Here is a 144,179-nt window from a genome sequence, read left to right as displayed (position 1 = left end):
ATGAAGTGTACTCACCTCGAAGGATAATATTTGTCAAGTGTGTGACAGCAACTCCCAGGAGGCACTATTTCTCTGTCTCCAAACACCAGACCAGTGTTCTCTTGTCTAAAGACCCTTGTTTGGCAACTTTCAATTGAAGTGTACTCACCTGGGAGGATGCAATTTCCTACGTGTTGGGAAGTAGAGGGAGTGACATGACTGCAAAGCCTAAAAGGCCATGTAACTCTAAGTCCAAACACCAGCACAGTGGCTGCTTCTCAAAGTACCCTTGTTTGTCAACTGAAGTATACTCATCTGGCACTGAGTGCACACAGAGTATTTGTGACTCTGGAGGATCCACAGCCTTGGATTTTGCAGAATTCTTGTAGAATCCAAAGAACAATGTTGCAATGGGAACCTCCCCACAAAAAGCAGACTGTTTTCAGGTCCAAAGCAGACCAGCAGCAGGTCCAAAAGCCACGAGCAGATGATTTCTTGCAGAGAGATCTTTGTAGAGTCTTGCTCGACGAATCTGAGGATCCACCCTCGGGGGAGCCCTTAAGTAACTCTAAAAGGGGTTGGTCGCTCCCTAAGGTGACCCACCTATCAGAGGAGGGTCAGGGACGTCATATACCTGGCCTACCCAGTTAGATACTATCAGGGGCCTCTGCACATCTTATTTTCAAAAAATGGTAGAATTAAGTGACCACATGTCAGAGCTCTGTGCACCTCCCTAAGGGAGGAGCTGGACAGGGGGGTGGTCACTCCCCTTTCCTTTGTGCAGTTTCATGCCAGAGCGGGAACCGGGGGTTACTGAACTGGTGAAAACCAGATTATGCAAGGAGGGCACCAAAAGTGTCCTGCAAAGCAGACTGGTGGCACTCAGAGGCCACCCCACCCTGGCCCTTAGACACTTAATAAATAGGGTGAGGTGGTCACACCTCTCTCTTGCAGGAAATCTTTTGTTCTGCCTTCTCTTGTTGAGCCAGATTCACCTGCAGGAGGGCAGAACAGTGTCTGGGGTCGGCAGCAGAGTGGACTGGCAGCCAGACCACGTAAGGCTGCCAAGGCAGAGCTGGGGGATCCTCTAAGGAACCCCCAGACTACAGGGGATCATGCAACTAGCACTGGAATCAGTGTAGTTGCAACAACATGCCTAGGTTCGGAGAAAACATTATATAGGTGGACCACTTGTGATGGCGAGTGTCCACTACATACAATAAAATGGCTTCCCTGCACTTACAAAGCCCAGGGAATGCAGTCTGGGGTAGGTAGAGGTGCCCTGCTCATGCAAGGGTACCTATCTTCACACTTAGGGTTAGGGACATGCACCCTGTCCTTGGGCTCAGGGGCCTACCAGATGGGTGACTTATATTACCTAAGTGCAGTGACCAGGATACAAGGTAAGCCTTGTATCAGTGGTGAAAGGGTGCATGCATCATTTCACGCAGGCTGCAATGGCAGGCCTGCAGACACTGTTTGCATGGGTTCACATGGGTGGCACAATACATGCTGCAGCCCAAGGGGGACCCCTGGTGTACCAAGGCCATGGGTACCTAAGTACCATATACTAGGGACTTATATGGGTGCACCAGCATGCCAATTGTGAGGTGTAAAGATCACCATCAACTAAATTGAGAGGAGAGAGCAGAGGCGCTGGGGTCCTGGTCAGAAGGATCCCAGTGCACTACAGTCTAAACACACTTACATCAGTCAAAAGTGGGGGTAACTATGCTAGAAAGATGATACTTACCGACACTTAACACATACCACATACCACACAAAAGTAATCCAACATGACATAATCCAATATACAGACAGATGGCAGTACAACAGTTCCTGATCACAGGCCCATCATACTCCAATTGTCATTCATCTGGTGGTATGACTCAAACATATGTCAGAGTTGTGGCACAGGCAGTGTGGCCTGCAATGATGAAACACATCTACAACTCTAGACAGGTCATACAAAAAGAGTGTTTAGCCAATGTGAAAAGAAAATGACTTGGTCAAAAGCTAGGGCTACATATTTTTAGAACACATGATGACATAAGTGATGCATCAGGCCCATCACAAGAAACAAACCAAGTGCAATGTACACTTCTGTATCATAACCCAGACACTGTGCCAACTGTTTTGATACTGGTCTCGTACATTCAAACTCTGCGACCTACGTTACATGGAACAGTCCATGCCCACTTTATATGTCAGGACAGCATCAGATACCTGCTACTGTCACAACTCTGAAATGCCCACATGAATATGCCATGGTGAACGTGCCTGGACAAACAACAAAACAAGGAGTATAGGCTTGAAACCATATGTACGACACAAGTCACATCGCAAGCAGATGGCAAATAATGTACATAGCAAAGAAACTGACACAAACAAAGCAACATCATCAAGGTGGGGATGTGTCAAAAGCACTCTTATCAAGCAGACTTTGGCTGAATATTGCAGAGTATCAGCTCCCTAGATGTTTACAAAACACTCAACTCCATACATTCGCACAACTATAGTTCTGTGTATAGTCACAGTCATGACATCACCTGACATAATTACAATTCATAAAAAGTAGCTGTTGATGAGATCTTCCCGCAAGTTAGCTACTTCCTCTTCACCACTGTCATCATCACTTGGCATTTCAGGAGTCTCACTCGGTGGCACTGCAGTCTTCCCCTCCTCTGGGATGTACAGGATATTCCTCCACAAGGTGATGTTGTGGAGCATGCACTATGCCACAGTGATCTGACAAACTTTCCCGTAAGAGTAGAGGAGGGCTCCACCAGTCCGGTCGAGACAATGGAATCTGACCTGCAGGATCCCACATTCCCACTCCAATGGCTGCTGTGTTCTTCCATGGGCCTCACTGAAGCGGGCTTCCCTGGTGTAGTTGAATTCCTCAGTGGCATCAACAACCAAGGACGGTTTGGATATGCTGAGTCTCCTGCCAAGGAATGGGACATAAGTGCAATAATGAGCCCCTCAACTTCATGACTGTAGCTCCTGACATTGCACACACACAATCAGGACAGGTGTGAGTTTCCCACCAGCCAGGCCCTCTCTGGGTGCAGTTGTGACATCAGCTGTGGTATGGTGCTGTTCTGCATTATGAAGGAATAATGGGCTGAACCCGGATAATGGGCACAGACATGTGAGATGTCGAGATCTGCCAAAAGCACAACTTGCACGTTGACGGAATAGAAGTTCTTTTTGCTGCGATAGACTTGTTCAGTGGCCTGCGGTGGCACCAAGCCACCACACTTGGGAGATGACCAAAACTATAAAAGTCAGCCTTCACATTGGCTAAATCCTTATGTCGGGGGAACCTGATATAGCTGTCAATGTGTTTCACCATTGCTGAGAGGAAGTCCGTCAACACCAGACTGAACAAAGGTTGGGATATGCCAACAGACAGGGCCACTGTATGTTGGAAGGACCTTGTAGCTAGGAAGTGTAATGACTTGTACAATGGGTGGTACACTGATTGGATAACTAATATCTGGCATCAGATCTGGCTCCAATTGACGGCATAAGTCATTTTTGTTACCCTATTCAGACAGTAGAGCAGGATGATGTGGTGTTTTTCCATGGTCTGAAGGTCTAGCAGTGGACGGTAGACAGGAAGTTGTTACAGCGTTCTCTCGCAGAGCACCTATGTGTGACAAGACATGATTTGTAACATTACTCAGTGTGTCCCCAGCAACAGAAGCAACATACATGATGCATGCCAACAATATAATGTGACAAAGCATTTCTGACTGGATAGACATGACACCCAGGACAATCAATCAATCAATATTTGTACAGGCGCTGGGGGCGGGGAGGGGCCTCATCCAAAGAGCCACGTCTTGAGGTTCTTCCTGAAGATGGTGAGCGACGGGCATTGTCTGAGGTGCAGGAGGAGGTTGTTCCAGCTCTTTGTTGCAGTGTAGGTGAAAGATCCTCCTACGGTGGTGGTTTTGCGGATGCGAGGGACGGTGGCCAGGGCCATCTGGGCGGTGCGGAGGGATCTGGCGGTGGTGTGGAAGGAAATGCAGTGGTTCAGGTAGGCTGGTCCTGCATTGTGTATGGCCTTGTACGTGTGGGTGAGAAGCTTGAAGGTGATTTGCTTTGCGACTGGTAGCCAGTGGAGGGTCCTCAGGTGTTGGGATATGTGTTCTTGGTGAGGGAGGTCCAGAATGAGTCAGGTGGCAGCGTTCTGGATGAGTTGAAGTTTTCTGATGTTTCTAGCTGAGGTGCCGGCGTAGCGGGCATTGCCTTAGTTGAGCTTACTCGTGACTAAGGCTTGGGTGACTGTCCTGCGACAGTCTGCTGGGATCCATCTGAAGATCTTCCGAAGTTTGCAGAGTGTGTGCCAGCAGGAGGAGGTGACAGTTCACCTGGCGGGTCATGGATAGGGAGGAGTCGAGAAGGATTCCTAGGTTGCGGGCGTGCTCAGTTGGTGCAGGGGGTCACTGAAGGATGTGGGCCACCAGGAGTCGTCCCAAGTTGAGGTTGCGTTTCCGAAGATGATGAGCTCCGTCATGTCGGAGTTGAGCTTGAGGCAGTTTTCTCCCATCCAGATGGCGACGGCTTGCATTCCTGCGTGAAAGTTCCTTTTGGGCGTGTCCGGGTCTTCGGTGAGGGAAATGAGTTGTGTGTCATCGGCATATGACACAATGTTCATACCGTGGCTTCTGACGATGGCAGCAAGAGGGGCCATCTATACGTTGAACAGTGTGGGACTCAGTGAGGATCCATGGTGGAATCCGCAGTTGACTCCTGAGGGTCTGGAAGTGTAGGGTGGAAGTCTGACTCTCTGCGTCCTCCCGGAGAGGAAGGAATGGATCCATTCCAGGGCTCTTCCGCAGATTCCTAAGTCATGGAGTCTGTTGCGAAGAGTGCTGTGGGAGACCATGTGGAAAGCTGCTGAGAGGTCGAGGAGTATGAGTGCTGCGGTGTGGCTGTGGTCTAAAAGTAATCAGATGTTGTCGGTGGCTGCCAGGTGAGCTGTCTCCGTGCTGTGATTGCTGCGGAAGCCAGACTGGGAGCTGTCCAGGGAGTTGTTGACCTCGATAAAATTCTGTAGTTGTGCGTTGATTGCTTTCTCTAGTACTTTGGCGGGGTAGGGTAGCAGCGAGATGGGCTGGAAATTCTGTAGTTCTGATGGGTCGGCCGAAGGTTTCCCCAGGAGAGGGCGTATTTCCGCCTGTTTCCAGTCCTCAGGGAAGGTGCCCATGCAGATGGAGAAGTTCATTGTGTTACGAAGCTCGGGGCGATGGATGCGCTGGCTCTGATGTATATGTGGTGCGGACACATCACAGCTGGTAACTACACAAGGTTCACATGTGAACTACATGGTTTTCAAGACATGTGTCCCCAACATGGATTTTGTTTGAACTCAAAGATGTGCTACACCATTGCCCATCAAAAGGTGACTATATATTCCGACCACCAAAAAGACTGTCAGTGGTGGTGGCCTGTGCACTGCTGTTAAATGTCATATGTGCCCTGCAACAGACTACGATGCTGGTTGAGTAGAAGGTCCTACATGACAAGGCAGAATAAGGATATTTGTAATGCTAAAAAAATATATAATTTAGGTGTGACGCAGTTTATTAAGCCAAATACAGCATTTCAGGCCACCAAAATGGCGGATGCCTGACCTACTCCACTGGACATTAGGAACCGCCCACGATTGCTGGCAGTAGTTGTCAGGATGATAGGCAGTTGTAACAACAGCGGACACAGCCATAGGCTAACGTTACTGCCTGTGCCAGTTGTGGCACAATGGTTGTGTCTGCTGGTGGTGACGTCTGCATAAGTGGAGGACGTGACTGCCATGTTGTGCAGATTCACTCACTTGACTCCTGACACTGCTGTCAGCAACACCTCCATAACATGAGCTACTGTGTGCCGCCTCTAGGAACAATCATGCCATGTACAGCAGGTAATAGGACCCCTGCCTTCTCTCCAGAGGAGCTGGAGAGGCTTGTAGATGAGGTTCTACCCCGTGTCAACAGCTCTATGGCTCACAAGAGGAGCTGGTAAGTACCTAATGTGCACAATTTTCTCTGTACTCCTCCTTTCTTTTTTGCTCACAGGCTATATTGTGGCCACGTGTGCCAGTTAGACTTCTTGTGTGTCTAATGTTGCAGTGACATCAATAGGATGTAGAATGTGCAAGAATTGGTGGCCAGTACCATATTTTAAGTTCAGTCACATTGCGTTGTGTGAGGTTTTTGGGGTCTTGGATCATCCTTGTGTTCGATGCACATTACTAGGTAAGGAGACATTACTGCCATCTCTTTTCTGATGACTGTTGTAAATGTCAGTCAACACGTATGTGCATGTTGTATGAGTCATTTGTGGATCTTGTAAGCAATGTGTTTAGTACCATAGATCTTTCACCCAACATCTGGCCTTGCCAAACTGTAGTCTGGAACGCATATCCTGAATCACTCTGCCCTTCCCGTTGCCACACTCACCACATGCCAAATTGCTGATGACCCCATGGTGTACTGTCATGCATGAAGTTGATGGAAATGGAGTGCCTTGTAGGTTCTGTATGCTCAGGCTGCAGAGACCAGGGCCTGTCAAATGTAGCTCCCAGTACAGGACATAGTCCAGGTTTAAGTACAGTTACTGTGGCTATGCACCTGTGGCACTGTGCTCACTCCCTGTACAAAAGCAGGCCCTGTTGTCGTGCAAACATGAGGCTCTAGTTTCAAAACTTGCTCTGAATACCTCAGTACATTGATTAGATTAATGGATACTGAGGTTAATCCCTTGACCAGCACATGTGTGCATTTAGCATCATTGTCAATGTGTGCCTTTGACTCATGACAGGTCCCTTACTCCCACAGCTCTGTTGTCACCTTCACATAAGTCATATTTATCCTGTACAGGCTAATTGCACTGATGACAGTCCCACAGTGCAGACAGTGTGTTGATTCCTGGGAGGCCATGACATGTGACTCAGTAGCTTGGTCACATGTCTGAAATTGTACAATGCATAACCTTGTATGTTGGATGCCATTTCTGTATGACAGACACATATGTCCAAAGGAGTGTTCTGTGGTACAGGTACGTACCACAGGACCCACTCCCTGAAGTGGCATGATTCTGTATTTGGTAGGCCACACGTCCACAAATGCAAAAGGAATAAATTTTTTGTACCCACCATTCATTGTCACTCAAGTGTAATGGTGAAGTCTGTACTATGGCAGTTAACTGTAGCGACTGTATGCAGTGAGTCAATCAGGCGGAGTGTGAATGTTTTGGTCCAGTCAGGCTTCAGGAGTTTATCCTTCAGAAGCCACATATGTGTGTAGTGTTTCATTGTGGCTCACATCACAGTACAGGTTACTGAAGCATGGGCTACCTGATGTAAGTAGGCTTGCTTAGTCATTGTATGCCATGAGCCGGGTAGCTGCAGATTGATACAAACGTGTGTAGTCATGTCCCTGTGCTTATTGGCTTGTGTTGTTTACACCTGTGGTGTGTTAACAAATTGAACATTTCTAGCTTGGTTTTTCTGACATGTGTGTGACTCAACCATTTGTGTATAAACTTGTAATTGTAATCTCTTGATTTGTCTTTTGCAACCATGCAGGTCAACACCGATCAGAAGAAGAAGATATGCAGAGCCATCGCCCAGAAGGTGTGAACCCGAGGGGTCCACATCTGGTGGCGTGCCCACTGTTGCAAGAGGTGGAAGGACCTGAGACTCTGGGCCCAGAAGATTGCAGAAGTCCAGCTGAGGCTGTCCTCCCTATGTAGGCAGGGTGTACTTCGGACCATGACTCCCCTAATGTCACGCATCCTGGTGGGCGTTTGAGGGGAGCACAGCAGCCACAGGGGGGTGAGTACTGGGCATATTCCTGCCTGTCACATTGCCATGTTAATGTTTTAGGTTCTGACATCTCCCCCTGATGATTAGGGATGTGCCATGTGTGACACAGTAGATGAGTGAGTGCTTGTGTAGTTATGTAATGTGTTGTATGCTGATGTGCCGTGCCTATTGACCTGGGGACCAAGGACACAACTCGGTATAATCCACAAACAATTTCCTCTCCAGGGACAACATATGGCTGTGTACATTGATCTATCAAGTACTGTTTGTTGTTTTAATAGTTGTAAATTATATGCAACAGACCACTACTTCTCAGTGTTACAGGCCAAAGTAAAAGAAGTGATGGATCACTGTTCTCAACCACGTGTCTGGTTAAATGAGTATATTGGCATCTGTCACCCAGAGGCTACTTGTCTTCAGCGTATGGCAGGTGCTGGCTCTTCATCCATGTGACAGAGCATACATTTATCTTTGGGTGCAGCTACAGATCAATACCTTCCCTTGGTAAGTGGGGACAGTTCATGAACATAATTTGTGTGCCATCACTGTTGCCAACATTCCTTGTGCCTGCATGTTATCATGTGTCCCTTTCTCTTTTGACAAAGTGTGTACACTGTTGCTTCATGCGTGGTCTACCTGTGCTTATGGGGTGGTTCTTGCATAGCTTCACATATATGTGCATGCCAACCTGTGTTTGGAATAGGACATTTGCAACGGGAGTACATTTCATGTAGTGCCACAGACAGAAGTGTGTCATCATTGATTGTTGGCTGACACACACCCTCAACCATAATTGCATGTAATTTGGCATGTACAACTGCAGTAGCAATGAGGGCCAAGAAGTGTATGACTAGATTTTTTAGCCACAATGTGCATTTCCAGGCCATTGTTGTGGCATCATGTAGCAAAGTGTACTGCATATGTGTAATGTGTTGGGTTTTTACGTGACTGTTAGCATGCTCATGGAATATCTTGCAGTCATGTTGAAATCATGGGTGCTTGGGTACAACCATTCATCCTTAGACATCTGGGATGGCAGGACTAAAATAGAGATAGTGATGCAGCTTCCCATTGGGCAATCAAAGTATGTAATTGTAAGGGGTGCTAGACATTAGTGGTGCTTTCCCTGAGGCTTGCTGATTCATTGTGTTGTGTGTTTTCCGGACATTTCTCCCTGTCAATTTGCACATGATGTCTAGAGTTTACATTTCCATGCCAAATGTGTGGCCTATCACAGCAACATTGCTACTACCTCCATGACTCCACTGGGACAAATTTCACTTGGGGAAGTGTGCACTTCTCTCTCTGTTTCCAGTGTGACATGAGTATTTCCATGTCACCTTGTTCAGGCTATTTTACAGTTGTCAGCAACATGGCATGTTCTGGGAGCATCATTTCTTATTGTTGAGTTATTGTACATGTGACAAATGCATGTCTGCATTACCTTGTGTGGGATCTGTGAACGTGCAGTTGGCATTGGCCTATTATTGTATGACAACAGGTGTCAACTGTTGACAGTTCAGAAGGCATACATGCATACGGTATAGAACTTGTGGGAGCCACGTAGGTGGAGTTTCTTACTGCGGCCTACTTGACTTCATGGTAATGTTTGCTAACCACAGCTATTGTTCAAGTGTGATCCTGGACATGTGATCTCTTTGTATTTGCAGCATCTGCCCAGGCAAGTGAAGGACACAGGGCACAGCCGAGTGGGGAAGCATCTGGCAACAGGACCTCAGATCAAGACACCACGAACACAGAAGGACCCAGTGGCCCAAGGGTGAGGGGAGTGAACTGAGGAGACCGGATCTACATCATCATCACTGGATTCTCCTTCCAGTGGCCACTCCTTAGTGGTGGTGGACCCATCTGGACATACTCAAGTACCATCCTTCGCCGCCACGCTCCCTGTTGCTCCCCACCTAGTTGGCCGTGCAATGCTCACCCAAGAAGGTGGGCGTCTTCTTTGATGCAGGCACCACCGCCCCAGCCCCTGTTACCCCTGCTGCCCTGAGTGAGGAGACAATTGACATACTGAGGAGTATCTTCATGGTTCAGACTGCCATTGTGAATGCCATCCAGGGGTTGGCCTTCTAAGTTCAGCAGACCAATGTTTTCCTGGAAGGCATTCATAGTACCCTGACTGGCCTACAGAGATCTTTTCAGGCTCTGGCCTCCTCACTGACGGCAGCCAGTCACCCCCAACCTTCCGTCCCCCTCCAACTCCCTCTTTCCTGTCCAAATCCACCATTCCCCTACCCACCCCAAGCACACAGACAGATCTGCACACACCCACCTCAACACACAAAAGCACCCCCACATAAACACAAACAGCACAAAACACACGAGCATCCAAGCACTCAACATACACCCACACACACATCAGCCACCACTTCCCCAGACACCCCCACCGGCCCATACAACACATCCAGCATACCCACAGGCACCACGAAAACAGCCAGTGACACACCGACCATACCCGCAGACACCACCCCCAACAGACACACAGACATCCACCACTTCCACCATTCCTGCAGGCACCACCCCAACAAACACATACATCCACCACTACACGCATACCTGCAGACACCATCCGCACCAACACAGCAAACAACTACTCCCTCAACCTCCAAATCCCCACCCCCTTCCTGATGACCATCCCTGTGTTCCCAAGGAAAGTTTTTTGTTTGAACTTGCTCTTTCCCCTGTTCCCTTCACCCCTGTCCCAAACCCAAGAGGCACCAACCCAAATCCCAACCCATCCCTTCCACCACCAAGTCCTCCCCATCACACCTGCCCCCCGCAAGCACCCATACCTCTCCCCAAGAAGCTCACCCCTCCAAAGAAACAGTCCACCCCTTCTAAACCGACCCATCCCAAATCTGACTCCTTCCACCCCCCTCTCCCCCGAAGAACCCAGAGGTGGCTGCCTGCCCACTTGATGCCACTTCCTGTAGAGGGTCCCTGGCAGTAATAGGGAATCAAGTGTTGGGCACAGTACTGTGCACTGAAAGACTGATGGACTGGCCAATGTCATTGAACATTTCACATTTCCTTTCAAATAAACCTAAACAGTTTTTTTGGGGGTATACATTTGCCCTGCAATTCCTCTTCTACCTTTATGTTGTTCCTGAGAAACCTGTGTTTTCTTCCTACAGTTGTGTATGTTTCAGCCTACTTACTGATCCATTTGCTGTTGTTTGCATTATTTGACTTTGTGGGCAGTGCTGGTGTCCCCCAAGACAAAGGTAGATGTTGACTGTATGGATATGTGTTTGTCAATGCAATTGTGGTGTCATTGCATTGTGTTCTGTTTGGTATGGTAAGTATTTCATCTTGTGTGGTCCAATGTCAGCATGTATGGTGTTAGACTTGTCCCCCTGGTATGTCCCACTGATATTCATCTCATGTGAGACAGCTTGGGTTTTGTTTGTGCAGACATGGAGGGTGTTCAATTGTACTATCTTTATTTGTATTTGGCTGCGCATGTATCCATTTAGCTGTGTGTACCTTGCAGCTACTTCATCTAGATGTATGGCCCATGCAGTTGCAGCTGTATTTACATTCTTGACTTGCACTTCTACATTATGCAGATAGGCTTGCCCCTTGGCTCTAGTATTGTTTGTCCCCAAGACACAGATAGGGCCAGTTCCTATGCAAATGTTGTCTTGGGCACATGCAAAGTGTGACGTGTCCCAGTGCAGCATCCTTTCCTGGGTGTTCCTGAAGCCCTCACCCCTATTGTACAGATATTGTATGCATGGTGAGCTTTGTATATTTGTCTCTCTGTCTATTGTGTATCTCATTGTCCTTCCATTGTTGCAGTGTGGGTGATGTGTGGGTTCACTGCAGGGCTGGTTAATGGGAGATGTTTTTGTGCTCCATGATACATCCATACATATTTGTGTTGTAGCTGATGACAGTCCATGACATGTATGCAATGTGAGGTTGTCAGTTGTATTGGTAGATGTGATGTTGCTGTGTTGGTGTTGTGTGACACAATGTTGTGTACACTTCACTGTCCCTAAAATGTGCATACATTTGTTTTTGTGCAGTGTTGCGTTTCAGTGTGAGTGACCTGCAAAAATGGGCCATTTTGTGGCTGTGAATGTGTCCTTCTTTGTGAATGACTCCAACTGTGTACACAGTGACAAGTGTACCTGGCCCACATAGCGTGACCCCCATATCATGTGGATGACGGCGCAGCAATCTGTTGTTGAGGTAAATGAGGTGTGTGTACTTATGGTCAGTTACGTCCACAGTGGCATGGATTTTGGGCTTCATCAATAAGCAACAATAGTGGCAGGACGCGTGTGATGGGTTCCATGGTGGCACAGGACATTTAACGCTGCCTGCAGGTGAGTTTCTCCCTTTATACTCTACGTTTCTGCCTATGAAGATGTGGTGGTTGGACCGCCACCGTGATAATGTGCCTGGCGGCAACACATGCTCTGCCAGACTGTTTGTGGTGCCTTGTGACTGATGCGGTCTGCGCTGCCTGGTGGTGGTGCTGGAACCGCAGCGGTCTTTGCTCCATAAGCCCGCATGACTAGTAGTGCAGTGGTCCGACCGCCAAGCCGATGTTGGACGGACCGCCACTGCGCCATGGTGGTGCACAGACAGCCAAACTCATAATGCGGCCCATAGACTGGAGTGGGAATAGTTAAACATACTTTTCCAAAGTCCAGGGCTCCCCCTACTGTTGTTTAGATTGAAGTGGGAATAGTACATTTGATCCCTCTGACGTCCAGCGTTTTCTCTACTGTTGTTTAGACTGGAGTGGGAACGCTAAATCTAACCCTCCATTTTACTTACATCATTATTTTTGAAAATCTGTAAAACTATTAAGCCATTGTTGATATATATGTCACATGAATTGTTTTTGTTTCTGAATGTAGTTTACAGTATAAATAAATACATTTTATCTCAATATTTTTATTTTTTCTATTTTATTAAAGGTAAATGATTTGTTTTTATTTCTTTGTATTCATTTTTACCAAGATCCAGCAAAATGATAAAAAGCATTTCAATTACATACTTTATCTTAAACATCCTTTCCAATAATTTCCAATATGATATCACCAGATGAATACAATGAGGCTAGATCACCACCCAGATATATTTTATTATTCAACCTGAATATAATTACGCATGGTTGTCTTGAAAGAATTTGCCCCATTTCTGAAAGAACTTTCTACCACCACCCACTCTCCTAGCATACCTCATTTCCTGATTTCTGACCTGTACCATTTTATTCAGCCATTCTCGAGAGGAGGGAGTTTGATTGGAGCGCCAGTTTCTTAAAAAGAGGGATCTAACAATCAGAGTGGCAATAAAAACTAGTTTTTCCCTCCTGGGTGGAAGCCTTGCCCCAGGGTCATAGCCCAAGCCCAGCAGCCAAATACTGGGAGTTATAGGGATTCAAACAATAGTTGTTAATACCTTAAATACCCCATCCCAGTATTCCTGGATAAGTCGGCATGTGCCAATCACGTATGTCCAACTAGCCACACCTGCTGCCTTACAACGAAAACAGAGATCGGGGCAACTGGGCACCATCCGGTATAAGGCTTGCGGGGTGCGATATAATAACCATTTAATAAAAAATATCTTGCAATGCCAATTCGCACCTCTAAGTACTGTGAAATTTAAATGATTGATCTTCTCCCAGCACTACCTTGACAGAACGAGGCGTCTTGATGATCCCATTTTCTTGCCGCCTTTACCCAGAGATCAGTCTTTATCTGCTCTAGAATAACATTCTCCATGCACCAGCTCGCCTTACCCGAAGAGGATTTGCCAGTTCGGCAACTAATGTCTGTGCAGTAAAGATTAGGAGTCAGTCTCAGGTGGACAGGCCGTGTAGGAGCTCCCGTCATGCTCCGTGGCTAGCCACTGATGCAGACGGAAGGACACCTGCTGGAGCTCAGACACGCTATGCTTGCGCTGCGGCATTCTCAGATTGCTGAAATATCACCGGGCTGCCAAAGTCGCTAAGGAGGGGTTTCCTGCTCCCTCCTGCTTTCCGCAAGGCGCGTTTGACGTCGGAAAGGATCTGAGAGCTGCCTACTCGCACATGGAATATGCTCCGTATACCAATGTACTCTAAAGTTACTTGCTAAAGGTGACTAACCCTGGCTACACAGTGCACACTGCCTCTGGTGCAATCTTCAGTCAGAGCCAGAGTCACCTGCACAGGGGGAGAAAAAAAAATAGGCTTTTGGAGTCTCATGTCAGGACAAGGACAGAGAGAAACATTTGCAATGCGTCGATCTCCACATCAATTTCAGGGCAAAGGATGCCCTGCTTCGAGGGCTGCCAAGATAGCATGAAGTGCTAAAGCAAAGCACCCTACTCCCTCCGATAACCATATAAACTTGGAATCACCCCCAAACACTGCCCCCCCTGCTAACCCCTGACTCATCTCTCAGCATTACCCTGCCTCACAACTCACCACATTCAATCATCCACATGGCAGATCTGCATCTTGGCCCAGATTCCTTGCTCAAGGTGGCCAGAGAGCGGGACCCAGACCCCGACTCGAATCCGGAGTCAGTCAATTACGTTTGTTCACTTCTGAATCGAACAACGCTCAGCTCAAACTGTGAGACTAATTGCAGTAAAACCCAGGACATGGGCTCTGCATCCAAGCTGCTATATCCCCTGTTCAGTGGTGGGGTGGGGAGGGTCCCAAAAGATATAATTCCTGCGCTAATCAACGACTCCATTTCTGCCCCCTAGGTAGATAGTTCCTCCTCTGATACACTTTGCGATTCAGTCCATATCTCCGGGATTAATACTGCAATGGGGCCACCTGTGAATTCCATTGTAAATGGACACCCCCCACCGGCTCAAGATCAGCTGAACTCACAAGCTAGGCATTCATCTCAGGAACATAGAGACAAGGCAAGCACTGGCACCCCCTTAGAAAATTTGCTCCTTCAGATTCTAACTGAACTAAGAACCTTGAAAATCTAGCAAGAAGAAGCAAACCAGGACCGGAATCGCAATTAAATTTCATCTCAGGCAATATACAGCAACTTAACTCACGTATCAAAGAGGAAGAGCAGCGAGTATCCGATCTAGAAGATTCACGCTCTATTTTGGACCCGTCAGTGGCAAAATGTCAAGCAGATCTTGTAGACCTACAATTTCAGCTAGATGATGCTGAGAACTGCTCATGCAGATCTAACCTGAGATTTACAGGGGTCCCTGATGGACGCGGAAATGGGCAGACTGTTACAGACTTAATCACCAATCTTATCTTACATCAAGTTCTTTCAGAACCAATGGATAAACATTTAGATCTCACTATCATGTGGGCCCACAGGATCCCTGCAGTACATCCACCCAATGCAAAATACCCTCAAACTGTTCTTGTAAACTTTGGCGACTTTCGCGTCAAGGAACGCATTCTACAGCAAGCAATCAAGAGTAAAATACACCAGATTCCCGGCGATTATGCCTTTAAAATTTTCTCAGATATGTCGGTGGCTGCTGCGCATCGGAGGAGAGAATTGAAGGGGATGATCCCCGCATTTAAAAAAGCCGAGACCCCGGCAGGACTCGTGCAACAATCTAAACTAAAAGTTTTTTTCATGGTCATTCAAATTTAGTCCACACTGTGGATGCTGCTAAGACCCTTTTGCACTTGAATCAAAACTCTGATCAATCAGGGCAAAGGCGGGGGAGAGGAGGAAAAAGCTTAAAAAAGAGAATGGAAGGAGGGGAGCACACTATGCAGTAAGAGGGTTGAAATCCTTTGGGAAATGTTGATTCCGCAGAGTGTAAATATAACACATCACTTTGGCACTTACATTCCAGTCCCTTTGCAGTCTATGGCAACCAGGGGGCCATGTCAAGACACCTGATTAGGGAAGAAAGGGCTCAGGGGTTGTGGGGTGGCTCCGGATTGCCCAGACGGGAGGGCCCCAGGTGTTGGCCACCTAAGGGGTGGGGTGAGGGCTTAGGGGGATGGGTGACGGAGGCAGCAATGGGTACAAGATCCTTTTTTACCATACTAAAATGCAGTTATGTGCAATGCAGAATAGCTAAGACCATAATGCAGATGACACCATCTGATGCAGGCCAAGGTCAAAGCCTTCTGGCGGCTTTAGATCACTTAATATGTAGGCAATTCATTACAAGAATCCAATGGCAAGGTTGAACCCCTCATTAAAAATAGTCTTGTGGAATGTCAATGGGCTAAATAATCGGAGGAAAAGGAGTGCAATTGAAGAAAGGATAAATGTTTTAAACCCCTCTGTTATTCTATTACAAGACACTTATATACCGGTTAAGAAAATTGTGGGCTTTAACATGTTCAAAATATCCGTTGATTTTAAGGTGATTGCCGCAGCCCCAGCTGCTCACAGAGGTGCAACGGTCTTTTTGGTTAGGGATCTTGGGGCTCGGGCACTCGATTTTCTTACTGACCCTGAAGGGTGGTGGTGCAGGGTGCACTGCCTATTCATTAAAGAAAGATTTACTTTTGTCAGCTTTTATGCGCCTTTGATAGAGGATCCGGCCCCTTATGTGGATCTGTTTTAATACCTTTTGCAATTTCCAGGCAAAATCATTATTGGTGGGGACTTCAATTTTCTTCAGGATCCATTCATGGATACTACTGTCAAGGGTGAAAACAACATAAACCTAGAGTTGCTAAAATCTTTAAAGATTACGTTAAAGTGTTGATGCTTTGTGACCCTTGGGGAATAAACGCCCGTAATGAGAGAGAATATACTTGCATTTCAAGCCGGTTTAAAAGTGCCTCCCGAATCGATTTTTTTCTGATATCTAAAACAATGCGTTTCAAGAGCCAGTCTGTGAGGCATTCTGATCTATCCGATCATGCCACCCTGGTGCTGGAAGTGTTCTTTTTTCCAGAACACTATGTCCCAACCTAGAAGGTGGGTGTTCAACCAGCAACTCCCCCAAGAGGAGGGATGGGTACAGGCCTTGAGTCGAAATAAATGATTTTTTCAAATGTAATCAGGGATCTGCAACTCCATCTATGGTTTGGGATGCATTTCAGGCCTTTTTTCAAGGGATTGGTAATCGCAAAGGGGGCGGCAGATAAATCTTATCAAAGGCAACAAGCTAGGGTATTAGAATAAGCAGTTCAGGGGAGTTTAGCTATCTATCTCCGTGCCCCTACAGAAATCAATAGAAAATCTTTCAAAGTAGCTAAAAGGGCACTGTCCAACGATCTTCTTAAGAGGGTTGACACAGGATATCAGACTCACAGACAGAAGGTTTATGAAGAGAGTAACTTTACAGGAAAACTCCTGGCCTGGCAAGTTTGAGACCAAATAGCTAGCAAAATGATACATGCACTGAGGTGCCCTGTCTCCAGGGAAAGACACACTGACCCCAGAGAAGTGGTTAAAATCATGCTTGAACACTATAGACGAATTTATCTTAAGACCATTAGGGGATTCTTGGGGAAATTAGATATTCCTATTCTTACGGAAGAACACAGGGACACTCTTTTGCAGCCATTTACGAAGTCAGAACTTCTTGAGGTTGTCAGAAACTTCCCCATGGGGACGGCCTGCGGACCTTATGGCTTCCCGGCTGAATTTTATAAAACTTTCATCAATGTATTTATAGACGATTTTCTGTCTGTAATCAATGGCTTGCTCAAGGGCGGGCGGATCCCCAATTCTTGGTATTGGAATGTGGTTAGTTTTCCACACAAAAATAAGGACAGGGAAGACCCTAATGCATACAGCCCAATTTCTCTCCTAAATACGGACTATAAAATTATCACAAAACATTTGGCCAATAGGCTTAACAGGGTTGTCATTAAACTGGTGCACCACGACCAGAATGGGTTTATTGCCGGACGACAACTTGCACCTAATACGTACTATTTAGCTGAGGCTTTTGATTATTTTGCTTCTAATAAAATTTCTGCCATCATCCTTTTATTAGACGTAGAAAAAGCTTTTGATCTAATTGTATGGGATACACTGTTTGAAATATTGTCTAGATACAGAGTGCCACCCCCAGGTTTCCACATTAATTCAAAGGTTGTATCAAAACTCTGAAGCCAACATCATAATCAACTCTGCTTGTATTGGTCAGCTCCAAGTTCGACGTGGGACCCGTCAAGGGTGCCCTCTATCCCCCATTCTCTTTGCTCTTTTCATTGAACCCTCAGCTATTAAAATCAGACAGAATAATTAGATTCATCCTCCCACTGAAGTTAATGGGGAAGATTAATCTCTACGCTGATGATATTATTATGTTTTTAGATGAAGAGCGGTCCTCCCAGGAGGAGGTCTTTAAGGTGTTTTCCGAATTTGAGCAAATTGGTGGCTACAAGATTAACATGAGTAAGACCGATATTATTCTCTGTGGTACTTCTTCTATTAGACTGCTCCCCGAATTAATGCAGTGTGTGAATACTAGGCCAAAGAGATAACTTGGGATTAATTTTTCATCCGATACAGGAGATCTGTATGATCTCAACTATGCTCCTTTGCTCTTGAAAACCCAGACCCTGCTTGCACGCAGGGGTCTTTCCCTCTCTCTATACTTGGCCGAATTGCATTGATTAAAATATCTATACTACCATTATTTAACATTCTGTTCTTGGCCATCCCCTGAGTATTAACGTCTCTATTTTTCAAGAAATTAGATTCTATGTTTGGCCCATTTATTTGGCAAAATCAGAAGGGGTGCGCTGCGTTAAATACACCATATGCTGATAGAGAAAGGGGGGGATTAGCATTACCAAACTTCAAAGATTATTATTTCGCTTTTTTTACACATTACTTGACCAATTTCAAACCCAACCAACCTACAGGCTGCCTATTTACTCAGGATGTTCGCGAATTAATCTGCAGGGAGCATGATATTGGGGATCCTGCACTGGGGGTGAAATCTTCAAGAAAAGCTCGATACAAGATTCTTAAATGGCTTTTTAGAAGAAAATGTGATTTTTTTAAAGAAGATTTTCAATCCCATATTTGCACTTTCTCACTCCTCTCACACAGTTTACGTTGCGCTCTGGCTCCCGGCTCAATATAGAGATAGTGAGGATATGGGATAATGCAGGATTTAGGAAAATAGCGGACTTTCGCATCAATGACAATTGGGAAATACTCTCAAATATTTAGACGGTAGTCCAAAACGATTTCTTCTTGGTGGGATCCTACAGTATTATGCTCCATAGTTTGAGGGACCTTGATATAAAGGTAAATAAATGTTTTTGTTGGTAGTATACATGTTTATTAAGTTTTAATTGATTTTATTATTAATATTTCAAATTAAAAGATTTTAAAAACTGTTTATTGTTGACATTTTTAAAAATATAAACTATATCTATGTATTAAATACACCTGAGCAAACATATGTACATATAATTTCAAAAACATACTTAAAATTATGAAATAAATATTATATTTAAAGAATAAACTGTTTCAAATTCACTAGTTTGAAGTCAAGATTTATTTATTTTAAAGCCTGATATTTGTACCTGTTTTGGTCGATATCCTCATAAACAACATTTTTGACAGAATATTTTTGTAATTTACATTATTAGTGTAGGAGGGTAATACTTTTGCTAACAAGATTTCTGACACAATATTTTTGGTTCTGACAGTGGGTCAGTGATCCATCACAACTAATACTCTAATACAATGGTTTTTAACCTTTTGATTTCTATGGACCTCCACTTATTAACAGTGGAATTCGGGGACCTCCACGGAATCACTGTTGGAATCTGCGCACCTCTGTCACATTACTACTGGAAGCCAGGAGCCCAGGCTTAAGCAATTTTGATATGTACCTCAAAATAAAACACAAAATACAGAAACAAGCATTTATCAAACAAAAACAGAAGTCATGAAATAATGGGTATTTTCTAAATTCAACTGAGGCCACCGATCTTCCACACTATATTATGTTTGATACATTTGCACTGCTTCCACAAATGAATCTGTGGACACCCACTTAATGTTTAGCCTCTAATTTCAAATTCTTCACATTTGCACAAGGGTTTATATTTGTCAATTTTACATTTTGCTTCTTTATCTAGATACGCTTCATTAATCTGTGAATGTTATTTAATTTTCTAAGCACTCACGATCTCCTGACTAGGCGTCGTGGGCGTGCAGAGATCCTCGGACCATAGGTTAAGAAACTCTGATCTAATAAAAAAAAATAAAAAAAATCAGACCCAGTTTTTTAAAAATGATTACAGTATTTTTTGTATTATAGGAAGCTCTGGGTGTCTAATACCTGTCAGGTAATTGGCAACACAAAAATAGAGGCTTGCATAATTTATATGTCTGTCACCTGGCATCATTATATAAACACTATGTGACACTGCGACTAGGCAGAATTTGGCACAAAGACAGGCATTCCTTGTGTGGCATCCGACACTATGGAGTACTTTACATGGTAGTATGGCACGCGTTGTATGACACACTTGGACAGAAGGTTCCCAACCTGTGGTCCGCTGACCCCCAGGGGTCCGTGACACCTTCCCAGGGGGTCCACAGGCCTGGGCGGCAGGATGGTACTTCTCCTGCTGGGGACCTCTGACAAACACGTGCGTGTGTGTTTTATATTTATAACTTCCTTTGTTGGCAGTTTTAAAAGCACTGCAACATTCCTTGTACATCCAGCAGCTTTACAACAAAAATAAAAGCGTGAAGATAACTTAGTGATTAATGTACCTGCTGGAGAGAGATGGGAGTTTTGTGCCCTGGCAGTTTTGACTCAAAGGTAGCACAGATGGTTAAAATGCCTGCTGCAAAGAATGTGTATTATGCATAGAACAGCATTTTATATGCATAGCACAGTGGGTTTTTGTTTTTGTCACAGATTCTTTTGTTACAGTGCAATGCATAAGTTACAATTGTAATCTAGCACAGTGAGCTATGAACTGCCATTAAAAAGCTCCAGGCAAACTGCATGGCACAAATTAGAAAGTTGTTTTTTTCTCAGTCTTTCATTTTCTTTATGCTACTAAAAAAGGTTTCCTTGCATAGAAATACTTTCTTATTATTAAAGTCAATGCTAACCACTGCGTTGTGTTATGATTCCTGAGTTTGTGCTTCTCCAGACCAAGCACTCTTAGAAAACGCCTACCAGTGTGGATGACATGTGAATCCTACACCTTGTAGTACCCTGTAAAGTGCTCAGACACCCTACACTGGTATGACAGGTGCTATAAAACAAATGAATTATATGTGACAGAGAGGCTAGGGAGAGATGAGAGGCCCTCATGGTTTTACTTCCTTTCCCCACCACATATTTATGTCAAAAAGCTTTCTCAGATCTTACGTACCTAAAAAAATAAAACCAGAAATTGCTTTGAAAATATAGAATCTGACCTGAGGATTCAACTTTCTTAAATAAAACCGAACATTGAAAAGTTAGTCGGCGAGATGCAGTGCCAACCTTCCCATTAAAATTTAAAATAAATTGCATATGTTTTCAATATATAAAGATTATGGCTCTCATTATGAACACAGCGGGGGCTGGCGGTCGAAACACTGAATGCCGTAAATCGGGTAGTGAAATGCACGAAGGGGCTGTGCACGGGGGCCCCTGCACTGCCCATGCCAAGTGCATGGGCAGTGCAGGGGCCCTCAGGGGGGCCCGAGGCACCCTTCCGCCAGCCTTTCCCTGGCGGGGTAAACCGCCAGGGAAAGGCTGGTGGAAGTTGCCTCATTATCCGGCGGCCAGTGCTGCCCTGTCGGATATGTAACTCCACCATCGCCAGGCAGCCTGGCGGTGGAAGCCTGGCAGTGGTGGAGTTACGCCAGTGGCGGTTTTGCCACGAATATTATATGGCGGTCCAGACCACCATGTTCATAATGACCGCGTATATCTTTACTAATTGGAGTATTTGTTTAGTGTGTACTTGTTTGTGTATTTTTTGTGAATTACTGTTTTAATGTTTGAAATTCAAATTGTACAAATTGCTTGGGGGTCCCCAGCTTCCAATAATGATTCAGTGGGGGTCCTCAGGAGTCAAAAGGTTGGGAACCACTGGTCTAGACAACACCAGGCAGGCTTGGGCTGGACTCTCTAATCAGGACTGACTTTTGGCATGGGCGAGCTGGGTGCAGCAATCCCGCAATCCCTTAATCCCGCAAGGGACAGTTGGAATCCTGAGCAACTGTGGAGACTGGCCTGGGTCTCGCTCTGACTTGTCAGGAGCATGACAAACTAATAAAGTGGTAAAAACCACGATAAAGGAACGAGCTGTAAGATGCTAAACATGTTGGTGCAGAGAACACCAGACGTAACAGCTCTAGCTTTCTCAGGATGGGTGTCGGCCAATATTAATAAACTCATCTCCGACACCGGGATCGCCCGTAAGCTAACCCTACCTGTGAAACCAATAAATTGCGACATATTATACCCACAAACTTTGTCCTGGCATTATTACGTGCATGCATGGTATTGTGATAAACACTAATGGTACTTACCTGAAAGAGCTAGGGGTAGCAGCGCTATGACTCCTCCGGTTCTCGTTAAAGTGCTGAGAATAAGGGAGGGATCAGGAGGGATTATGGTCCAGTGTATATCCTCCTTAAGTGAACATTGAAAATCAGCGATACACTGTTCCAATCATATAAAACAGAAAATAAATAGTGACCGGGGTCCTAAATTCTAGGAGCAAGGGGCCTCACACACCCATAGGGTGTCATGCTTCATCATAGGCGCTGCTCCTCGTCAGACTGGCGCTGCAATGTCTGACGGGCACCACCCCTGACGGGGGGCTCTTTGCCGGAGATCTTAATATGTGGTGGTGCCGTGACCCCAAAGGTGACTAAAGAATCAACGGAGATCAAAAGCAGGTAAGTAGTTAAAATTGACTCTCAAAACTGCCACTGGGACTGTGGATTTTATTGGACCCAATGAACGGTCAGGGCCAAGGTTAAAAATTAGAATCAAAAGAGTGAATAAAGAAGTTAAGATCAATCACTCTTGTAATGTAGAACATATCAGTGAGAGGAGTCTGGCAATTCTCCAAAGACTACCACCTCATGGGTCAACATGTTTCGCATCCTGGTGGTCCAAACGGATCCAGTGATGCTTCATCAGGACCTTATGTGACTATATGTATCTCCTGAATAATAAGGGCCACATATATTTATCAAAAAGTTAATACAAGTGTATCTCAACCAGCAATTAGTAGGGAGGTGTAATAATCACTTACATAAATATGGAATAAATAATTCTAACTCGAGCCCTGCAAAAGAGAAGTACACAGGTTATACCACAGTAGGGGCGAGTCATAGCCTTACACATATCATAGGAAAGAAAGGGCGACCGTGATGTGCAGTGCAAGTGTTACTTCGTGAACAACATGCATGCAAGTGCTTGTGAATACAAGCTTACCGTCCTAAAATTGAAGGCGGGCATCCTAGGATTACACGGACCAATAGTCCAGCGCTAAACAACGTCTAAACAAGGGGGAATACGAAACAACAGAATCAAATTTCCAATCAAGTAACTCATATGTGTGTTGTCATAGGGGTCTCAAATATAGTAATCATAGATTCATAATTAGTATCGTCACAGGAAGTATGGTAAACCAAACGAGATGAATGCGGCAATGAATATCTGTACAGTAGCTGTGGGACAGAGTGGTCCATAGAAATCAGTGAAGATAGCAGACTATGTTGCGTTACTAGACATAGATCCTGTCTAGAAGAGAAGGCTGGGCAATGCATAAAGTCTTGGGTATCAATGACTGTCTCAATATGAATTTAAATGTGGAGTCCATCCTCACGGAGACCGAGATCAAGGGAGAAGTCAAAATAGAGGAGTCACCGAGGTCTCCTCGATAAATATACTGTATTTACAGCAATGCGATCCCAGGTCGCAGGTATAGCAGCGTACGGTGCCGGTGGATCAAGACTACATGTTGTATGTCAAATGGCAGAACAACATAGAAAACGGAGTCTGCAGAAAAGCAGGTCCCGATATGAAAGGAACGGGGCTAGTATACTCTAAAAACGAACGAAACGGGGGGCACTTACTTGTTGGAGCAATGCTGGCCAGGCGGAGACCTACCCCGGTCCGTGGTTCCCGAAGAATGGTGGAACCAGGGCCGATACGCTAAATGTACGTAGCGTCCCGGAAATCGAAGATTTAGAATTTCCGGTCAGGCAGTCAGGCAACGCAGAACACGTTGATCTAGAGATTCCTAGAAAGTGAAAAAAGACTCAGAGGGAGTCCCGGAGTCAACACAGGAGAGTATATAAATCGAGATCAGCAATGTGCGTTTTTCTGACAGTATCAGATGCTCAAAATAGGACTCTGAAAAAGATGAAAAATAGGGAGAGAAAGGTAACCGTCTGCATATGGCCTCTAGGTAAAAAAAGGGATTTCTGAAGAGATAATGGATGCCACAAAATCAAAATTATTGATTATTAAATCTAAATCACCTACTCATGCTAGGTGAATAATCATTGAAAAAAACTGCAAAGAATAATAAAGGGAAGAGAAAAATTGCAAAATAAACCAACTCAAAGGGAATTATCAGTAAAACCTGTAAAAATCTAAAGGTACAGTGGAGAATCATTTAGAAAGAAAATTCCAAGGGATCTCATCATTCAAGCCATTCACATGGGTGCGTAATTTAAACACCCATCGTTGTTCTAACTCAAAAAGAGAGTTAGGTGTGTTGCGTGAGTCAATTTGTAGTACGACCCACCACATGTCGTTAGGGCTATGTCTTTTGTCAAGGAAGTGTAAAGCCAGTTTAGTCGTGGCACGGCCACATCTGATGTTGCTGCGATGTTCGTTAATTCTAAGTTTCACTGCTCGTGTGGTCATACCTATATATTGTAAATTGCAGGGACAAGTAATCATGTAAACACAATTTTTTGTGTTGCAATTCGTGTGTCTGAGTAAATGCCACGGGCCTATGGAGTCAAATTCGATAGTTTTTAATCGTTTAGTAAGGGTGCATGTATTGCACGTACCGCAAGGAAAATGCCCAGCCACTGGTGGTATACCCCATAGTGTTTGTGAATAGGGGGGGGATAAAGTAGGGCGGGTCTAGTATGGACGACTAAGTCCTTTACATTAGTGGTGCGTTTAAAGGCAAATAGAGGTTTTTGAATCTGAGCCCCACCACTGCAGAGAATAGACCATCTCTTATTCACAATTTTTTTGATAGTGTTGGAAAGAGGAGTAAAGGTCGACACACACGTGAGTTTAGGGTCTGGGTCCTTCGAATTAGTAGATAGTAAATTGTCTCTGTTACAGGACTTGGCCCGTTTGTAGGCTGTCCTGACCACCTTCTCTGGATAGTGGCGATTACCCAATCTAGTGGTCAAATCATCAGCTTGGGAGGAGAACATACGGGTGGTACTACAGTTCCGTCGGAGTCGGAGAAACTGACCATACGGAAGGTTATCTCTTAGTGCCTTAGGATGGTGACTCTCATACATAAGGAGACTATTACGGTCTGTGGTTTTATGGTAAGTATGAGTGTGTAATTTGCCATGTTCAATGCAAATCATGAGATCCAGGAAGGGTATCTCTGTATCCGAGACAGAAGATGTAAATTTCAAAAAAGGGTTCAATGTATTAACCCAGGTAGTAAAAGCTTGTACTCCAGAGAGGGCACCTTGCCACACGATCAAAATGTCATCGATATATCTACGCCAAAGTTTAATGTTGGTAAGAAAGGGGTTGGTGTCAGGGAGTATAAACTTTGATTCAAAGTCAGACATGTATAGACAAGCAAGGCTAGGTGCGAAGGTGCTACCCATCGATGTGCCACGAGTCTGAAGAAAGAGAAGATCCTCGAACTGGAAGAAATTTTCTTTCAGGGCTAGAGATGCACAGTGCATGATGAAATGTACAGGGGAAGTGAGTGTCTGGCTGACTGAGTGAAGAGCAGTTTCAACAACTTCCAAAGTGGCCTCTTGTGGAATGTTTGTATACAAGGCTTCAACATCAAGAGTGATGAGAGCATGAACTTCAGTAGTTGAGTTGATAGCTGAAATCAAGTTGAGGACATCTTTGGTGTCCTTCAAATAGGTGGTGGATGTCTGGACAATCGGTTGTAAAAATTTGTCACAAAAAGTGGAGAGGGGTTCAAGTATGGACCCTATCCCCGAGACAATTGGACGTCCCGGGGGAGGTATTTTGCCCTTGTGTATTTTGGGGAGGCAGTAGAAGTAGGGGATACGCGGGCTTGTAGTGTCCAGAAAAATGGCCTCATTGCGTGAGATCCAAGTGTTCGTTAAGGCTTCCTCAATCATACCTCGTATTTCGGTTTGTAACCTCTTCGTTGGATCTATGTTGGTCTGTGTGTAGTAGGTCGAATCCCCCAATAGACGTAAGCATTCTTGTCTGTAATCAGATGAATTCATTATCACCGTGGCTCCCCCTTTATCCGCAGGTTTGATGACAACATTCATGTCTGTAGATAGAGTTTTTAAGGCATCTCTCTCAGCATTGGAGATGTTGGAAAAACTCAGTTTGGGTTGTAAGGCAGATAAATCATTTAGTACTGCTTTTTCAAATGCTAGCACTTCGTGGGGCATAGAGGAGGTAGGGGGCATGAAAGTGGATGATTTTCGAAGGCCTGTGTCAGTGGGTTGGTCAATATGGGGGCGGTCCTCAAAGAAGAATTGCAGTCTAATCTTCCTAAAGAGATGAGACATTTCACAGTGGAGGCGGAACGGGTCTTCTCTGGGAGTAGGGACAAAGCCCAGTCCTTTATTCAAGACTTGTAGTTCAATGGGGGAAAGTGATCGTGATGATAAATTGATCACTAGATCCGATTTGGTGGGTTCTTCCCTTGACTGCGTGTCACCATTTGTGGTTCGTCCTGTGCCCAGTGTACCCTTCTGCCTCTTCCTCTCCTTCTGCCTCTTCCCCTGCCCCGGCCGCGGCCTAAAAAAGGCATATATGGGAGCATGGGGCGTGGTTGATAGAAGGGAAATGGTTGTTGCCATGCTAAGGGTTGTCCAGGGGGATAGTGGGAGTGTCCGGGGGGATATTGGGGGTAGTGATAAAATTGATGGGTCCCATCATCATCAGTATTCCACCCGTCGGATGAGGAACTATTGCTATATTTCCGTGGTTGTTTTCTTGATGTAGAGGATTCATCAGAAGAGGAGGAAAGTGTCTCAGTAGTGAAGTCATCAGTGATGTAGGGGTAGACTTTTTCACGGTTAAATCTCGTGATGTCTTTTTGTAGTTTCGTGATTTTCTGTTGTGTTAAGAACTCCCTATTATCATTAAGTTCAGAGTTGATTTCTGCTAATCGGTTCTTGAAAGCAGCCAATGAAACTGTGGTTTTAAGAGCACCTTCCATGAGTGTAATCTGAACCGTGATGGAATCAGCCAAACGTTTGGAAGTGTTGATAATGAGAACCAACCAGTCTCTGGTGCATTTCCATGCTACTTGGGCCCAGTCTTTTCTGAAGGCTAAATCTTGCAGAAAAATCCTGGGCATATTTGAGACGAGTAGACCATTAGGGGCTATATTTGCCCTCAGGTATTCGGTCATAATGGTGCCGTGTAAGACGGTTTTAATCAAGTCTCTTTTGAGTGCAGACAACTTGTCCCACTCTTCTTTAGATGGACCCGAGGGTCCAGCGCCATCATTTCCCAAAATAGAAGGAGTCTGTAAAATAGTAGATACTATATCGTCATCAAAACTCAACCCTTGAAAATTATCCATATTGGGGGTGTTTTGAGAGGTAATGTTAATCCCACAGCTAAGCTGCTGTACTAATATACTGAGAATAAGGGAGGGATCAGGAGGGATTATGGTCCAGTGTATATCCTCCTTAAGTGAACATTGAAAATCAGCGATACACTGTTCCAATCATATAAAACAGAAAATAAATAGTGACCGGGGTCCTAAATTCTAGGAGCAAGGGGCCTCACACACCCATAGGGTGTCATGCTTCATCATAGGCGCTGCTCCTCGTCAGACTGGCGCTGCAATGTCTGACGGGCACCACCCCTGACGGGGGGGCTCTTTGCCGGAGATCTTAATATGTGGTGGTGCCGTGACCCCAAAGGTGACTAAAGAATCAACGGAGATCAAAAGCAGGTAAGTAGTTAAAATTGACTCTCAAAACTGCCACTGGGACTGTGGATTTTATTGGACCCAATGAACGGTCAGGGCCAAGGTTAAAAATTAGAATCAAAAGAGTGAATAAAGAAGTTAAGATCAATCACTCTTGTAATGTAGAACATATCAGTGAGAGGAGTCTGGCAATTCTCCAAAGACTACCACCTCATGGGTCAACATGTTTCGCATCCTGGTGGTCCAAACGGATCCAGTGATGCTTCATCAGGACCTTATGTGACTATATGTATCTCCTGAATAATAAGGGCCACATATATTTATCAAAAAGTTAATACAAGTGTATCTCAACCAGCAATTAGTAGGGAGGTGTAATAATCACTTACATAAATATGGAATAAATAATTCTAACTCGAGCCCTGCAAAAGAGAAGTACACAGGTTATACCACAGTAGGGGCGAGTCATAGCCTTACACATATCATAGGAAAGAAAGGGCGACCGTGATGTGCAGTGCAAGTGTTACTTCGTGAACAACATGCATGCAAGTGCTTGTGAATACAAGCTTACCGTCCTAAAATTGAAGGCGGGCATCCTAGGATTACACGGACCAATAGTCCAGCGCTAAACAACGTCTAAACAAGGGGGAATACGAAACAACAGAATCAAATTTCCAATCAAGTAACTCATATGTGTGTTGTCATAGGGGTCTCAAATATAGTAATCATAGATTCATAATTAGTATCGTCACAGGAAGTATGGTAAACCAAACGAGATGAATGCGGCAATGAATATCTGTACAGTAGCTGTGGGACAGAGTGGTCCATAGAAATCAGTGAAGATAGCAGACTATGTTGCGTTACTAGACATAGATCCTGTCTAGAAGAGAAGGCTGGGCAATGCATAAAGTCTTGGGTATCAATGACTGTCTCAATATGAATTTAAATGTGGAGTCCATCCTCACGGAGACCGAGATCAAGGGAGAAGTCAAAATAGAGGAGTCACCGAGGTCTCCTCGATAAATATACTGTATTTACAGCAATGCGATCCCAGGTCGCAGGTATAGCAGCGTACGGTGCCGGTGGATCAAGACTACATGTTGTATGTCAAATGGCAGAACAACATAGAAAACGGAGTCTGCAGAAAAGCAGGTCCCGATATGAAAGGAACGGGGCTAGTATACTCTAAAAACGAACGAAACGGGGGGCACTTACTTGTTGGAGCAATGCTGGCCAGGCGGAGACCTACCCCGGTCCGTGGTTCCCGAAGAATGGTGGAACCAGGGCCGATACGCTAAATGTACGTAGCGTCCCGGAAATCGAAGATTTAGAATTTCCGGTCAGGCAGTCAGGCAACGCAGAACACGTTGATCTAGAGATTCCTAGAAAGTGAAAAAAGACTCAGAGGGAGTCCCGGAGTCAACACAGGAGAGTATATAAATCGAGATCAGCAATGTGCGTTTTTCTGACAGTATCAGATGCTCAAAATAGGACTCTGAAAAAGATGAAAAATAGGGAGAGAAAGGTAACCGTCTGCATATGGCCTCTAGGTAAAAAAAGGGATTTCTGAAGAGATAATGGATGCCTCAAAATCAAAATTATTGATTATTAAATCTAAATCACCTACTCATGCTAGGTGAATAATCATTGAAAAAAACTGCAAAGAATAATAAAGGGAAGAGAAAAATTGCAAAATAAACCAACTCAAAGGGAATTATCAGTAAAACCTGTAAAAATCTAAAGGTACAGTGGAGAATCATTTAGAAAGAAAATTCCAAGGGATCTCATCATTCAAGCCATTCACATGGGTGCGTAATTTAAACACCCATCGTTGTTCTAACTCAAAAAGAGAGTTAGGTGTGTTGCGTGAGTCAATTTGTAGTACGACCCACCACATGTCGTTAGGGCTATGTCTTTTGTCAAGGAAGTGTAAAGCCAGTTTAGTCGTGGCACGGCCACATCTGATGTTGCTGCGATGTTCGTTAATTCTAAGTTTCTCTGCTCGTGTGGTCATACCTATATATTGTAAATTGCAGGGACAAGTAATCATGTAAACACAATTTTTTGTGTTGCAATTCGTGTGTCTGAGTAAATGCCACGGGCCTATGGAGTCAAATTCGATAGTTTTTAATCGTTTAGTAAGGGTGCATGTATTGCACGTACCGCAAGGAAAATGCCCAGCCACTGGTGGTATACCCCATAGTGTTTGTGAATAGGGGGGGGATAAAGTAGGGCGGGGTCTAGTATGGACGACTAAGTCCTTTACATTAGTGGTGCGTTTAAAGGCAAATAGAGGTTTTTGAATCTGAGCCCCACCACTGCAGAGAATAGACCATCTCTTATTCACAATTTTTTTGATAGTGTTGGAAAGAGGAGTAAAGGTCGACACACACGTGAGTTTAGGGTCTGGGTCCTTCGAATTAGTAGATAGTAAATTGTCTCTGTTACAGGACTTGGCCCGTTTGTAGGCTGTCCTGACCACCTTCTCTGGATAGTGGCGATTACCCAATCTAGTGGTCAAATCATCAGCTTGGGAGGAGAACATACGGGTGGTACTACAGTTCCGTCGGAGTCGGAGAAACTGACCATACGGAAGGTTATCTCTTAGTGCCTTAGGATGGTGACTCTCATACATAAGGAGACTATTACGGTCTGTGGTTTTATGGTAAGTATGAGTGTGTAATTTGCCATGTTCAATGCAAATCATGAGATCCAGGAAGGGTATCTCTGTATCCGAGACAGAAGATGTAAATTTCAAAAAAGGGTTCAATGTATTAATCGTTAAAGTGCTCCTAATCATCTTTAATGTGCGGTAACCGCTGTTCTTAACACCCCATTCGTTGCCCTCTCGTGTGCCTCTTATCCCCTGCCTCCACACACTACCACCCCAACAAACATGTTGGCACCAGCCTATCTGAACCGAGTGTCGGGTGAGCTGGGGAGGTGCGGAGTTGTTTGTGTTGAAAGGCAAGTTGCTGCCTTGATGTAGCCTCATTTTACTACCAGCAGCTGTGAGGGCGGCAAATGTATTTCGACCCAGGGAGCTATTGGTGCAAAGGCCGGATCTGTCTCCAGTTATGAACTTTTCCCTTTTGTCCGTCTTTAAGGCAAATGGTATCACAAAAGGGGAAACGTAAATACTGCCTTTCGGCTTTGATGTGCTTCTAGTATTCACAGGAAATGCAATTACTAAGCAGGTGGGTCGTTGTCTGGGGAGACCTGGCAGAGCCTTCCTTCGAGTCTATAGAAAGCCAGCACTGCCTCTTCTTTCATGAAGTGTGAAAGTTCACATTTCCGCTCCAAGTCCGCCAGAGTGTCTACAAAAACCCTTTGATGTGCGGAACACATCGATCGGTAGCAGACGGACACAAATCACAGATCACATCACCTCACCCCTAAAACCCTCGCCCTCCCCGAACCCCCCCAGTACTCGTGGTGTTGGTTAAAATGATTCGGTTGGTACAAATTATTCGGTGTATCCAGTGGCCTACGAGAGTGACGCAGCAGACGTCAACACGGCCCGTGGAACTGAAATCACGAGCAGCCCTGTTTTGTGTTAAATACTGAGGTGATAGACTGAATGGTCAAACCGTGGCTGAAGTGTGAAAAAATCAAATCGAATGTGCTTGCACAGCACACAGCTACCCGACCGGGCCTCCCGGCGCTAATCCAGAACGATCCCAAATACTTACGGGTAATGAGAAAAGGAGCAGAGGGAATCTCACTTATGTTTATGTTTTTAAAAAGATGTGTTCAATTTTCCCGCCACAATTTCCAGCTATGCCGACATTTTCAGCATCGCAGCCGTTTACAGAAGACATTTTTTAAATACTGACCAAGAAATGGGCACACAGGAAAATATATCTATTTATTAAGAGAAGAAAGCAGTGGAGAGAGTGCGAGGCAGGCACCCTCCGATCTTTCGCTTTCAGTAACAGGAGTAACTCAGTTTAGAGGCTGCTACGGGAGACGAGCCAGTCCACCTGACTCCAGTGTCTCACCTCCTTCGATAAGTGGACTCGAACAGCAGTTTCCAACTACCGTACAACTGTAGTAAACAGAGCCATAATCTGCAAGGCTCTGTCCTCCTTGGAAGAGGAGGCGGTGCTTTCTACAAGTAAAAGATGGAGTGACTGCCTCAAACTGTCGCTCAGTCTCCACTAGTGCACTGGCGCCAGGGCCGGCACAAGTTCAGGGCTGTCCTAGAGGCAACATATTGATTGTAAAACTGTGCATTGGCCTCGTTTGTGTCTGGCACAACTGTATAAGAGTATGCTGTGGTGCATAAAGACCATTACGAAATATAGGCCCAGGTGAGCATTAATTGAGGGACATCAGCTTAAAGTGAATTAAGGCACACCAGCTGAGCACGAATTGAAGAACACCAGCTGATGATTAATTAAGCCGCACCAATCGAACATTTAATGAGCCTCACCAATCGAACATTAACTGAGCCTCCCTGATGCAGCATTATTTCAGCCTTACCATTTGAGCCATAAATGAATGTCTCACCTGCTGTATCTAGTTAATGTGATGTTAAACAGTTTTATAACACCCCACTTGACTCACTAGCGGTTACTGGTGTTCAGTGTCAGTTTGAAGTTATGTGGTTTCTTCTGTGGTGGTGTTGATGGATCACCTTAAAAACCATTGGTAGGTGAATTCGAATGCAAGGTAATTTAGCCATCTTAGACCTAAAACAGTACGGGCAGACCTATACCAGAAAGCCAAAATGTACACCTGACTGCATTATGTGTGGTACAGACAAGTGACTGAACGCTTATGTATATGTGTGCGAAATGTTTACAAGGTATGAATAGAGTAGGCACACTTAAACTGAAACTTGGAAAGATGGGATTACCTACCAGAGAATCAGAGGAGTATCCAAATGTCCAGTGCCCATGTGGTTTCCACTCACTATGCAGTAAATATTTTAGCACTCATAAATATCTAATGATGCTTTTCCTACGTTTATAAAAGCAGCTAATTTACACTTAAATGTCTCCATTGTACATGGATACTACAAATGTTATCATCCAAAATATAAGCAAATATATGTTTTGTGACTCATACTCGTAATATCAAGTCAAATTAAACTCACCAAATAATAAGCTTTTATTACTATACACTAATGCATTATGTTAAGCAATAATATTTCCACCTGGATCAAATATAACGAACTGCCAATTGAAATTTAGGTGTACAGCTAAACATATATTCAATTGTGGCAAAGTGCTTCAAATGCTTAGTTGAGTATTTAAAGATGTACACTAAGAAGGTGAAACCTCCTCCAACTGGCTCAGTGGCTACCCTTGGGTGAGTTTCTTAAGAGCATAGAAGTTCTCTAAGCATCATTGTTAGTGTTTTAAATCTTTAAAAAAAAATGCAATGAAAGTGGCTGATCTGTGAACGTTTTTACCCAGTCAGCAGTTGCGCGGGTCAGGAAAAACTAGCAAATTTTACACATGTTAAAATGCATAAATAGGTACTTTTAGCATTTTATGTTCACTAATTAACCATTCCATTGCTATAATATTTTTTTGCATGCCAAGTGTATATAAATATGCATTTCCTCCAAATTAAACATCCACAATGCACTTTCACCTCCCTCTTGCTTAATCAGTTTTTGCCAACTATGTGCTTTATATTAGATAAACAAAACCATGTGTGTTGGATGCCATAGTCACAATGACCACCCATGGCTTACATTGGTGCAGGGTTGTTGTTGGAGCCCCCTCACACCCGAAGAGGCGCAGACAAGAGACAGAGTCCCCTTTTGGTCATGCTGGGCCTATCTGCATCGTTTGATATAATGAACCATCGGACCCCGCTTCAGGAAATTAAAGAGGTGGCCCATACGAGCTCTGTGACCAATAGATGGTTAAGTTCCTTTATTAGTCCAAGGTCTCTAAGAGGTCTACTGGGCCCTTTGTCATTTTCTCTAGTTACTCCATGCTCCATCCCTTAGGGCTCCCCATTGTATCTTGACTTGTTTAATACCTATATAGCCCCTTTGTTTTACCTCTTTATGAACTCTGAAGTTAAGGTACAAACTTACATGAACAAAACTCAAGTGTACATTAGGCTATTCAATGATCTTAGGACACTTTATATTCGTCAAGAACGTGCAATTAAAAACTAATTGGATGCATCAGAGCCAACTTTAGTTAAACAGCTCTAAAATTAGTGTTACTGAAAATATAGAAAAAGAAGAAGGCCCATTTTTGCTAATGCAGGAATTGGGAGGAAGATGTGCAGAGTCGTACATGATGAGAGAAGAATACAGGCCCAGAATGCTCATGGCATCCAAATAGAGAGCTCAGGGCAGGAAACATGGAAGCAAGACAAGTACAAGCAGAAACATTTATTCATAATGCAGCTGCAAGTAGAAGGCCATACAAAGCTTGAGTTATAACTTGATAACATACACACGGGAAGGGCGCACATTCCAACCCACATTCACAAGGGAGGGATACACCACAGGAGTTTGAGGAAGGAAACACAATAAGCTTTGATGCTTGAAGGCCAGTAGCTATGCGAGGGAGGCCAGACAGACATGGTTCCAAGTCTGGAGTTAGACAAAGGAGAAGTACAGACATCCTTCAGAACGTGAGATAAAAGACATTGCTGTTTATTAACAAATGTGCCCATGACAGATGTGTAACCTTCGCTTTCCTGTAAATGCGTAATTAGATGCTTTCTCACGAGAAATGTGGCTATATGCTGACGTAGGTAGAGATACAAAGTACCAAGCGGGCGCTTAAATCAAAATGCATGACAAGTGATAAGACGCATTCAAGGTGCCGAAAATGTATAAAAGGGGCTGTTTGAACTGATAAAGTCGAGTGCGGTTTCAGTCACGGAGCTGTGCTGCCCTCCCGGCCGTTATTCATAAATGCTCATATTAATTGCCAAACTGAGTCTTGTCTTTCTTTTATTCCTGACCCTACAACATGAGTTTATCGTTTTTTGAAGGAATTCTCTAGGAAAATTGAGGTCCCTGCATTTGCCACCTCCGTTGGAACAAATACCAACACTGACAGCTACAGTAAAGAACCTATGGGTTATCTTTGGGGAGGGTTATTGGTAACTGCTTCTTACAACTTTCAATAATGAAGCTTAGTTCTCCCCTCATACACTCAACATAAATCACTTATGGCTGGTCCAATGATCAACCCTAGATGAGAATAGTGCAACGTCCCTATCAAGGGCTATCAATAAATAATATATTGTAGTCAAATTTTAATTTGCTAAAATAATAATGTTTAACCTAGAGGTGCTTTAATTAGCATAACTAGGCCACACCTGGCCTAGTTGACAATCATTCGTAAAATGCTGTTGAAAAGTGCATGTTTATTTTAGGTCTAAAATTGTTTCACATGCATGAGTCTTTCTCTATTTCAGAAAATCAACTAAAATACAGCTTAAGCCATGGTCTGTCTTAATGCAATTTGTTGGCCTCACCAGACAGAAGGATTTTGTTTCAGTTGCAGTTTTCAAGGTTGCTTAGCTGAGCTCCATTGTAGTTGAACAAGATATTGTATTCCCATGCTTCATAATATATGATTTCATCCCCTCAAATATGTAAAGCTTTAACCAAGAGGATGCCTTAGCAAGTAGAAGTTTCTAAGGGTGTTGTACCAACTAACGTATTGATTGGTTGTCATTAATGAAAAATTTTGAGTCCATGTAACATCATACTATGAAATATGTGTGTTGTCTGTCCCTAAAACATTATAAAAGACATGATTATTTTGGATGAAAGCCACATCTTTGGTGTTTTTTTTTTTAGAGATGGACTCTGTTTGCAAATTTATTTGGATACATATAATTATGCTAATTCTTTAGATTAACTAGTTTTTGCTTTCTGTAATGACAACATTTTTTAATAAACCCACATGGTTAGAATTTTGTTGTGTGCAGGTTTTATTTGCAACATTGGACAAAGTCTGCGAGACTCAAATAGTTCCGTTACCACCCAACGTCCTTCTTAAATTCTTGGCTTCTCAAACCTACAAAGAGTACAAAAATGCAGCTATCAGAGCCATAGTTATTTCTGGTAGGAAATACCACCTCCCTCTGGCTAGAAAAGCTCTGCACTGGCCTCTTGTCAAGGACCTGATCTGGAATAGGATGGGTTGCTGGATGTTCTTGTGTTTTCCTCAGTTAGGTCCTCTCTTGCTTAATTAGCTAGTGCTATACTACATACTGGAATACGATCTTAGAAACCAGAGCCAAGCATTGAAATCTCTATCTAGGAATAGGCTTAAACCTAGGATTGAAATAGGTTTTTCTGTAATAGGTCCTATAGTCCAGAAATCATTACCACTGCAGCTCAGGCTTTCTCCCCATGTTTCTAACTTTAAGTCAGCTTTAAAAACGTACCTGTTTTAGACATACAGATTACTGGTGTCAGTTTGCCTCACTGAGGTAGTGCATATCTTCCAAAGGTCTTCATTTATTCATTCATCAGGAAGCCCCAATACTATAAAAACCTGGTTCACTGCAAATAATGCACAGTAAAGCAGTGGGCACATACAGGCTGTTGCAAAATGTATTGGCGTGGAGCTTTGAAACTAGCATGGGCTTTAACAGGCTTAGCCTTCCACCAGCTCCCATTCCTGTATTGACAGAGGCCGCCCCAAAGGGGGGCTCTGAGGCCAGCACCACAACAGCCGCCAGGGACGTGTAAATACCAGTTTAAGTCGCCATAGTGGCAAGCCATAAGGTGGAAGGCGTCCAGCTCCCCCTCAGGGGAAGAAAAAGCACTCCAAGTTGCCATGAAAATGCCAGGCCGATGGAGCCCAGGCAATGTTTTAAACCCCCCTTTGAGGGGAACACCATTGCACCTCATCTGGGCACAGGGAGGGCTATAAGATTGGCACTGCCCCTGCAGAAGGTACATTCGTGGAACAGGCACAGTGCACAGAAAATTTGAGAGGACCATCATTGCAGCACAATTGGTGAGACTGGTGCAAAACTACACGACTCACCGTTTTTTTAACGTGGCTTCTTTTTTTTACTCTCGGGATCACCTCCACGTGCCTGTGACCACCAGTGGACCGCTGCAGTCGGCGATGACATGACTGTGCTGTGCCGGATCACACCGTCCCCACCCCTGCTTTTTGCCAGGACCGTCAATCACCGTCGCAGCCCAGGAAAATGCTCAGGCAGAGGACCACTGTTTGCAACAGAGACATAACTCTTCTCCACACAGGAGGAAGCCAGCATGACAGGGAGCTGCACGCGGTTGCTCACTGCCTGCCCTGCATCATCACTGCAGTCAAAGGAGCGTGGACTAGAAGGTCACTGCATTCTCAGCAGCGACACAACTACCTAGAAACATGGAATTGAAAGCTCGGCACTGTCCACAAGAGCTATGGGAGTCAGAGAAAGTGACGCAGCAAGCTTGTTGCTGTGCGGCTGCCCAAACTAAAGAGCACAATAGAACAAGTGCATGCATGGCGGCCCCAGTTGGAAAACAGTAGTGGCAAGCCCACCCCCTTTTTCTTCATGAGACAATTTACTTAGCAATATTACTTTGGCTATGGTGGCCCTGGGGAAATAAGGGCAAAGAAGCATTTTTTAGGGTCCCACTGGCTGTGTGGCCAGCATATTTACCTACGGGGGAGGGGGCACTACTGTGTCGGTACAGGGGCTAACCATATATTATGTTCAAGCCGACCCTGTAATGGTGCCACACTTTCGTAAGGGGACATGTCCCGAGGCAGCATAAGGGTTTGAAGTTCGGAAACCCGAGGGTCCGAGATCCGTAATCAGTCTTTGTTAGAATGTTGGTAGCCCACCAAGTTTCCTCGAATTAGTAGGAAACGTATTTTGCATTTCAGAAGGCTGCAGTTAATTCACAGCTTCAGTGCACTATATCACATGATACTTCAGCACAAAGCTACGGCTAGCACGAGAATGCACTGTTCATGATGCTACTCTTTACAGAGCCTTTTTTTTTTAAACACTCAAGTCGGGTATTCAGTTACAATATCCGGGTACAATAGTGATGTCTTAAGATCCTAATAGCAGGTTCAATTGAGTACTTAGAATGCAGGGTGCCATTATTGAGCACGTTGCAGCTATGTGAATAGGGTTCTGGACACCCATATACTGTGTTGTAGTCTTAGGTCTGTTGTGGTTCATAGGGACAAACCCACAGGGTTTGGTTGGTCACGGTCTTTAGTTGCCATCAGCCCCCCATGTGGGCTCTGCCCAACGTTTGGCACTTTAAATAATATTATAATGAAATTCAGATTTATGATTCTTCAATGGTGGTAAGCAAGTTACTCTGTGTGGCTTAGTTAAGGCATTACGGTTCAGCCCAGTGGCTGATAACACCAGGTTTGGGGCAAGCAACAAACATTGACTTTAGTTACTGTGCCATGCTGACTTACCATTACAGTCCAAGGGCCCAGAATACAGTTCGGGCTGCCAATTCCAAGAGGGCACTCCTGATGAAACATGGTGCCATGCGTATTGGGTTAGTAATTTTACTTATATAGCATTTACTACCCACAAAGGGGGATGAAGACGCCTTTTGGCGAGTAGCACGCCAATCCACAACCCAGAGGGATTGGTAAGGAGACTGAAGCTGCAGGAATACGTTTTGTCGAAGGTTTGGGTTGTCGCACAGGATGGGCTGGTACATCCGACCTCCAGCTCTTGCTAGTGCAATTAGCTGTGACCTTAGGTTTAGGAGTACACACTATTCTTCTTTCATTGCACAACAGTAAGAGGCACTTCGGCTAGCTGAGGCAGGGTGAACTGTGATTTTTATCGGGAATATATATATATATATATATATATTATCCGGACTTGTGGTACCAATTTATCAATTTAGGAGGATGTCTGCTAATGCAATTTTGTGATAGTTCTACGCTTTCTATCCGCTAATGCCAGCCAGTAGGAACAGGAAGTTCCTGCCAACACTGGAGGGAAATTATGCCCTTGTAGTACATCGGATGGGATGTGTTTTCCCTTGGGAAAAAGGTGGCTTATAGTACCACATCCTCGTATGTATGATGAGTAAGATTGTACAGTTGCCTTAAAATCTTGAGTCAGAAAAATGCCCCCAGCTCTTGCCGAGCTAGCAAATATACTGAAAGTGGGGCATTTATTGCAAGGAAAGGTTCACAAGCGAAGTTGTTGGGTACAATCATACACTTGCCTCATAAGTGTTGGAATTTGACAGTATTACATGACAATATGATGGCTCAAACTACATACATCAGTCTATCACCTCAGCCTACCACTAATTAAAAGTTTCTGTGTGCAAACCTAAAACTAATCTTGAGCTCTGAGGATACCGACTATTATGTGAAACTACTCTGAGGGGAGTATTATATATAAAAACAAAAATGATACAGTTGAGCATAATAGGAAGAAAGATGCATACATCCAAGCAAAGGAAAGCCCAATAAAGTAGTACATCAGTGATCCAGAGGCTATAACAGACGGCACCCCCAGCCCGAGGATCTCCTTCATTTAACAACAATAACATACTATCCTGTGGCAGGGGTATCTTCGGGTAGTGGGATTCAGAATAAGCTCACCATCTCTGGTGGGAAAAGAACATCTTTGAGATCACCAAAGTCAGTGACCTCCCTGTGGAGTTTCCTGAGGGCTTCACACAAAGGCTGGATAGAAGGGTAGAAGGGACAGCCTGGCTGTACTCAGGAGGCACAAAGGTATGAAAATCGACATCCCCCTCTGGGGGAGATCTCTGAACCAGTTACCTCAGGGCATCATTCAGTTAAACTGAGCATGGCCTGGCAGCAGAGAGAAAACTTACATAATGGGCAACCCACAGGCAGAGAGGCATGGGTTGGTGGTGGAACAATGCATGCTGGGGACCAGGACAGAGGAAGGTCAAAGATGTGGGTGAAACCACGAGTCACAACTGCACTCCAATAAACCAGCCCAGGCAAGAGTAGTTAGCACACCTCGAGTGTGGTAGATAACCAACCTTGCAGGTGGGCTGCAGAGGGCTTACTTCAACAGCTTGCCTCCAGGCACTGATCCCACGGATGTCCTTTACCTAGCCTTTACCTAGGCCCAATAGAATTATGTGTTTATGCAGCCTTTATTGAAGATTTGCTGCATCTGCCACATAATCTACAATCTGCATAACCTGCAGATTTAAATTTAAAAGTTTGCTAGCTCTAACGGTTCAAAGTTATTAAGTGCACCAACACCTGTTGATGATCAGTAGAAAGTCGTTCTCAAGGTTGACCAGCCACCTTTTTGTCGCTTATCGTTATATTTGAGTGTTAAACTGGTACTAAAGAGGTACAGCTAAGGCCCAGACATCGTGGCAAATAACTAAATAATAAAGTATTATTGTGAGAAAATGTGCTGCATAATGCTGCACAGATTTCTTGCTGCACAAGTTACCTAAACCTGCTGCATAATTCCAGTAGCCCCGCCTCTACCTAAGGAAATACCAGTACAAGGCAAAGCGGTGCTGGCAGCTAGCTAGGTCTGGGCCTTGGTTGTGGGTTTTTTCCAATTCCCAAAAATCGTTTGAGTTTTTTTTGGGCCTAGGTATAAAGAGCAGCAAGTGCAATGTATCAAACAGAGGTTAGGTAGGTTATGAATTAATATTCCTAGACTCCTCCAAGTGGCACCCTATTGTACGATGTTACAATCATGCCGAGTAGCATACTGCTTGAGTAGCGCATTAGCCTGCTGTCTGACCCCCTAAACACTTCCGGATGGCCTGAGAGCGAGTCCTTACATTCAGGTCCCAGAACTTGAAGCCTAATCCCATGTGACAGACCTTGTTTTTACACATGGTAATCTCATGGATAATGTGGAGCCCGAACCAAGTTCAAGGGTGGTAGTCCCCTGGCACCTCCTTTCGGACTAAGGGCCTGATTTAGAGTTTGGTGGAGAGGTTACTCAATCACAAACATGACGGATATCCCGTCCACCGTATTACATGATCCAGAGGGCATAATGGAATTAAAATACTCTAAATCAGGCCATAACAGGTCCCCCCCCCCCCCCCGAAACACAAATAAGGCTAGTTCTGGGAAATCATCTGCTTAGATGGCCCACTTTCCTGAGTCAAGGTCCCTGATTAACACTCTAAGCAAGCTGAAGCTTAAAGTACTCTTCAAATGTGTCTCTGTGTAGAGCAGAAGACGACTGAGATGTCAAGCCATGGGTGGCAAGGGGAGAGCTGCTGCCCAGAAGATCTGAAGCAGACTAGCTAGGCAAGGGCCTGGCTACAGCTGCGCTGCATGGTAATTCCCACATGGTGCCCAGTTTGCTGCTTGTGTGCAGAGAGGGCAGTGAAACCTGCAGGGGGGGGCCCACTGAGGACAACATTTGATATAGCTAAAAATGTATCCTTCTACTGAAAAGGGTGCTTGTATTGCATCTTTTTCCGTTGTGGCAAAGTTTTACAGACAGTACAGCAGGGTTGGGCTGGATATGGTGGCAAGCCAATGATTATTGTTAAGGGTCTAATTTGTTCATTATGAAATGTTATAATAAAGGCAGCAAGCCTGGCATATTTATTGTGAACAGATTATTATCATCAACCCTCTTGAGGATGGTTGTTATTAGTTTGAATGAAAGCCTGCAGAGAAGGATTTTGATACAGGGAATCCCAAAAATTAGTATAGTAAGCAAGAGTTTTAGTGTTGGTTACCCCTGTGACAACACCTGGATTTAGAAGACTTCTGTGAGAATCCTTGTTAGGCCCTGTTAAGAGAGAAAAAAATTTGCTTGACCAACTGTAATTTTGTATACTTGTGCAATTTTATGACTGTATGTCTATACTATGCTTAAAACAGTAGGCCTGATTTGGTTACAGTGACAAGCTAGGAGCCTGATTATTGCACTGGGAACCATTATGTCCAATGTAATAGGTTTGGTATGACTTTTAAGGAAAATTATTGCAAAGGCACTACACAGAGTTTAGTTATCCTAAAAATTATTTGTTAAAGCCAGTAGACTTTTAACAGTGGGTTGGCTCCGTTTTATACAATATTAACTCATCACATTCACTCCCTAGTTTTTAGTAACAAAGAGGGGTGGGGTCGAGGTCTGAATTAGTGTAAATGTTAGAAGCAATGGTGACTGCCAATAATAGTGAGATAGCTTGGAGAATTTCGGTTAAAGACATAGACATAATGAAGAGTTTGGTTTCTCGTCTTGTGATTCGTATGTTGTCTTCAAATCCCAATTCCAGCCAGGACGATTTTGGTCGAATTGCGGTATTTGTTTTCTTCCAGAAGAACGTTTTGCTTTATCTCGGTACTCAGCAAAGGAGCTGTTCAGTGTTCTGCTATAAAAACAGTTTTCAAGAAACACTCTTATTTCTGCAATGTGGTTTCAGTGTATACACTGTGTGCATCACTGCATATTCAAGACTCTTTTGCAGCTGTAACATGCTCAGTGTAATGCAAACTGCTGCTCCCTGGAATGGTGTTCACCATATATTAACTACTGATGTAGCAGAAATGTTAGTACTGTCCCTCATGTCACAGTGATCATTATTATGTGTGTGAAGAAGGTACACAGCTCTCAAAATACTGACAAGGTGAAATTAATAGAAAATACAGAGTTTACACGTGAGTGGGTGCGCTGTGTTTGGAGGGTGGTGAAGAGAAGGAGATGCAAGGAAGTGCATTCAGGAAAAACTGAAATGAGTGTGCTAAAGAGGAATGAGGCAAGGGAAGTGAGGAGGTGTAAAACATGCAGATGGACGAGATGTGGAGAGTAAAGGAGCATGCGTGTCTAACACAGAGTGAACATAACATGAGTGTTTGAGGCCCTCTGAAGACCACTCCCCCCTTCCACAGTCCTCAGTAATGTTTATTTCATAGTCTAGGAATTAAAACATTTTCAATGTTTAATATTTATCTCCGTTTATCTACAACAACCAACAACTACTGACAAAGCCAATTGTCTTACCTAGTCTTAAGTGCATGTCCATTGTGTTATATATCTAGATGCAATTACAGAAATCGCAGATAAAAACTAAAATACTGGTCGGGAAATTACAGAGGTTTAGTTTACATGTTTAAACCACACCCCGATTTACATAGGCCACACCCCTCCCATCTTTTTCATCTCACTTTAAGACCTGGCATGCAGCGGGACTCTCTCCTGGCTTGTGCAGGGACACTGCACTGAATGAGGAATGCACTGTGTGCTGTAGGGGACAACCTTCTCTCCGTTTTAAAATATGTGCTGCACCTCTCGTTATGTTTGGTTATTTTTTTGTTGCATTCCTCTCTCTACCCGTCCTCCAGTGCATCCACTAACGTGATTTTTGCTATCTTCTACTGTTTAGGACAATTTCTGCCCCCATACTTTCACAATGGCTGTGTGCATGCTCTAAACATGGCTCCGATAACATCTACTGGAGGCTTCTTCTTGTCTATTGACAATACTCCAAAGACAGGATGTTCTAGAAACCAGGAATGTTCTATCATATTTCAGAGGCATGAAGGGAAATGCCATTGTAGAACAGAGTGTAGTTTAAATACCTGTGGAGGAGTCATCTAGAGCAGTGAAAAGTCAGAGATATATCAACACTGGCATCTTAATGATTTTGATGGCCACAGGCAAGAAATACTTTGGGGCTCCTGTTCAGAACAACGTTGAGTGTTATTATTCATTTCCACTTATTCAAACCCTATGATGCCAAACAGACTGTATTCTATGCAAAGGTGTAATGGATAAATGAACAGACTCTAGAAAGAGAAAAAAAATCAATTTCAACTGGCACATTGGAACGTGGAGGCCCTAGGCAATTGCACACTTTTCCCATGCCTTAAAGTTTATCTGTCTATCTAATCTTTATGTAGATGTGCATTCCAACCTGATCCATCCATACAGAAAATGTGCAACAAATACTGTACCACACATTAGGAGGGAACTGCCAAAGAGCTGTCCTTCCCATATCTGGCTGCCTGGATTTGGAAGTTGAGTATGCTTGGAAATGTTAGCCTCCTGTTAGGCTCTTTAAAAACATTTGGCTCCTGTTAGGGATCTATTTTCTTACATGTGGCCCGTGTCCGAACTGTCTTGTCTGTGCAATATGTCTCAACGCCATGAAGCCTTTTAGGCAACTGTGGAGTTTTCAAATAAAATAGCAGCGGTGTCCCTCTGTCCTCAGAGGCACATGCCTATACCTGAGTGAGGGATACATAAAGACTTCCTCTACCTGGGGTCTCTGAACACCATCATGTGCCTCGTATAGCTTTATATATAAATACTGACGGAGACATCACTAATGGCGGAAGGTGGGTTGCAGTTGGTAATGGACTGCAGTTGGGATTTACATTCTGATTTTGGCAATGGTGCGCATGTTGGAGTGGGGGGGCATGCAAAATGGGTGCACCTGTGCGGGGCTCCTGGGGTAAGGTGATAACTGAACCACTAACTGCATAACAAATTAATTTTCCGGTAGCACTACCCACCCCCTGCTATTATTTGGGCTTAAACCACATAGCAGATGCCTGGCCAAGGAGGAAACATGTTGCACCCTAAGAAAGTGCAACAGTTCGAAGATGGCGGCAGAGCTGGCGACACCACTGCAGAGGGCCTGAGCACAGTGGCAGAGCAGGCAGACACCATGAACAGAGGTGCAGTGGGGGCTGGATGACTTCCTTGGGCTGGTGCCAAGTCTTGAGGTAAAACTGAGCACCTGTGTGTGCCTGTCAAGAGATCTGCCTAGGTTCAGTGGAGAACCTTGGGGTGTGCAGGGTGCCAATGCTAGCTAGGTGAGCTGAGGATAACGGGACAGTGGTGTCACGTCCAGCTTTATGTGCTGGAACTTGGGTCTGCTCTTGCCTCCCCCAGAGGTTCGTTTGGTTGGGATGAAGGCGAAACCTGATCGGGGCTTCCATTAGAGTATCGGGTTGGAGCAGGGGCCCAGCATACACCACAGGGGCCCTTGAAGACGGATCTTCTGTAGCGTATGTAGACGGCAGCTAGTGAGCTAGATCTTCGGGGTGAACTGCCCGCCTACTCAGTGGATGCAGGACAGCAGTCCCCATGATATAAATGTAAATGCACAGACAGACACCCATATGATCTCAAAAATTTGGCTACACCTCATGCGCCTTGCTGTTACTGGGTACAACAACCTCTTGAAATACCGGCCAGGACGTAGAAGGAAGGACGTCCATTGGGGCGGCCTGGGCAGCAGGTGCAGTCAGCATAGACCCTCCTGACTGCACATTTTCAGCTGACTGGGTGAACACTGTGAGGCGCAATGGGAAAGATGGTCATTCTCCAACCCAAAATACAATTTGAACCTGGATGCTGAACCAAAGGGGCATCACAGGACAGCACCATTACTGGAATACATGAAGTTGCATCGGATCTAGGTGATCAACAGAGGGCTGAGTGCGATGTAGGAGAGTTTTATGTCCATTGATAATAACTGGACTTCACCGGTTTCTTGCTTCCTGGTTGCAGGAGATTGATACCTGCACTCTGAGGAAGGGTCATGGCAATTTGCATAAGGGTGGCAGTGATTTGTTGTTTTTAATTTTTTAAGAGTCCTTCAGGTTTCCAGGCGATACCTCAGGGCGGTTGTCGAGTCGTTGGAGCAGCAGACAGGGTTTGGTGCCTTTTTCTTCTTGCAGCAGGACTTCTGTTCTTGTGAGTCGGGTCTTTGTTCCTGGTCTTCTTGTGTCTATCGAATCTGATCTGCAAGTCTAGGGATGCCCACTAAATAAGGCATTTAGTGGGGGTTAGTGGGAGGACCTGGTAGTGGCCAATGGGCCACCTACCTGAGGGTGGCTACACCCACTATGTGACCACTTCCTGTGGCAAGGGGGTCACATCCCTAACCCTGATTAGCTTTTTTTCCCACCATCCAAGATGGAGGAAAATTAAATGGAGTGGTCATATCGCCTGCCACACCGGAGGGTGGTGCATGCTGAGGAGGGCCACTATTCCTACTCTAGGTTTTCCTGATGGTTTTCCCACTCGAAGTGGGGGGGGGCGACATTTGGCAACAATATGCTGCTAGCAGCAGAGGCATGGGTCAGATTTCAAATGCAGCAAGGCCTTTGAAGCTGACCACTGGTGCAGGATGCCTGCCTGGGAGAGGAAGTGTAATACGTCCACCCAGGAAAGGCTTTGTGTTCTGGCTCCTGAAAGCAAAGGCTCTCATCCCAGGAGTCCAGACTTGTGTCTGGTGGTGGCAGGCTGGCTAAGACCAGTCAGCAACCATGCCAGGACTGGTAGGCTTTGCAGGGGGAACCACTAAGGTACCCTCTGGGTACATGTTATAATAAATCCAACACTGCAATCAGTGTGCGTTTAATATTCTGAGGTGTTTGGTACCAAACAAATCAGTATTCAGAGAGGCCATCATGTAGCTGGGGAACTTGGAATGACCAGCGTCCAGCACATGCACACTTACTATGACTTAAAGTTTGGCAAAGGCACAGTAGAGTCATATTTGCTCATGCACACATACGCCCTCACATGTGTTATAGTGCACTCTGCCTTGGGGCTGTAAGCTATGCCAGAGGGGTGACTTACCTTTAGTACATCCAGTGTAAGTGTACACATAACTCTTGGGAAGTGCCATGTCGAGTCTGCAAATTTTAGATGCACCTTATCATGCACTTGCATTGGCAGTCTGTATGAGGCTGGTGTGGGGCCCCTCAGAGTGGCACAATTGATCCTGTAGCTCTGAGGGGGCCCTCTTCAATACAAATGCCCTAGGTACCAGGGATGCCATTTACTAGGGACTTACAATGCCAATACATAGTACAGTTATAGGGAAGGGATCAGGCCCTGGGAACCTACTTATCAGGGGCCCAGGGCAGTTACGGTTTGAAACCACATAATTTTCTAGGCAAAAAGCGGGGGGCTACCATGTTAAAATAGACCCTTTCTCACAAAACCTAATCCAAAATATAGTTTCACAAGTATTTGGGCAGGATTGTGTTTCTTCTGCCTACTCTTCTAGTGGAGACAATCCTACTGTTGTCTGTACATCCATCTGGCATGACATTGGTGGACTCTATATAAGTCGTAACCATGCCTACCCATCACTTCCAGCAGCCTGCAATATAGGATTGTCATTCTGCATCATATTTGAATTTTGCATTTCAAGCCACCAATCTTCCACCACATCTGTATTCTCAGTGGCAACTCCACTAGCAGAATTGGTCCTATTTTTGTTACTAAAGCAGCACACCTCTTGCTCCTTCACTTCCAGTTTTCCACCAGTATAGAATGCACTACACGGTAGCTGAGAAAAACCTTGACCTGTTCTTTTTCCTACCAGGAGGTCTTTCAATTTTCACCAGGTCCCCCACCATGAGCTGTTACTCCTTCACTCTATTCATTTCATCATATTTCTCCTTACTTCTGCAATCAATGTCCTCTACCAAATCCAGCAATCTTTTCTCAGCATCAGTTTTGTCCAACACTCATCTAGGCAATAGCTCACAAGAAGGGTGTCTGCCCCTCAACAACACAAACTGGGAGACCTCATAGATGAGTGAGGGTATTAAGATAACTCCATAACCTTTCTTGGACACTCTTCTTCACATCTCTACCAGGCGACAAGGCAATCTGAAAGCACTCCTTGAGCATCCTATTAACCTTTTCCACCATTCCGTTGCTTTGTGGACTATACAAAGCCACAGAAAAGGTTTGGATGCCAAATGACTCCAGGAACACCTGCATGTTACTGGACTTAAACTGCACCCCATTGTTGGTCACCAATGCTAGGGGAACGTCCTCTCTCCTGAACAAATTAGAAAGATATTCAATGACAAAATTCATGTTTAGATCTCTCAAAAATTCACACTCCACCCTCTTAGACAAACAATCAACAATCACAAAACCATACCTCATGATGGCAGGGAGGTCATACATTAGACCCACAAAATCCATGCCTAATTTTTCCCAGGGTCTCCTAGGAAGTTCAACTGGAAATAACAGGGTTTTGCTCACCCGCAAGGACTTGTCAGCTTGCTTACCACACACTACAGCTACCCACAATCACCTCAATTTTGTTATCCATTCCGGGCCACAAATAGTACCTGCAAACTTGTTTCTTTGAGGCAGTCATGCCCATATGACCTTGATGTGCCCATTTTACGAACGGGGTTCTGAGTTCTGAAGGAGGTATCAACAAATTTCCACATAACACCAACCCACCATCCACTGACAATTCGTCCCTGATCTGAAAATATGGTTTGAACTCATCAACCAAATTCCTTTCATTGGACCAGTTTGCTGTGATGAACTTCCTTTATCCAATTTGACACACATCATCTTTTGACTTCCCCTCACACTCCGCATATGATACAATATCTACAGCAATCACCATTCCATCCACTTTCCCAATGACACACTCAACCTCCTCTTCTTTTGTTGCACTCTCAATGACCTTAGCCGGACACCTGGATAGGAAGTCTGCTCTGAAGTGTTTCACCAGTAATATGGTTAACATTGAAGCGAAACCCGTACATTTTTGCTAAAAGCCTCACCAACTTGGGACTAGCTTGATTCAAGTTCATTTCAGCTAACACATCTACTAATAGCTTATTGTAAATGGCTTATGGTCAGTGAGAAGTGACAATTTCCTTCCCAATAGGTAGGTCGCAAACTGTGAAGTGGCCCACACAAACCAATGCTGCTATAGTTGCCTTCAGCAGCTGACAAACATCTTGAAGTGAATGTTATAGTATTCTGCATGCCTTTCACAATTTGCAAGAGAACCGCACCCAATCCCACACCACTGGCATCCACCTTTACAATAGACATTGCATCATCTCTAAATATGCCAAGTGCTGGGGCCTCCATAATCAGTTTTTTCAATCTTTGGGGCCTCCATAATCAGTTTTTTCAATCTTGAATCTGGAGTTGTATTGGCACAACCAGAGGAATGATCTTAGCGGATCCTTGTCCACTGATTGTGGACCCATACTAATAGCACTCAGAAAGTCTGTTTTGGGCTTGACACCCGCTCCTGAAATCACATGCCCTAAATATTCCACTTCCGGAACCATGAAGCTACATTTCATCCTCTTAACTGTAAATCCATGGTCCCTCTATGTGCACAACACATTGTTTAAGCCTATACGTGATTTTCTTTATTTTTGGTGAACACTAAAATGTTGTCTTGATACACTATCATCTGCTTGTTCCCCCCAAAAAGCTTAATCATCAGCCTTTGAAAAAAACTGATGCTGCTGAGGCTAGGCCAAACAGTAGCTGCAAAAATCTATAAGTGGCAAAAGGCGTATTGAACGCAGTGAGGGACCTGGATCCTCCCATACTTCCACCTAGTGATAGGCAGCCCTGAGATCTATTCTGAAAAATACCCTCACACCTCCCAATTTGGCCAGCATTTCTTGAATTTTGTGGACGGGAACACAGGCCACTAGAATACTCTTATTCAAAGACCTGAGGTCAATGCACAGCCTCATCTCTCCATTTTTTTATTAGCCACCACAATAAGTGAAATCCATTAGGAGGAGTCTATTGATTTTATGACACCCTCTAAGCGTAAGTTGTCCAAATGTCTTTTCAATTGATTCCTGGGACTTCATGGAACATTCCTAACTTTGCCACTATTGGTATGGCATTTTACTTCAAAGTAGGTTTATGTTCATAGCCCTTGACCAATCCTAAATGGTCAACAAATAAGAACTATGGAGGCTCAATATGTCACTAACAGACTGAGGGGGAGATTTAGTAGAATAAATCACAACTAAATAAATGGGACACTCTGTGCCTGGTCTCAAAACCATACCAAAAGCGCCCTCACACTCCAACCCAAAATATTGCAACCCTTCTTGGCCACATACACTTTAGTTGAAATCTACCAGATTTGGAAGGTGACTGTTTCTGGGAAGTATCCCATCAAGTACATTTTGTGTCCTTCATATGCCACTGGGCATCTATCCTGAGGATGTAGACTAACTCCCCCCCAATTTTTCTAAAACAATTGGTCCATTACGATGGCAATCGAAAAACCAGAATCCACAGTAGCTGTTAACTTAACATTTCCTATGCTAATGTCACATACAGGATCACCATCTTTGGTGTCACTCTGTTCAGACTTCACCATTGTGATGGATAGTACCACTCTGCTGTCTAAAGTTTGTGCCTCTGAATCATGTACTACGTAAACTTCTCCTTCATCGGCGAAACCCACCTCTTAAACATTCCTGCAGACTCTTGCAAAATGACCCACCTTTTAACACTTTACGCACGATCTATTGGTCACGGGGGCAGCCTTTGGGACTCACCAAATGTGAGGTGGACCCACATTTAAAACATAAGGAACTGTTGTTTGAAGCAGAGTTAATGCATGAAGATAAAAGCAAAGGTTTACCCACCCATTTTTTTTTTTTTTCTTCAATTAAATTTATTTTGATTTTTGTGAGAACACATTTACTTGTTCCACGTTAACATAGTCTTTGCTCATATTTAATTATTTTGATGTCATTGCTGATCTTTCTATACCTCTTGCAATCTCCAAAGTTTCTTGAAGATTGGGATTGCGACAATACAGCAATTTGTCATGGATGCGACTGTTGCAGCAGTTGACTACAATCTGGCCTCTGTAGTAATTATCCAAACTGTCATCGAATTCACATGTGTCAGAAAGTAGTCTCAGTTCTGCTACAAAATTGTCAATCGATTTGTTGCATCTGTTTGCACGTGAAGAACTTATGGTGCTCCACAATTATGCTCGTGTCATCTTTAAAGTGGTTTTGTAGCCTGTGTATAGTTTCTGTATATTCATTCCACCTCAAATAGTCGTACAACGACCAGTAAATGATAAAACATTCTTTGGCCCTCAGCATCTAGGTAATTGTAAAGTAAAGCTGTCCTCCTGGCTGGGCTGAACATTTCTCCATCAAGTGCAATTATGTAGCTATCAAACCTCTTCAACCACTGTGTACACTTAAATTTAAAAATACCAGGTTCTGTAAGAAAAGGTGTGGGTATAGTTGCACTATGTAAGGTGTCTTTATTAGGTCTTAAAATATGGTTGAATAGAAAACAATGTATTACTGTTGAGCAACCTCTGACTGGTTAAGTAGAGTCAGTAAAAATTACCAGCTTATCAGCACTGCTGAAGAAAAGAACAAACGAGAGCACAGGGACATCGGCCAATAGAAAAGCAGGAAAGTGTTTTCTCTGCTGAAGCTCAATACAGTTGAGGAAATGCACTCGGCACTGCAGCAAAACGAACCAACAAGAGCACTGGAATATCCATCTATAGAAAAGCAGGAAGCTGTCTTCCCTGTCTGAAGCTCAATACAGTTCAGGAAACACACTTGGCACCTTCGCGTTTCAGTGTCTGTGGTCCAACTCGCATACAGGCAGCAGAAGAAACTCACCTCCTTGACTTGTGCTTTAATTTGTTTCCAGGTAACAAAGCGCACCAAGGGTCAGCTAACTTGCGTTTGAGAGTGTCTTCCCTGACTGAAGCTCAATACAGTTGAGGAAACACACTTGGCACCTTTGCGTTTCAGTGTCTGTGGTCCAACTCGCATACAGGCAGCAGAAGAAACTCACCTCCTTGACTTGTGCTTTAATTTGTTTCCAGGTAACAAAGCGCACCAAGGGTCAGCTATCTCGCGCTTGAGAGTGTGTGCTGACTTGCCCTGGCTGGAGAACGGTCATGTGCTGCATGTGTGTATGCTGACTCGTGTGGGCTAGAGAACGGTCTTATGCTGAGCGGAAGCACGTGTATAACTGAAGGCACGTGTGGCAGCTTGAGTCAAGCATACTGCGGCGAAGAACAGTTAATAAAATCAAAACTTTGCGGTCGCCATTAATTTAATTGGTTAATTCGACAAGCATTAGTTGGTTCCTCTTTCCAAATGCTTTCAGATGATTTCAAATATCTGGTTTCTGGTCACTGCACTACTGTCCGTGGAGTGGGACCATTTCTCCCTTGTCGCCAAAACATGTTATGTCAAATAACACAATGTCACAAGCCGGATGGTTGAAATACAGTTCCTTTAATGAAGCAGTTACATGGTGCAACTGAAACTGATCGGCTCTCGAGCGGTATGCCTAGAGCACCAGTGCCATTCTGAAATGGAACACGCCCATGTGTTCACAAGTAAATAGAACATTACATCATGTTCAGATACTCATGGCCACTATGTAATACCCCTGGGTGCTCTACAGCCCATAATTCATTCACACTATTTGCCCTGATAAAAGGCCTGAATCATGAATTAGATGCAGCAGCAGTGTTCCTGGATGCCTCTTGGTAATCTGACTTCCTCAAGTGGAAATAACTGTTCTCTATACTATTAATTTGTATCGATAGGCTTTTAATTGTCTTGAAACGACCAAGGTGTCTGAACAAGGACAGACTGAAAGGGAGGTGACAGACTTGTAAAGGAGTGGTGAGGGAGGAAGGGATGGGGCACAAGCACCCTGGGCTCCACTTAGCCCTCAGCTAGGTCCAAGGGTGTGTATGGTTCAATGTTGCATCAGCCTATAAGGCAGCACTCAGCAGTAGGTAAAGGCCTGGGAGCGGGACTCCTGGTGGTTCCAGGGTGTCGGGAGGGTACAGGAGGTGAATGAGCCTGTTCACCAGATGTTGGGTGCTGACCAGATCAGCACTGAGGACAGGAGGTGCTTGCCCAGGAATGGGTCACTGATTGCCTCGGCAGGGCGCCATCAGTCCAGGAGCAAGTCCAAGGAGCATCCCAACCTGCAGCAAAGCTGTGAGCACAATGCAGTACCTGGGGATGGAATGCGCACCATAGCAGATTCTAAAACATGTCAAAGCAAGAGCAACCCAGCAGACAGTGGGTGCTAGGTGCTCCTCTGCCAACTGCAGATCGAGGTAATCTGGAGAGGGCTGTGTCACTGATGCCTTGTCACTTTGTTCGGAGGTTCACTGTCACAGGAGAGAGAAGGCAAGTGAACAAAGTAATTCTGATGCTAGGAAGCTGAAGTCTATAGGTTAGGGGGTGGATCACAGTAGCAATATACAAAGCCCAACCTGGCATCTCAATTAACATCAAAGCAATACAGGGGGAGGATTGGTAGGGTAATGGCAAATCACAAGGGGCCAGCTAGGAGCGAAAGCAACACAGGCAAACGCAAGAGGAAGGGGTTTGAGAAAAACAGTTGTGCGTCCGAGCAACACGGAGTGCAAGGGGCGATAAGTACACAAAGCAAATAGATCAAAAAGGCACACACTCTCATGGAGTGTTTCACACAAGAAAAAAGTAGTGCTTTGAAACACAAGCAATGGAAGTAGAGATGCCAGTCATTAAAAGCGAGCTAAAGATTGAAGGCTCCATAAGAAGTACAAATACAAGATTAAGAAGCTGCGGAACAAATAAGCAGGTGAAGGAGAGTGACAAGGAAAGCCAACTAATGGTAAGCAATGGGTGTTTTTCAATCCTCCGTATGTTCATGGTTAGCTACAATATGTCTTGCAAAAGACAGTGCATGTGCTGACTAGTAGGCTCTACCTAAATAATGAAGTGCCATGTTTTTCACTATTCATGAACAATATTATCATCATTGAAAATACCAGTGGAAAAACCTCCATAATTAGTACTTTTAAACCATGCTAAAATAAATTTTAACCCCTTCGCTGCCAGGCCTTTTCCCCCTCCTGTGCCAGGCCTTTTTTTGCCTATTTGGGGCACTTCGCGCTTAGGCCCTCATAACGTTTTGTCCACATAAGCTAACCAAGCCAAATTTGCGTCCTTTTTTTCCAACATCCTAGGGATTCTAGAGGTACCCAGACTTTGTGGGTTCCCCTGTAGGAGGCCAAGAAATTGGCCAAAATACAGGGAAAATTTTGTTTTTTTTTCAAAAAAATTGGAAAAAGTGGCTGCAGAAGAAGGCTTGTGGTTTTTCCCCTGAAAATGGCATCAACAAGGGGTTTGCGGTGCTAAACTCAGCAGCTTCCCAGCTTTCAGGAACAGGCAGACTTGAATCAGAAAACTCAATTTTTCAACACAATTTTGGCATTTTACTGGGACATACCACATTTTTGCAATTTTTTGTGCTTTTAGCCTCCTTCCAGTCAGTGACAGAAATGGGCAAGAAACCAATGCTGGATCCTAGAAGCCTAAACATTTCTAAAAAGTAGACAAAATTTTGAATCCAGCAAGGGGTCATTTGTGTAGCTCCTACAAGGGTTTCCTACAGAAAATAACAACTGAAAAAGAAAAATATTGAAATTGAGGTGAAAAAAACATCAATTTTTCTCTACGTTTTACTCTGTAACTTTTCCCTGCAATGTCAGATTATCGAAAGCAATATACCGTTACGTCTGCTGGACTCCTCTGGTTGCGGGGATATATAGGGCTTGTAGGTTCATCAAGAACCCGAGGAACCCAGAGCCAATAAATGAGCTGCACCCTGCAGTGCGTTTTCATTCTATACCGGGTATACAGCAATTCATTTGCTGAAATATAAAGAGTAAAAAATTGCTATCAAGAAAACCTTTGTATTTCCAAAAAGGGCACAAGATAAGGTGTTGAGGAGCAGTGGTTATTTGCACATCTCTGAATTCCGGGGTGACCATACTAGCATGTGAATTACAGGGCATTTCTCAAATAGATGTCTTTTTTACACACTCTCCTATATTTGGAAGGAAAAAATGTGGAGAAAGACAAGGGGCAATAACACTTGTTTTGCTAATCTATGTTCCCCCAAGTCTCCCGATAAAAATGATACCTCACTTGTGTGGGTAGGCCTAGCGCCCGCGACAGGAAACGCCCCAAAGCGCAACGTGGACACATCCAAATTTTTGAAAGAAAACAGAGGTGTTTTTTGCGAAGTGCCTACCTGTAGATTTTGGCCTCTAGCTCAGCCGGCACCTAGGGAAACCTACCAAACCTGTGCATTTCTGAAAACTAGAGACCTAGGGGAATCCAAGATGGGGTGACTTGCGGGGCTCAGACCAGGTTCTGTTACCCAGAATCCTTTGCAAACCTCAAAATGTGGCTAAAAAACCACATGTTCCTCACATTTCTGTGGCAGAAAGTTCTGGAATCTGAGAGGAGCCACAAATTTCCTTCCACGCAGCGTTCCCCCAAGTCTCCTGATAAAAATGATACCTCACTTGTGTGGGTAGGCCTAGCGCCCGCAACAGGAAACGCCCCAAAGCGCAACGTGGACACATCCAAATCTTTGAAAGAAAACAAGAGGGTTTTTTTGCGAAGTGCCTACCTGTAGATTTTGGCCTCTAGCTCAGCCGGCACCTAGGGAAACCTACCAAACCTGTGCATTTCTGAAAACTAGAGACCTAGGGGAATCCAAGGAGGGGTGACTTGCGGAGCTCGGACCAGGTTCTGTTACCCAGAATCCTTTGCAAACCTCAAAATGTGGCTAAAAAAACACATGTTCCTCACATTTCTGTAGCAGAAAGTTCTGGAATCTGAGAGGAGCCACAAATTTCCTTCCACCCAGCGTTCCCCTAAGTCTCTCGATAAAAATGGTACCTCACTTCTGTGGGTAGGCCTAGCGCCCACGAAAGGAAATGGCCCAAAACACAACGTGGACACAACATATTTTTTCACAGAAAACAGAGGTGTTTTTTACAAAGTGCCTACCTGTGGAGTTTGGCCTCTAGCTCAGCCGGCCCCGGGAGGGGGGGGGCAGAAATGGCCTAAAATAAATTCCCCCCCTACCCCCCCAAGACCCCCCCCCCGGAGCGACCCCTGCCTATGGGGTCGCTCCCCCTGCGTGACATTGGCGCCAAAAAACGAATCCCAGGTGCCTAGTGGTTTCTGCCACCCTGGGGGCAGATTGACCTACAATAGGCCAATCTGCCCCCAAGGGGGGCAGAAATGGCCTAAATACAATTTGCCCCCCAGGGCAGCGACCCTTGCCTGATGGGTCGCTACCCATCTCTAAAAAAATAAATAAAAAAAAACACAAAAAAAAATTTGCCCTGGCGCCTAGAGGTTTCTGCCCCCCCCCGGGGCAGATCGGCCTAATAATAGGCCGATCTGCCCCCAGGGGGGGGGGCAGAAATGGCCTAAAAAAAATTTGCCCCCCCAAACCCCCCCCCCCGGGAGCGACCCTTGCCTACGGGGTCGCTCCCCCTGCGTGACATTGGCGCCAAAAAACAAATCCCAGGCGCCTAGAGGTTTCTGCCCCCCCAGGGAGTGACCCTTGCCTAAGGGGTCGCGCCCCACCTAAAAAAAAAAAAAAATTATCCATGGGGGCAGAAAAGGCTTTCCCGAAAACATGCCCCCCCTGGGAGCGACCTTTGCCCAAGGCGTCGTTCCCGTATCACAATATCAAAAAAAAAAAAAAAATCTCTGGTGTCTAGTGGGGTTTCAAAAGCCGGATTGCAAGCAATCCCGCTTTTGAAACCCTCGGAGAGACTTCAAAGGGAAGGAAATACATTTCCTTCCCTTTGAAGCCCCTCCGGGCCTCCCCCACGTGATTGAAAGAGAAATGCTTAGCATTTCTCTTTCAATCGCGCTGGAAGCTCTGCTTCCAGCGCGATGGGGGAGGACCCTGTGACTAATCAGTGAGCGCTCGCGCGCTGATGTCACAGGGGGGTTGGGGGGGGTCGGGGGTGGAAGGGGAAGGTCTTCCCCTTCCATCCCCGCCTTGGGGGGGAGGGGGGTTCACGGGAGGCGCGCTAGCGCTCCCCCAAGTTCACCTGTGCCTTGGACGAGATGATCTCGTCCAAGGCACAGGGGAACTGTAGCCTTGGACGAGATCATCTCGTCCAAGGCACAGAACAGGTTAATAGAAATGTTGCTAATTTTGTAGGAGGTCAGAAGAATAAGCTGGTATCCAGATACTTGCCACTAATCTGGCATTTACAGTGTACACAATGAGTTATCCTAGGATAATTACTTTGGTTTTAAGCACTGCGTTTCCTCACAGGCTAAAATTAGGAGTTGATAGAATCCATCGATTTAAAAGTAAAATAAAAACCCTGTGACAAACACAGTCCTGCCACTCTGAGGAGCTCTGCACAGCACCTGGTGTTGGTGGAAGGGAAACAAGACGTACAGTGAATAAATTGACTTTACAAACGACCCTGGGTATGGAGACAAAGTCACAGCTGAGTAAATAACTCTATTGACTACTGGATCTGGACAAGGTGGAGAGGACTGTGTACAAGAAGGGGAGGATTGTGTATGTGACAAGAATATGTTGACATGTTCTTTAACCTCTAACTAAAGTAACATATGATCAGAGCAGGTGATTGTGTATGAAAGAAACTATGGAACTATCAAAGACAAGTTGTTTACACTCTAAGTAAAATATTAGCAGAGCAGGTTATTTTGTTAGAAGGTGACTGTGGATGTGACATTGAAATGTTATTATACATTAACCAAGAAGACAGAAAGATGGCTCTGTGATAAAGTGGTTGTTACAATATAAAAGACAGTTGTTGGAGCAAGTGGAAAGAGCTTGTCAGTTGACCTAAGGAATTGTCCTGGGTGGAGTCATAGCAAGGAAAATCTCTCCTGCCAGATAAGGTATGATGATCTTATATATATATATATATGTATATATATATATATATATATATATAGAGAGAGAGAGAGTCAGATCTTCTCGTGGTCTAATGGCAGGGATAACAGCAGTCAAGATGGGAACAGAGAACATTCCTTTGAGACAGAGCAGGGCATGACTGAAAACAGCTTTCTGAAGCATTACACTGCTGAAACATTTATGAACAAAGACAGCATTAACTGAAGTTTTGTGGAATGTTATGGTGTAGGACATTTATGTGCACACTAGGCCATGGCCAAATTTTAATTACACTGGAGTAATCAGAGCAATTTTGCTAATTGTTTTAATGCAAAATTACCAAAAATTGAGAGATTACTCATGTTTTCGTAATTATGAGTAATTTGGAACAACATGTATACTGCAGGAGCACAGGAACAACCAACTTAGTCAGTGGCTGCTGCAGTTCATGTTCTCTTGCATTAAACACTTTCTTAGCACAAAATGCATTCTGTGCTCCATTTTGTACACAGGTGTTCAATTTTCACTAAGAAAATAGCAGTAAATGCTGCGTTATGCTCCTTGCATAATTCTACTTGCTGTAATTTTGTGTAATTATGCTCCTGCATATTCTGCAAGCTACACCCACCCCTAGTGCACACAAGGGCCCAGGTGCTTGTCAAAAGTACCTAATGAATAAGTTACATATCTTTGGTGATGCCTTATCTGGTAGAGAATCTATCTAGCTGCAGAATCCTTACCTAAGAATATTCCCCAGGTGTTAGAATCAAGATTTTCAAGCAGTACCCCTGTGCTTCAGTAGGTGGTGTTGCTCGGCTCTGTGTCTCTTGCGCCGGAAGTGACATGTGCAATACCTATACAGATGCCACCCTAGGCCCCTGACGTCAGTTACTTTCGCGACTGTTCACACCAGAGCGCAGAGCCAGGATTCAAACTCACCACTGGTGTGACAAACTAAGGCCCTGATAAGGGTGTCCGATACACCATATTCACTTCGCAGAGCAGGAAGTATCAGAGGGCTCATCAGGAATCTGTGGCTAGATAGAGTCTCTACCAGATAAAGCATTACCAAAGGACAGGGACTCTGCGTGCTAATGCTGTGGTCACCATTCTGGCTATGATGGAGTGACCCCGGAAGCCCTCAGGGGGTTGCTTCTGTGCCAATGCGTAGCAGAATTTAATGGACAGAACGATCCATCCCAAGATTGCCCATTTCTGCACAGCCAACCCTTTTTTTGCTCTCCTACAAGCTTCTTCAAGTTAGGACAACAGCACTCTTTTTGGTTCTGTATGGTGGAGTCACTCCTCCGTTAGTGGAGGGATGAAGCGCGCAAAGAAGGATTGTAGGGTGCTGCTCTGGCCTACATTGAAGGGAGTCACAACCTTTGTAAGGAAGGAGGCACGTCTCTGGGGAACTAGTTTGTCTGGGTAGAAGGTGGTATATGGAGGGTGTGCTAAGAGTGTCTGCAATTTGGTGACCCTCCTGGCCAATCTTATGACCACTAAAAAGGCAGTTTTGATGTTCAATAGCTTACAAGAGTAATTGCGCAGTAGCTCAAATGGCACATACATCCGAAAGGTGAGGACAAGGTTGAGGTCCCACTGAGGCATGATGAATGGCATAGGGAGAAACATATGCTGCATGCCTTTGAGGAACCTAGCCACAACAGGTTACTAAAAGAGAGAAGTTTGCTTCGGCTCCACCGGAATGCTGAAATGGCAGAGAGATAAACTTTATCTGTACCGATAGAGTCCTGCTGGGCCAAAGACAAGGCAAACAAAAGACCCTTGGATAAGGTTGCAGAAAACAGGTCAACATTGTGAAAAGCAAACCATGATATAAACGTATCCCAACAGCGGGCTGTAACCGGACGTCTCCCGACGCCGGTTTGCATGAAAGCGAGGAAACTGACGAGGGATCCCCCGGGGGCACCCGAGGAGCTCGGGACTTCATGACGTCAAACGTCATGTACGTCGGAGGGAAATTTAAATGGACGGACGCCACCATAACGAAAACAAGGAGAGACGCGGAGGATCGGGACGCCGCCGCAGCAAGGAGAGACGCAGAGGATCGGGACGCCGCCGCAGCAAGGAGAGACGCGGAGGATCGGGACGCCGCCGCAGCAAAGAGAGACACGAAGGATTGGGACACGCTGAGAACAGGGGGAGAGCAAGACGAACGGCAAAACGCACACCACAACGGAGCGAGTCCCCGTGAAGCAGACGAGCACCATGAAGGAAGAGCGATACGCAGGGAGCCTCCCGCCCCTGGGTCAGTGAAGTCGGGAGACCGTCAGGCAGCCGGCCGCGTCCCTGGAGGGGCGTGGCCTACAGAGGTACGGTCGTACCCCAAGTGGGACTGGGGCTTCGGGTGGTTACTGGGACTACGGAGGGCCAAGGGGAGGGGGCTGACGTCCTATCAGGGGGGTGAGACAGTGTAAAAAGGGGAAACCAGTGTACCTTCTAACCGCACGAAACCCAATCCTAAATAATTACCACCACAAGAAGGGGAGCTCCACGAAGGCACTTGGGCAAGGAGGAGGACGTGATAAAAAGTATCCCTCACCTACCTGCACTCCTACCTATTCCCCCACCCCCCTACTAAACCCAAATAATCCTACCTACTTCTTAAAACCCCACTTACCTGTTTTTCTTTTCTTTTCTTCCTTATTTTTGGATACCTGGGCCGCTGTCACACGGGAGGAGCAGAACCCTCTTAAAGCCGGACCAGACCCCACCAGGACCCTTGTCCGAACCCTGGAAGAGAAAATAAATAAACAAGGGATTTATTATTTGCATTTAGAGACTATACCAAGTCTGGTATTCTGAGAAGAAGATAAGTTTACCTTATAAACGTAACAGAAATAAATTAGTTAACCCCTTGAAAATGCGTCAGTCGTCTTAATCCAATATCCCTTCCACTCGGGATAAAGAACCCGTTACAGTGGTGTCAGAAGTGGGATATTGGACCGGGCGACAGACAGTCTAGGACCATGGAGGATAAACCCACAATATCAGATATGATGCAGCAGTTAGCCGAGGGACAGAGGCATCTGCAAATAGTCTGGGAAGAACAACAGAAGGAGGCTAAAGTGGAAAGGGAAGCCCTGCAAAACGCGCTCAAAAGCCAGGCCACTATCATGGCCAACAATCAATTGGTTCATGAAACTGCCATTAAAAATCTCACGGATACCATTGCTGCCACCCGGGTGCACCCGAATGTACCCAGTTCGGTCCTACAGCGGTACCAGGAAGGCGAAGACCCAGATGCTTTCTTTACCAATTTTGAGCGAGTTGCCACTTCCGCTACCTGGCCCCAGGAGCGATGGGGCCAATATATAGCCCCGCTATTGACAGGAACCCTCCAAGCAGCTTATAAAGCGGTGAACCCAGGTGGAATAACTCCCTATCAGGACATTAAAAAGAGCATCCTGGAAAGGGTGGGTTTCGATTCAGAACACTACCGAGTCCGGTTTAGAAAAGCCAAGTGGGGACCCTCTGAAAATCCCCGAGCCCTATATTTCCGGATCAAGGATTTGGGTCTCAAGTGGTTAGGCCCCATCGGGGCTAATAGGGAAGACATTATCGAGATCGTCCTCTTGGAACAGTATCTAGATGCCCTACCCCCCAACACACGTCACTGGCTCAAACAACACCCAAACCCAGACACTAACACCACCATCGAGTTAGCATGTGCCTTTCACCGCTCCCTCGAATTTAAGGTCCCCCCCCTTCGGCCAACACCTAGCCCGATTCGACAGAATCCCAGTTCATCCTCCTCGGCAGGACGGAGAACCAACGAGGAAAGTGGGAAAACGCGAGGGTTTGAAAAGCCGTATGTTCAACAACCACAGTGTTTTAGTTGTGGTGAATGGGGTCATATAGCCCGGGTTTGCCCCCTAAAAACTGAAAAACCAGAACCAATGGAAATTGGAATTACCAGGGGACGAGTCTTTTATACCGGGGGAAAAGAAACCCCATATAAGAAGAGATTGGTTATCAATGGAAGACCCACGCTGGCCCTTGTTGATTCAGGGTGCAGTCAGTCCGTAATCCGAGCTGATCTACTTGTTAACCCTACCTTTACTGCCGGGCTTACTGTGTCCATCTGTTGTATTCATGGGGAAACTAAAGAATATCCTCTAACTTGGACCACCCTGTCATGGGGAGGAAAAGAAAATCCCATAAGGATTGGGGTAGTGGAACGACTAGTCGAAGAAGCTATTATAGGAACGGATTTTACACATTTTTCGGAGCTTCTAGATAGTACAAGACATTCTGAAGAAATGGATACCTGGTGGAAAAATGCTCCCTTCTCTAGCATACATATACCGTCCCCGATAGATCGATATAAACCCTCCCGAGGTGAAAAAAGAGCAACCAGGAAATCCTACGCAAAAGAAAATACAAGCCCAGAGAGGGTAATTACACCGGTTCTTACCCTTACTAACCTTCCCCCCTTTCGGAGCTGCCAAAGAGAGGATCCAAGTTTAGTTCATGCCTGGAGAAGCGCACGGCCCCGGACCCTCCAAGATTAAGGTCCCTCGTTCACCATAGAAAAAAATCTATTATATCGAGTTACCAGCAATGACCGAGCAGAAAAGAAGCAATTAATAGTCCCTGAACCCTACAGACAACAAGTTCTCCACCTAGCCCACAGTCAGCCAGGGGGTGGGCACTATGGGAGGGAAAAAACGGAGGAGTATCTGTTGAGGAGGTTCTATTGGCCGGGTGTCTTTTCTCAGATTAGGAAGTTCTGTCAGCAGTGCCCTAAATGCCAAATGATTGATCCTGGGACGAGGAGAAGAGCCCCTTTACAACCCCTCCCCATCATAGATATACCCTTCTCACGAATAGGAATGGACATAGTTGGTCCTCTCCTACCCTCTTCTCGAGGATACCGTTACATATTAGTGTTGGTAGACTACGCCACAAGGTACCCCAAGGCCATCCCTCTTAGTAGCATCAACACCAAGAGCGTTGCCCACGCCATGATAGGATTCTTCTCCCGCGTCGGTTTTCCCCGAGAGGTCTTAACCGACCAAGGCACCCAGTTCATGTCCTCCCTAATGTCCCAAATATGTCAACTCTTGGGGATTAAACAATTGCGGACGTCGGTTTATCATCCACAGACCGATGGTCTAGTGGAACGGTACAACCAAACGCTGAAAAACCTTTTAAAGAAATCTATCTCTGAGTCAGGTAAAGACTGGGATAGGAAACTCCCCTTAGTATTATACGCTGTCAGAACCCATGAGCAGGCTTCTACGGGCCATAGTCCATTTGAATTGTTGTTCGGACGACAACCCAGAACCCTATTAGACATGGCAGCGGAATTATGGGAGGAGGAGGATGGAGAGAAGACCCTTCTGAAATACACCCAAGAATTAAAAACCCACCTACACACGGTGTGGGAGAATGTAAGGGAACATATGGAGAAGGCTCAAGAAAAACAGAAAAGATATTATGATAAGAATACTCAGTTGAGGTCTTTTTCCATAGGGGATAAAGTATTAGTGCTTCTCCCTAGCTCAGACAATAAATTGTTAGCAAAGTGGCAGGGACCATATAACTTGACAGGAATAGTAACACCTGTGACCTATAAAATTCAGCTCACCGATAGACCCAATAGGTCACAGATCTTTCACGTTAATTTGCTAAAAAAATGGGAAGAGCCTGTGAATGACCCGGTCTAAGGATGTCTGGTTAACACTGTTAAGGAATTAGAGGTGGAGTGGTGCCCCACTGATCGGCCCCGTGGACAGGAGATACCGGTCATAAATACAGACATCTCGGTTCAACAGCACAAGCAGTTAAACAAACTCCTTGATGAACATGCTCAGATCTTCTCATTGACACCCGGTAGAACCAATTTGGTACATCATCAGATCATAACCCCTCCTGGCAAGATAGTGCGTTTACGCCCTTATCGTATCCCCGAAGCTAGGAAGGTTCTGGTGGAAAGCGAAATAGAGAAAATGCTAGACCTAGACATTATAGAACCTTCTCAAAGCCCCTGGTGTTCGCCAGTAGTTTTGGTGCCCAAACCGGATGGGTCTATACGTTTTTGTATTGACTTTAGACAGGTTAATTCTATATCCCAGTTTGACACGTATCCTCTTCCTAGAGTAGACGAACTTTTAGAGAAATTGGGGAAAGCTCACTACATGTCTACTCTCGACTTGACGAAAGGCTACTGGCAGATTCTCCTGGCCCCAGAAGATAAAGAAAAAACGGCCTTCTCTACCCCCTCTGGACTATATCATTTTAATGTTCTCCCTTTCGGGTTACATGGGGCCCCCGCCACCTTCCAATGTCTCATTGATACAATTCTACGACCTCATACCAGGTACGCTGCCGCATATCTGGATGACATCGTCATATTTAGCGAGACTTGGGAGGATCATTTAACACACATAGGAAAAATCTTTATAGCATTAAGGAGGGCTGGATTGACAGCCAACCCTTCTAAGAGCCGTCTGGCCTTTAAAGATATCTCTTACCTGGGCTATCACATAGGGAAAGGTATACTGAGACCCCAAATGAACAAAATTGAGGCCATCCTACACATCGATGCTCCTACCTCAAAAAAGGAGGTCCGTTCTTTTTTAGGCCTGGTAGGATACTATCGACGCTTTATACCCCATTATTCCACCTTGGCCGCCCCCCTGACTGACCTTCTGAGAAAGGGACAACCTAAAACCTTTACGAGACTAAGCCCAGGTCAATTCCATATTTATCGTACCTTACAGGGATGTCTCACTACTCAACCGATTTTAAAATGCCCTGAATTTAATAAACCCTTCCATCTTCAAACGGATGCCTCCGACGTAGGATTGGGAGCCGTGCTTTTTCAGAAAGATGAAACCGAAGTAAGCCATCCCGTAGTCTTTATTAGCCGTAAACTGTTTCCTAGAGAACAGAAGTATCCCATTATCGAGCGAGAATGTCTTGCCATTAAGTGGGCAATTGAAAGCCTCCAATATTACCTTTTGGGCAGGTCCTTTCTGTTATATACAGATCACGCTCCCCTTACCTGGCTCTCAAGATATAAAAATACCAACGATCGCATCCTGAGATGGTTCATCGAGCTTCAACCTTTCTCCTTTCAGGTCTGCCATCTCCCAGGTGACCTTATGGGTCAGGCCGACTATCTATCCCGGTTCCCGGGTCCTGTGGGGCTCGAACAGCCCCATTCAAGTGAGGGGATGTGTAACCGGGCGTCTCCCGACGCCGGTTTGCATGAAAGCGAGGAAACTGACGAGGGATCCCCCGGGGGCACCCGAGGAGCTCGGGACTTCATGACGTCAAACGTCATGTACGTCGGAGGGAAATTTAAATGGACGGACGCCACCATAACGAAAACAAGGAGAGACGCGGAGGATCGGGACGCCGCCGCAGCAAGGAGAGACGCGGAGGATCGGGACGCCGCCGCAGCAAAGAGAGACGCGAAGGATTGGGACACGCTGAGAACAGGGGGAGAGCAAGACGAACGGCAAAACGCACACCACAACGGAGCGAGTCCCCGTGAAGCAGACGAGCACCGTGAAGGAAGAGCGATACGCAGGGAGCCTCCCGCCCCTGGGTCAGTGAAGTCGGGAGACCGTCAGACAGCCGGCCGCGTCCCTGGAGGGGCGTGGCCTACAGAGGTACGGTCGTACCCCAAGTGGGACTGGGGCTTCGGGTGGTTACTGGGACTACGGAGGGCCAAGGGGAGGAGGCTGACGTCCTATCAGGGGGGTGAGACAGTGTAAAAAGGGGAAACCAGTGTACCTTCTAACCGCACGAAACCCAACCCTAAATAATTACCACCACAAGAAGGGGAGCTCCACGAAGGCACTTGGGCAAGGAGGAGGACGTGATAAAAAGTATCCCTCACCTACCTGCACTCCTACCTATTCCCCCACCCCCCTACTAAACCCAAATAATCCTACCTACTTCTTAAAACCCCACTTACCTGTTTTTCTTTTCTTTTCTTCCTTATTTTTGGATACCTGGGCCGCTGTCACACGGGAGGAGCAGAACCCTCTTAAAGCCAGACCAGACCCCACCAGGACCCTTGTCCGAACCCTGGAAGAGAAAATAAATAAACAAGGGATTTATTATTTGCATTTAGAGACTATACCAAGTCTGGTATTCTGAGAAGAAGATAAGTTTACCTTATAAACGTAACAGAAATAAATTAGTTAACCCCTTGAAAATGCGTCAGTCGTCTTAATCCAATATCCCTTCCACTCGGGATAAAGAACCCGTTACACGGGCATATACAGACTTAGTGGAGGGAAGCCTGGATGACAGAATAACATCACAGACTTCAGGATGTTAACTATCAGTTGTCAACCATCGCCGTTCAATCTCCATGCATAGAGGTGGAGGGTGCGTGGGTTTGAGTGCAGGATGTTCACCTGTTGCTGCGATTGAAGATCCTCTCAAAAAGGCAGCGTGACTAGAGGACCAATGGTCATGCTCAGCAGCTCGGGATACAAGACTCTCCATGCCCAATACGGAGCCACAAGAATGAGTTGGGTCCGGTCATTCATAATCTTCTTGAGAACTCTGGGCAGCAGTAGTATGGGTGGAAAGGCATACAGGAGGCCAGAGCTCCACTCGAGACCAAAGGCATCTCTGAGTGAGAGTCACCCTCGGAACTCCACTGTGCAAAACTGCTGACATTGCACATTTAAAGCGGTTACAAACAAATTTAACCAAGGATCTCCCCACTGCTTAAAAAAAAGACCTCACACCTCTCAAAATGGAGACTTTATTCATGATCTGCTAGGCATCCTCTGCTGAATTTGTCTGCTCTGGTGTTCAGTTAGCCTGTCATGTGTTGAAGTACCAGGGGAATGCCCTGACATGTCACCTATGTACAGAGGTGCAGGATCTTTTGACAGAATGGCCACAAACCCACCCTACCCTGTTTGTTGCAGTACCACATGGTGGTGGTGTTGTCCTTGAGCACCTGCACCAGCCTGCCCCTTATCGAAGATTGATGTGGAGCAGGATGCACGAGGCCATGAGACCTAACAGCCTCAGATTCAATTTCATCGAAATCCAGGATAGAGTCTGAAACATTGGAATCATAGCCTGAATATTCTGGCTTCATCGCTCCTGAGAATAGTACTAAAACTGCACAGTGTCCAGAATGGCTCTGATAAAAGGGAACGTCTGTGAGGGAGTCTGTTGCGACTTTGGCATGTCGATAGTGAACCCGAGCGAGTGCCGAAGGTTCGCCATAGTCTGAAGGTGGGAGATGACAGCCTGGGGCGAGCCCGCCTTCAACATCTAATCATTAAGGTAGGGGAATTCTGGAAACCCTGATCTCTGCAGGTGAGCTGCAACCACTGCTATTACTTTCACGAACACCTGAGGAGTGCTGGTGAGGCCAAAATGGAGCACAGCAAACAAAGTGTTCTTGGACCACAATGAACTGCAGCTAACATCTATAGGCAGGCAGGCATGGGATGTGTAAATGTGCATCCTGCAAGTCCAGTGCTACAATCCATCCTCCCAGGTCCAGGGCTGACAGAGCAAGGAGAGATGGTCCGCCATCAGTCTTTCGTAAGTGGGAAGAATGGGTAGCAGTTGAGTCACAAAGGGGTGGGAGTAGCCCCTCTGAAGAATCTGTAGGGCCCAGCAGTCTAATGCCACTGACCAGCAGTGGGGCAAGTGATGGCATATCCTGCCTCCAGCTGGGTGCCCATAATAGTCGGAGGGCAAACTAAAGAGGCGTGAAAGTAGCGGCTGCAGGGGTGATGGTGTCAGGAATGAATCATGCTTAAGCACATTACAAAAGGGCTGATAGTGGGATTATGCAATAATAATCAGAACCTGAACTTGGTTTTACATTTGAACTCTTTTTCACATAAAACTATTGTACCTGTCTATGCCACACATTTGCTAAAATAACCCTATTAGTTGAACCGGTTTCACAAATAAGTCACTAAATGGTTAAATTTCAAGATAAACAGATAACTCATGCTGGGAAAAAAACTATTTTAAAACAGATGCAGAGTTAATCAGGCCAGTATGACTAATCTGTCACTGTTTTCAGGATGACTCATCACAATATAGTAGACACAGCCTCTCTGCCATGTGTATTCAGAGTGACTCATTGCACCTAATCTGTCACGTGTTTTCAGAATGACATTTCAATGCAACAAACACAGCCTCATTGGCATGTTTATTCAGAATGACTCATCGCAATGCAGTAGGCAGAGTCTATTTGAACCCTCCCTAGCCATGAGCCTTTGCTTCGCATCACAATTCCTGAGCCCAGCCAAGCCTCTTCGGATCCCCGAGACCCCAGGCCATAGGACTTTAGAAAACTTATTTACTGTGTATTAAGAATCAGATACTCCACTTCCATCCTCAAATAGTACAGTACCTGTAAAGAAACAAAGAGACAAGATTAACAGGTAAAAATGAATCTCAGCCCTGAGCAGCGAATACAGACAAGGAGGGAATTACTACAAGAGTATTTTTTTGTTTGAACTGTGTTTGTGTAAGGATAAACGAAAAAGCACAAGGATATTCAAAGACAGAGACTTATCTTCGAATTGTGGTTTTGTCCATGTAAAGTTTGAAAAACATTTTATAGGTAAGAAGTGAAGTAACTACCTAGCGTACTGAATGCTAAACCCAGGGAATTTCTCATGTGGGTACGTTTTATTTAATGTATTGTCCACACGTTATTAAGTTGAATACATTGTGCACATTATTATATGTATATTTAAACTAGTTTTTTGCCTCATCTCTAGGAATCGCTAGAGATGATTCTCAGTGTGATTCTCAATGTTATTCTCCATAACACCATTTTCCATTGACCTTTCTTCACAACGTCTCATAAGAACATCTTCTACCATGCACAGGTACAATTCAAGACACCATAAGGATATGACGCGGTATAGAACCATGGTAGGGACGGTGGGAGAGAAATCTATTTTCTTAAGGTAGGGCCCTACTAATTCATACTCTTGCTATCTCCCAAGGACAACAATTGAACAAAGACGGAAAGAACATCTTTTTGGAATGCCACTCCTACCGGAACCTTACCTACTACCCCGGATATATCAGCTTCCCAGGCGGAAGGGTAGGGAGTTAGGAGGTACATCCCTATCGTCCCCACAATGTAACCAACAAATCTTCTTCAGGTAAGAGTGTTCCTTGGAACTTGTACAGAATACGAATCCCACGGTTAAGAAACTTTGTCTGGATGATATAGATTTATAGGTGACCCTTCAGGATTTTGTGGCCATGTTATCCACCGTATAATCCATTTAGTTCCAATCAGCGCAAACAAATGGAATCACGCCCGTAGGGGGAATTACAAGCCCACAGAGTACCTCAGCTTCCCAGTCTCCCACACATCTCCAAGTAATCAGTCCAGTACCCATCCGCTGCCACCCTGTAACCGTTTTATGGGTATAGTAAGAAGTCTGGCATTTTTATGCATCAATGCCACCTTCACTTTATGGCGAGACCTACAGCATTTCGGGATGATGCTTCCAAGGTGGCATTTGTCCTTTACTACTTAGGGGAGGACGCTATATTATGGTCAATATCTTTGGTAGAGCAGGATGACCCAATGTTGTATAGTTACAGATAGATTAAGGAATCAATGCAAAGGCTGTTCGCTCAACATGCCTATTTACAAGCTGCAGAAAACAAATTAAATAAATCTCAACCAAGGGTCTTCAGACTTGCTACATTACATAACCACCTTTAATCAATTGATTATAGAAGCAAATTGGCCGGAGATAAACAAGTGTCTCTTTTCTATAGAAGTCTGAACAATGACTTAAAAGATTTACTATTGCAACTAGTAAAGCACCAGAAGATTGCTCGGAGTTTATAAATCTCATAGTAAAGCTCAACCGTAGACTCCAAGAAAAGAAATCAGAGAAAGGCAAAACTTCAGCCCATAAAGTAATTGCGTTCCAGAATAAGTACAAGAATGAAACCCCTGCAAGGCAATCCATTGATATGGGGGAACACATGCTACTAGAGACACTTAGAGGTCCCTTATCAAAGGAGGAGAAAGAAATTTACTGAAGCACCTGTACTAGCGCACCCAGACACTAGCCACCCTTTTATAGTGGAAGCAGACATGTCTTAAAATGCTATAGGTGGAATCTTGTCACAACAAGATAACATCACAGGTCGGATGCACCTGGTTACCTATTACTCTGGGATACTGCTCCCCGCCAAACAAAATAACCCTATTGCAGATGGAGTATTGTTGGCAATAAAGGCAGTTTTTGAGGCGTGGCAGCAATACTTGTTTGGAGCACATCACCCCGTAACAATATACACTGATCATAGAAACCTTCAATTTTTATGCTCAGCCCAGGCCCTCACAGCAAGACAATTAAGGTGGACCTTATTCTTTAATTATTATAATTTCATAATCACATACCGACCCGGGATGGAAAACGCCAAAGCAGATGTGTTAACCTGCCTCGGAGATGAAGGGCAATCACCTCTGAGGGAAGAAAGGGGACCTATAATTTCCAAAGATCATTTCCAAGGAACCGTAGTCTCTTCCAACCTAATCAAAGACATTAAGCAAGAAGTAAAGTCAAGATCAGAACAGGAATGGACTCAAGTAGATCCCAAGCTAGTACTAACTGATGGATTACTGTACCATAATGATAACATGTTTGTACCAGGCAAAAGATTACAACAGCAGGCACTCCATCTATTCCATGACACAACACTTGCAGGGCATCCAGGAAATCAGAAAACCATACAGCTTGTTAGGAGACTCCTTTGGTGGCCAACCTTACCCAAAGGCGTCTACTGGCACGTAAATTCCTGTGAAATTTGTGCCCAAGGGACAAGGACAACAGGTCCTCCTAGTGGCCTACTGCATCCCATTCCTATCTCCCTCAAACCTTGGCACACCATATCCATGGATTTTGTTGTATAACTTCCTAAAACTTTCTCCTGGTTCACTACCATCTTGACTATTGTGGATCACCTCTCTTTGGCAGCACATCTAGCAACCTTGAAACAACTCCCAACTACTCAAGAGTTTGCTCATGTTTTTATGCAAAATGTAGTATGATTACACACCTTACCTTTGGAAATTACCACTGATCTTGGTTCCCAGTTATAAGCCATGTTCTGGTCAGCTATGTGTACATCATTGAGCACAGATGCACGGTTATCCTCAAGTTATCACCCACAAACAGACGGTCAGGCAGAGCATCTGAATCAAACCATGGAACAATTTCTACGCTATCTACTCACCTGTGATCAAGATTGGTCAGACTTATTGTGGGTGGTAGAATTTGCCTACAATAATTCAGACCATATTTCCACTAGTACGTCTCCATTTTATTGCTTAACAGGAGAACTCCTATGCACAATTCCATGGCAGGACACCACAAGCAGCCCAGAGCCAGCAGTTACTGAGTATCATGCAAGCATCAGAAGGCTTATATGCACCGATCAACAACAACTAGCACAGGCCAAGGAAACATATAAATATAATACTGATAAGTATCGCCAATCAGCGCCTACATACAAATAGGGGATAAGGTCTGGTTATCCACAAAAAACTTACCTCTAACAGAAACAAAAAAACTGTTACCATGGTATAGTGGTCAATTCACCATTAGCCAGATTATTAACCCTGTAGCAATGAGGTTGACCCTACCCCCAACCTTAAAGGTTCACACAGTGTTACACAAATTGCTGCTCAAACCCTGGAGCCCCACAACTAGGATGGCCTCCCCTCCACCACCAATTTCGGTAGAAGGTCATAACGAGTACAAAGTCTAGAAAATACTTGATTCCAAACACATTTGTGGAACATTACAATATTTAGTTGACGGGATAGGTTGTGGCTCCGAAGACTGGTCCTGGGAACCACTTTTTCATATGACCCATGCGTCCTGTTTACTTCGAAGTTTCCATAGAAACCATCCTGAGAAGCCCAAACCTATTGACACCGTTTTGGGAGCCCTTCTAACTGTCAGGAATGGATCATGCTTAAACACATTACTAAAGGGTTAATAGTGGGATTATGCAATAATAATCAGAACCTGAACTTGGTTTTACATTTGAACTTTGTTTCACATAACACTACTGTACCTAATCTTGTTTGTTTTAGCTTCTGTGCCACACATTTGCTAAAATAACCCCATTAGTTGAACTGGTTTCACAAATAAGTCACTAATTGGTTACACTGTAGTTTCAAGGTAAAGGGATGACTAATGCTGGGAAAAAAACAATGTTAAAACAGGTGGAGAGTTAATCAGGCCATCATGACTAATCTGCCCCTGTTTTCAGGATGACTCATCACAATGCAGTAAACTTCAGAAAATTTACTCACTGTGTATCAAGAATCAGATACTGCTTCAATTCTCAAACAGTAAGGTACCTGTAAAGAAACAAGGTTAACATGTGAAAAGGAACCACAGCACTGCACAGGGCTCAAGGTCCCGACATCTGCCTGCTGTCCTCACTGTACTTTCATGCTCAAAGAGGTAAAACCAAAGCATTAACATCTGACATAAAACGGAGAGGCAATTAACTAATTTAGTCGATTGTTTGCACAAAATGAATCCACAAAACCTGTATTAATCACAGCTTTCCCCTTAACCAAATTGTGTGATGTAGGAAAATATTTTATTTTACCAATCCTCCTTTATTTTCACTTTCACATATAAAGGCACTTTTAAATATTTGAGCTCAGAATATCAGCTGTACAAAAACCTATTGTGTTTGATTTTATAGGCTATTATGTAGCTTTTTCTATAACAATTTGGGCCACATACAGAGTTCACAATACCGGTTCTGTCTCTTAGTTCGCCAACAACTCTGTCGCTAGCGTAGGGTGGGAGCAAGAAATGTTCTAAATTCATGTTTAGAAACCTTTGATTAGTACTTCTCAGTGCAGCGCTATAATGTGATGTATTAATGTCAGCGCTTCTACATGTTAAAGAAATGCACTTTTTTGAATGACTAAGTAACTTTACAATATTTTACGTGATGTCTGTTGTTTGATTTACAAGGCAAACATTTTCAGAGCTTGGCTGGTGCATAGGCTCCAAGAGCCATGCCACACCCTTGGCTAAACTTTAGCTTGGCATATCCCGTTAATTTGTTGGCTCCCCCACCCCAACTCCTGCTGCCTGTGTGGTGCCCCTGGCCCTGAGGCACAAGCACTTAAGGAACTGATTGTGAGACAGACTAGTACGAAGGCATAGCTGTAAAATGGAGGAATTTCATTTGATTTCAATCTCTACTGTAAAAAAAATTATTTCAACATTTCCAGTTACCAGAGAAGGAAAGGCACAGTTAGAAATGCCTAACATTATGTGACAGGTGTGCACTAATACCAAAACTTTGTAATGCCATACTGTAACCTGCTAGACAAATGCCTCATACTGGAGCCTTGGATGGATTTCCCCCTTATTCTTTGAAAATAGCCTTTTTTTTAACAAACAGTGATTTCCGGTCAGTCTGCAGGGGCGGCTCCTCCGTTAGGGCAGAGGAGCGTTGTTTCCGTGCCTGCAGAGGCAGCTGCTAAACCTTTACCAGAAGACGCTAAAAACTGAGTTCATTATTGCTTTCTGGTAAAGGGTCAGGACCACGGGGTGGCGAGCAGTGAGGGTGCATGTATGTACTGTGCATGTCTCGGGCCGGCCAAACTCACGTGCGCAGTAGGGTCTTCTCCAGCCCAGCAACACAGTTGCCGGGCTGGAGACAGCCTGCACAGGCTTCCAGTCTGCCTGGGAGCACCCTGGCTCCCAGCCAATCCTAACACTGCTGTGCCTGCCTGGAGCAACGGAGGAAAGGAGCGGCACGGCAGCGAGGGAAGGTGTGTTTTAAAAAACAAATTATTAAATTAATGTTTATTCCCCACACCCAGTCCATTCCGCACACCACAAGCCTCTACTGATTATTTTCTGTCTCAGAAGTACTTAGCATAATTACCACAAAGGTTTTAGGTAATCAGTTGCCTTTGAACATTAAGGTTGCATAGGTATTTGCACGATAGGCACGCTAACCCGAGCTATAATGCGGCTTGTATGCTATTGTTAACAATGCTTTGGCAGGTCTAGAAGGTATGGGTAGGCAGTGAACATTTGGTGACACGCACTAGAAGATCTCGACTGATGTATCTGTGTAATTGCACAAGTAACGTGGAATTGCATCACCAGGAAAGATAAGATATTACATTTTGATTTTTGTCTCCCCATTGCCAACTTGGGTTAAAAGCGGGATTCAGCATGATCTCTTGTGCAGCTGATCTGTAAGTTTACTAACAACCTTTTTTTTGCCAGTGGGCCTTCCCTGGTTGAATCAGGGATCTCTCTCTTCCCACCATTTGTTTAGGTATTTCATGAAGTGAAACATAAGGCCAATTCTGAGCGCTGAACAGTTAAGTCAATAGTGAGCCTCATTTGCAACAAAACCAATAACTGCCCACTAGTACCTCTCTTAAGACTCCAGAGACGGTTATCTGGTTGTGCTGGTCCAGAACCAAGTCAAAGTTTTAGGCCAACCACAATCGAGCGCGTCAGATTCAACGAGTGGCTGGGGAAGGTCAAGTTTTTACCTTTGCACTCAGTCACTTTTGAGGTTCTTTTTCCCTCAATGTCGAGCAAGACTCCTTTGCAGGCTGATAACCAGCTGTATATATGGTGAGTGTGTGGGACTACAGAAACAGCAGGTTATGGATGACCTTTGGTCTGGACCTCTTGCAAAATCAAATGCTTGGTGTGCAGTCTTATCAGTGCAAACGTTCCTCAAATATCACTTGTTGGTTCGCAGTGGACATTTGTAGGGGATGACTTCATATTAGGCAGGCACTAGAGCGTTACGAGAGCTGCATACGCCAATATTAAATTTTCTCTCCCCATTGCCATCTTGTGTTAAAAGTGGGATTCAGCATGATCTCTTCTGCAGCTGATTTGTCAGTTTACTAAAAATCTTTTTTGCCAGTCTGAGTTTGTTAGGCATGAATAAACACTAGCGTCAGAACATCATGCCAAACCCGATGGATGTGTCCGTGGTTTATATTCTCATGGGAAAGCATATTATCCACACCCATGCCAAGGCTGTTGGGTGGCATGTAATGTTGATTAGTTTTTAAAAAGAATATATGCTTCCTGAAAGGGGTCAAGACACTGTGATAATATGCTACAAAGAAGAAAGATGATTTTTAGGTTTCATCTGTGAAACATAAATCGCTGAGAAACCTCTTGTAATAATGTTACAAGGGATTTAGAGGCTGCACATTACTTAGTTTTACTTATGATTGGCTAGCTCCCATGTGTTGAAAGGTGGTTTATTGGAGGTACATGCAACTAGTAATAACACCACAATCCCGAATAAGGTCCAGTCAAGCCTCAATAAATTAATCCTTGCTCAACTTTTGGTAGCTTGGCTGACGAGCAGTTAGGCTTAACTTAGGAAACAGGTGTATAAAGCATTTAATATCACCAAAACAGTAAATAAGTAACACAATACAAATCCAACCTCAATTTATAAAAATAGAGAATATGTGTATCTTGAAAATGACACCAGAAAGAGAAATATTTAATGTAGGGAACAGGAGATATGATGTTTTAAAGTAAAAGTGTGCTTTCTAGTGCCAAAAAGTGAAAAGTGCCAACCACGGCTATCTGGTTGTGCTGGACCAGAACCAAGTCAAAGTTTTAGGCCAACCACAATCGAGCGCGTCAGATTCACTGAGTGGCTGGGGAAGGTCAAGTTTTTACCTTTGCACTCAGTCACTTTTGAGGTTCTTTTTCCTTCAATGTCGAGCAAGACTCCTTTGCAGGCTGGGTTACAGTTCGACGACGGCAAACCTGAATTTTAGGCTGAGTCATAGTTCAACATTGCTGGCTTGACTCTCGTCGTAGGGCTCAGTGAATTTATGGAGCTTTTTCACAAAAGCTGTCCAAATGTTTACAAACTGATCTTTTTTTCAGAAGGTCTCCTTCGGGTCTCTGAGGGTTCCACAACCCAAGGCAAGGGTCCATAAGCTCTGATTTGCCTCTTGGGGATTTGGTCCTATGATTTCCACAATGCACCCTGTCAAAACCTTTAAAGTCCTGGTGAAGCTGGTCAGATGGGCTTATCTTGATGCAGATGACTTCTTGAAGCTCTTCTGTACCTATTGCTTCCCAGGGAGCCTACTCCTTTATCTTTCAAGATAGGCAAAGTACTCTTTGTGAAGCTTGTGAATGCAGCAGGTGCAGTCCTCTCTTCGTGCAGTCCAAGGCTTCAGGAGGGCAGTCCTTCTCCAAATGTTGCCAAGCAGGGATCTGAGGTGCTGTGCAGGTCTCCTCTATGTATTCCTCATTATGGGCTGGCATGGAGAGAGCAACCCCAAGCAATGGGGCTCCATTTGCCACCCTCTGTGATGACCATTTCCTGGGAAGTGTGGCATGTTTCGGTCCCAGAATGCACATCTCAACAAAAGTCAAAATGGAGAAAATATCTTCTGGATGTTCAGGTCTGGCTAACCCAACCCACAGGTGTGGCTAACCTTTCCCTACACTCCCCGTCCAGCCCCTGCCCAATCTAATTAGAGAGGCTCCTATCTGGCTGGAGGTACAGGAAGTGGGGGTTGGCCTGAGTCCTGCACTATCTGCCTTTCTCCCTTGGAAGACCAGTTTGGCTAGCCAGTCCCCTTCCTGTCCTAGCATGCGCAGCAGTAGATCTCCTCCCACCAGATAGTCTCTTTGTTTCAGCCCTGGTCACTTCAAGCACATCATCAGAGCAGCTTGCTCAGCCTTTCAAATGCTGACCAATCAGAAGAGGCCAATTCAGGGCTGCTTGAATTCACTTCAGGAAAGAAAGTTTTAAAACTACTTTCCTGCAATAGTTATAATAAATCAAACCTCGGCAATTTGTTAGATTTATTGTAACTGTTATTTTGTGACTGTGAATGGCCGTTCTAGGCCATTCCTGTCAAAAGTTAGACTTGAATAAAAGTTTAATAAAGTCTTCCTATGGTAGTCCATGGAGCTAGCAGCACTACAATGGGGAAACCTGAAATTGTCAGTGTTCCCCCCACCAGGGAATTTAACACATATGGTATCATGTCTCTGCTTTTAATTACAAGGCACCCTACTCGTATGGCTCCTAGGGCAGACCTTGGGTAGTTTAATACTTTGGAAGTACCTTTAATTCCAAAGTGGAACTTGGACACAGTTTTATTTTAAAGATAGCCTGAAAAGCAGGATTGGCTTTAAAGTGAGGCCTGGGCCTGTTTAGCAGAGCCCAGGGCACAATCAGAGCCAGAAAACTTGCATTTAGTAGCCCAAATGGAGGCAAAAAGTGGTGGAACATCTGCAAAAAGCACTGTTTTCTTACACCATGCTACTCCTATTTCCTTGCTTCTTATTAGTCAGCGGCTGCTCCTGGCCTCCAGCTTTCTTGTCTGCTTCAGAGTCTTTGTCCATAGGTTGGAGAATGGACAAAGTACTGCTTCCTGTGGTCAGTGTCCTTCCACTGGCCAAAGGTACTCTTTTAAAAAAAAAAAAATCACATGCACTCCTAATGAGTGCATGTGAGGGCAGTCTTTCTCTTTCACCCTGCCCTCAATGGCGGTGGTCTGTGCTTTTCAGTTGACTGTTTTGGGGGGACTAAACCCAGAGTACAGATGGTGACTGCTTCTAAGAAGCCTTCAATTGAAGGTCTCACACCAGCACTGTAATTGTTTTAGGTGAGTGTGTTAATCTCCTTCAGTGAAGAGTGCAATTGTACCAAATTGCCCACACATAAATACACAGTTACACACATCGTTCTTTGTACGTGAGAGGAATCATTGCTTTCTGCAAGGCAGGCAGTGTTGTAAACATGCTTTTGTGACAAAATGACCAATAAAAAACAGAAAGGGCTAGAAATGATGATATCAGGGAAGGGTGGGGAAATTTATTCCCATGCCCTCTCCACCACCTGTTGTTCTCTTTTTGAGCTATTTAACTGCTAATTTGGGCAAAGCTCAGTATCTGAGCACAAAGGAAAGTGTGTTTTTCTGGTGGATAGAGGAAGGTACAGGCACATTTATTATCCCTTTACTACTAATCGTTTTCAGTTCCCAAGAGCTGTAAGAACTCTATTCTAGTCAGTACCCCGTAATGGCTCACCAGCCACACCCAACTGCAAACACTGTTAAGGCAATTCTCAGCACTTGAAAATGTAGATCAGTCGTTTGTTAACATTTTTGTTAGGATCAAGCGCTATGCTATTCGTTATTTGTTGTGCTTGTTTTAGATACTTCATTTTTACTATGGAGGCTCAATATGTCACTTACAGACTGAGAGGGAGATTTAGTAGAAGGGACAGCAACTAAATAAATAGGACATTCTGTGCCAGGTCTCAAAACCATACCAAAAGCACCCTGGTCACTCCAACCCAAAATATTGTAACCCTTTGTAGGAAGCTGGCCTGGTGTGTGGTGGGTACCTATGTATTTACACCTTATACCAGGTCCAGGTATACCGTCTCAGCGAAGTATAGGCAGTTTATAGAAGCCAGGCTCTCTAGAGGTACCTCTGGATGAGCAGCCAAGGCTTATCTAGGAGACATGCAAAGCTCATACAATACAACTACCGTCACACAGTATTGACACACAAGAAAAAAAACACTTGGTTGTACAAAAATAAAGGTGCTTTATTTTTGGAACACCGTATCAGAAAATACTAGAGAGGCAACCCTCCAATAGGAGGTAAGTGAATACACTATATATATATATAGACACTAATAAACAGTAAGAGGCATAAAAAGGTTGGAAAACAGTGTAAAATAGCAATAAGCAATAGTAGCCTTAGGGGGAGCCCAAGCGATATACTAAGAAAGTGGAATGCGAACATAGGGCCCCCACCTAGGTTAGTATATCGTGTAGAAGGGAGCTGGTAGTACTATGAAACCACACAGGTAAGTAATTCAATATCCCCCAGGGACCAGGAATGCAGAAGTAAAACACTGGATTTCCCCAAAACCACCCCAAAGGATGAGAAGAAGACACACACAACAGCCTGCAAGAAATCAGCAGTGGAATAGATGGAACCTATGGAGAGAAGGGACCAAGTCAAGAAATGTCTGTGGAGTCCAGGGGGAGTGGGAGATATTACCCACCCAGGGGTACCTTTTGGAGTTGGTCAAGGAAGACAGGTCTGCGCTGCAGCACAAAAGCTGGAGAAGACTTCCTGATGTGTGCAAAAGGTGTCCCACACTGGAAGCTGGATTGTGGATGGATGTCAGTGAAGGATTTTCACCAACAAGCCCTGGCAAAGGCAAATTTCTGGTTGGAGAAAAAGAGATGCTGCCGGGACCAGCAAGGTCCAGAAGGACTCTACCCATGAGGGGGAGTCACAAAGGAGCAGAGGCAGCCCCCACTGGTGTCCCACAGGACAGAAACACAGAAGTTGCTGAAGCAGTCCATGCAGCACCACAGAAGTTGCTTCCACGTCGCCGGAGGACCACACAGAGGCCCAGGAGTTGCAGGAGGGAGTGCTGGGGGCTGGAGCTACACTTTGCCTGAAGTTTCCTTTGGAGGTGAAGCAAACAAGCCTTGGCAGCTGCAATGGATGCAGTGCACAGGGGTGCTGTCTTGCACAGTGTGGAAGGACTTACCACCACCAAAGTGCAACAGCTGGTAGAGAGGACCAAGGGAGGCTCTCCGGACCACCACCTGTGATGCAGCACCCACAACACTCAAGATGAAGGGAGATCCAAGCAGCTGATCGTCACTGCAGCCAGGTACCTGTGGTTACAGGGAAGTGATGCCGCCAAATGGCACACCAACATACTATATTGGGGTCGGTATATTGACGATTTCCTCATGATTTGGACGGGCAGTGTGGAACAACTAATTGAGTTTTGTACATTTCTGAACTTGAATGATATGAATGTAAAATTTACCTATCAATTCAGTAAAACTTGCATCGATTTTTGGGATGTACAATTGTTCATAGAAAATAAAAGGATTCAGAGTAGGCAATACAGAAAATCTACAGCATGTAGTTCAATCTTACACGCTGAAAGTGCCCACCCTCAACCTCAAATTTCGGCAATACCTTATGGTGAAATGATCCGGGCACGACGTAATTGTAGTAAGGATGATGAGTTTGACACTTGTATTGGGGATGTGTCAGCGCTTTGAACAAAGAGGATATCAAAGGCAGGTTATCGATAAGGCACAGCGCAGAGTGAAAACTATTCATAGAGAGGTTACACTCAAACGTAAGGATAATGCTAATCGGAAAGAGCAAGAGAAAGTTAGATTAATAACAGACTATACAGCAAACTCAAAACTGTTACGCAAATTTGTTCATAAACATTGGCACATTTTACTACAGGATGATGCCCTGAAGGGCATTATTGGTAATAAACCTGAAATCACGTACCGGAGAGGCAAATCTCTCAGAAGTTTTTTGAGTCCTAGTTATCCGATAAAGCATACTCAGGAGGATTGGCTTTCGGCCCATGCAGTGGGTTTTCATAGATGTGGACACTGTGGTCTATGTAAATAGGCTTGTCATAAAAAAACTGAATTTATAGATCATTCCGGTAAGACCTTTAAGATTAGATCAAACATTAATTGCGGTACCTCGTTTGTGGTGTACATCATTTCATGTAAATGTAATCGTTACTATGTGGGTAGTACAATCCGTCCACTAAGAACAAGGATTGGAGAACATGCGAGAGCTCTTGCATACGAGGACCATAGATATCCCCTTGCAGCACACATAATGTTATGTGAATCACAAGGGCCTCGCAAAACTTTTGAATTTCGAACACATAGGAATAGACCCTAGGGAGGGCAATAGGGAGTTGGCCCTAAGAAGAAAAGAGGCATTTTGGCTATTACTCCTCAGAGCTGTGGAAGCAGGCCTCAACACAGACAGGGAGTTAGAATATTTTCTAGGGGACTAATGACAATGTAATATATTGCAATGGAATTCTTATGACTCAGAATTCTTTGCCATCTCGAATACTGACATGTTGTATGAATATTTTGGCATTAGCCATAAGATACAGTATATTGTAGTACTGATTTTGTAACACATATTGGATATGTGATCCCTATTAATTATAATGTATACAGCGAGCCTTGGTATATATTTACTGTGCAACCATGACACTATGTTTAATAATCCTGATGTTATAGATATTTTATGTCTACTATGGATTATTATTAGGTCAATGTATGTATTTGAAATCCATTGTAACTTTATCATATGACGGATATCTTTATCTCTTTGCTTTCTAAATTCACGTTTTTACTACTAACTCTTCTATGGGAACTATCTTCATTTTTCTTACTTCTCTTTGGCTAGTCATCTTGAAGATATTTCACTAAGCAGTATTGCTTCTCTTTAAATGGCCGCCTCTAAGTAGTCTTATTAGTGTGTTAATGGTTATGGGATATTTGTATCTGGTATAGATGGACACTCTAGTCCTCTGTTCATAGCGATGTTGTGAGCTCTGATTGACCGTCTGTCAACAGTTTTGGTCTATACTCACTTAGTAGCATTTAGTCATCTTAAAATGGCCGCCTTCAAGTAGCCCTATTTTTATGTTAATGACAATGGGATATTTGGCACAGACAGGTACTTTAGTCCTTCCTTTGCAGTGATTTTGCGAGTCTTTACTTTAGTGGGAAAACAGTCCGACGCGTACTCGCGATCGGGTTGCCTCTCAAAATGGCCACCTTCAAGCAGTCCTATTTCTATGTTAATGATAAGGACATTTGGTACAGACGGGTACTTTGGTCTTTCTTCTGCAGCGATATTACGAGTTTCGATTGTGGCGGGACAACAGTCCGACGCGTACTCACGATCAGGACTCTATAATCGTATTTGGATTTGCTATTCGTCAATTTCATATGATCGGGTAAGTGCTTTGGATGTGAGAGTTATTAGCAGATGGCAGACGGATTGTTTCTGTCATTATGGATCTATCTATGCGGATAGGTAGCACATATTATTGGTTATATGCACACTATTTCTGTTGCCAATGATTCAGAGCGCAATACACATATGAATACTGAGATTAGCTTTTTTACTTGATAATGCAAGTTTGATGATTCAACGATACACTAGGGACCAATTTATTTCAGGTTAGATGGCATAGCTACCGAGCGTTCATTATTTGATTTATTTGACAGATGATTACTGACTATTTGATATGAACACTTACCAAGCAGAATAAATGCGGGTGTAGCTGCAACGACTTGCGCTCCCTGTATTCAGATTTTTGTCTATCTAACGATATACACAGCATTCAGGTAATTTAAGGCACTGGTTGATTTAACATCTCGGTGAATATTTGGATTACACTGCATGAGATTTTATATTCTGATAGGGGCGGGGCATTTTGGGACCTTATATGTTTTTCAGGAATTTAAGCACTTTGACCTCAACTATATTTCTATTTCCGCACGTGTGCTTTAACATCACAAGTTCATATTATCTCCATATGAAAATTGGAGTGTCATAATAATGCAACTAATACTCTCCATGACGCCTGCTTTTTCGTTTAACTCACAATTCTCCATCTCACCCACTGGTGAATTGGTGGTGGTTTTATATTTCTAATCTGAAATTTGATGATTGTATTTATACTCATCGAATGTTTATTGTGATGTAACTTGCAGCCCTGATGAAATGAACGGGGAAATCCCCGGACGAAACATGTGTTGGCTGCGGTAACGGGATCAAACTGAACAACACATTTGCCAAATGCCGTGGAAGGATGGACCGTTTGATTTGCGATATTGATATGTGATCACAGACTTGATTGATACTTCATTTGACAACTTTTGTCAAATTGAATGGACATTGATATTACGTCATAGGATATTGACATTAATAATCATAGTATATTTGTATCTGTTATTTTTTCTTATTACTTTTCAGAAATACATGAGATATTGTTTAATGATTTTGGTTATTGACAATGATTTGTCAGATGTTTTTGTACTACTTTGATTACTTGTAGAAATTTATCGAGTGCCTCTTGTTGTGTAGTGTTTATAGCTGTAAGAATTACCATACAGTCAGGACAGGGGTGATGTCCGTCAAGGGTGCACCGTGTAATTATTAGGATACTAGTTGACATACACCTCGTTAGCTCTGAGCGCCACTTTGCTCCCAGTAGATTATACCCGCATCGAATAACACAATTACAGGGGAGTGATGCCTTCACCCCAAGGGAGATTCCTTCTTTTTCTTGTGCAGGCTGAAGAGTTGCAGTCTAATGAGGATGCACGGCCAGGGAAATATTGCAAAGCTGGCAGGAATTCTGGATACAATGTTGCAGAACAGTCTTCCTCGTGGATCTGCAGCTTGTAGATTCCTGGAGGGTCTAGTCGCGGTTGGGGAGGCCAGAAGTCAAAGCAGAGGTTGCAGAGGCGTCCTGCTGGAATTTTGCACACCAAATCTGAGGACCCACCCAAGAGAGAGACCCTAAATAGCCCTAAAAGTTGGATTGGTCATCTAACCAGGTAAGCACCGATCAGGAGGGGGCTCTGACGTCACCTGCCTGGCCACTCAGATGCTCCTAAAGTTATCTGCCAACTTTAGAATCAAGATGGCACAACCCATCTGGAGGAGCTCTGGGCACCACCCCTGGGGTGGTGATGGACAGGGAAGTGGTCACTCCCCTTTACATTGTCCAGTTTTGCGCCAGAGCAGGGACTGAGGGTCCCTGATCCTGTGTGGACTGGTTTATGCACGGAGGGCACCAATTGTGCCCTTCAATGCAAACCAGTGGCTTGGGGAGACTACCCCTCCCAAGCCATTCACACCTATTTCCAAACGGAGAGGGTGTTACCTCCCTCTCCCAAAGGAAATCCTTTGTTTTGCCTTCCTGGGCTTGATCAGATCAAGCAGCAGGAGGGCAGAAACCTGTCTGAGAGGTGGCAGCAGCTGGGCTGCCTGGAAAAACCTGTAAGACTGGTGGTAGCAATGCTAGGGGTCCTCTAAGGAGCCCCCAGAGTGCATAGAATCATACTTCCAATACTTCCAATAGTATTGGGGTATGATTACGACATGTTTGATACCAAATATGCCTAGGTTCGGAGTAACCATATGCAGTGACCTATGTCCAGTACACATAGAAAATGGCGTACACAAAGCGGTGCCCTCACACACAGGTACTTGCACCCTGCCCTCTGGGCTGAGAGGACCTACCATAGGGGTGACTTACAGTGACCTGGTGCAGTGACCTGTAGTGAAACCGGGTGCATGCAACCGGTTCACGCAGACTGCAATGGCAGGCCTGCAGAGCCCTTTGCATGGGCTCCCTATGGCTGGCAGAATAACTGCTGCACCCCATAAGGATCCCCTGGAACCCCAATGCCCTGGGTACTTAGGTACAATTTACTAGGGACTTACATGGGGGCACCAGTATGCCAATTGTGGCGATTAAAAGCTACCAGCAACCAAATTTAGAGGAGAGAGCACAGTCACTGGGGTCCCGGTTAGCAGGATCCCAGTGAACACAGTCAAACACACTGACAAACAGGCCAAAAGTGGGGGGGGGGAGGGTAACCAAGCTAGAAAGAAGCTACTTTCCTACACCCTTCTTGGCCACATACACTTCAGTTGAAATCGACCAGATTTGGAAGGTGTCTGTTTCTGGGAAGTATCCCAACAAGACAATTTTGTGTCCTCCATATGTCACTGGGCATATATCCGGAGGGTGTAGACGAACTCCTCCCCAATTTTTCTAAAACAATTGGTCCAATAGGATGGAAATCAGAGAACCAGAATATATAGTAACTGTGTTAACTTAACATTCCCTATGCTAATGTCACATACAGGATCACCACCTTAGGTGTCACTCTTTTGAGACTTCACCATTTTGATGGATAGTACCACTCTGCTGTCTAAAGTTTGTGCCTCTGAATCATGCTCCACCTGAACTTCTCCTTCATCAATGAAACCCACCTTGTAAACATTCCTGCAGACTTGTGAAATGGCCCACGTTTTTACACTTTAGGCAAGATCTACTGATCATGGGGCAGCCTTTGGAACGCACCAAATGTGAGGTGGACCCACATTTAAAACATAAGGGACTGTTGTTTGAAGCAGAGTTAATGTATGAAGATAAAAGCAAAGGTTTACCCACGCTTTCTGTTGTTTTTGTTTCAGTTGAATTAATTTTGGTTTTTGTGAGAACACATTTACTTGTTCCACGTTAACATAGTCTTTGCTCATATTTAATTATTTTGATGCCATTAGTGATCTTTCTATACCTTTTCCAATCTCCAAAGTTTCTTGAAGATTAGCAATACAGCAATGTTTAATTGATGCGTCTGTTGCAACAGCTGACTACAGTCTGGTGTCTGCAGTAATTATCCAAACTGTCATCAAATTCACATGTGGCAGAAAGTAGTCTCAGTTCTGCTACAAAATTGTCAATTGATTGTTGCTACTGTTTGCACCTGAAGAATCTTTGGTGCCTCACAATTATGCTTGTGTCATCTTTAAAGTAGTTTTGGAGCCTTTGTATAGTTTCTGTACTTTCATTCCACCTCAGGTACAACGACCGGTAAATGATAAAAAATTATTTGGCCCTCAGCATTTAAGCAATTGTAAAGTAAGGCTGTCCTCCTGGCTGGCCTGAACTTTCCTCCATCAATTGCAATTATGTAGCTATCAAAGATCTTGAACCACTGTTTTCACTTAAATTTAAAAATACCAGGTTCTGCAAGAAAAGGTGTGGGTATATTTGCATTCTGCAAGGTATCTTTATTAGATCTTAGACTATGGTTGTCTAGAAAACAATGTATTACTGTTGAGTAACCTCAGACTGGTTAACTAGAGGCAGTAAAAATTACCAGCTTATCAGCACTGCTGAAAAAAGAACGAATGAAAGCGCAGAGACATCCACCAATGGAAAAGCAGGAAACAGTTTTCTCTGCTGAAGTCCAATACAGTTGAAGAAATGCACTCGGCACTCCAGCGAAACCAACCAATATGAGCACAGGAGCATCCACCAATGGAAAAGCAGGAAGCTGTCTTCCCTGCCTGAAGCTCAATACAGTTGAAACACATTTGGCACCTTCGCACTTGAGTGTCTATGGTCCAACTCACATACAGGCAGAGAACAAATTCACCTCCTTGACTCATGCTTTGTTTTCAGGTAACAAAGCGCACCAAGGGCCAGCTATCTCACACTTGAGTGTGTGTGCTGACTTGCCCTGGCTGGAGAAAGGTCACGTGTTGAGCTTGTGTATGCCGACTCGCTGAGCAGGAGCACATGTATAAATTGAAGGCACGTGTGGCAGCTTGAGTTAAGGATAATGCGGTGGAGAACAGTTAATAAAATCATAAAGCCGCGTTCGCCATTAATTTAATTGGTTCATTTAACCCCTTCGTTGCCAGGGCTTTTCCCCTCCTGTGCCGAGCCTTTTTTTGGCTATTTGGGGCAGTTCGCCCTTAGGCCCTCATAACTTTTTCTCCACATAAGCTACCCATTTCAAATTTGCATCTTTTTTTCCAACAACAATGGCATCAACAAAGGGTATGCAATGGTAAAATCACCATCTTCCCAGATTTCAGGAACAGGCAGACTTGAATTAGAAAACCCCATTTTCAACACAATTTTGACATTTTACTGGGACATACCCCATTTTTTGTGCTTTCAGCCTCCTTCCAGTTAGTGACAGAAATGGATGAGAAACCAATGATGGATCCCAGAAAGCTAAACATTTCCGAAAAGTAGACAAAATTCTGAATTCAGCAAGGGGTCATTTGTGTAGATCCTACAAGTGTTTCCTACAGACAATAACAGCTGAAATAAAAGAATATGGAAACTGAGGTAAAAAAACCAGCCATTTTTCTCCACGTTTTACTCTGTAACTTTTTCCTGCGATGTCAAATTTTTGAAAGCAATATACCATTACATCAGCTTGACTCTTCTAGTTTCTGGGATATATAGGGATTGTAGGTGCATCAAGAATCCTAGGTCCCCAGAGCCAATAAATGAGCTGCAACTTGCAGTGGGTTTTCATTCTATACCGGGTATACAGCAATTAATTTGCTGAAATATAAAAAGTGAAAAAAAGGTATCAAGAAAACCTTTGTATTTCCAAAATGGCCACAAGATAAGGTGTTGAGAAGCAGTGGTTATTGGCACATCTCTGAATTCCGGGGTGCCCATACTAGCATGTGAATTACAGGGCATTTCTCAAATAGATGTCTTTTTTACACATTGCTTACATTTGGAAGGAAAAAATGTAGAGAAAGACAAGGGGCAATAACACTTGTTTATCTATTCTGTTCCCCCAAGTCTCCTGATAAAAAATGGTACCTCAATTGCGTGGGTAGGCCTAGTGCCCGCGACAGGAAATGCCCCTAAACACAACGTGGACACATCACATTTTCACAAAGAAAAAGATCTGTTTTTTTGCAAAGTGCCTAGCTGTGGATTTTGGCCTCTAGCTCAGCCGGCACCTAGTGAAACCTAGCAAACCTGTGCATTTTATAAAACTAGACACCTAGGAGAATCCAAGATGGGGTGCCTTGTGGGGCTCTGACCAGGTTCTGTTACGCAGAATCCTTTGCAAAACTCAACATTTGGCCAAAAAAAACCAAAACACTTTTTCCTCTCATTTCGGTGACAGCAAGTTCTGGAATCAGAGAGGAGCCAAAATATTTCTTCCACCCAGCGTTCCCCCAAGTCTCCCGATAAAAATGTTACCTCACTTTTGTGGGAAGGCCTTCTGCCCGTGAAAGGAAATGCCCCAAAACACTATCTGGACACATCAAAATTATCAAATACAAAAATACCTGTTTTTGCAGGGGCACCTGCGCTTTTGGTCTTGGGCTCAGAAGCCATCTAGGGAAACCTACCAAACCCAGACATTTCTGAAAACTAGACACCCGAGGGAGTCCAGGGAGGTGTGACTTGCGTGGATCCCCCAATGTTTTCTTACACAGAATCCTAAGCAAACCTCAAATTTGGCAAAAAAAATCTAATTTATCCCCACATTTCTGTGTGGAATCACCGCACCGGGACAAATTTCATACCACGTTCCCCTCAGTCTCCCGGTAAAAATTAGACCTCATTTGTGTAGGTGGGCCAAGTGCTTGTGACAGGGAAGAGCCAAAAACCTGTCGAAATTGAGGGGGAACCAAAGCGGGTCCAAAAGGGCAGCTTGAAAAAAAAACATTTTTAGGCTGACAAGTGCAGCAGAATGTCTATCAGTATAGATGAGACAATGCTGGATGGTAGGAATTTTGTGGATTCCTGCAGATTCCAGAAGGTTCCATCACAAATACGTGGGAAAAATGTGTGATTTCTAGCAAAGTTAGAGGTTTGCAGGGCATTGTGGGTAAGTAAATGGTGTGGGTGCATGTGAAACCCAACACCCTGGTATCACCCAGATGTTTAGTTTTCAGATGTATCTAGGTCTTGTGGATTTTTCTACATGGCAGCATCCCAAAGTCCATAAATTGCAGCCCTCATCATTCCAAGTGGGACGATTTTGAGAGTTAGCCAAGCTCTCATGCCCCAAATGTAAAACCAAAACCCAAAATATTCAAATGGCTTCTTGCTTGCTGTGGGATAAGATGTTTTAGAGCCCGGGAGAGCTGAAAGACTGTTACCCCTTTAGTTGGGGTGGGGGCATAACCAGGCCTATACTGGTTGGTAGCCACCACCCCACTATTTTTTTTATTTTTTTTTATTCCCTGGCATCTAGTAGACGTTCTGCCCCCTGGGGTGTGGATCAGGGGTGTTAGAAATGGGGTCTCTAGTTGGCAGTCGGTTTGCACCCTGTCCAAGTAGGGATCCTCACTCTAGTCAGGATCAGGGAGATACCCACTCAGATAACCCCTGCTTACCCCCTTGGTAGCTTGGCACGAGCAGTCAGGCTTATCTCAGAAGCAATGTGTAAAGCATTTGCACATAACACACAGTAATAAGTGAAAACACTACAAAAGGACACCACACCAGTTTTAGATTTTTATCTATATAAAACAAGACCAAATACGATAAAAAATCCAACCTACAGTAATAAAAATATGAATGCTGCAAGATGTACTTAATACAGTTCCTTGAAGTCGATAACTCCACCTGGGGCTATCACGGCGTTGTGAACAACAAAACCAAAAGTTCAGGCTGGCCTCGGCATCGCAGGCCAGCTGCGGTGTCAGGAAGACCCACAAACAGTACCTTGGATTCGCAGGGCATTGTGATCCTCGTGGTGAGCTCCGGAGAGCAGCGTCACTGGCGTCGGTTCCGGAGTCAGGGCAGGAGTCGTCGGGCCCTTGAAGTCACGCACCTCGGGGATCGAACTCCGGGCTGAGGAAATCAGGTGCGCTGGCGGGGATGGCGTCGGGGCTGCGGTGCGAAGCGGAACAATGCGACGTGCCGTGCCCACAGGTCACGGTGCAGGCAACGGCTCGGTGACGGGGTCCAGCGGCGTCAGTGAGACCAGGGCTGCGGTGTGAAGCGGGCGGTGCAATGTGCGGTGTCCATAGATCACGGTGTAGGCAGCGGCGTCATCGTTGCGGAAGCGCTGTCGTAGGTAGGCCCAAGCCAGGGGTGCGTGACGGGACGGTGCTTCGTGACCCTCACAAGCGGTGTCCACAGGCCACGGTGCAGACAAGGATGCCTGGTGACGACACTGGAGCCGATGGTGCTGGCGTCGGTGGACCGGGGCTGCGGCGCGGGATGGGACGGTGCTTCGTGCTCCTCACGAGCACTGCCCACAGGCCACGGTGCAGGCAGCGGTGCTGGTGTCAGCAGGAGCTACATCGTTGGGGATGCCCAGGCTGCAGTGTGAGCAGGTGACGCCGGAGTGCGGGGCCCTCAGGTCGCGGTGCGAGCAGCGGCTTGGTGAAGTTGTCTGATGACGGTGTCGGTGAGACCAGGGTCGCGGTGCGATGCGGGGCAATGCGACTCCGTGCGCAGGCGGCAGGTCGCGGTGCAGGCCAGTGGCGTCGTTGGCGGCGTCACAGTTGTTTCTTCTCTTGAACAGCACAAAACACACAGTTCGCTGTGTGCAAGGTCGAGGAAACTGAAGTCTTTGGTGTCCCTGAGACTTCCAACAGGAGGAAAGCTCTACTCCAAGCCCTTGGCGAATATTCTCAAGCAGTACACACAGCAAAGTTCACCCTTTGCACTCTTTTCAGGGAGAAGCAGCAACTGCAGGCCAGTCCAGCAAAGCAACACAGCAAAGGGACAGTACTCCTCCTTCAGCTCTTCAGCTCTTCTCCTGGGCAGAGGTTCCTCTTGACTCCAGAAAGATTCTAAAAGTCTGGGGTTTGGGGTCTTCTTCTTATACCCAGTTCTGCCTTTGAAGTTGGCAAACTTCAAAGCAAAGTCTCAAGTGTTTGCAAGATCCTTCCTTGTCCAGGCCAGGCCCCAGACACTCACCAGGGGGTCAGAGACGGCATTGTGTGAGGGCAGGCACAGTCCTTTCAGGTGTGAGTGACTACTCCTCCCCTCCCCTCTAGCACAGATGGTTAATCAAGATATGCAGATTAAACCCCAGCCCCCTTTGTGTCACTGTCTAGAGGAGAGGTGTGAACAGCCCAACTGTCAAACTGACCCAGACAGGGAATCCACAAACAGGCAGAGTCTCAGAAATGGTATAAGCAAGAAAATGCTCACTTTCTAAAAGTGGCATTTTCAAACGCACAATCTTAAAATCAACTTTACTAAAAGATGTATTTTTAAATTGTGAGCTCTGAGACCCCAAACTCCACATGTCCATCCGCTCCCAAAGGGAATCTACACTTTAATCAGATTTAAAGGTAGCCCCCATGTTAACCTATGAGAGGGACAGCCCTTGCAACAGTGAAAAACGAATTTAGCAATATTTCACCGTCAGGACATATGAAACACATTACTATATGTCCTACCTTAACCGTGCACTGCACCCTGCCCTTGGGGCTACCTAGGGCCTACCTTAGGGGTACCTTACATGTAAGAAAAGGGAAGGTTTAGGCCTGGCAAGTGGGTACACTTGCCAAGTCGAATTTATAGTCAAAACTGCACATACAGACACTGCAGTGGCAGGTCTGAGACATGATTACAGAGCTACTGATGGGGGTGGCACAACCAGTGCTGCAGGCCCACTAGTAGCATTTGATTCACAGGCCCTGGGCACCTCTAGGGCACGTTACTAGGGACTTATTAGTAAATCAAATATGCCAATTATGGATAAACCAATCCACAGTACAATTTATATGGGGAGCACTTGCACTTTAGCACTGATTAGCAGTGGTAAAGTGCGCAGGGACAATAAACCAGCAAAAACAGACTTACAAAAATAGGAGGAAGAAGGCAAAAAGTTTGGGTATAACCCTGCAAAAAGGGCCATTTCCAACAAGGGGTATTTGCCCCATCTGCCCACTGGTGGGCAGAACATCTTTGGCCCCATTTATTTGGGGTGGGGGTATGGCCATACCCCCACCCTCTTGTTTTGGAAAAACTTCCCTGGTCTCTGGTGGGCTTTCTGCCCCCCCCTTGGGGGCAGATGGGCCTTCCAAAAATAGGCCAATATGCCCCCAAAGGGGGCAGATATGGCCAACAGTAATGTGCCTCCATGGGGAGCGACCCTTACCCAAGGGGCTGCCCCCTAAAGAAAAGACACACATACACACACACCAATCCCTGGTGCCTAATTTGTTTCTTCTCCCCCCCCGGGGGCAGATCGGCCTGATAGAAATACGCCGATCTGCCCCCAAGGAGAGCGGAGATGGTCAAAAATAAATTTGCCCCCCCCCCAGGGGAGCAACCCACCTCTAAAAAAAATTAAAAAAAGAAAAAAGAAAAAATGATCCCTGGTGCCTAGAGGTTCCTGCCCCCCCGGGAGCAGATCGGCCCAATAACAATAGGCAGATCTGCCCCCAGGGGGTGGCAGAAATGGCGTAAAATAAATTTGCCCCCCGGGGACCCTTGCCTAAGGGTTCGCTACCCTTGCGTGAAATTGTCACAAAAAAAAAATCCCCGGTGTCTAGTGGTTTCTGCCCCCCTTGGGGCAGGCTGGCCTCATAAAAATAGGCCAATCTGCCCCCAAGGGGGGCAGAAATTGTCTAAATACAATTTGCCCCCCAGGGGAGCGACCCTTGCCTAAGGGATTTGCTCCCCACCTCTAACAAAAACAAAAAAACAAACACAAAAAGATCCCTGGTGCCTAGTGGTTTCTGCCCCTTCCTCCCCCGGGGGCAGATCGGCCTAACAACAATAGGCCACTCTGCCCCCGGAGGGGCAGAAAAGGCCTTGAAAACAATTGCCACCCTAGGGAGCGACCCTTGCCCAAGGGGTCGCTCCCCTTATGCCAATTTCCTTTTCACAATAAATCCCTGGTGTCTAGTGGGCATTTCAGAAGCCGGATCGCTTTATGATCCGGCTTCTGAAATGCTCTGAGAGACTTCAAAGGGGAAGGCTTCCCTTTGAAGCCTCTCAGGCTCCCATCACATGATCGGAAGAGAAATGCTTTGCATTTCTCTTCCAATTGCGCTGGAAGCTGAGCTTCCAGCGTGATGGGGGAGTGGCCTCTGATGAGGTCAGTGAGGTCAGGGGTGAGGTCAGGGGGGGTCGGGTGGAAGGGGAAGGGCTTCCCCTTCCATCCCTGCCTTGGGGGGGGAGGGAAGCCCACAGAATGGTTACGTCCTCGGCACAGGAGCACTGTGCCGGTGGACGTAACCATTACGTCCTCTGCACAGAAGGGGTTAACAAGAGTTAGTTGGTTCCTCTCACCAAATGCTTTCAGATGATTTCAAATATCGGGTTTCTGGTCACTGCACTTATACTGGTGCTGTTCATAGAGTGGGATCATTTCTTCCTTGTCGCCAAAACGTGTTATGTCAAATAACACAAGGTCACAGGCCGGATGGTTGAAATACAGTTCCTTTAATGAAGCAGTTACATGAACAGCATACAATGAATCTAGCTGATTGTTCCAGGTCCAACTGAAACTGATCGGATCTCAGGTGGTATGAACCCTGGTGCCATTCTGAAATGGAACACGACCATGTGTTGACAAGAAAATACAACAGTACATCATGTTCAGATACTCAAGGCCTCTATGTAGCAACCCCAGGCGCTCTACAGCCCATAACTCACTCACACTATTTGCTCTGATATAGGGCCTGAATCATGATTTAGGTGCTGCAGCAGTGTTCGTGGATGCCTCTAAGTAATCTGACTCCCTCAAGTGGAAATATCTGTTCTTTATACTAATCAGAATGGGACTGTCAATCGTGTTTACTGAGTGAATTAGACTACTCTACACAGCATCAAGTATCAGAATTCGGATCAATAATTAGTTGTCACCCCAGGGGTATGAAGCAGGGCTGTTCTCTATCCCCAGTCCTGTTTGCTCTCGCAAGGCTTTGTGTGTCAGGGTTTTCCTTGAGTATTAGAGATATTTGGAGGGTATGTGATTCGAAAAGCATTGACTCCATATTTGGAGAAGTGTTTTCTAGAGAGACATGGGATCAGGGTGTGTCATTATGATTGTTAGTTGGGACTTGGATAAAATGGCTGACGTCAAATCATGGACCCGGGCTCTAAGGGCAATACAGATTGCTGTCCTGACTTTCACTGCAAGCCATTTGACTATGACTTGGCAGCAGGCAGAGATAGCTGCATTCACCTCATACTTGAAACCCTGAAACTCTAATCCAGCCAGTGAGGGATCCCTGGAATGCTGCACTTTTGCAACTGTTGCTACAGAAATCATGTCAAACTTGTATTATTCTAGCTACCTAGGTGCCTAGGACAGGCATTTGGAGAAGCGCAACTGGACCTGACACAACAAATTCTGCAAATCTGTGAAGTGGCTTACCTTTCTCGCTCTCTAGGAAAGGAAGCACTTTCCCTTCAGTGGAGTGTGTGGAGCTCCTGGGCACCTTGTGATCCAGGGTGATCTGTTTGCAGTCATTCTGTGAGACAATAAAAAAAAAAAAATTCTTCTGCTTCACTTAGAGGTGGTGGGTCCTGTTTTTGAGCCACATTATTGTGAGTTCTACGGATGGGAAGAGGGTGAGAGTCCTGTCTTTATTTCCAGTACTGAGGGAGGTAGAGCCGCAGCAGGTGGTGGGCCTTCTTTTATTATGACAGCCCTATATTCATTTCACTTGCTGGAGGTGGGAGAATATTTATTAGAGGTGGGTCTTTTTGTTTAAATGGGAGTCCTATTTTCATTTCTAATGCTGGAAACGGTAGAGAAACATATGAAAGTAGGTCTTGTGTTTCCAGAGAGAGGCTTTTAACTACCTTGGAAGAACCAAGGTGTCTGATCAAGGACAGACTGAAAGGGAGGTGACAGACTTGTAAAGGAGTGGTGGGGGAGGAAGGTATGGGGCATAAGCTCCCTGGGTTCCACTTAGCCCTCAGCTACGTTCAAGGGTGTGTGTAGTTCAATGCAGCTTCAGCCTAAAGGGCAGCACTCACCAGTAGGCAAAGGCTTGGGAGCGGGACTTGTGGTGCTTCCAGGGTGTCCGGAGGGCACAGGAGGTAAATGAGCCAGCTCACCAGATGTTGGGTGCAGCATTGAGGACAGGAGGTGCTTGTCCAGGAATGGGTCACTGATGGCCTCGGCAGGGCGCCATCAGTCCAGGAGCAAGTCCAAGGAGCATCCCTACTGGCAGCCAACCTGTGAGCACAATGCAGTACCTGGGATGGAGTGTGCACCATAGTAGATTCCCAAACATGTCAAAGCAGCAGATCGAGGTAGTCAGGAGAGGGCTGTGTCGCTGATGCCTCGTCACTTTGTTCGGAGATCCATTGTCACAGGAGAGAGAAAACAAGTGAACAAAGTAATTCTGATGCTACGAAGTCTATAGGTTAGGGGTGGATCACAGTACCGATATACAAAGCCCAACCTGGCATCTCAATTAACAGCAAAGCAACACAGGGGGAGGGTTGGTAGGGTAATGGCAAAGCAACAAGAGGCCGACTAGGAGCTAAAGCAACACAGGTGAACGCTAGAGTGGGTGTGTTCCAATCTTCCACATGTTCATGGTAAGCTACAATATGCCTTGCAAAAGACAGTGCATGCGCTGACTAGTAGGCTCGCATGAAGTGCCTTCTTTTTCATTATTCATGAACAATATTATCATAATTGAAAATACCAGTGAAAAAAACCTCCTTAATTTGTACTTTTAACCCATGCTAAAATCAATTTTAATAGAAATGTTGCTACTTTTGTATGAGTTCAGAAGAAGAAGCTGGTATCCAGATAACTAGCCACTAATCCGACCTTTACAGTGTACACTATGAGTCATCCTAGGATAATTACTTTGGTTATAGGCACTGCATTTCCTCACAGGCTAAAATTAGGAGTTGATAGAATCCATTAATTTAAGACTAAAATACAAACCCTGTGACAAACAAAATCCTGTCATTCTGAGGAGCTCTGCACAGCACCTGGTATTGGTGGAAGGGAAACACGACTTGTATATTGAATGAATTGGCTTTACAAATGACCAAGGTTTTGGAGACAAAGTCACAGCTGAGTAAATAGACTCTATTGAATACTGGATCTGGACACGTTGGAGAGGATTTTGTATGTGATAAGAATATGTTGACATGTTCCTTAAACTCTAACTAAAGTAACATGCGATCAGGGTAGGCGATTGTGTATGAAGGAAACTGTTGAACTAACAAAGACAAATTGTTTACACTCTAAGTAACATATTAGCAGCTCAGGTTATTTTGTTAGAAGATGAAGTGGATGTGACATTGCCATGTTATTATACATTAACCAAGAAGACAGGGAGATGGCTCTGTGATAAAGTGCTTGTTAAAATATAAAAGACAGTTGTTGGAGGAGGTGGAAAGACTTTGTCAGTTGATCTAAGGAATTGTCCTGGGTGGAGTCATGAAGACGAAGATCTCTCCTGCCAGATACGGGATGATGATCTTATAAGTAATTTTGGGTGTGTGTTGGCTCCCTGTAAATTGAAGCTACGTAATGGGCCAAAATTCTATTGAATTAAATTTAACTTAATTTAACAGAAAAATCACATACTGTTCGATTGAAATCAGGTGAGGGTGATGGCAGTAGAGGCCTTGTATGTTCCAATGGCAGACCCTGGGGAAGTGGATTTGCAGACTGTGCTGTCACAGCTGTCTGCTGGGCAGCATTTCATGCTTCTCCATATGTGTATGGGCCACAGCTGCAGATTACAAACAGGATGGAACAGTAATGCAAAAGTACCTTGTACCTGGTTTCCACAATGTATGAGACATTTTATATCAAAATGAAATTAAATGTTAGAACCAGTCAAAAATATATGAAGTAGTTTCGTGTGTTTGTTTTTCTGTCCTTTGGAAGAGAAAATGGCTAATTATAAGAATTCTGTTTGTGTTTTGTAAAGTTAACCGTATAGCAATATAGTGTTGATTATGTTGTGTTTCATTGTATTGAACATACACCAATGCATGGTACTAAGCTCTCTTGTGCTTTGCCTAGGTAACTCCCCACTGCCCCCACCACAATACACACTTTGTGCAGTGATGGCCCTCACAATAGAGTAGCCTCTAGCTAGCAACAACCAAAACAGAGGCACAAAGAGGTGTGCGTTTTCTTCATTTATGTGCACTCAACCCAACTGAAAGTATGATCAAGAAATAAAGAAAGGTTAAGCCTCTCCTAAAAGGTGCTATCACTTTCCACAACAAACTACAGTCCCATCCTTCACCCCTACCATCTACCTACGGGCAGTGCATGAGAATGTTTACTCAGCAACACCTTGCTAATACCATTTTTATTACATTTCTAAAGAGACCCCTTTGACAACCTGCCTACCCTCAGTATCTGGATCTTCACTCTCAAGCCACAGGAATACAGGCAATAGACCTCTACTGTCTGTGGGAGCTCTCTTCGCCCTCCATCTTGTGTACTGTCAAACCAGTGGCATCCAATATGGATCCCACTTTGCTTTCTAATTACTACTGTGAAACAAACCTGGGGATGAACATCAGAAGACTTCCACTACTGTATTTTCAGAACCTCTTTTTTGATGTTTAACTTAGTTACCAATCTATATTCCCAGGTTTCTCTGATCCTGATATTACTGCTCCCATTGCATGCAGCCTAAGGCTCTCAAGATACTTATGTATGTGTGTGTGTGTGTATATATATATATATATATATTATATATATTTATTTATGTATGCGTGTGTATATATATATATATCTATATATATAGCGAGAGAGAGAGAGATAGCTTGCTGAAACAATAGTCTAACGGCAGGGATAGCAGCAGTTAAGAAGAGGATAGAGAACATTCCTTTGAGACAGAGCAGGGCATGATTGAAAACTGTAGTTCTTAGCGCCAATGCATTCTCTGGTCCATTTTGTACACAAGTGTTCAATTTTCACTAAGAAAATGGTGGTAAATGCTGTGTTATGCCCCTTGCATAATTCTGCTTAGTTTCGTGTAATTTTGCTGTAATTTTCTGTAATTATGCTCATGCATATTCCGCAATCTACACCCACCGCTAGTGCACACAAGGGACCCAAGGTGCTTGTCAAAAGTACTGTAGTGAATCCTAGTTTGTTTTAATGGGATACAGGAGTTAGCTTAGTCTTTGGCTTGCAGACTCATGCCCCCATCACCTAGTGACTTTTACCCTACTTAGCTTGTCTGTTTTAGCGCATTTATTTAATTCAATCTTTTAGGATGGCTGCCTTGTTTTTAGTTAGGCCCATGTTTTAGTTTGCGTTATCAGTGCCACAGCACTACGGTGTCAATATCTAGCGACAAAGGTAAACAAACTGTAGGTGTTCACATCAGGTACTTTTCCTCTTCACACTTTCCAGGGAATTGTTTATATAAATTACCATCCCAAGCATGTCTTGCTATCTATTGTTTGGGAACAGACCTATGTCAGGGGTCCAAGCAGATCTGTATAAATACTCCTCACTTAGATAGTCAGAGGGATTCCGACCAGATGCCATTGCTGCTGTCGATGCTGCACGTTGCCTTGACGCTGACCCAGTCTTCGTGTCCCTATGGAGTCTGAGCTAGAGACCTCATTCCAAGGTAACAAGGGTTGGAGGGCTCTTCTCATGGACATGGCATTGGCAGATTAGGTTTAACATACCTAGCTCTCTTTTAGGTTAGAGGTTAGGCTCATTATGCTAGGGTATTAGGACATATTTCACATCTCATGTCATTACATATTATTGCAAGTTGGTGGGGGTCTTTCTATTAATGACTCTTGTCTTTACCATTCTGTTTCTTGCACTGTTCATTATCCTAATCATTGCAGCCCATGCAACTTACCGCAGATTGCAGTTTTGCTAAATAACACGTATTGAAACTTTACTGCATCTTCTTCATTGCCTGTGTTTGATTGAGGCATGTTGTTCATGTGAGAAAGCGGAAATCTCCGTTTAACCACAACACTCCCTGAGATGTCACACGCCTGAATCCATGCGTAAACGCGGCCACAAATCACCTTATACTGTTTGGATTTCTGGTGAGGTGCTGCTTGTGAGCCGGGAGGGTTGGGACGACAGTTGTGACTTGTTGTAGGACTGGCATTGTCGCCTACAAACAGAAGTACTGTTGCCCTTAAACCAGCAGTGTTGCCTAGAGCAAGAGTCCAGCTACGACATGGCGCCACCAATGATGGTGTTTAGGCACTAATTTACGGATACCCTAACTATCACTGTCTCACATACTACAGGTACCCTAAGTATCATTATACAGAGAAGTCCGTGGTCTTGGGGAAGATCCTCCTCAGCTGAACAGGGAGCACCTAATTAGGCTGGAGGTTGTTCGAGCTCGAACTCATAAGAGGACTTTGCTCCCCATTTGGTGTCCCATCTCTCTTACCCATTTCACATTATGGCTAACGCCATAGAAATTCCTGAGAATGCTAGACAAGCACTAACTCTACATTTAGTAGGGCATGGCTTGAGAGAAGAGGGTGGGGATGTTACATTCATAGTGGAAGCTAATGAAGCTTACCAAACAGAAACATTTTATTCCTGGGTACACTTTCCCAAGGAAGACAACACTACATTCACATTCCACACATACAGAATTGCAAATGTACCAAGCATACCAGTATCATGAAATACCGCTCACTTATCAGGAGCATCAGAAATGGTTTGAAGGCACCCTACCACATGTAATACAACCCGTGAGATTAGGTCCCTTAGGTAATGAAGGACCAACGTGGCCTATGTTTGCCACATGCACACCTCACCAAGGTATACAAAACATGCAGGCAGCAGACCTGCGAAACTTATATCTTGAAGTAGTAACACTTTACAGATGAGTTGTTCAGTTCGTAATGTGAACTTTGAACACTACAACAGCACGTCCAGCACCTGCTGGATATCAACTGGCTACTGGGATTAATCCACAAACAGTATATAGTATCATGGGTAAGGTACCCACAGAACGAGAGAAAATACCATTCTGGATAGCCGAGAAAACAAATCAGATGGAAGCTGTTTCCCCATACAGTACCACAGGAGAAACATAGAATTCTCACAATGTGCTTGCCCTTTGGGATGGTTCCCTCGTGGATGACTGCCCCACATGGGTTACAGTCTTCGCTGCAATTTATATTACCACACATGGTACCCCAACCCTTGCCAATTTGCCAGAAGTGTTAAAACAAATTCAGAATGAGCATGGGGCTGCACCAGCCCTAGCATCGGGGATGAAATTAATGTGTAATTTCAACGCAGTCTCCTCAATAATACTCAGTAATATCAAAGAGGAAGTGGTAGAGATTCCACATTTGTGCCAGGAGAAGGAGCTATCGAAAATTATTTCCGATACCTATACGAGTATAGGATGGGATAGTTTGGGAGCCAAGCCGAAGAATCTTGAATTACACAGTACCACCACTAAGGAAGGTACTAAACAAGCACAGGAGGGTTCTAAGAAGCGCTGGGATAAGCAAAAACAATTTAAAGATAAATGAAATCAGAGAGCAGATTCTCCACATCCGGAGAACTCTGAAAGGAGATACACTCTCAGAAATAGATAAAGTATAAAAGCTCCTGACAGATATACTGATTCCCGTCCCTCTCATTCCTTTCAGGACGCACCAGATAGACGTATCGAGAGAGGGGGCCGTCCTGAACGATGTCCTGAATATGTGAAACAGAAGAAAGGCTCACCACAGTCTTCAGACAAAAAAGAAGACAAGTCCCCACAACAAAAGCCACAGTTTAAAAAGAAAAAGGTGACAGCACTGTCAATTCAACATGCCAGTACATTTGAGAACATTGCTGAAGAACAAGACGTGGGCAGTGCCACTGTTAGAAAGCGCAGCAGAGGTCACGATATGTCGCCAGAGTCTGAAAGATCATCTGGATGCGACAGGAACTAGCCATTTTATTGCGGTGGAGACTGCGGACGGCCGCAAAAACAGGGTTTTGATTTAAATATTCAAATTGAGGGAGACGTGGAGTGCACCATTGGTGTGATATTTTGGGATGAACTTAGTTGTGATATCCTGCTGGCCAAAAGGGACTGGCCACCTGACCACTTCCGTAAGCTCCCACATGGGGAAGATGTCATTTTGCCTTCTTTCTCTGATCTTGTTCCAGAAGCGGTAAAACAAGCCTGTGCTGTCAATAGGACTTTAGCGCAGGCACCTGCATTGTACCTTAATCATGTAGGTTGGGACAAGGACGCTCCTTGCCATGTAATACTTATCAGGTCTACACCCCAACCTCAGCGACAATATCCTGTTAAACACGAAGCAAAAGCTCCAGTGAGGGAGACCCTCACTCAGCTCGAGTACCAAGGAGTAATAGAGCCCTGTGTCTCTGCAATGAATAACCAGTTATTCCCTGTTGCAAAACCAGACCATTCCTACAGAGTTGTATTAGATTACAAACACTTAAACAGTCATACACGTTCCTACACTATACAAAATTCACATAGCATGGCTTTCATTAACAACACAGTGCGTAAAAAACGTTGGATATTTCCAACGGGTTCTTCTGCCAAACCTAAGCACACAAAAGTCGGGAGATGAGTGCATTCTCATTTGGCTCACAGAAACGCTTTTGCCGTTTGTCCTCAGTAACATCAATATTACATCATATTGATCCTGAGGCCTTGTTTTATGTGGATGACATCTATCTCACAGATGACAACCACAACATTCATCTTGCCAGGGTCGATCGGATCATTCTAGGATTCGTAGCCCTTGGCTATAAATTCAATTAAAAAAGAAAAGAAAATAGCCTTTCTCAGCGTACTGTTCCTGGGATACGAGCTATCAAATGAGGGGAAGAGCCTGGCCCGCAATTTCTAGAGAAATGTGCATAACTTCACCCACCTAACACTCTCAAGAAACTACAGTCTTGGTGGCTTCGGGCGTCAAGATGGCGGTCGCACTCTGAGAGTGCTCTGGACCCCTCTGTCATCCGCCCTAAGAAGCTGCCACCAGGAAATTTATTATGCTGCCCTAGTTGTTCCAGCTAGCTCCCAGACCTCGAAGAGACCTCCGGCACCGGTGTCGGCACGGCCCGAGCCGTGAATGCTGGCCGCGACCGGATCGATAGGTCTCCCAAGATGGCGGCCGGGCTGACGGCGTCTCAGCGGGCCCGGGTATCGGGGCCCGCCCGGTGACGGGGCCGCCACCGAAGTGAGTGCCGTGCGCGGCGCTGAAGTGCCCGGAGCGGACTGTGACCTGGGGCCCCCGGCGGATGGTGGAGCGACGCGGCCGGCGTCCCTCGTTGGCCTTCGGAGACTCGGACTCCGTGGCATCGGGCTCGGAGAGCAGAGGGGAAGCCTGGAGAGGGTGAGCCCTGGGATGGGGGCTCCCCTGTCTGACTCAGACATGTGCGGCCGAGCCCCAGGACGGGGGCCTGACCGCTAAGAAAACTGCTGCGGGCGAGCGAGCCGTGCGTTCTGCAGGGGGCGCCTGGACCTGGCCATGTAATCTGGAGCCCCCCGCAAGAGAAGAGGCGACGCGGCCGATTTGATGTACCCCGCCCTGGCGAAATGAGCGCAATGATGCTGGCGCTGAAGAGGTGAGCCGTACGGTGGGGGCTACCTCGCTTGAGCCGGGTAGGGCGCAGCTGTGCGGTGCGGCCGCTCTCCTGTCCGTTGCTCCCGGGCGACCGGGGTGAAGTGGGTGGCCCTCGGCCCCCGGGTCCGGTCGCCCAGGAACGAAGCTGCCCCCTCCTAGAAGAAAGAGAGGAAGAAGGGAGAAGAGAGTCCGGGGCCGCCCCCCCCCCAAATAAACAACGCAATAGGAACTCAAAAGGGCGCAGCAGATTTGGGCAACAGTGTTGTGCCCCCGCGATTCCCAATCTTCAATTTAAAGAGACTCCCAGGAGACCTGTTCCCAGCCCACGGCCATAACATTGATAAAGCACGCCAACAGACCCTGGTGATGGGAACCCACTAAAGACGTGCTGAAGTCTCCTGGAACGGGGAGAAACCAGACACTTGGCAGACCAGCAACACGTGGCTGACCGGAGGCCACCAAGTCCCAGGGAGGGGACTGCGACATCTATCGCTGACGTGCCCTGATGAGACCCTGCCGATGGTCCTCCTCTGGGACCTTCCCTGTGGGTGCGTCTAGGGTGTAGAATTTGGACAGAAGAGCTGCATGATTCGAACTAGACACTCCATCCCCTCCCTCCGAGACAAAATGGGGAAGGATAGAGCGAGTAAACATCCCCTGCCCTCTCAGCAAAAGATTGATCAATTTACAACTTCAACAGGCCCTAGAGGAGACGGAGAGACAGCCGCGGGGGGCCCGGCACCAGACGGAGTGAATGCCATTCTCCTGGCAATTCAATCATCGCAAACAGCTGTGGAGACTAAAATCGGGGAGGTGCGCAAGGACATGGGCCTCATCAGGCAGGACCTCAGAAACGCAGTAAATCGTATCACTGAAGTGGAGGGCTGAGTCTCCCACAACGAGGACGAACTAGCTGACCTTAGGACCAAGGTGGCCCAGTTACAGACGCGAACATCCGAACTACATCGCCGGGCGGAAGATGCAGAAAACCGATCGAGACGAAACAACCTACGTTTTGTAGGATTCCCGGAAGGCTCGGAGTAAGACAAAGCCACAGAATTCTTAGAGCAGTGGATCAAAAATTGGATGCCACACCAAACTCTTTCACCCTGGTTTGCAGTGGAACGTGCTCACAGAGCCCTTGTCCCACGCCCCCCTCCGCGCGGTCCAAAACGCCCGATGATTACCCGAATCCTCAACTTTAGAGACCGTGACAATATCCTCAAAGAGGCAAGGCGCTCCGAAAATCTTCAGTGGGAAAACCACAAAATCTTAGTATTCCCGGACTACACCAGGGAGGTCCAGGCCCGTCGCCGCTCATATGAGCAAGTTAAACAAAAACTTAGGGCGATGCAACTTTCGTACATGCTCCTCTTTCCTGCGAGACTTAAAGTCATTATGGCGGGCAAGGCGTACTTCTTCGACTCCCCGGAGGAGGCATGGGATGGCTAACTGAGGAGGGCGTTGGGGCTCGAAAGGGGTCCACGGCGTGGAGAGGGGAGCCCTCCCGGGCGGATCCCCCCCCGCTGGGGGGCCCTGGAGGGGCCGTAAACGCACTGGGTCTCAGAGAGGAAGACGAGGAAACTCGGACGCTCCCATGGGTGAAGAGACGGTGGGAGAGACGGGCTCACAGAGAGGAGGGTTGCCTGTTGAGTCTCCAGAGGGGCGGATTCAGACGCAGACTGGAGACGATGACCGCCTGAGTCAATCCCCGGCGCTTGGCTGACATGTTGCACGAAGCCCCGAATGGAGTGTGTGTGGGGGGGGGCCGAAGGGCCCGGTCCATCTCGAGGAAATCCGTGATGGGCTGCATCGGGGATATGGGCTTTCCTTAAGACTTGTAAAGTATGGCTTGACTTTTTGTGATTAGTTGTAAATGATCCGACCTAATGGAGGGGTCCACCACTCCACTCCTATGGCAGCCCATATGGCTGTTTTGTTCTGGTTGATTGTTAGGGGGACAGATGCTTCCTGGGTAGGAGTATGGGGAGGGGGGTGGTTTTGGGGGAAGAAGGTTAAGTTAGGGTTAGATAGGTATATTTTGAGTATTGCACTGTTAAGTTTTAACTGGTCATTCCTTTGTCCACTGACTGACACCCAACACCTTAAGACTCCTACGCGACTCACGCCTGGTCCCCATTGACACAAATCATCTCATGGAATGTGAACGGGCTGCTAGATAAGATCAAAAGATCCGCAGTAATTAACACTCTCCGTAGATATTCCCCCTTGGCAGCCCTACTGCAGGAAACCCACCTTCTGGGAACTAAATGCCCTATGCTGGCTCGAGGAGGATTTGATAGGGTCTACCACGCAGGATTCTCTAGGGGATCCAGGGGGGTAGCTATCCTGCTCCACCGCTCACTACCCATGGTGGTTACATTTACGAGATCCGATGCGCAAGGCAGATTTGTAGTAGTCTCAGGGATATTTCGTGGGGTGACACTGAATCTTGTGTGTGTGTATGCCCCCCCAGCGGGATTTGACGCCTTTCTACTTTCGCTTCGGCAGGTGGTAGCGGGACTCCCCCAAGGAATCACAATAGTAGGAGGGGACTTTAATGCGGTTCTAGACCCCAGATTAGATGTGTCAGGAGATGTCACTGCGGGCAGGTCCACCCGAGCCGCAGGCCTCAAGGGATGGGCCGACAGCCTTGGCCTATGTGAAGTATGGAGAACCTGGCACCCTATGGAGCGTCAATATACGCACACGTCTGCTGCCCACCGGACACACTCTAGAATTGACCTAGTATTTATGCCGGCCATGGACTTCACCGGTGTCACGGGGGCAGAGATACTGCCTCGAGGGGTGTCGGACCACGCACCGGTGCGAGTTCGGCTGGGCGGAGTAGATCTCACTAAACGTCCGGTATGGCGCCTAAATGCATGGCTCTTAAAGGATGATGACTATACCCTCGAGATTAGGGATCGTCTCGCGCAGTACTTTGAACTGAATGTGGGAACGGTCCAGTCGTCAGGCACAATATGGGCTGCCTACAAGGCTACCTTAAGAGGACATGCTAAGTGCCCCCTGCGCGCACGTGAGCGCACCCGTGACTCACGAATGTCCGAGCTAGAAGCTGAAGCGTTAAAACTGGAACGCCAGCAAACGGCCTTATCCGAAGTCTCCGCATTGAGGCAGCTCACCAGGGTCCGAGAAGAAATCAAACACTTAGCACTTGAGTCAGCGAAGCATATGTGGAGGGCATCGTCTGCCCGAATATATGGATGGGGAGTCAAAAATGGGAAGCTCTTACACTGGTTGGCCACCTGGCCCTTAGTTAACAGAATCATTCCCGAAATTAGGGATGATACAGGCACCCTTCTCAAGACACCCATCGAGATTGCTCAGAGTTTTGCTTCCTATTATGCACGCCTGTATGCAGAGCACCCCCGGCCTGCTGTTGAAAAAGCTTCTCCCCTCTTGAATGACATAACACTCGTCAGAGTTTCTCAGGCGACCAAGGACAGGCTAGACGAGGCACTTGATCTCACAGAAATAACGAATGCGATAGCCAGTCTGGCTTCAGGCAAGACGCCAGGACCAGATGGGTTTCCTGCGGAACTGTATAGGAAATGTAGTGACATTTTGGCCCGCACTTACTTGAGATGTATAAAGAAGCTGAGCAAAAAGGTCACTTCCCTTCAGGAGTTGACCTAGCTACAATAGTAGTAATCCCGAAGACCCAACCCCCATCGCCAAACTGCTCGGCTTACCGACCTATCTCCCTTCTCAACACTGAGATCAAGGTGTTAGCGTCAATCCTCGCCACTAGATTAAAAGAGGCAATGCCCGCCTTGGTGCACCCTGACCAATGCGGCTTCATGCCTGCGCGGAGCACCAGGCACTGCATCAGGCGACTACATCTCGCCTTGGCACACCATAAAATCCTGTCACACACCCCTCTGGCGCTGCTCTTACTTGATTTTGAGAAGGCCTTTGACACAGTGGATTGGTCCTATCTTGAACAAGTATTTAAAAAAAATGGACTTGGACCCAAGTTCCGAGGCCTTGTGGGACTGCTCTACTCTAATCCAACGGCTCAGGTCCAGGTAAACGGAGTGGTCTCGGGTGTGTTCCCGATTGGCCGTGGCACCCGACAAGGATGCCCGCTATCTCCCTTACTCTTTGCATTAATAATAGAACCCCTGGCGAAGTTATTTCGAGAGGACCCTCTGATGGAGGGCTGGTCTTGGCCCGCGTGTCCAGAAGACCGAGTGGCATTATATGCGGACGATGTCCTACTATACATAGCTAACCCGGCCAGGAGCGGCCCCCGTATCATGCAAATTCTAGACATCTTCTCGGAGGCCTCGGGTCTCGCCCTAAACCCAAAAAAATCCCTGTTGGTTCCGCTCCATCAATCTAGAGACTGTATAGACTGGCAACAAAGTATACCAGTGCGGAGGAATAGCTTTAAATACCTGGGGGTGCATGTTGCAACGCTCCCTGAATTAACATGGGAGCTCAACGTCACGCCTTTAACCAGAAGAATCAAAGACGATCTTCAACGGTGGAAGGACCTCCCCTTAACTTGCTTGGAAGAATCGCACTCTATAAGATGATGGTCCTTCCTAGGCTTCTCTACCTCCTCCAAAATTATCCAAACCCCATCCCCATGAAATGGTTTAGAGAAATGGACTCGCTAGCACGCCAATTTCTGTGGAGTGGTACCCGTCCCCAGCTAGCGCTTAAAACCTGCCAGAGAGACGTCTACGAAGGGGACCTAGGAATGTCTAATGTCCTTTACTACCACTTGGCGATGCAACTACCCGGCGTACCGACTGGAACTTCAGACACAACCGCTACCCCAAGGTCTTTGATGCCCTGTATGGCGGTCCGATCACACGGGGGACTCCTGGGGTGACAGGGGTGGTGTTGCAGGGATGGCGGACGGCTCAAAAGATTTCAGGATGGTGGGGGCGCCCCACTCAGCAGACCCCACTGTGGCATTGGACATGCTTGGGAGAGGTGGCAGGTCTTGAGGGATTCCAGAAATGGGATAATATAGGCATCTCTACACTGGGTGATGTATGGGAGGGCACGCATATGCGTTCCTTTGAGGATCTCCAAGAAACCTTTGCATTAAATAAGACACAATTCCACAAGTATCTCCAAGTACGGCATGCCCTTCTGACGCAGGTCCAAACAGGGGACAGCATACCCGTAAGCAGTTGTATGGAGAGGAGGGCCCTGATGGGGAATCTGGGTAGGGGAGGCGTTTCCCGGGTATATCGCACATTAATCACTTCCACTGCCTGCTCCCTGGAGGAACTTCGTCGGAAATGGGAGGGATGGGTGGGCCCTGTGGAAGAGGAGGACTGGACTGAGGCATTGGCAGCTCCCCACGCCCTGACCATGGCGACACGTCTCCGACTAATACAGACTTATAATCTCCATACTGCCTACCTTACACCCTCCAAAATGCACAGGGCGGGGCTCCGGCCTACAGCTGACTGTCCCCGATGTATGAGCCCAGACGCTGACTTTTTCCACATGGTGTGGTCATGCTCGACTAATAATACTTATTGGAAGATGATCTCGCGAGAGATCTCGTTGACCCTGCAGGTGGACGTGAAGCTGACACCATTGATATCCCTACTAGGGGTTATGGGAGATTCGGGATTACGCAGAGCAGAGCGAACCTTGCTAGGGGTGGCATACCTAGTGGCCAAAAGAGATATTGTGGTGGACTGGACAGCCAATATGGCACCGGCCCTGACCAAATGGAAGAGAGGGATGGATTGGTGTGCTGGGGGAGGTGGGAGGGCATGACAACTTAACCCCTGATGCCGCAGACAGACACAATGAGAGGTAGAATCCACACACATTCCTCTAGTTCCTCTGGTGGGAAATGAGGCACATACGTGACACGTCGATATTGACATGTACAATCTATTCATTCAGGGTGTTGGCTGGGGCATTGGATTTGACCACTGTTTGGTGCCCATTGGCGCCTTGTTATTTCTGTATAAAATTGTTTAGCTTGTTTTGTATTATCTTATTCAATTGCAAAACCAATAAAAAATTATTTATCAAAAAATTAAAAAAAAGAAAATACAGTCTTTACTTGGTTTCTTTAATTTTGGCAGAACATATATTCCTCACTATGCACAACCTTTCAAGCCACTCTATGACTTAATACGCCCTGATTTTTCACACTGGACATTTGAACACACGCATACTTAGGGAATTGCAGCAGGACATGCTAGAATCCAAACACTCGCACACCCATGACAACAAAACAAATTTGGTCATCAGAATAATTGCTGGTGCCATTGGGTTTACTTATGTTACCTTTAACGAGGGCGACACAGTGCCCATAGCATATAAATCACATTTATACTCCAATGCAGAACAACTTTTTGCACCTTACAGAACAAATTCTAACTGCAGTTCAAATGGCTGTCATCAAGGAGGGGCCACTTGCCCAAGGTAAACACATCGTCGTTACCCCGGGCCAGCCTTAGAGGCCGTCATCAAAGGAAGCGTTCCGAATGCTAAAGCATTACATCCACGCTGGATTCAGTGAGCAACCTCTCCGACTGCCACCGATGTTGACTACATCTTTGATCCAAAACTACAGACACAAGAATTTCTCCAATACGAACAGGAGTACCCCGCTCCTCTAGATATATTGCCACTTGACAGATACCATACTGTCATTTACACTGAGAGTTCAGCATAACTAGCTGTAGGTATGAAAGATTAATATTCAGCTGCTTGCACAGCCGTGAGTGGAGTGATGAAGGGTGGGGTTTTCCACCCTCACAATACGTACACGCACAGCTCAGCTGGCTGAACTTAAAGCTCTTTTTCTAGCGCTAGAACACACAGAGCCAGGATTGCAGACTTTAATTGTCTGTGACTCATACTACTGCGTCCAGTCCTACAATGATTACCTCAATCATTGGAAGCTGAACGGGTTTAGAGACTCCAAAGGGAACACCATAAAACAAAAAACATTGCAGGGGAGGGTGGCTGATCTTAAGGATAAGCTACTGTGTGACCATGTAGTACATACACTGGGGGCCACCACCATGTAGGAGTACACGTTATTGGCAATACTTTGGCTGATGAAGAAGCCAAATCCGCAGTAGCTACGGCTTCTGTGGCTGAAGTGACTCGTTCTCGGACGAGATTGGATAATGAAATTCTGACTGCCGTGAAAGCTTCGGCTGAAGGCAAGTCTCTCCCAAAAGCATACCCTATAAAATATTCTTACCATATCAGTGCGCAAAACGTTGCCTACACAACAATTCCTGGGGTTGGCGATCGAGCGATCCCCAATCAAGACCAGAGATTAGATCTAGTAAAAGCTGTGCATGAGGGTGTCGCTTCTGCTCTTGCTGGTATCTTGGCCACAGTAACACTCTTACAGAAATGCTTCTGGTGGCCAGGTCTATACAAACATTCAAAACGATAAGTCCTTTGTTGTGACATTTACCAGCAAATCAAGGGCTCAAACATCAAACGCCCACTGCAGACATCCCTCTCAGTGTCCAGCAGGCCACTACAATGTGTGTACCTGGACCACTGGAGTCCACGTCAACCTGATGGTGCATACAAATACATCTTAGTTGCTGTAGATTCTTGTTCTAGATTCCTGTGAGTATGGCCTCAGCGGTTGGCTGACGCTCGAACTGTTATAAAAGACTTGCTGATCTTTATCGGTACATATGCGGTTGCAGCATTCCATTCGGACCAGGGCCCTGCATTTGCCTCTAAGGCATTCAGGGACACCATGGGGACGATGGGTGTTGAACTCCATTACTCCTCACCATACCATCCCAAGGGAAATTCGAGCGTGAAGAGGCAGAACCATGATCTAAAGCAGTCCTTGACAGCTAGAGTATTAGGTTCTGGCTGCAGCTGGCTTCATCACCTATATGGGGTCCACAGAGCACTGAATAATCTGCCAAGATGGTCCTTGGTGGGACGCAATCCCTATGAGGTTCTCTTTGGGATAACTATGTATGTCCCAGGTCTTGATGGCCCTGGTTTGGTGGCAGCAGACACACCTTTTGACATAAATGAACGTCTTAGTTTTACAGGAGTTTCAGCAATATTGTGATGATAGATCATCCGCCAGTGCTGCCACCTTAGGAATACGGTATTTACCAACAACTTCCACTGGCTGGATTCCAAAAGTAGGGAATCTGGTTTGTGAGAAGATCGCTGTGAAGAAGGGATTAAGCGCCCATCCTACAGAGCACCGGTCCCAGTCCTGGGAGTACAAGGTACCAGAACTGTCATCCTACCACCACTGCCTGGTTCCAAAGGAAACAGACTCATTTCCATTGACGACGTCAAACTTCACCATGTGGCCGATCCTGCACAGTAGACCCAGAGGCCCCTTGGGTAGTCCCCGGTCCCCTCTCACTACCCAACAGGATATACCTCTTCAAAGCAGAAATAACAACACTACTTCGGACTACATTGTCCAACGATGCTACAAATACCTCCTTGGCTGTGGGGAGGGCAGAAAATGAGCTCTTGCTGATTCCACTTACCACTTCAACAACAGCACCTGTCCAAGGTTGGCTGCTTTCTACACCAACAATACACAGACTGATGACATCATCTACTATGAGTCTCCACGTGAAGTGGATCCATCCACCAGTAATGCACCTGCTCCTGCGTTTGCAGAGACTACCTCTGGTTATTTCATCGACATTGATGACTTTTCTTCAGACTCATCCACTCCAGTAATTGAAAATGTTTCAAAAACATGTAAGCTGTACCAATGGCTTAAAAAAACTATTTAATTCACCCATGGAACTATTTATGGTTCTGCTTGACATTTTTTGCATTGTTTCTATGGATTGGTTTCGTGACTGTTTTCTTTTTACTTATAAATGGTCATTACCTTCCTCAACGCTCCTCAGTTGAACTCGTGGATGAAGTCTTAACTCCATATCATTCCTCACATATGGCCCAAAGAGACTTGTCAATATTTCAGCTGTTCCTATTCCTGATGGGATTGTGTGGGACAACGTTCCATTTGATATATATGGGCCTACTGAGGTTATTCAAATTCCATATATATTCAAAATTTCTATGACAGATGTAATTACACCTGGTGGTGTATCTGATGATTGGGATGTCCAGACAGTTGATTCCATGTTAACTGAAATGAAGGACTATTCAGTGTTGTGATGATGTATATAGGCAATGAATTATGGGGAAATGTTCTGTTACAATAACTGGGGACATTACTACCTGCACTGTGCCATTAGACACAGACCAGTTGTTAGGAAAACTATTTTTCAACCCTCCTCAGAGTGACGCAAAGAAAACACAAACACCAGGCAAGGCTCCGGAACAGAGGAAATGCTTTCATGAGGTACCAAAGTTTATTGGCAGGCCAAGGCAGAAGGCAGATGCACATCCCAGTGTTACGTCTTACAAGCTGGCATCTTCTGACCTGAAGCATATAAGTCAGGCACTTATATATGTTAATAATAAGTGCTGTCACAGCCCAACCCCAAAAGGGGACACAGTCCAAAAATGGGCACGCACATACAAAGGAAATGCTGCTTATACAAAACTTAAAGTCCATAGAGTAAAAATATATATAAAGCAGTGTGAGTATGAGCACGTGAACAGACAACAGGTGGTCCCTAAGGAAAAGGGGGCTGGGTTGCTGACTGGCTGAACTTTAAGTGTGAGACCGAGCTAAACTTAACAACGTGGCTTGGAGAGGTTTGTTTACACAGCTGGCATAGGTGTCAGAGAGGTCAGTAGGGAAGTCTTGGAGCAGTTCTAGAATAATGATGTGGGTGAGCTGGTTCAGCCAGTGAATGAGATGAGCAGGTGTCTTGGAAAGAGGAAAGAATAAATAGCTTACTGGGATTCAGATAATGGAGGAGAGAATTGGAACTAAAGTATCATATCTATAGGTGCATACATGGGAATATATTTTTCTCTACACCAGTACTTACCTACACACAGTGGGAACACTGTTCAACACCACCAATGTGGAGCCCAAAACATTATACAGATAAATTCACTTATTTTTCTGGGCATGACACAAAATATCCTGAGTCATATCATTTCAAATTACCTCCTTCCATACTTAAGGAAATGTTGCTAACTGATATTCAGATTCCTTTGTTTCCTGTCTTACAGTTGAAGGTTACGAATACTGGAAGAACACTATTGATTTAAAAAGTGCATGGGGAACACAAGATTGGCGAATACAGGGTAGGGAAGCGCTTTTTAGAGCATGCCTGATTCCTGTGCAAATGATCTTTTTAAATGATACCATTCGACATATATCCTGTCTGGGGTTAGCAAAAATAAAAGAAATGAACACGCCCAATATCCCCACACCGGCAAATTGTAATGATTGGCAATTCTTCCTGAATGTCATGGATAAAGAGCTAGATGCAAAGGTTCAGGCTGGTATCTATAACGCTTCACTTCCCAGGCCCGGCAGGTGGTTGATTTTGCCCCAGACACCAATGGATGTCAGGCACGTTTTTTGAATTCCTCAGGAGGTTTCAAGATTAGCCGGCCAGACCCTAGCTTCGTCTCGGGTCAACACACGGATATAGTTACAATATACAGTGTGGGTAAATGTGCCAGCAATGGGTACAGTCTAACACATTAGCCACAGTTAAGGAACATCTTAACACTCTTTCTGAAGATGTAGCCTTACAGGACTTTTTGCTAGGTGCTAGAAAGCCACACTCTAAAAGATTCATCTGTGCTATGTATAATGACATCTGGAAGCTTTCTCAGAGAGAAGCTGCTGCGCGTTTAAGGCAAATAGATAAGGAAAACTTAGAAAAGGCTTTAGCAGTTGTCGATAAAGGCATGAACACTCTGTCCAACAGGAGTTATTCCCTAACAAACATAGGACCTCATTACAACCCTGGCCATCGGTGATACAGCAGTGATAATAAAAAATTGAATTCTGACCACGGCGGAAACCGCCCACAGACAGCCATTTTAACACACCGACCACCACGGCGGTAGCAACAAGCACCGCAGCGGTAACCGCCAACAGCCAGGCGGAAGACAATGTACCGCCCACACTATTACGACAGGCCTATCCACCACCTTTTCCGGGGTGGTACCAACGACATCAAAAGCACGGCGGAAACAGTACACAGAAGGCAAAGGACTCACCTCTGGAGACTCAAGGAAGAAAGGAGACACCATGGAGCCCGAGTTGCATATCTTCCCCATGCTTGTATACCTCCTCATGCATTACGAACAGCAGCGCGGGCGAAGACGACCATGGCAAGTACTGCCGCCTAGCACACAAGGAAGTGGGGAGGAAAAAAGAGTGACATACATGCAACACCCCCACCACCATACACACAAACAGATGCAATAACATCACATATCCCGTACCCCTCAGGAATAATGCAAGGACAAATGGAATTGATTAAAGTGAGGGTAACAAGACAAAATACTAGAAAGTTGTGCTTCAAAATCAAAACAGTATATACATATATACAAATGGAGGGACACTGCCCAGTCCTCAATGTCCGTGGGCCACAGGGCCACATCACATAGGCCAAGGCCCCACTTGACTCCTGCAACAACACGGAGAGAACACTGCAGAGGCATCAGGTCAAACACACACAGGCACCTCAGGGAGATGGGTTGGGGGGCACCTCAGCCAGAAGATGGTACAACACCACTGAATCTGGAGGGGGCTACATGCCCTGTGCGATGTCCTGGGGAGTGCAAGGCCACAGCCTCTCAAGTGGGTGGTTTGCCCACTGCTTGGTCCTGGGGAGTGCAAGGCCACAATCTTGCAAGTGGGTGGTTTGCCCACTGCTTGGTCCTGGGGAGTGCAAGGCCACAGTCTCTCAAGTGGGTGGTTTGTCCACTGCTTGGTCATGGGGAGTGCAAGGCCACAGTCTCTCTAGTGGATGGCTTCTCCACTGGTTCTTGAGGGGGACTTGTGCTGTGTGTGCTTCATCCTGGCAAGGGGGGGGGGGTGAGTGGATGGCTTCTTCCACTGATGCTGGAGGGGGCCTTGTGCCCTATGTGCTTCATCCTGGCAAGGAGGGAGTGAGTAGATGGTTTCTTCCAATGGTTCTGGAGGGGTCCTTGTGCCCTGTGTGCTTCATCCTGGCAAGGAGTGGGTGAGTGGGTGGCTTCTCCACTGGTTCTGGAGGGGGCCTTGTGTCCTGTGTGCTTCATCCTGGCAAGGAGGGAGAGGATGGTTTCTTCCAATGGTTCTGGAGGGGGCCTTGTGCCCTGTGATGCAGCACTTGGGGAGTGCAAGGTCACAGTCTCTCACCTGGGTGGCACATCTACAGGATTTGCAGGGGCCAGGACGCACCTCAGCCCTTGGAGGAAGTACTACACACTGCCTGCTGGCGGTGATGGCTGCTCAGTGGTGGCAGTGGTGGTGCAGGTGTCGGTGCTGGCAGTGGTGAGGGAAGGCTCCAGCCCTTCCCCTGCAGCCTCGGACGACTGCCCACTGGGGCTGCTACTGCTGCCAGTGGTGCTGGTGGCAGTGTAGGCAGTGGTGGGGGGGAGGCGCCAGCCCTTCCCCTGCAGCCTTGGACGGCTGCCCACTGGGGCTGCTGCTGCTACCAGTGGTGTGCTGGTGGTGGTACTGGTGTCGGGGATGCCAGTGGTGGGGGGAGGCTCCAGCCCGTCCCCTACAGCCTCAGACGGCTGAACCGCCTTGGTTGGTGGTGGGGACTCAGAATCAGTCCCAGCACCAGGCCTCCTGTCCGTCCTGCCTGCAGGTGCAGGCCCCTTGCCCTTCCCCTTGGCAGCTGGTAGTGCCACCTTGCCCTTTCCCTTGGCAGCTAGTGGTACCTCCTTGCCCTTCCCCTTGGCAGCTGGGCCAGGCACACTCTCAGTGCTGATGGCTGGTTCTCTGGAGCCTCTCCCACCTGCAGTTGCTGCCGACACTACTGTGGCCGTGGACTGAGTGGCTGAGGTGCTCGTCTGAGTTCTGACCACCCTGGCCAAACATGAAGGACTGGTGTGGGGGAGGGAGAGGGGTAGCAGAGAGGTCAACAGCGGAGAGGAAAAGCTTCTTAGGGACACTGGGATGGGAAGAGGGTGAAGGTTTGGGAGTGGAGGAAGAGGGAATGGTTGTAGGAGGAGTCTGCTGTTTTTGGGTGCAGGTGCATGGGCTGGATGCTGTTGTGAGGTGGATGGCTGTTGGGTGTCTGAGTGCTTATGTTTGTGTACTTTGGGAGGAAGGGGCACAGACACAGTGGTAGAGGACAAAGGAGGCGTCTGCATGAATGTGGGGGTGGTGACTGCCAGTGAGCGGTGTGTGGTGATAAGCGTGATGGTGATGGGGGTAGTGGATGAGGATGTAGTGCATGCAGGTGTGAGTGCAGACGCTACTGGGAGGGTGGTGGACGAGGAGGAGGAGGAAGAGGAGGAGGAGGAGGAGGACACAGTGGAGGCAGTGGATGTTGGTATGTCTGCATATGGATGGTGTTTGTGTGAGTGCCTGTGGGATGATGTGTGGTGCTTGTGTTTGCCTGAGCCACTCCTGTGGGTTGTCTTGGGTGCATGCTGGTCTGAATGTGTGCTTGGAATAGGCTGGGGTTGAGGCGAATGGGACTGGGTAGAGGAAGTTGGAGGTGGGAGGCTAGAGACAGGGACAATGGCTGCCATCAGGGAGGAGGCCAGAACCTGGATTGATCTCTGTTGGGCCGCCATGCCAGAGTGAATGCCCTTCAGGAATGCATTTGTTTGTGGCCAATGGGCTGCCAGTCCCTGGATGGTATTCACTATGGTTGACTGCCCAACAGAGATGGATCGCAGGAGGTCAATAGCCTCCTCACTCAGGGCAACTAGGGCAGGGCCTGAGGTGCGTGGGGCGAAGGAGATGCCCACCCTCCTGGGCGAGCGGGCACGGGAAATACGCTGAGGGGCTGCTGGGAGGGTGGTGCTGGTATGGAGGGTGGCGGCTGTACCTGTAGTTGGGATGGGAACAGAGGTGTCCATCGGAGGAGGTATCACTGTCCGAACTGTCCCCTCCTGTCTCCGCCGTGGTGCTCCCCTCTCCCCCGTTCCACTGGTGCCCTCACCGTTGGTGGATTCAGCCTCCTGGGCCCTGTGGGATGTAGCTCCCTCCATCGCCGGTGCTTCTGCTCCTCCGCCAGATGATGCTAATGCACATAAGGACAGGGTGAAAAAACAAAAAGTGGGAGGGAAAGTGACAAAGTATACACTTGGTCAATAGCTGTTCCAACATCACCGTTGGCGTACACAACACACACAGGGAACAGCCCTACGCACTAGGCAAAGCACTACCAGTCACCATGCTAGTCACCAACCCATGGACATGAATACCTAACGCCAATAGCAGCATACCTGACACCCACAGACCCCTGCCCAGCAGTTGATGCCTACTATCTTGGTCCGAGGTGGTGTTCATCAGCCCCTGCTGAACATGGGACCTACCCTGCAATGTCGGGCCTGGCCTAGGGGCACCCACAGGCCCACATCCCTCACCCGGAGACCACCCCACCACACGCAAGTAGTATATTGGGTTACTGTACTCACCCCCTTGCGGCTGCTGTGGTGCCCTCAAGTGCCCATCTAGCTCCAGATAGGCCACCGCCAGTATGCGGGCCATCAGGGGGGTCAGGGTTCGATGGGCACCCCTTCCTCGTTGGGAGGCCATCCCTAGCTGGGCCTTTGCCGTCGTCCTTGCCCAGCGTCTCAGGTCCTCCCACCATTTGTGACAGTGGGTGCTCCGCCTGCAGTAGACCTCCAGGGTCGCACGTCCTTGGTGATGGCCCGCCATATACCCTTTTCTGATGGGCGCTGACTTGCAGGAAAAGAAACATAGAAAAAGGTATCAGTCATACCGTCCGGTCTGTTAATCTCATGGCCCACCATAGCCCTCACATCCTCTTACGCACAGACATTGCCCACCATATATGCCTCACGCTGCCCAGAACCCTTCCACCAACCCCCCCCCAGATGAGGCCCTCACGCACAGCCATCCATGCCCCTTGCATCGTGCCCACAGCGTGCTCACCTGTTGGTCTGCAGGACCATACAGCATTCGGTACTGGGGTAGGACCCAATCCACCAGCTTCTCCAACTCCGCAACGGTGAAGGCAGAAGCCCTTTCCCCAGTGACACAAGCCATGGTCGGTTCCTGACAGGTCACAGTAGCACTTGCACTGTAGGTCCTCTCCTGGTGAAGGTCAGGTAGCAAGTGGGTGAACAGATAGAAAATGGCGGTCACGTCCGCGGCGGTGCGTACCATCACCACCGGCATAGATCACCATTGGCCACTGTAACCCATAGGGCCTAATGACAACCAATGAGCACTCGACCGACTCCTGCAACGTCACAATGTCAGAGGCATTACCTCATTTACACATGTCCATCCACACAGGTCAGGCGGATGCCTTTTCAGGGAGGGCAGCCCATGACACCTAACTGCAAGACAGTACACATAGGCACTATTTGGGCCTATCCACACAAAATACTGTTACTGTCGCAACATGCAATGCAGTGTAGTGTTTGGAAATGTGGAATACTGACCATCTGCTCACCGTTTTGCTCCCTAGATTACAACTGCTGCGGACGAATAGGAGATGGAGACATCCCCTCGTGTCAAGACCCCTTTTGGACTTGGCAACTATGGAGGACAGGCACATTATCCTCACCTATAGACTGGACAGGGCCACAATCACCAAGCTGTTTGCCCAGTTGAACCTGACCTGATATCTGCTATCCGTCTGCTATCCGTCAGCCCACTGGCATCTCTCCTCTTGTGCAAGTCCTATCTGTGCTCCATTTCTTGGCAAGTGACTCCTTCCAAGTGACAGTGGGCTTGGCAGCAGGAATGTCTCAGCCAATGTTCTCAATAGTGCTGATCAGAGTGTTGTCTGCCCTGATTAAACACATGTGCAGCTACATCGTTTGACCCCAGGTGGAGGATTTGGCCACAGTGAAAGTTGACTTCTATGCAATGGGACATATCCCAACATTATTGAGGCTATTGATGGTGCACAAATTAAATTTGTTCCCCCCCACCCGGGGAAATGAGCAGGTGTTCAGAAATCAAAAGAGCTTTCACTCGATAAATGTGCAGATAGTGTGCCTGGTGGACCAGTACATCTCCCACGTCAATGCAAAGTATCCTGGGTCTGTGCATGATGCCTATATCCTGAGGAATAGCAGCACTCCATATGTGATGGCTTAACTCCAGAGGCACCTGGTGTGGTTAATAGGTGAGCCCTGGTTCCCACCCAGTGCATGTTGGTGTATGGGTATGGCATGGGCCCTAAGGGTTAGTGTGTGGCTAACAGTTGTCCCTCGATAGTTGCAGGTGACTCTGGTTACCCCAACCTCTCATGGCTACTGACCCCTGTGAGGAATCCCGGGACAAGGGCAGAGGAACGTTACAATGAGGGGCACATGGGCGAACAAGAAAAATAATAGAGAGGACATTCGGCCTCCTGAAGGCCAGGTTTCTTGCCTCTATCTAACAGGAGGATCCCTGTACTACTCACCCAAGAAGGTGTGCCAGATCATCGTGGCATGCTGCATGTTGCATAACCTTGCCTTGAGACTCCAGGTGCCTTTTCTGCAGGAGGATGAGGCTTGAGATGGGCGTGTGGCAGTAGTGGACCGTGTGGACAGTGAGGATGTAGAGGCAGAGGATGAGGATGAGGACAACAGAACAGATATTATACGACAGTACTTCCAGTGATACAGAGGTAAGACACTGTAACTTCACTTTGCATTGACAGTTTTGTGTTTGACATAGTACATGGCAGGTAGATTCTCTCAATTCTATGACCACTTACTGTACCCTTTGACATCTCTATTTTCAGATATCTGTGCCCCACTCTGGCACCTGGTGTGTTGACTCCAGCCAACTACAGGTCATTCCTATGTATACATTACTGTACAGTTGTACTGCAGTGTTTAAAACGTGTTAAACAAATACATACTTGAATCATTTGACATACTCCATACTTTTTCAAAGGGTGTTTAAGTGCTAATAAGTAGAGGGGTATGTGCAATGGGCTGGGGTGATGGAGGAGAGTCCAGTCTATATGTATCACAGGTGCATTGCCCAAGGGGGCATAGGAAGGGGAGCAATGGCAGTTCAAGGTGGACAGGGTGACAGAGTGGGACACAAGGGTGACAATCAGGAGAGTCTTATTTCCTGGTGGGGGTCTTGGCAATGTTCTCTGGCTTCTGCCTGGGTCCCAGGGACCGTTTGCAGGGTGGTTCTCCTTCTGCAGGGGGAGTGGTGCTGGTGGCCTGTTGTTCTTGTGGCGGGTCCTCCTGTCCACTAGCGGCAGCAGAGGTGGAAGGCTGTTCATCAGTGTGGCTAGTGTCAGGGGCCTGGTGGTGTGCCACTGCCTCCCTCATGGTAATGGCCATGTTTGCCAGCACCCTTGCAATGGTGACCAGGGTGGTGTGGATGTCCTTCAGGTCCTCCCTGATCCCCAGGTACTGTCCCTCCTGCAGCCGCTGGGTCTCCTGCAACTTGCCCAGTATCTGGCCCATCTTCTACTGGGAATGGTGGTATGCTCCCAGAATGTTGGTGAGTGCCTTGTGGAGGGTCGGTTCCCTGGGCCTGTCCTCCCTCTGTCACACAGCAGTCCTCCCACCTTCCCTGTTGTCCTGTGCCTCTGTCCCCTGAACCGTGTGCCCACTGCAACAGACCCAGGTCCCTGATCATCCTGTGTTTGTGGGGTGTCATGGAGTCCCTGTAGTGGTGGACACACTGCTGATTGACGTCTCCTTAGGACAGAGGTATGGGCCCGCTGGGTGGGTGCTGTGCTGGTGTTTCCTGAGGGGGCAGGCTCTGTGGTGGTATGGACTGTGCCTGCGTAACCAACTGTCCAGAGGACCCTGCTGGGCCAGGTTGGTCATCCAGATCTAGGCGACCAGAGGTGCTGTCATCACTGTGGGCCTCTTCTGTGGGGGGGGGGCTGGATCTTGCTTGCACCTCCTCTCCAGTGACGTTGTGTGGGGGGACCTGTGGGGATGTAAATGCAGTGTTATTGTTTCTGTGCGTGACATCTTGTGCATGGGTGTATTGCCCTGTATGGTTGTGATTGCCCTGTCAGCTTTGCCTTCGGTGAGTAGTGATTTTGTGGGCTAGGTGATTGTCTCTAGTGTGCATGCTTTAGTGATGCATGTCCATGCAGGGCTGTGAGTAGTGTCCATGCATTGGTGGTGCATGCAGGGCTTGGTATTGGGATGGGTGGGTTGTATGTAAGGTGGTGGGGTAATGGGGGTGAGGGTAGGGATGGGGGTATGTGATGGCATGCGGGTAGGGGGGTGATAGTAATAGAGATTTGACCTACCAGAGTCCAGTCCGCCTGTTACTCCTGCCAGGCACTCAGGATGCAGTATTGCAAAGACTTGCTCCTCCCATGTTGTTAGTTATGGGGGAGGAGGTGGGGGTCCACCGCCAGTCCTCTGTACAGCTATCTGGTGTCTAGCAACCACGGAACGCACCTTCCCCCGTAGGTCATTCCACCTCTTCCTGATGTCATCCTTTGTTCTGGGGTGCTGTCCCACGGAGATGACCCTCTCCACGATTCTCCGCCGTAGCTCCATCTTCCTAGCAATAGATGTCTGCTGCACCTGTGATCCAAATAGCTATGGCTCTACCCAGATGATTTCCTCCAACATGACCCTTAGCTCGTCCTCAGAGAACCTGGGGTGTCTTTGTGGTGCCATGGGTGTAGTATGTGTGGTGTGTAAGGTGATGTGTTGGGGTTTGTGCTGTAAGGTGCGTGGATGGTGTGTGGGTGATGGTGTTCTGTAGCTCTAGTTCTGTCGGTGCTCTTGGTGTGTCTCTCTCTCTCAGTTGTCAATTGTTTTGAGTCGTAAAGGGCTGTGGGTAATGTGGGTGGGTGTTTTATATTGGTGTGGGTGTGGTGTGTGTATTTGTCAGGTGTGTGTAGTTTCAATTGTCCAATGTAGTTTTATTTTGTTTGAGTGTGTGTATTTTGAGCGCGGCGGTATGTACCGCCAATGGTTTAGCGCCATTGAATGTCCGCTGCGGTGATTTGTGGGTCATAATGCTGTGGGTGTAGTTCTGTTGGCGTAATGGTGTGGGTTTTGCTACCGCCAGTTTATCACTGACCTTCGGGCTGGTGGACTTGTGTGTGTGGCTGTATAGTGATGGATTGCTATGTGTGGGTCATAATATGGGTAGCGGTAAACCACTGCGGTATGTTGGCTGCAGTAAGCATGGCGGTAAGCGGCACTTGCCACCAGTGTCATAATGTCTGCGATTAATATTATTCAGACAGACATGTCCCTTTTTTAACATGGACAAAGTCATCTGCGTTCTATCATGCAGTTAGATTGGATGTTACAGACATTGAAAAATGGCTGAATTCCATGGAAGCACATTAACGGTAGTGAATTGTTCACCGCCTTTAATTTATCCAGGGAACAGCAGATAATGGCTAAAAGGGAAACGAGTTTCACTATGCTTCATATAGAGAAGTTAGAAAAGTTGCCATTCACAGTTGCAGAGAGTCCTTCGACAGTATGGCTCCTACAAGGCATCATTAATCTGCCCATTTCCACTTTTCATTTCTCGAAATGCTTGCAACATCTTGCTGTTGGCAGGTACAAGTAACTAGGCAATAGCCATATTAAAGAAGAGTGGGAGTTGTCCATTGAATACAAATGTCTGAACGGCGAAACAGAGGTCTTTCTCAGCAGAAGCGAATGCAAGACTAATTTTAGTCATTCAATGATCTGCAAGCAGGTGTCCCTTCATGGCCTTTGCAATACGGGGGTCGTTGAACTTGGCCTGTTTTCTGAAGGGAACTCCCATCCCTTTGATTCGATCAGCATTTCATGTACTTTCGAATGGAAGTTATGTGGGGCTGAGCGACCAAAGCTGTTGCGGTATGCGACCGGGGATTGCCTACGCAATTTCAGTCTCTAAGGTCGTTATGTGTTGTGGACAAGTTTTAATACCCCCACATGAGAGATAAAAGTATCAGAAATGTGGCCTCACATTGATACTATTAATGCAAATTATGACAAGCAGAGCACACTAAAGGCGCTACTTTTTCAAAAACAAGTCGCGTTGACATCAGCTAGACAGACATATGCTCTCCAGATTGCGAGATCATCAGCCGAGATACAATCCCTATTAAATACCAACTTTCCCAAGCACTTTGTCGAGCTGGTCTCCAGAATTTTCAACACCTCGAGCACTACTGGGATTGTTCACTTCTTTAAGGCTGTTGGGTCTGGATTTGTGTCCATCATCCAGACTGTCTTCTGAATCATCCCATCGCCCATCCATTCACTCTTTTCAAGCGTGTTTGTCGGCTTTCCTATAATTTTGGCATTGATTGGCGGAATATTGCTGTTATTTATTCTGATGTGCAGTGGTTGTGTCTTTCCAGCTACGCAAAGCAATGGAGCCGCTGCCACAAGCTTAACTGTGCCGTGAACGCATGGTCCAGGTCTTCGATGCTTCCTTGCTGGAGGAACTGGAGTGTGACTGGTCATTGTCATTCCGCCCACTCCTATGGTGCGTGAAACCAGCCTTTTGCTGCGTATGGTGCCTCTTTGAACACTTGCCTCTAGTGTGTCTTGCTGTTACGCCAGTACCTCCTGTGAACCAAGAACTGTTGATGTCCCTGAGGGTTGATTTGCGGTCGTGCCTCTTGAGACTAAGGCTAATTCGCAAGGCCACCTATGAACCATCCTTGTTGAACGATTTAGCTCTGTGCACTATGGAGGATGCCACTACTGTAGGTGGACCTGCACAAGAGACTATTACGCACTATTGCTCCATGGATTTATCTGCCTATCCTGTGATCGATCTAACATCTGACGATGTGGCCTCTTTCCTGAGGTCCTTTTCGTTCGATGGCTTCAAATATGCTCTTCGCGATCAAGACTATTGTTAGAAAATTAGATGACTGGCTTATTATACCAAATCTAAAATGTATAATTATTGCCCTTACTTTGGCCTGCTGTGCTTGTCATGGTCAACATTATGGCCCTCATTCTGACCTTGGCGGTCTTTTCGCAAGACCGCCGAGTTACCGCCGCGGTAAAGACCGCCGACCGCGGCGGTATGCCGCTGCGCGTATTCCGACCGCTGGGAGCGTTCTGCCGGAAAACCGCCAGCAGCCACACTGGCGGTCGGCGGGAAAGTGGAGACTGGTCAACCTCCACCGCCACGCCAGCAGAACACCGCCCCCAGAATTACGACCCACATTTCTGTGTGGCGGTCTTCTGTTGGCGGTCTTCTGTTGGCGGTCACGTCCCTATGGCTCCCGTCGCCTCCCGGAGGACCAACGCACAAGGTAAGTTGATCGTCCGTGAGGGGAGGGGGTGGGGGGGTGTTGTGTGATGTGTGCGTGCATGGGGGTGTGTAGAGGGGGTGTGTGAGTACGTGCATGCGGGCGGGGGGTGCTGCTGTGCCTATGGGCAATGTGTGTAGTTCGGCGGGTGCGCATGTTGGCATGTATGTGTGCGGGTATGTGCCCCCGTTGTGTATGTGTGTGTGTAGGGGGTGTGCATATGTGCATGTTGGGGGTGCGTGCATGTCGGGGTGCGTGTATGTGCATGTCGGGGTGGGGGGGGCAGGGGGTTCGTACCACCTCTGGGGGGGTGGAGGGTGTGGGGGGAGGACTCGTGGGGGGTAGTGGGGGGTGGGGGAGACCCCTATCAGTGCCAGGGAAGGAATTCCCTGGCCCCGATAGTGCCTACCGCCATGGTTCGCATGGCGGTTCCCGACCGCCAAAAACCGCGGCGGTAAGCAGGGTCATGATACGGTTGGCGGTCTTGGGTCGACCGCCGGGCCGGAGTGCGCAAACTCCAGCCCGTCGGTCATGACCGCCGTGGCGGTCGGAGTGGGAAAGTGGCGGTCGATCGCGGCGGTGTCCGCCGCGGTCAGAATGCCATTTTTTTGACCGCCGGTCTGTTCACGGTCCGACCGCCGCCTCTCCGCCGACCGCCAAGTTCAGAATGAGGGCCTATATCTCTTTTTATGTTTTTAGCGAATAATTTTACCATGTTTTTAAATGTGATTTCTGATCTAGTTTTTATGCTTTTAGTCCAGAGCATTTTTAGCATTTGGATTCATTCACCTTTGGTGGCGTCGAGTTATTGCGTCATACTTGTTACGGCAATAGGGAGGGTGTAGTGAATCCTAGTTTGTTTTAATGGGATACAGGAGTTAGCTTAGCCTTTGGCTTGCAGACTTGTGCCCCGTCATCTAGTGACTTTTAACCTGCTTAGCTTGCTTTGGTTTAGCGCAATTACTTAATTAAATCTTTTAAGATGGCTGCCTTGTATTTAGTTAGGCCCATGTTTTAGTTTGTGTTATCAGTGCCACAGCGCTAAGGCATCAATATCAAGCAACAAAGATAAACAAACTGTAGGTGTTAACATTAGTTACTTTCCCTTTTCACGCTTTCAAGGGAATTGTTTATACTGTATAAATTACCGTCCCAAGCATGTCTTGTAATCTATTGTTTGGGAACAGACGTACGTCAGGGGTCCAAGCAGATCTGTATCAATACTCCTCACTTTATGAGATAGTGAGAGTGATTCCGGCCAGATGCCATCACTGCTATCGATACTGCACGTCGCCTTGACGCTGACCCAGTCTTCGTGTCCCTATGGAGTCTGAGCTAGAGACATCATTCTAAGGTAACAAGGGTTGGAGGGTTCTTCTCATGGACATGACATTGGCAGATTAGGTTTAACATACTTACCTCTCTTTTAGGTTAGAGGTTATGCTCATTATGCTAGGGTATTAGGACATATTTCACATCTCATGTCATTAAATATTATTGAAAGATGGTGGGGGGCTTTCTATTAATGACTCTTGTCTTTACCATTCTGTTTCTTGCACTGTTCATTATCCTAATCATTGCAGCCCATGCAACTTATCGCAGATTGCAGTTTTGCTAAATAAAACGTATTGAAACTTTACTGCATCTTCTTCATTGCTTGTGTTTGATTGAGACATGTTGTTCATGTGAGAAAGGGGTAATCTCCATTTAACCATGACACTGCCTGAGATGTCACACTCTTGAGTCCATGCGTAAAGGCTGCCACAAAACTCCTTTTACTGTTTGGGTTTCTGGTGAGGTGCTGCTTGTGAGCCGGGAGGGCTGGGACGACAGTTGTGACTTGTTGTAGGACTGGCATAGTCGCCTACAAACATAAGTACTGTTATCCTTAAACCAGCAGTGTTGCCTAGAGCAAAAGTCCAACTACGACAGTACCTAATGAATAACTTTCATACCTTCGGTGATGCCTTATCTGGTAGAGAATATATCTAGCTGCAGAATCCTTACCTACGAATATTCCCCAGGTGTTAGAATGAATCCCTAAGATTTTCAAGCAGTACCCCTGTGCGCTTCAGCAAGTGGTGTTCTTCAGCTCTGCTTCTCTTGCGCCGGATGTGACATGTGCAATACCTATCTATGCACCACCCTAGTACCCTGATGTCAGTTACTTTAGCGACTTTACACTCCAGAGCGCTGAGCCATGATTCAAACTCACTACTGGTGTGAAAAGCTGAGGCCCTGAGAAGGGTGTTCGATACACCATATTCAGTTCGCAGAGCAGGGAGTATCAGAGGGCCCATGAGGATTCTGCGGCTAGATAGAGTCTCTACCAGATAAGGCATTACCAAAGGACGGGAACCAGTCTGGCTATGACGGAGTGACCCCGGAAGCCCTCAGGGGGTTGCTTCTGGGCCAGTGTGTAGCAGAATTTAATGGACAGAACGATCTATCCAAAGATTGCCCATTCTGCACAGCCAACCCTTTTTTGGCACTCCTACAAGCTTCTTCAAGATAGTACAATAACACTTCTTTTTGGTTCCATATGATGGAGTCCTTCCTCCGTTAGTGGAGGGATGAGGCGGAGCAAAGAAGGATAGCATGGTGATGCTCTGGCCTACATTGAAGGGAGTCACAACCTTTGTAAGGAAGGAGGCATGTCTCCGGGGAACTAGTTTGTCTGGGTAGAAGGTGGTACATGGAGGGTGCTCTAAGAGTGGCTGCAATTTAGTGACCCTCCTGGCCAATGCTATGGTCACTAAAAAGGCAGTTTTGATGGTCAACAGTCTAAGAGAGCAATTGTCCAGCAGCTCAAATGGCACATACATCAGAAAGGTGAGGACAAGGGTGAGGTCCCACTGAGGCATGATGAATGGCATAAGAAGAAACATATGCTGCATGCCTTTAAGGAACCTAGCCCCAACAGGTGAATAAAAGAGAGAAGGTTGGTCCGGCGTCCACAGAAATGCTGAAATGCCAGAGAGATAAACTTTAACTGTACCAATAGAAGAGCCCTGCTGGGCCAAAGACAAAGCAAACGAAAGAACCTTGGATAAGAGTGCAGAAAACGGGTCAACATTGTGAGAAGCAAACCATGACATAAATGTGTCGCATCAGCAGGCATATACAGACTTAGTGGAGGGAAGCCTGGCTGACAGAATAACATCACAGACTTCAGGATGTTAACTATCAGTTGACAACTATCACCGTTCAATCTCCATGCTTAGAGGTGGAGGGTGTGTGGGTTCAAGTGCAGGATGTTCCCCTGTTGCTGCGACAGAAGATCCTCTCAAAGAGGCAGCGTGGTCATGCTCAGCAGCTCGGGATACCAGACTCTCCAAACCCAGTACGAAGCCACAAGAATGAGTTGGGTCCGGTCATTCATGATCTTCTTGAGAACTCAGGGCAGGAGTGGTATTGGTGGGAAGGCATACAGGAGGCCAGAGCTCCACTCCAGACCAAAGGCATCTCTGACTGAGCCTCAGATTCAATTTCACCGAAATCTAGGATAGAGCCTGAAACCTTGGACTCATAGCCTGAACATTCTGGATTCATCGCTCTTGAGAATAGTACTCAAACTGCACCGTGTCAAGAATGGCTCAGATCAAAGGGAGCATCTGCAAGGGTGTCAGGTGCGACTTCAGCATGTCAATAGTGAACTCCAGCGAGTGCTGAAGGTTTGCTGTAGTCTGAAGGTGGGAGACGACTGCCTGGGACGAGCCTGCCTTCAACAGCCAATGATTGAGATAGGGGAATACTCGATCTCTGCAGATTAGCTGTAACAACCGCTATACTTTCATGAAAATCTGAGGGGTGCTGATAAGGCCAAAGGGGAGCACAGCAAACTGAAAGTGTTCTTGGACCACAGTGAACCGCAGGTAATGTCTGTGGGCAGGCAGGCGTGGATGTGGAAATGTGCATCCTGCAAGTCCAATGCTATAATCCATCCTCCTGGTTCCAGGGCTGACAGGACATGGGTAAACATGAGCATTTTTAGCTCCTCCTTTTTCAGGACGAGATTTAGAATGTGCAGGTTTAGGAAAGGATGGAGTCCTCCATCCTTCTTTGGCCCCAGAAAGTAGTGGGAATACCAACCACAACCTACTTCTGGTGATGGTACCCTCTCTATGGCTTCCTTGGCCAAGAAACCCTGCATTTTCTGACAGAGCAAGGAGAGATGGTCCTACATCAGTCTATCGTAAGTGGGGAGAATAGGTAGGCGGTTAGTCACAAAGGGGCAGGAGTAGCCCCTTTGGAGAATCTGTAGGGCCCAGCAGTCTGATGTCACTGACCAGCAGTGGGGCAAGTGATGGCAAATCCTGCCTCCAACTGGGAGGCCATGATCGTTGGAGGGCAAATTAAAAAAGTCTGAAAGCAGCCGCTGCTGGGGGTGGTGATGTCAGGAATGAATCATGTTTAAACACATTACTAAAGGGCTAATATTATGATTATGCAATAATAATCTGGACCTGAACTTGGTTTTGCATTTGAATTCTGTTTCACATTAAACTACTGCACCTGATCTTATTTGTTTTAGCTTCTATGTCACACATTTGCTAAAATAACCTCATTAGTTGAACCAGTTCACAAATAAGTCACTAAGTGGCTAAATTGTAGTTTCAAGGTAAACGGATGGCTCATGCTGGGAGAAACCAATGTTAAAACAGGTGCAGAGTTAATCAGGCTAGCATGACTTATCTGCCACTGTTTTCAGGATAACTCATCGTAATGCAGTAGACACAGACTCTGCCTTGTGTATTCAGAGTGACTCATTGCACCTAATCTGCCATGTGTTTTCAGAATGACTTATCGCAATGCAGTAAACACAGCCTCCTTGCAATATGTATTCAGGATGGCTCATCGCAATGCAGTAGGCAGAGTCTATTTGAACACGCCCCAGGAATGAGCCTTTGTTTTGCGTCATAACTCCTGAGCCTGGCCAAGCCTCATCGGATCCCTGAGACCCCAGGCCATAGAATGTCAAAAAATGTACTTACTGTGTATTAAGAAATGGATACTCCACTTCCATCCTCAAACAGTACAGTACCTGTAAAGAAGGAAGGAGACAATATTAACTGGTAAAAAGGAACCTCAGCAGTGTGCAGTGAATACAGAAAACAAGCAAGGAATTACTACAAGCTTATTTTTTTGTTTGAACTGTGTTTCTGCAAGGATAAACACAAGGCACAAGGATGTTCAAAGACAGAGACTTATCTTGGAATTCTGGTTGTTTCTTCATGTAAAGATTAAAAGACATTTTATAGCTAAGAAGTGAAGTAACTGCCTAGTGTACTGAATGCTAAACCCAGGGAATTGTTCTTGTGGGTATGTTTTATTTAATGTATTGTCCACATGTTAAGTTGAATACATTGTGCAAATTATATGTATATTTAATCTAGCTATTTGCATCACCTCTAGGAATCGCTCCACCTACACGGCCCTCGGTGTGATTCTCTATGGCACACCATTTTCCTGTGACCTTTCTTCACAACTTTTAATAAGAAGACCTTTCGCCATACACAGGTACAATTCAATACACCATAAGGATAGGAAGGGGTATAAAATCAGGGTAGGGATGTTGGGAGGGAAATCTATTTCCTTAAGGTAGGACCCAATTATTTCATACTCTCGCTATCTCCCAAGGTCAACGATTGAACAAAGACGGAAAGAACATCTTCCTGGAGGGCCCCCCTCCTGGAATTTTGTCTATTACCCAGGACATATCAGCTTCCCAGGCAGTAGGTAGGGAGTTAGGAGGTGGGTTCCTATCGTCCCCACAATGTAACGAACAACTCTTCTTCAGGTAAGAGTGTTTCTTGGAACTTGTACAGGTGGACTGACCGACCACTGGCCGGCTGTCCCTTGTCTTTGGGACCAGTGCCGTTGTTCACAAAAAGTATGGGGAAGACTGTTGGGCATGGTTGCTGGGAGAGAATGGGTGTGTTTGGAGGGCCTTTCTGTGGCCAAGAAAGGGGCGGAAGGCAGACTTGGACTGGGGGGGGGGGGGGCACAGAAGGCCCAAGAATGTGGCTGTAGCTCTGCTGTCATTTAAAGCGCTCCAGTGCTGAGCCCGCCTTCTCTCCAAAGAGGTGAGAGCCATCACAGGGCATGTCCATGAGGGAAGCCTGGACATCCCCTGAAAAGCCAGTTCACAGCCAGACGCAGCGCTGCAAGGCTACAGATGATGAAATTGCTCTGCCCAGCGAGTATGTCATGCTGAGCCCACACCTTATAATGAGCTTAGCTGCACCTCTCAGATTCAGCCATAGCCTAAGAGAGTATGGCTCAGGCGTCCTTCGAGACCACAGGCAGCATCTGTACAACCGATTCCCATATCATATCACATTAATGGCCCAATAGGCATGCGTTGTTCACAGACCACAGTCCTAGGCTGGCGGAAGAGAGCATTGGATTGCCTATCTGGTGGAGTGGTGGGGGCGCAACAGGGTTCATTCTGGAAATGGAGGCTTGGACCACCAAGCTCTCCAGATCAGGGTGAGGGGTAAAGAAACTGGGGTCCTCGGGCAATGACTGCGAGCAATCGTCCTAGGTACAGGAGCACCTATGCAGAAACTTGGACCAGGGCCAGAGAAGGAAGCATGTAAGGGCTTCATTGAAGGAGAGTAACATATCAGATATTGTGACTCCCGGCTGAAGCACCTCCGTCATGAAGTTCACCTTGTCTGCAAAAGTGGCCATCTAAAGGTCCAAAACCTCACCGGCCTACACGCCAACACTGCAAAAGAGGCTCCCTCCTCCATAGCCATGGTAGGAGACGCGCCTAGACCATGGAACAGGTAACGTGTCTAACCCACTCACCTCCGTCAGGTACCTGTACCAGTTGTCCCGTTCCTCATCGGGGAAGTGGTAACCATAAGGGTCCATACAGCCTCCCATTCTTCTCCCTCTCCAACATATCAAACAAATAAGGCACTGAGATCTGTTATGGGAAGCATGAGCCCAGTCTGAGCCAGAGTCGGTGTTGGGCAACGCCCATCCAGCTCCTTGTCAGATTTGGGAATAATGATGGGTATGGTGCCGCCTAGAGGTGTCCACTGCATAGACGGATCAGCACTGGAGTGCGCACTGAGGAAGGTCTAGGTCTCGCTGGCAGCTCTGCATGGGAACCATGGGCCCGAGTGGTGAAGAAGGCAAACCCACTGGCGTGGACCTAGTAATAGCCCATCCAGCGCCTGTGGGGCCCGAAGGCATTCCAGAAGTGCCTGGTCGCCCTAATATGAGGTACATGGCCTCATAGAACTCCTTTAGCTGGGTGGGGGTTGCTCTGGCTCCAGGCAAATCAGAAAAAGTGGAGCAGACCCAGGTCAGGTGGTGCCAATTTTTTATATTTCTACGACTTACCTGACTTCCCTGACAATATGGAGTGCAATGTCAACCATTGAGAAGGGCTCTGAGATAGGCCCCAGGACCTTCCCTGCAACCGGGACCTAGAGTGTCACAATGTCAACTGACATCTGGCAGCAAGGAGCATGATGGACCACTCCCTCAGTACCTTTGGATGCATGCCAGTCCTCACAGGTCTTGGAGTCATGGTGTTGCTCCAAGCGCCATAAAACACACCAAGTAGGAGTTTGTCACCTGCATTTGTCTGTGACAAGCCCCACATGGCTTGAAACCAGACGGTTACAGGAGTGAAATAACTCACATCAAGTGAAAATGTTTTATTTTGGGGGGAAAAAACAGTAAACAAAACAGTCAAAAAGTGAAGGATAGGGTTGCTCAGACCAGATCAGCGCTTTCTGGGATGGAAAGGAGAGAACTGCCTCCAGCGCACCAGTATGGTGTCTATATTGTAACTGGGCACATCCTTTCAGGTCTGAACGATGCCAACGCAGAGCCCAACAATGCCACCTATTGGCACAGAGAGGTACTGCTTGAAAATCTTCAGTATCCAGTCTGACACCTGGGGAATATTCTAAGGTAAGGATTCTGCGGTTAGAAGTCTCTATCATTTATAGCAATTGCTTCACATGGAAATAAGGTTGTTTTTTTGTAGTCTTGCATCTTTAATTTGCATGCTATCTCAATCAGCAATCTCTTTCCATGGACTTCATTTACGGGTAGCCAGTGGTCGCAGGTGCAACCCCTGGATTGCCCTTTACGAAAGGTACACAGTTGGTGCCATAAGGGCCTGTTTCTCTTGTGCCCTTTTTATCATACTAATAACTAATAATTGTCTATTACTCACATTTAGTTAATAAGAGATGGAGCAGCAGGATTTGAAACAAGACCAGCACTGGCATCTGAGGTAAGTAAAACAATGCATTTAAATGTATTTTGTGTGTGTGCTTCTGGGTCAGAGTGTGTCTGTGTGAGAGTGACGGTGTGCATGTGTGAACATGTGCATCCTGAGTGAGTATGTGGGAGTCAAAGTGAGTCTGAATCAGTGATAGGTTGCGAGTGAGAATGAGTGAGATTGGATGTCAGTGAGTATTAGTCAGTTGGAGTGAGTGACACTGAGTGAGCAAGATTAAGAGTGACTGCAAGTAAGTAAAAGTGAATGAGAGAAAAAATAAGAATTAATATGAGGGAATGTTAAGAGTGTGTGAGTGAGTGTGAGCAAGAAGGGGTAAATGATCAGTGAATGTAAACTGTGAGTGAGAGTGAGTCAGAGTGAGTAAGAATAAGTTAGCATGAATTAGAGTAAGAACGACTACAAGAGAGTGAGTGAAAAAATATGAGTGTGTGAGAGTACAAGAGAATGTGACTGAATGCAAATCAGAGTGAGTGACTGAATGAATGAGTGAGTGAGATTGTGGTGTCATAGTTGGACTCCTGCTCTAGGCAAGACTGCTGGTTTAAGGATGACAGTACTTATGTTTGTAGGCAACTATGCCAATCCCACAACAAGACGCAACTGTCGTCCCAACCCTTCCGGCTCATAAGCAGTACCTAACCAAGAACCCAAAACAGTCAAAGGTGATTTGTGGCAGCCTTTACGCATGGACTCAAAAGTGTGACATCTCAGGAAGCATTGTGGTTAAACGGAGATTACCCCTTTCTCACACTAACAACGTGTCTCAATCACACAAAGGCAATGAAGAAGATGCAGTAAAGTTCAATAGGTTTTATTTTAGCAAGACTGCAATCTACGATAAGCTGCATGGGCTGCAATGATAAGGATAATGAACAGTGCAAGAAACAGAATGGAAAAGACAAGACTCATTAATACAAAGACCACCACCATCTTGCAATATCATGAAATAACAAAAGGTGTGTGATGTGTCCTAATACTCTAACATGTAGGCCTAACCTCTAACCTAGAAGAGAGCTAGGTGTATTAAACCTCAATCTGCCAATGCCATGTCCATGAGAAGAGCCCCCAACCCTCGTTACCTTGGAATGAGGCCTCTAGCTCAGATTTTGCAGGAACACGAAGAGTATTTATACAGATCTACTTGGACCCCAGACGTAGGTTTGTTCCCAAACAATAGATAACAAGGCGTGCTTGGGACGGTAATTAATATAAACAATTCCCTCGAAAGCATGAAGAGGGAAAGTACCTAAAGTGAACACCCACAGTTTGTTTGTATTTGTCGCCAGATCTTGACACCTTAGCGCGGTGGCACTGATAATGAAAATCAAAACATGGGCCTAAGTCAAAACAAGGCAGCCATCTTAAAATAATTAATTAAATAAATGTGCTAAAACAGAGCACGCTAAGTAGGGTAAAAGTCACTGGGTGACTGGGACACGAGTTTGCAAGCTACAGGCTAAGCGAACTCCTGTATCCCATTAAAACAAACTAGGATACTCTACAGTGGGAGAGGGTGCAAGAGTCAGTGCACAAACTCTGAGTAGGTAAGTATGAGCGAATCTGAGCAAGAATGAGTGAGTGATAGTATGTAAGTGCTAGAGTGAAAATGAATGTGTGATTAAGTGCATGTATGTGAGAGTGATAAGAATATGGTGCTGTGCTTGCGAGTCTACCATTCTCCTTGGTATACTGAAAGTAATTGTTAACTTATAGAGGCTTTCCAATCAAAATACTGTCACTGGCATACTGGAAGCAATTGTTCACATAACAGGCATTTGTGACAATATACTGGCATTGGCATACTGAAGGTAATTCTTGGCATAAGGGGTACCTGTGGGAAAATGCTGGTGCTTGCATACTTGAGAAAATGCTTGACATAGGGGACACCCTCAAAAGTTAGTAGCACATTTAAGGTAATTATTGTCATATGGGAGGGTGAAGACAACCGTGACATATGGATGGGAGCAACAGTGACAAAATAGTGGTCCTGACATACAGAGGTAATTTTTGGCATGAAGATCACTGTTGGTATAGGCATGGCATTAACAGCAAATTCTGGCATAGGCATGTTCAATGTCATTTTTAGCACAGAGAGTACCAATTAGAAAATGCTGTCTCTAGCACCATGGGGGTATTTTTGACACAGTGGCATATACAGTACATTTTGAAAACATCGCATTAACTATTGTCAGGTTGTCAGGTTGAATAGGCTTGGCATGAGTCAAAAGACTTGGAAATTGAATGAGTGCCCTTTCAGAGCCTACGGATTTTTTGCAAATGTATCCGAAAACTGCGCTTTAAAGTGCACGATTTGACCTTATTTTGCTTACAGTGTTCTCAGAGAGAGAGCCCCCACCTGAACACGCTGGAAGAAGGCTATCTCATTTGCTTCATTCCTTTGCTTCAATTTAGCGTAAGGATTACGCCCCACCACTTGAGATTTTGGCAACATTGTAATATAGCTGGTACCTAAAACAGGCACTTCTCTGTGTTGTGCTGTTACTTTAATCATGCTCTTATAATGGAACTTCAAAATTGTTAATTGTCGCCTTTTCTTTTTCCTCTAAATGGCCGTCTCTTTCCCTTACAACCCTTCATTAGGTCCTCGCCCTGAGCAAGACCATCTCTGAGTCACATGCATGTTTTTTCAACCTTTATTAATGTAATTTTGCAAATTTCCCACAACTTATTTAACACACAACAACCTCTCCTTCATTGAATGTGATGTCACTGCAACAGAACAATACCTTATCCCATATAGCGCATCTATTGATCTCATCGACCATCTGTATAAATTCAACTTTGCCTCGCTAATGGTCACACCTAACTCCTGTTATATTATTCTACCACAAAGCAACTGAAGTGAATGCATGGAATGATTTGCTTGAGCGCACAAGACTAATCCCTAGAACCAACAAAAACCAATGACACTGAATTAATCACTACCCTCGGGTTCTGTAGCAGCATGCTGCTCGACGTCAACGCATTCAAAGCCTAGTCAGGGTTACTAATTGGTATTTAAACACAATACAATACATTGTGATACAGGCTATTGGCAGCTATTTTGTGAAATGTCATCGCACAGATTACTATTGTAGCCAACACCAAAAAACCAAGGTTTTTGGTGTTGGTCACCTGCTGTTACAAACCCTGGAGTGTTTCACTGTGATGATTTTTGTTAGCCTCTATTGAGAGGGGTTGCCTATTGTTTCTACATACATATATATATATATATGCATGATGTTTTCCAGTTTATGTGTACTTGAATAGGCCTGGTTATGGAGTCAATCCAATGGTAAGGGCTATAGGCCTTATCAGTTCATTGGGAAAAATTAAGCCATATTCTATTATTTGTTCTGTTTATAATTAAATATTATAACGAAGACAGTAGGCCTGACATACATATTTGAAAAACACATGATAAACGCAATTGGTGTTAAGTGGTGGATTGTTATTATACTGTGCTAAAGCCCGTAGGCAGGAATTTTTAGTTACATGTAATCTCACAGATTTCTGAAGAAGGCAAGGGTTTTGGTGTTGGTGACTCATCTATACAAACCATGGGGTAGAAGATGTGCACTATGCTTATCATCATTAGTTTGTGTTCAGAGGGATTTTAACATAGTTTGACAACTGTAATTTTGAACACATTTTTAAGGCTATTATCGTATTCCTGATGGGTTTTTTTTTCATGGGAAAGTTTATGTACATTACAGTAGGTCTGAGATGGTTATTGTGACAAGCCACTGATAAAGGTTATAGACTTGATTGTTTGTTATAAAATGCTGTGATGAAGGCAGTTGGGCTGACTTCTTTATTGTGAAAAGTAATGTTAAAGTCAATACACATTTAAGGGTGGATTGTAATTACTCTGTATAAAATCCAACAGATAGGTATTCTATTACACGGACACCCATAGATTAGCATAGTAGGCAAGAGTTTTTGTGCTGGTTAACCCAGGTGAAAAACCATGGGGATAGAAGATTTGCATTATGAGAATCTTTATTAGGCCCTTTTAGGATAAATAGTCATTTGTTTTGCCATCTGTAATTTTATATATGCTTGTAAATTTATGACTATATTCCGATAGTTGCCTTGTGGGAAAGTTTACACTCAGTAAAGTAGACTTGAGTTGGTTATGGTGACAAGTCAACAGTAATAGCTGTACGTCTGATTGGTGCACTGCAAAAATGTATCCTAAATTCCATAAGTGTGGCCTGCTTGGTATAAAATGTTATGACAAAGGCATATTTATTGTAAAAAGCATTTGTGAAAGTCAATAGGCCTCTAACAGTGGAGTGTTATTATATTATGCAACAGGCTGGAGACAGGTATTTTGTTATGTGCAATCTCACAGATTACCACAGAAGGTAATCTGTGTCCTAAGTGAGCTATGGTGATGTCAATTATAACAGCTACAGGCCTGATTGGTTCTCATGGAAAATGTATTTCAGATGCCAAATGTCTGATCTATTTATTGCGAAAGTTACAACAAAAGCAGTATGCCTGATTTATTTAGTATTTCACCTACATGTTAACACCAAAAAGCCTCCTAGGGTGCTCCATGTTAATGATTTCTGCAATCAGGTATTTTGTTTCGATCCTTCCAAGTGCTTGTTCTCCTAGGAATTACTTTTTCATTTCTCATGAAGCACTACATGAGACTGTGGGCCTGATTCTAACTTTGGAGGACGGTGTTAAACCGTCCCAAAAGTGGCGGATATACCACCTACCGTATTACGAGTTCCATAGGATATAATGGACTCGTAATACGGTAGGTGGTATATCCGCCACTTTTGGGACGGTTTAACACCGTCCTCCAAAGTTAGAATCAGGCCCTGTATGTGTTATCCATGTGTCTCCCTTGTATACTTCTCTCACACAGTGTGCTTCTAGCACACTGTTAAGTCCCTCACAGTGTGCTTATTTGCACCCCCTGCTCTCAATCTTGCTGCCTCTCCTTTGTTTCTGTCCCCCACTCAGATTGCACTCTCTCGCCCGTATGGTTCTCTGCCTCCCTTCCATATTACTCCACCTCGTCCATGTGCTTCTCTCTGCAATTGTTCCTCCCCATACCTGACCCACTTTGTACTTTGTTCTAACAAAAAAAAAAAAAACTTTTTAAATCTGCTGACCTTGTAAAATGCACTGTAGAATGCAATCTTGTGTCATGTGGGGATTTTTTGTGGGGACATGAGATCAACACCTCTTCTCCCAGCTGCCACCATAGTAACATGATGCTGGTGCCGCAATTACAGGTAGTCCCCCCCCGTATGTCTCCTCACAGGTAAAACTGGCATCCCACAAGCGTTTGATCTTCAACTCTCCTCCTTAGCAAGTAGCAAGAAGAGCACAGGACAACCCAGAACTGCAGGACAAAAAGCGGGGAAGGAAAAGCAGTGTCAGTACCCAGAACCTGACACCCAAGATACACCATAAGCTCAGAGTCCAATCTAGAAAGGCTAGAAATGAAAAGGTCATCCAGGTAAGTGCATGACCCTCCCTTATCAAAACTGGGCACAACAAGCAGGAGACAGGGGCCTAGACAAGGATGCCTTCCACATCCCTGCACTTCGCCTCCGGGACTGGGCCATGGATCTGGTCATGGCTGGCTTTAGCGCTGGTGGCACCATTGCAAGAATCTTTTGTGGCAACCCCCACCCCATGACCTCCTCCTCAGATTCACTTACTACCACCTGGCATAAAGTGCCCCTCATCTCTCCATAGCCCCTCTCTCGCATACATTTATTTTATTTTAAAGCACTGGTGAAGGCTTATTTTACTATTCTACTCAGCTAGCCACATAAAATACAGATCTGTTCTTTGCAGCAGGCATATTAACCCTCTGAGTTACTTTATGGTGAGTTAACACTGCTAATAGACAATTTTAATCACAAATTATCTTGACATTTGTATTGCTGCATGAAAGTTGAACGCAAGGAACTCAGCATCAGTGCTTTAGAAATCGTACATTATTGCTAAACACAGCCCCTCGAAGGTTAATGCCTACCCTTTAGGTCAGCGCCCACCTTTCAGGTCAGCACCCAGTGGGCTGCACCAGTCGCACCTTCCTAAAGCCAGCCCTGTATCTGGTCAATGTGCACTAGGGTGATCCCCCATCCAAACATTTCAAGGACCGTCCTTTATTTAGGGCCTCACGTCCGTTGTCCATGATGATCCATTTTACGGATGCCTTTTGTCCATAACTCTGGGGATTACAGCGAGTTATGCTGCTCCCCTGCGAGAAGCCTCCAAATTCTTCAGCAGTCACTCCTGGAGCCAGCTCGCACTCCTCTGAACTGAAGGGGCTGCCGCAGTCCCTCCTTGACCCAGCACAGACTGTGATGGGCCCATTATGATAATGTCTGCCAGCTGATTGTCACATACAGATGGAACAGCCTGAGGAGTTGCAGCCTGGGGCCCAGAGCACCTCATTCTGTTTTTAACCAGGGTTATATGCCACCCAGAATTTGGGATTCAGTGTTTTTAAATTAATTAGGATTAAAGGCCAAGACTTTAAAGTTTTTTTGTGTGCTACCAAATTTGACTCTTGTGATTAAACTATCTGTTGGACAGATCTGAGTTTTGCCTAGTCCCAGTTTTGATTATCGTAAAGTAGCTTGAAGTGACAATGTAACTCATGCAAAGCAAGACATCTAATATGCTGATCATAGATTTTTTTTTATTGAGATAGCTCAGTGGGTTATTGCTGTTGTCAGAGTCCCTTTAATTACTTGCACGCCATACGTTATAATCTGAATATAGTACAGTGTGCTATGAACTGTCATCAAAGAGCTGCATGCAAACTGCAATAAACGGGGTTAGAACATTATTGTTTTTCCCCAATCTTTCACTAGGGTTCCTTTGGCTGAGAATAAATATTTATTAATAAAGACACCCCAACCACTATGTTATATTTTAAATCCTGAGTTTGTATGTCTCCAGACCTTGCACTCTTAACATTAAATACCTATGTATGGATGACACTTGATTCCTACACTTTGTTGCTTACATTGTCTTAAGTACCATTTCCTAAAGATTGACTTACACACTTTTATGAGTTATTGTCTCTGTATAATATATGTGAGATAAAACTCACTCTGACACCCTACTCTACATAGTAGGGATGAGCAGTACTATAACATAAAGAGGCAACATTGGAATACTAGAGTGTAGTAATGAAGGAATCCATGAAGAACGAGGTAACTGGTGCTGTGAGGAAGACGCCAACAAAGATTGTCACAATGGCTGCCACTAGCACTATTGCTTGTCCTGTCCAGGAGGTAGCTAGAGGTAAGACTGCTGCAGAAAGCTCAAGATTGCTTCAAGCATACAGCATGGTTCTGGCGCAGCCCCTACCAAGTCGAGCATTCATACGGCATCTGCCTGCCATCCTCACTCTACTTTCATGCTCAAAGAGGTAAAACCAAAGTATTAAGAGACAAATAAATCATTTAGTAGATTGTTTGTACAAAGTGAAACCACAAAACCTATATTAATCACAGCTTCCCCGGTAACCAAATTGTGTGATCTTAGGAAAATATTTTATTTTACCAATCACCTCTTCACTTTCACATATAAAGGCACTTTTAAATATTTGAGTTCAGAATATCAGCTGTACAAAAACCTATTGTGTTTGATTTTATAGGTTATTATGTCGCTTTTTCTATAACAATGTGGGCCACATATAGATGGTCATTGTGAAAATGGCGGGACTCATGCACCGCTGGTGGTAACTACCGCCAACAGGCTGGTGGTCCGAACCCCCAAATAATGAAGCACATGACAACCAAGGAGCGGTCAAGCCACACACCGCCAGCACTGGAGTGACAACGAGGACGGAGGAGGCCACCCACAGGCCGGCGGAAAGGTCCAACCCGCCCACCAAATAATGAAGCACAAGCCTGCCATCGGTTCCGAGGCGGGAACCACAGCCACAAAACTAACTAAATAAAAGGAAACACTCACCAGAGGTACACACAACACGCCGAAGTAGACCTGGAGGGAGAGTTGCAAAAATACCAGTGCTGCGCCTTGCCATATACCTCCACGACCATGACCACCGACGAAGACAATGACGGTAAGTACTGCAACCTAGTACACATGGGAAGAAAGGGCACAGTTACACACCCACCCACAACGCACTCCCAACCCCTCACACCATCCTACACCATACACACCAGAACAAGATGTACTTAATCAACACAAGGCAACAAAGCGCGGCACCAAAGTACACACATGTGCACACCACACCCCCACAATGAAACGATGAACAACGTCACCATATTGTGCCAACAGCACCACTGGGCACTCAAACTTTAAAAGAAGTAGAACAATGTCATGTCCGAATAAGGCCATTGGCCAGTCCAATACGAATACCCTGAAGGGCCCAAATAGGCCAGACTTGACTCCCACATGTGCACAGGGTACTCCACTGTAAAGGGACATCAATGGGGCAGCCGGGCACCTGAGGGAACAGGGGCATGGGATGGCAAGGGTGGGAATTTATGTCTGGAAGGGGGGGGCTTGGGCTTATGTTTGGGAGGTTGAGGGGGTTTGGGCTTGCCCTTGGAAGGAGGGGGAGCGGGCTTGGACCGGGGGATGGCAGATGGACCTGGGTCAACACAGTGCTTCTCCCTCCCTGAGGAAGGGGCACGGGAATGGGAAGGGTGGACTTGGGCGTGGAAGGAGTGGACTGGGCAAGGATATGGGCACGTTTAGGGACGAGACGGGGTGGGCCAGGGGGTTCAAACAGGTCAACACAGGAGAGGAAAAGTTTCTTAGGGGCAGTTGGGGTAGATCTAGAGGAAGGTGTGGGAGTGGAGGTAAAGGGAGTGCTTGTACTAGGTGTAGGTGTGCCGGATGTGGATGCAAGTGCCGGAACAGAATGCTTATGTGTGGTGGATGTGTGTTGTGTGAGTGTCTGAACGTTTGAGTGTTTTGGGAGGGGGTGTGGACACAGTGGGACAAGACAGGCTGCCAGTGTACATGCCTGTTGTCTGGGTGTCTGCAGGTCTGGGGAGTGTGCTGCATGTGTCAGTCAATGTTGTTGTGGTGAGTGAAGGTGTGGTGTCTGGGGTGGATGACTGGATGTCAGCTGTTGTGGTGACTGCAAGAATGGGGGCAGCAGCAGTGACTGAGGGTGCAGTGCTTGTGGGTGTGCATGGTGAACACATCCATAAAAGTATTATCAAACAGTGTTGGTACTCACCCCCTTGTGGCTGCTGTGCTGCCTTCAAGCGCCCATTCAGATCTGGATAGGCTTCCACCAGAATGCGGGCCATCAGAGGGATTGGGGTCCGATGGGCACCCCTTCCTCATTGGGAGGCCTTCCCCAGCTGGAACGCGCAGGTCTTCCTGGCCCAGCGCCTCAGGTCCTCCCACGGCATCCTGCAGTGGGTGCTCCGCGGGTTGTAGACCCTCAGGGTCTGCACCTCCTTGCCGATGGCTTGCCACAGTCCTCTCTTCTGATGGCCGCTGACCTGTATGGGACACACAGAGCAGAAAAACAGACGTCAGGATGTGGGCATCTTATACAGATGACATGTCGTCCCCTATGGAACAGACATTTCTAAAAGACATGTAAACAACTCACAAACAGTACACGCCACACAATCTACGGCTGTGCAGTTACAAATTGAACACACATGCATACAGGCATCCGCCCCATCACACACATCCAAGCAACACATCCGCCAACTCACCTGCTCCTCTGGTCGCCCATATAACTTGGCATACAGGGGTAGGACCCCATCCACCAGCTTCTCAAGCTCCTCCGTGGTTCTCCGTGGTGAAGGCCGGGGCCCGTTCCCCTGTGACTCGCGCCACTGGAGTAACCAGAGTCAGGACACAGCAGCACACGTAGTGGAGTACTTGCTTGCACGGGAATCAGGAGTCAAGTGTCATGGGTGTGACATCACATCATCGTCACCTACAGACTGAATCGTGCTACAATCCATGACCTATGTGCCTTACTGGATCCTGTACTGAGACCGTCTAATCGGACGCATGCCATCCCCACTGAAGGGCAAGTGCTATCTGTACTCCATTTTTGGGCTACAGGCTCATTTCAAGTGACAGTGGGCATGGGTGCAGGGTTCTCACAGCCAATGTTCAGCCTCATCTTGTCAAAAATTTTGGATGCATTCGTCCAACACCTGCAGACATATATCCAGTTTCCCCAAAGGGCTGAACTACCTGCTATCAAGTCTGGATTTTATGCCTTTGCTAACAACCCCCATGTGATAGATGCCATTGATGGAACCCATATAGCTCGCATCCCCCCAAGAGAGAATGAACAGGTGTACAGGAATCAAAAGAACTTCCACTCCATGAACATACAATTTGTGTGTACTGCTGACCAGTACATATCACATGTAAATACCAGTCCATGATTTCTTTGTCCTGAGGAGCAGCACTGTGCCACACATGATGGAACAACTACAAGGGGACAGAGGTTGGCTCATAGGTGAGTGTGTATGACACTGGATCAGTACATAGCTGAAAGCCAGGCTATATGCAAGTAATGGCAGTTTCTTAAAGTCCTCTTTCGCCCACTTTTGCAGGTGATTCTGGCTACCCCAACTTGCAATGGCTCCTGACACCTGTGAGGAATCCCAGGACAGATGCAGAGAGGAATTATAATGAGGCCCATTGATGTACTAGGAGGGTGATTGAGTGCACTATAGGTCTCCTGAAGGCTAGACTTTGTTGCCTCCATCTCTCTGGGGGATCCCTGTGCTATGACCCTGAGAAGGTGTGTATAATAATGGCGGCCTGCTGCATGCTGCACAACTTGGCTGTGAGGAAGGCTATCCCCCTTTTAGAGGAGGAGGTGCTGTCCAACCAGACATACAACCTCTGAGAGGGGATGAGAGTAATGGTAAGGCTGAAGAGGGGGAAGATGTCAACTCCAGGAACCAGTTGATCCACCTATATTTCCAGTGACTATGAGGTACTGTTCACTGATGCTGTTGTCTTCACTACATAGTGTAGGTCTGACTCATGTGATTGTCAATGACTACAGACACCACACCACCAATGTTAACTGAAGACTGAAGTGGCATGTGCCAGGAAAATCGAAATGGTGTACATTCTAACTTACTTCAGACACTACAGTGCGTGGTATTTCCTTCCTGCAATAAAGGTATGATTATTAAATTGACTGGCTAATGCATACACACTCACAATTGTACACTCATAATGACAGAGATTTGGTGTAGATATGTTTTATTAAGTGTCACAAATTTGGATCAGTGATACGGAGTGGGCTCATGGTGCATATCCATACTCTGGTGCATGGGCTCAGCTGTTGGTGGCAGTGGGTATTAGTCCACTGGTCCCTTGGTAGATGGTGTATTGGTGGGTCAACATGGTGGCACAGTGGCACACTTGGGAGACAGTTCAGGGCAGAGTCACTTCTTAGCGGGGGACTTGGTCTTGGCAGGTGTTCCAGTGCCATAGCTTTGTCTGAGGGCACATTTGAGTGACTGGTGCTGGGCTGCAGGGCTAGGGGTGCTGGTCTCCTGTGTGTCCTCTGGCAGTGCCACCAGTCCAGTAGCTGCTGCAGATGTAGATGGCAGGGCAGTGTCCTGGCTAGTGGTAGGGTCTTGCAGGTGGGTGGGAGTCTCATGCTGACTAGGGTAGTGGTGCTGCAGCACCCCTGCAATTGTGGCCATGGTGGCACTGAGTTGTTTCCATTGCTCCATGGCCTACTGGTGTAGTGCTATCTGCAGCCTTTGATTCTGCTCCAAGGTGGCCAGGATCTGGCCCATCCTGTCCTGGGTATGGTGGGATGCTCCCAGGACCTCAGAGATCACCTCCTGGGCTGTAGCATCCATCCTTTGTCCTCCCCCCGGCACACTGATGCCCTCCCACTGGCTCTTGCCCCCTGTGCCTGTGTCCCCTGCACAGGTCTGGCAGTCCCACTTGCACTGGAGCCATCATCGTCCTGCCTGCTTGTGGGTGGAGACCGTGGCCTCTGTACATTTGGTCTGCCAGTCTGTGGCCTGGAGACACTGGTGTTGGGTTGTTTGGCCTGAGCTGATGGTGTGGGCAGGGTGGTAGGTCTGTCAGTGGTACCCTGGTGGGGCTGCTGGAAGGAGACAGTCCAAGACTGTGTGACGGGCCAGGATATTCCTCACTGTCCATACATCTCTCTCTAGTCTCCTGAGTGGGGCCTCTGTCTCCATGTGGGGCGCTGGCACTCCTTGGCCTTTCCGTCTGGGTGGCATGGGTGGTGGTGCCAGGGGGGAATGGATATGTATGTTACATGTACTAATTCTGAAATGAATGCACAGCTCTGCCCTATTTTGTGGTTTATTCCCCTGTCGGGCCATGCGGGGTCCTTTTGTGGAATTATCCTTTCATTTTGCGTGGGGGGTGTAGGTGCATTGTGGGTGCAGTAGCGCCATTGTGAATCATTGCAGGGGTAGGTAACTGCACAGGGGGAGGGATGTGGCTCTGTTAGTGGGTTTGTGGGCATGCAGGGTGACTCGATGTGGATGTTGTGGCCTGGGTGGTGATGTGTTCCTGGTGGTGTTGGAAGTGTTGGGGTGGTACATGCATTACAGGTGTAGTGGATATGTAGTAATTGTAGATGACTTACCTGAGTCCAGTCCTCCAGTGAGGCCCTCCGGGTGCAGAATAGCCAGTACCTTCTCCTCCCAGTGAGTATAGTCGGGGATGTAGGTGGGGGTCCTCCTCCAGTCTTCTGTACCGCAATGTTGTGCCTGGATGCCATTGACCTCACCTTCCTGCACAGGTCATTCCATCTCTTGTGGATATCATCCCTTGTGTGTGGATGGTTTCCCACTGCGTTGACCTTGTTGACAATCGTCTGCCATAATTCCATCTTCCTGGCGATGGTTGTCTGCTGCATCTCTGCCCCAAAAAATTGCAGCTCGAGCTTGAGTATTTCGTCCACCACGGTCCTTAGCTCCCTGTCTGTGAATCGTGGGTGCTTAGGGGGTGCCATGGTGTGTGTTATGGGTGTGGTGTTATGGGTGTGGTGTTATAGGTGTATTGGTGAGGGTGCTGTTGTATATTTGTGCGTGTGAATTTTGTTATGATGTGTTCAGTGAATGCGTGTTATGTTGTCAGTCTCATTCATGCAATTGGCGTTGCAAAGGATTGTTGGGGTGTGTATGTGTGTGTTTTATAGTGTTGTGGATGTGTGTCAGGTGTGTGGGTTTCAAACTTGCCAATGTGTGCATTTCTTGTTGTTGGGTCCCATTGCTGGCGGTGGCGGTCCGTGCCACCAATGGTCGTTCGACATCCACTAGCCGCCGCAGTGATTTGTGCATCATTATTTGGTGGCCGGAGGATTTGTCTGCATGGCGGTGGCAGGTGCAATGT

The sequence above is a fragment of the Pleurodeles waltl genome, chromosome 4_1 (assembly GCF_031143425.1).
Source record: "Pleurodeles waltl isolate 20211129_DDA chromosome 4_1, aPleWal1.hap1.20221129, whole genome shotgun sequence".
NCBI classification, from domain to species: domain Eukaryota; kingdom Metazoa; phylum Chordata; class Amphibia; order Caudata; family Salamandridae; genus Pleurodeles; species Pleurodeles waltl.
Note: the sequence above shows the minus strand (reverse complement) of the source record.